Source organism: Lonchura striata, chromosome Z (assembly GCF_046129695.1).
Source record: "Lonchura striata isolate bLonStr1 chromosome Z, bLonStr1.mat, whole genome shotgun sequence".
Classification (NCBI taxonomy): domain Eukaryota; kingdom Metazoa; phylum Chordata; class Aves; order Passeriformes; family Estrildidae; genus Lonchura; species Lonchura striata.
This window is the reverse complement of record NC_134642.1, coordinates 4,536,969-4,654,336: the sequence shown is the minus strand read 5'-3', so window position 1 is coordinate 4,654,336 and position 117,368 is coordinate 4,536,969. Positions and strand designations below refer to the sequence as shown.

Here is a 117,368-nt window from a genome sequence, read left to right as displayed (position 1 = left end):
TGTTTGGGGTTTTCTTTTGGCTGGTTGGGTTTTGTTGTTTTTTTTTTTTTTTAATGTAAAGTTAGATTATAAAAACAAAAGTTCACACAGCTTCTGATGAAAATTTAAACTGGGCTTATATCATAATGATGTCTTTCCAGATCTCTCACCTCACCCCCTCTCTCTTTCTCTGTATCCTCTCATCTCAGCAGCATTGTAGAGTAAACGTAATGACTTAGACACCATGTGGTGTTCTCAGCAGAACTGTGACATGTATGCTAATCCAAAATAACAGCAGGAAAAGAACAACCCCATAGACTGAGTTTAAGTTCCTTCCTCTGTTTTTTTTTTTTTTTTTTTTTTTTTTAAATCATGAGATCTTGATTGTTTTCATGTAGAGCAGCATAAGCTTTGGTTGGGTTTTTTTTTGTTTTTTTTTTTTTAGTCTCTGCAACAGAAAATTTTACATGCAGCCTCTGGTTACCCTGAGAGTTACCCCTAGCAGGGGACTTTTTTATTGATTATTGAAGACTTTCAAAAATTTTTCAAGCTGTAGTTTTTCAAACACATCTTCTGCACATTACAATAAGACACACAGTTCAATAAAGCATTTTCAAGACTGTTGTTCAGTTGATTTTCTTTGGTTTAAATATATTTTCCAGACACTTCTGTTCCAGAAATTTCTGCATCTGCCTTTAATTATAACTGTATCTTTCAACACAAAATCAGTTTGTGTACACATCATGGGTGGTTTATATGTTTTAAAACCAGATGCTTTGGCAGGTGATGAACTATATAATCCTAAACTCTTCACAGGTAGGTGAACTGAAGGCTGCATAGACCAAGATGCATTTAAAGCAGGCTCTTCTCAGTGTAGTGGTGTTTTTATTGGTTAAGGCTGGTCTCTTACATTGCCCAAATTCCAGACATCACCACGTTTGCTTGGAAGGGGATGCAAACTAGTGGTACCTATGTTTGTTTAGAGACTGAATATATGCTAGCTTGGATTTAAAAGTATCCTTTGACGTCATGTTAACTTGTACAGATCTTCAGTGGTTTGGGAGGCTGTGTTTTATTTTTTTCTATTTTAGGTTTAAAAATAACATGAAATGGCTATTAGGAGGGTGTTCCAGTAAAGTCCAGTCCTATTTGCAGGGAAGTGTTGATCAGAGTAAGCTTTGCCGAGGTAGTATTTTTGGGGTATTTCCAAAACATTTATTTTCAAGGTGCTTTGGGCTGCAGTGACTACAGCCTGCACCAGCTTTGGAGGGGAATCCCACAGGGGATTATTGCCTTTTCTATGTGAGAGAGGAAAAAACCACAGAACAACAAAAAAACCACCCCAACACCACATCCCAATACTCAGCGTGGACAACCCCCTTCCAGGAGCAGGAGCCTTAATCCTCTGCACTTGCACAGTTCTGGGGTGCAGTGACACCTGCATTGTGTGAAGAAGCACTTTCAAAGGTATCAGCAAAAGCAATTTTATTACAAATTTGTGAAAGCATAAGTTCTCTGGCAAGGTTTGCTCTGTTACCTCATAATTAAAGCACACAAATGAGAACTGGATTAGAATCAATCTAGAGTGAAGCACAACAGAGACTGGGGATGCAAAAGGGTGAGGATGGAGAGTGTAAGGATGCAGAAGGGGAAGGGAGACCTCCACGGAGGCACAAGTTTCACAATGGAGCCCTTGCCTAACCTACCCTTGGAATTGCTCAGTGCATTATGTGTAAAGGATCTGGCAGCACTTAATCATTGATTTGACTCTTACAGAATGATTCTGTAAGATAACCATAACCACAACATTGTGTAGCTTAATTTTGAATCTAAGATGACAACATTAATGCTACACTTGCTATGAAGTGTTGAAGTCAGTTTTCACACCTGCACACAGACACAGCCATGTAAATATTCAAATGTTTGTGTGTGTGTGCATATGTACAAAGCCCCTGTTCAAAGCCCCCCCAGAGTTCAGTGAAATGCACACACGGGGTGCCTTTGCATCTCTCAGTGGGCAAAGGCTCCAGCCCAGAGGAGGGGTTCCAGCCCAGGCCCCACTGTCAGCTTTTGAGGGAGCCCTTTGAGTCCCAAACCTGTGGCTGGTGAGAACTGAGAGGCAAATCCTGCTCCAGGGGATGTGCTGGCACAGCCACCGGGGCATGGGACCTCAAAGGGCCTCCCATGGGACACTGATCATAGGTTGTGAGATGCTTGGATTAAATCTTCCGTGAGCTTCCCCATCCTGGATTCAATCGAGGTCAGTAATTTTCCTCAAAACTCCAGTAAATACTATTTCACTACAGCTGTGATCCTGGCATCACTGATGGTTCTCCTGAGCCTACCATGTTCCATTCTGCTGAGAACCATTGCTGGGGATGGGGCAGTCAGAAAGGTACACAGCCATTCCCGTATTTTGATGTTAAAGTGGTAGAGGAAACGGTGGAACAGTGGAGTTGAAGTCCCTTGAAAGCTTTTCAGAATATTGGTGTGGTCTGTCTGTAACTTCTGATCTGTGTTAGTAAGAGGTCTGGGTTGGTTTTCTGAAACCTTTTTAATGTTTTTGTCAAGGACAAAGAAAGACTCTTGCACATGGTGGTGTGATGAACACTGAAAATGTACCCATCTCATGTTTTACTTGTGACTGCCTTGATCAATTCCCTAGCACTGGGGGTTGGGGGAAGTTTTCATTCTCTGCCATTCACTCAGATTGGGTTCCCATCTTGGCACAGAGTTGTGCTCCCTGTTAAGTTTATGGACAGTGTAGTTTGGTGCAGGAACCAAACATCCAGATGTGTGCACAGCTGCAGCTTTGAGACACTTGTCTGTTGTGAGGGTCTAAGGGCCATTTCCTGCTACCAACACAAGTCCCAGGAGGCAGAGAGGCTCCACTGCCTCCCAGGGCTCCCAGACCTAACCCAGGAGCAGTGTGCACATTCCGTGTGAAGCTTTTCCAGTTACACCACTGAATCTTCTTTTCCCTGGCATAGCTGACTCACTGCCAGTCAGCCTCTTCTGCCACATGGGTACTTTGCTGGTTTGAGCTGTTTGTTTTAGCTCCTAAGGAAGAGGAAAGGGTCTTGAGACAGGCTGGTGGGCACAAGGATTTATTTGCAGTGTTTATTGTATTTAATGTGCATAGTATATAGGTGCTCAAAAGTTATTTGTGGACAAAAAGAGTAGAAAAGGGGAACTGCAGGGGGAATTGTTCAGCTTCTGGAGTGTGCCTCCAGCACACTTTTTCAACTCAGCACTGGCTGTTACCTCCTGCAACATTTAATGCAACATAAAGACTCTTGTGGGTAAAAGCAGGGCCCTGCAGCTGTGGGCTGTGGAGGAGAGGTACCACTGGAAGAGCCCCTGCAGAGCTGCATCCACCCTGCTGGGCCACACCGGGGAAGGGGCAGCGTGAAGTGTGGGGAGAGGGGCACAATTCCCCCCATACCATGTGGAGCGTAAGTCACGGCCTTGAAGGAGTTGTCAGAGAGCAGAGCAGAGAGCAGGACATGGACGCCAGAAGGAGGGATACCAATGTGGATCTCAGCATATTCCAAGGGTGGGAAAAGAAAAGGATGTATAGCAAAAGTTAGGTTAGGAGTGAGGGAAACAGTAGGGCAGGGAATGATGTGATGTTTCAGAAGCAGAAAATGCTACAGTCATGCCAAAGATGAAGAGGAGTGACGGGACTGAGGACGGCAAAGGACCACAGTGAATCACAAGCAGCTGTAAGTGAGGCTCTGGCAGCTTTCCTGCTCCCACCATTCACTGCCTGTGGTGCAGCAGGATGCTGGCCACCACCTCTGGGGCTCTCCTGCCCTTCCCAGACAGCAAAAACTCCAGCCCAGCTCGCCCTCACCCTCACAAGCTCTCCAGTCTCTCTCAGGCTGGCAGTGCTGCCACCAGGGTATCCTCCCCTTTCTGATCCTATTCTTTTTACAGAGCAGCCCCTGGAAGGCTGTGCCAAGGCTTTGCACATCATTCTTAACCCCAGCACCACACACAATGCTGTCCCCCACACACATGAACCACTCATGGGCTCAGGATCTCCTGCAGGCTGTTGCCTTCTTTCACAAAAATCAGCATTTGCCCATCCTGAGACCAACGCAGGCCTCCTTCTTCCCCAGGCGCCAGAGCTGTCCATCAGTGCAGGATGAAGGACAGTTCTTCCTGTCTGCAGCAGCAGTGTCCCTTTCCCCACCTCTGGTGGTAGCTGCTGTGAAGCTTCCATTGGCAAGGGAAGCTTTTCTTACTTCGATCTCAGGCTGGCCCCTGGAGCAGCAAACCGCACACGTGCCTCAGGCAGGCGGCTGGGGTGTGTGCCAGCAGCAGGAGGATGCTTTGCTTTCTGCTGCACTGGTGCTGCCCCCCTGCCACTCACCCTCCTTTGCAGAGCCCCAGGAAATGCAGTTCACAAGCAAGTACCCAATAAAGGAGAGACAAGCATTTACATTTTATATAAGCGTTTATTTACAACTTGTTTAACAACTGTACACTCTTCTATCGCCTTGGAAGCATTAGTGTATTTGACTGGGAAAAAATATTAAACTTTTTGATTCCAATTATCATTAATGAGGTTTTTTTCGTCTATATACAGGTATGTATATTAATATTGCTACCATAACAATCTGGTAGTTACACAATTTGTAGATGAACTGAAATGGGAAATTAATGTTTTGACACTCTAAGAATTCTTTTACAGAAAATATATCACTGGCAACTTCACAAACAGTTATTACTTTGATAATTGATCAACATTTAATTCAGGACTGTCAAACAAGCTGCTATTAAGAAGGTAAGAGAGTTTTCTATGCAGCACAAATGAAGTTAGTATATCAGAGACATGCTGGAGATCAGCTCTGAGTTGAGAGCTCACAACCACTTCATGACAGAGATGCCAGGCTAATCTAGTTAAAGTAGCCAGCTCCTTGACTGGCTCCACCTGGCATCTCTCTGTTGCATTAGTAAACTCAAACAACTTTTGTCAAGCTAAACACACTTACATATAAATGTCATCAAGGTTCAAGAACAACTGATACTTAGTCTCTAATCTGCACAGACCACTTGGAGAAATGAGGTACTGCTCGGCATCGCTTTGGGACAGCTGTGGAGGCAGGTGCACAAAAAAAGCAATCCCCTCCTGCCCAGCACAGTGCCCTGAGCTCAGGGATCCTGCACCCAGCCTGGCTTGGGCAGGGTGTGGTCCCAGCCGAAGCAGCACAAGCAAATGAAAAACATACCATGCCTTTAACACCCGACTAAAAGAAGTTTTACTAGTAACGCTTGCCCTGACACATAACAAGGGATCAATGTCTAGGATCTGGAAAGACACAAATCCTTCAGCTCTCTGCTGGACTCAGTCTGATGAGATGCAGCTGCCTCTGCTGCACAAGTACTGGACTCATTATCACCAAACCCAAGATCCTGGCTGCAGGCCACGTAAGACTTCACTGTCCCTGGCCCTGGTGGACCAGGAAAAACATATATCCCCATCTGAAGCCTTTACGGACAGCTGTCAGCCAGAGCACCTGGTAGCTACAGTACCTGATAGAGTGTCCAGAAGGGAAACACCACAGCTCTCACTGGGATCCTACTTTTGTCCTTCACTCTGCTGCCTGCTTGAAGCGCACTCCTGCCCGCCCAGCCCCGGCAGCACAGACCCCCGTGCTCTGGCGGGGCACACGTCCATCCCTGCTCCACGTCCCTGTGCACAAGGCCACGGACACTGCGGGATCAGGATCCCTGAGGACTGGACACCATCGGGCACCTCTGCCCCTGAGGGGTGGCTCTGTCAAAGCCCACCTGGCAGGCCAGGGACGAGGCAGGCACTGTGTGTGACCAGAAGAGACTGCAGAGACAAGTGGGCACACTTCTTCAGCGGGGGTGCCCCCACAGCAAACAAGGCTGGGGGTTCTTCCACTGCCCAAACAAGTAAAACTATTCTTGGAGGCAGCACAGTTCGTATCAATGTTTCTGCCAGGATTAAGATCCAGGTGAGCAAGAATGGGGTTTCTCTGTAACTGGATTTAATCAAACCACCTGAGGTACTCAGCATTCAGACTTCTCAGTTTTTCCAGCAAATCCTATGGCTTGAAAGCCCCTTTCCCTGTTTGTTATGTACTAACTCCTATACAATAAACCTCTTAACTTACAACACTACAGCACTCCCTTGTCTTCTGAATCTTGCCAGTACTGGATGTCCAATACAAAACAAAGATACAGTAGTACAAATGTGCAGATATTTAGGAATATTAAATAAGCAGCTTTTTAAATTAATATAGGCAGTACAAAGCATTTTGAGTTACACTGTCTACATATGGCAAATCTTATATCTAAACTTTAAAATACAAAGAAACAGCCAAGCTAGTGCAATTGGAAATTAAATAGCTAAGACTGTGACAAGAGAAAGAAAAAAAGAAAGGAAAAAAACAGTACAGGTGAAAGATAAACGATCCAAATTATAAACTGGCAAGGACAGTCTGCATAATACTGGTGTGTAGGTGACTTTCATACTTATCTCCATTCATGGTCTTTCCTCAGATTGTTTTTAACAATTGTATACAGATTGGAAAAAAAAGTTTCTGAAAGAAACCAACAACACAGCTCAAATGTAGAGAGAAAAATACAACAGCCACAAACTACTGTGTATATACATATTAAGGAAGCAGGCAGTGCCTGTGAACAAAATACCACCCGGTAGTTTGCCTGGCTCGGAGATTATCAGATGAAACTTGCTTGGTTTTCTAAGGAAGATGGGATCGCCAAGCAGCAACTCGTTAGTCATTTCTCCTGGTAAAACACCTCCTTCGCTTTACTTTATTTGTTTAAAGATTCCAAGTGGATCCTTTAAGGGTGCAGGTGCTTTGAAATTTTAACAGTAACCAAAAGGCCTTTTTAGGAACTCATTAAGACTAGATTTTTATAGTTCGGTATATGAAAATGTTGCAGGAAGTCTGTGTGTTAATACTGTTAATCAGAATTAAATAAGTGGACAGGTGGAAGTAAGATGGAGAGCTGACACTGCTCTGTCACTTTGCAGAACGCCTCCTGTTGAGTTGTGAATACAGGATTTCCTCTCTTCTAGCCTCATAGGAGACTTTTTGTGAAGAGAAAGAGTAAGTGGAAGTGGGAAATGGGAAAGCCACTCCCCAGGGTGGTAAGCTTCTCTGCAAGTAGATCCCCCTTTGAAATCAGATGGCCATGAGTCTTAAGTGTAGAACTGGTTAAGTTTTGGTTATGCAGTCTGGACAGAAAAGCAAGTCATGCACTGAACAGTCCCTGTTATAATAATGCTGCAGGTCATGCAACCACATCACTGCAAATAAAAGATAAAGAAGAAAGTTAAAAAGCAGATAACATATTACTGTTGAAAAAAACAAAAAAAACAAACAAAAAAAAACCAAAACAGAGAACAGAACAGGTCTTTTAAAAGCAGTTTAGTTAGGCCACCTCTACTTAAGAGTTGTGCAAATTCATGGGGAAATACCTTAGTCAAGCAACTGTTCAAATTAACAGGAAGGTTACAGGCCAATAATTGGAAAAGCAACAGAATAGCCTTGTTCAATATCTAAGTTTAGCTGTAACTGAACTTTACACACTTCTAAGTAAAATTCTTCAGGGCACCATTCTAAACTAATAAAGCTATGGAAAGTAAGTTTACACAGCAATGAGTAAGTCTCAGGCATTCCTGCTGTCTGTGAGTACAACTTTTAAAACAAAATAAAGTGAAAGGTGCCCACCCAATTCTGCATGTGTTTACAGGCTAAAAGACAATCAAGAGTCACATAAATGTCTTGAGCTCTGAGGGACACTGAAGGCATTTATATTCTATCAGAGCTCATTCTGTGCACAATGCTCAGCATCACTGCCCCGCTGCACTGGCAAGTTCTACCCCTTGCATGCAAATACAGGTTTGAATTGCCAGAAAAGAATGTTCTTGTTACAGTAATCTGAGTCAGTCACCGGGCAGTCAAGAGAGCACTCCACGATGCTGTGGAAGGGAGTCTAAGTTTGGAGGAGAATCGGAGAGGTTGGCACAGCTCTCCATCCTCACTGATGCACCCTTTTTCCTGGCAATGGAATGCTTTACTGACACACCTGCTTTCCCCAGGCAACACACGTGTCCCTCCACAGCACTGGCACAGCACTGAATTGGCATCTTTGTTTTCATATTGCAAAGAGCAAATTGGCTTCACCAGACTGAAATTAGAGCCTGTTTCCCCACTTCCTTCTCCCTATTTTATTGCACTGGTCAAAAATGATTCTAAGAATGCTTCTTGTGATGGGAAAATCCAGGTTAAATAGATAAAAAAGAGTATTTATGCTACAAGTCCTGTAGCTTGTGTATCCCTCTTTTTTTCCTTCTCATTCATCCACCTAGAAGACTAATCATAATAGAAAAACAAATAGAAACACAGAGACACATTATCAAATGGAATAAAAAAATCTAACACATTCAACACATTCAAAGACCTTGAGGGTGGTGTATTTTGAGCAATCATTGTCTTTTAAGCTTGCTTGGCACTGCTTGGTGCATAAAGTTACACAGTTCAGGATTAATATGAAAATCGCTGCAGTTGTTTTATAAAAAATAAAAAGTTCAAGCTATATAAGCATGTACCTATTCTATTGTGTATAAATGAATATAATCTAGTCCTTTAGTTTCATCTGGCTATTATTTAGCTCAAACTTACTATTTTGTAGCACTTCAAGTGTCCTTCAAGTGTTTGTTGCACATACACAGAAGTGACACTTCAGGCTTCTCTTTGAATCAATAGTATTTTTGAGAGGTCTTGTAAACTCAGGACACTGTATTAACTTTCAAGGATGTAAGAAATCATCTGTTAGTGCCCCTTCCTGACTAGTAATTCTTTTCACGTTCTAAAAATAGTTGTCTGCCAATTTCTCTATTTTAAAGCCACCTGCTGAGGTAGCAACACATAGAAGAAAACAGAAAATGCAAGAAAACAGAAATGCAAGATGAGAGGGTAAATTCACTGAGCATAACCTGTCACTGTATCTGCAGCATCTTAGAGACAGATTATGCAACAGACAATGTGTCTAAGGAGTGACAAAGAGAATACAAAGCAGATTATAAATTTTAAAAATTGTGGCCTTATGATGTAATGCTTAGAATTATTCCAAGATTTGACTAATACTGCTAAACTAAAGCTTTAAAAACTGTCTCAAAACCACTGATGCCTCCAGGAAATATGTTTATTCTCCACCTTACTAACCTTTTGTGGCTGTGAACAATAATTTCTTCTTTACAATATTTTAAATTATATAGCTTATGTTACATTCAAATCCAAATCAAAAGTCTGATGGTCTCATTACAGCTATTTTATAAGTCCATAAATACTACACCACTGGGGATTTTCTCCTAAAATTCCATCCACTTTCATGATCAGGTTAACAACATGAGCAGACTAACAGTAACAACTGGGCTTTTATGTTAGCTCTTTTCAAGTTATGTATAATTATAAGGGATTCAATTTCCATTTCCAGAATAAATTACTCTATACCTCTATACTGTAATCTACCCCAACTGGAAATACTTTCTTTTGTAGTGTTTCAGATTTGTGCCATGCTACAGTAGTTAGCAGTTCTTCACAGTGCTGACTGATGTCTGCTTTTTTAACAATTAAACAACGTTTCTCTTTCTGAAATCACCTCATCTGATTGCAAAGGACCTCTCTAATGCAAAGCAATGAATAAAGTCAGCACCAGAGAGGAAAGGCTGCCAAACTGACCTGTATTTCCCTCTACTTGCAGTATTTTTCATGTTGTATGCATCAGTCTCTGACACCCATAGCAGCAAGACAGCTGCAAGAAATTTTTATCTGACAAATGGAATCTGTTTTCAGTCTGGAAATGACACCATATGCAAAGGAGACTGAAGGATATGCAATTTTCCAAACAACTTTATATACACAGCAAACAGCAGCAAACTCCTGATTTGCCACCAGAGCCAATTAATACAGAAATATGCTTCAGGATAGTCCTGCACTACCTTGGCATGGCCCAAAGGTGAAGACAGAATCTGGAGTATAGTGGAGCTGACAGCAACACCACCCCCAGCAGATGAGGACTTTAATTTAATTAGAAATACAAAAATCTTCTTTCTAGCTCAGTAAGCTCAGGTTCTTCTTCATTCATTTTGAAATGAAAACCAAAATGCAAAATGCTGAAAGAATGCTCTTCTGATTTTTGTACTGACTAGTTGATTGCATCTGCGTCCTCCACATTCAGATCGAAGAAATCACACTTTATTGTTAGTTATTGCCTGCTGTATCCTGATCCTCCCTGTCAGGATCACTGACAAACTTCTGCTACTTTTCTGGACTTATAGAGGGAAGGAAACCACAGGAGTAAGGCAATCCAATCAGCCATGCCAGGATATGTTCTTGATTCCTTAAGAGTGACAAACTGGAGGCATGGCTAGAATCCTACCTAGAATATGGTATTTGCTCCAAAAACCCTCACCACTTGGAAGCATATCCTGATAGCTCCTTTTAGCTATTTATTTATGCAATGCCAGCTGAGGAAAATGTCTGCTAAATCTGAAGTTTATCAGTACAATCTTACTACAAAACAGAGTCCACATTCTACCTAAAACACATGTGCAAAACCCCATAAGTCAGTATTGCATAGCTGACTGAGTGCAAAAATACCTCCCTCATCAACCCTTGCAAAAAGTCAATATGTTGGGCAAGAATTAAAAAATCTCTATACAGTAAGTAAAATGGAAATATTGTTTTGCTTCATAAGAAAAAGGGAAGTTAGCCACATTCAGGGTAGTCTTCCTCCAAATCATTAACATGAAGAAAATCAAATGGTGACGTTAAAATACCTTACAACTACCAAATCTACAGAAAATGTCAACACATCAGGAAAATTAAACCCACTCAAAATCATTCAGGAAGCTGTTAAGTAGATAGTCTCATATACTAGAGTGCACAGGAAAAGCAAAAGCCATTTGCACATGTCAAAATACCAAGGACTTTAAAACTGAAAAAAAAATATTAATTTTCTTGACAGTTACACATACCATTTACTATTTGATATCATAATAAAGCAGTAATAGGAATATTCACTGTTAATTCTTTCATACACATATAAAAATGCCAGTGCTCCTTACAGAAGAGAGAAATAAAATGAGTGACACTTGAAAAGGACAAGATTGCCATTAGATTATTTCCAAACAGAATGAAAGGCATCTTGTAGCCATTATATATTTATTTAATTTTGAATACACAAAGTTGTGTATATTCCATACACGTATTTACCTTTTGTTGGGGGCTGTGTTTCTTTATTTTTTTTTTCTTTTACTTATAGAATTTTTTCCTAGTAAGTTGCTAGGAAATGAACTACTTGGTACTTATGAATACTTATGGGAACTTTAGAAAGACAAAAGAAGGTGGCTGGAGTCAGAAGAGGAGAGTAGCATCTGGCTACTCTTTTTTTCTCAGGGAATTTCTCTCTCTTTTGCACTGTGGATGGAACACGCAACCTTTAAATTAAATTACTTCAGTTTTCACACCACTTAGAAAATACATGTTATGATCCAAGTGGTTATGTGTTGCTATCAAGAAAAGAGGGAACCTGAATTTTTTTTTCTCTAATGTCTCATTGGATATGCTAAAAATTCAACTCTCCACAGAAGTACATGAAGTAGACTGCATATCTGAACCCATCATCATTTTAGGTCAGAGACTAAGCTTCAGCTCTAAACAATGAAAATATTAATCCTAAAAAACCCACCAGAATTTATCTGTTATCTTTATTTACCATTAATTAAAATCTGTCAGAAAGATTATTCTGGGCAGATCCTCAGCACATGTCCAGAAAAGTACTCTCACAAACTCCTCAGCTGTTTTACCTCTGATCGGAAGAACCTTTTCTCTTTAAGCTCAATTATAGGGTCTTTCTTCTGTGGTGTGTCAGGACAATACAGCACTGGTGTAGTAATTACCACTACAATATTGATGTAAATAGTCATTCTTGCCTCAGGGGAAAAAGGTATTCCTAAAAAACTTCTCAGAACTATCTAATGAACTGAGAGAATTCTGCTCCATAGGCTGGGGCTTTTCCTCATATACTTTAATTACTCAAGGTAAGACAAATAGGGAACATACACTGGTAACTCCCCTGTATAAATGTTTATTCCCTGGAGTCAGTCTGAGCTCCTTCTTTTTCTTAATACACGCTGATTACAAAGATATGTAACAAGCAAGCAAAATAATGAAGCTGAACCCTTTGAATCAAGAAGCTGTTCTTGTGAAAGAGAAGGTTTAATGATGTTCACCACTTGCATTCATCCACACACAAAGATTACGAATGGATGTATGCAGCAAACTAAAGAAGTAAAGCACTGAAGAAAAGAGGATTGAACTCCTAATTATAAACAGAAGACATAACAAATGAATTACTAGAACCAGACATAAGAGTGCAGTACATTTTTAGGTTTCTATATTCAGCACGAATTCTGGAAAATACCAGAATTTCTACACATTTGTAAGTTCTCAAAGATAAAATAATTGTTCACTTACCTAACAATTACTATGAGCCACAATAAAGCTCAGATGCAATATGAGTTTTGGAGTTTTGTTGCTCTTTGATGCTACATAATGATGCTATCTATTTCTGAAGAGAACTACAGAAAACACTTCAGTGTCTTATGTTCAAGGGAAAAGGAAAGACAGAATCACAAACAGAAGAAAAGCCAACAACCACCAAGAAGCAAAAGAAGCTATGAGATACTGAAAAGTAAAAGCCTAAGACAAGGTTTCTAACCAGCATCTGTTCATCTCCTAACTCTCACTGGAATTAGCCTGTGATCAAATCTTTGGAGGCAAAAGAGTAAAACAAATATTAACATAATCAAAGCAATTACTTTTATTCTAGCGTGCTGATTGTGTTCAAGTTCTTTTAGATCTGCACCCAACAGCAGAAAGTAATTAAATTACTAGATAAATCCGAGAAAAAACTTCCCATTAAGGTTCCATCCCCTTCTTTAATAAATAGCCCTTGGCAGTTTTGTAACAGAAAAATTAGCTAGATTAAAATTAAAATGGAGCTTTAGGTATTCTTAGGTTCTTGCTCTGGGTGATATAAAATGTTGTAACCTCAAACAGGAACTTCAAATTCCCTTAGAGGAGTGGTCTTGCTCCTGTTCACATACAGCATGTGGTATGGAGTTCTGCAAGTCATTAGAATTGATTGCACAATGAGATCCGTAGGAGCTATGGCACACCAACTGTACCATCTAGGTGATTACAGAAAGCACTTTCTATACAGAGCACTTTGTATCTCAGTAAGACACAGCAGACTGAGCATACCACCTCACTGAGCTACAGAAATAATCCACAACTTCCTTTGCATTGTTATCTTTCTGCACACAAGAAACTTGCTATGTCCCATCTCATTTTTGCAAGCCCGTAACAGTCATATACTGCAAAAGTACAGAAAATTTTTAGAAAACCATTTTTTCCCAAATGTGAGGAATAAAATACAAAACTTTAAGTAGAATTCAGCATCTGTTTTCAGGGAAGGGGTGGGGTGCATATGGGGGTGTAATAGGAACTGAAATATTTTTCAGACACATACTGAATGCATTTCTTAGCCCAGATTAAAACAGATTGAGGATAAAACAACAGTACCTAAAAATGTCATTCACCTGTTTATTAGCCTTTAATCTAGGTGTGCTTGTTTTAGTTATCCATTGCTCATTCTACCCAAGTTTTGAATTAAAAGAGACATTCAGATGATTGATAAATGCTAGTATCTTTTCTCTAAAGGGATTTATGCAAAAAGAAACGTCTCCACTTAGAAGGACATTAAGATCAGATGAAAGAATAAATTTATAAATGGACTGCCTGTGCATTAAGAGTCCAAACAGTCTCTAAATAAAAACCAGTCTCTAAATTTAAAACTGACTCACAACAAGATGTATAAATATTGAACTTCCAGCCAATACTCAGGTTCTCTGTGTCTATCAATTCTTTGACAAAAATGATAGGGAATGCACAGAATTGGTCAGGAAAAAAAGCACAACTTTGTAGAAACAGGACCTAAATAGGAGGAGCCTCCATCCACTGATCAACATGAAGGTGTTACAACAGTTAATCAGCTATGCACTAAAAAGGCAGTACAACAAATCACAACCAGTTTCCAACAAAGTCAGCAATAAACTCACCTGAAGGCACTGGTACCATTAGTAAGGCAACGGATACAATTATACCCTGAATCAATATATTAAAAGCAAGTCTTTTAGTGGGGGATGACAACTGGAATACATTAACAATATTAATTGGGGCCTTGATCCATTATTGTTCATCCATAATCATAAAATCTTAAAACAAATGTCCTTTTTAAATGGATGATAGAATAGCAGATTAGCCCATCCTAAATACTTCGTCACCTTTTTAGAATATGTATTTAAGCAAACGCTTGATAAAGAAGAGTGGAATAAACCATTTGAAAATATTAATCTCTCCCAGCAAAAGAGGTAACACCAATTGATAAAGAAAAACCTGGAAAAAGATCATCCTGCCAAGAATAAGAGCAAACTTTGCACTTAGGAGATTAAAAAAACCTCAATCTTTCTTTTTCGCATTGGTGAGATTTTAGTATGAAACATATTTCACAATAATATTATAATCCAACTTTGTATTTCTGTAATGAGATTTCAGCATTTTTCTGAAGCAACAGGATAGGAGATGAAATAAAAAGCAAATTCCCTTTGAAAAAAACAGTCTTATAAAGCATAACAACTCTTACAGGCACAAAAGTACCAACTGCGATGAGAAATCTATATTGTCATATGGCCCACATGAGGTTTTTTGTAAGAGACCAGGCTTCATACAAAAAAGACTGTCATTATACAGCACTCCTCTAGATGCTTTCAAAATTTTGGCACATTCAGAAAACGCGGAGAGAAATGAACTCCAAAAAATATAAGCAAGAGGCATAACAGAGCAATGAGAAAGCATAATAAATCCCTTTCCTGAACAGCAAAATATTAGCAGTAACAAGGGAGAAAGAGAAAGGATGCTGGTTTATTTTCCTTGAATGCTGTCACTTGCAATAGAAGTGGCCTGGATCACAGGGCAGTTTTCTTTCTAAGGGCAAGGCTTCTCTACCTTGCAGTTGCTGGCTGGACATGACCAGGGTAAGATCTCCTTGTGCTCGTGGCTTGCCTTTGTCTAGCCAGGAAGGACTGTCCTGAGCCTGTACTAGCCAGTCTGTCTTCTGCTGCTTTTTTATGCAGAGTCATCCCCTGTGGACAAAGAGAATTTCTCAGTGAATACCAATACAAAACACCTTTATTCATTTACATTTTGTTCATTACTTATCTTCACACTGACTAAACCATTTTGAATTCCATATGCAAAGCATTTTATTTTCAAGGACAAAGGTGAGATATTCTTCCTAATACTTTGTGTGGAACTCTTACCCTTCCCTGCTGTCATTCTCCAGGTTTAGTAACCACCTAATAACTCAATATATGTTTCTCATGGAAATCGGACAATTATTTTCAAAAGGACTTCCCCCAGTTCCTGGCTCCTTTCAGCATGTTGACATAAAAAAATACTTTTCTTCTGAATAAAGTTTAGGTATTGTCATCATCTGTGTAAACACCAACTCCTATGTCAGAAGCACATCTTGAGAGACAGCATGTTCTCATCAGGCAAAAATGCAATTCCTCAGAGCACTCCAGCTGAATTGCAAGTAAGATGAATTGCTTTGATTGTTCACCTTCATTAGAAAAAAAATGGAAGACTGGAAAGTGGTGAATCAAAGTAAATTTGAGGTCTGTAATTTGTGTAAGTGAAGGGCTGGGATCACAAAATAGTGTCTGAGCCATTGCTGATTTTAAAACTTAAAATTACAAACTTATTTTTTTATTTTCCAGAAGGTTATTATAGGAACAGACTCTTACATAGAGATAACTTAAGATTACTAAAAATTGCTTCTGTGTTGGAAAATGCTTTTCAAACAAAAATACTATAAATGAATAAATGCTGTTATAAACATGCCAGAAATGAAAAATATCGACATTTTCTTTCCTGTTTTTTAATTTTCAATTAAAAGGTTTGTGAGATTCTTACCATGTTGTACCAGGCACTAACGATAAATTTCTCCTCCATTTCTCTTTGACTTTTTGTTTTCTCATATTCTTTCTATAAAACAAAGTAATCCATATATTTAAAGCCAAAGTATAACAGAAGTATTAGTCTCTAACTAAAAAACAATGAGTTTTTACGCAATGATTACTACCTCCAGGGAATGAAGCATTCTGTCCCGCTCCTGCAACTGATTTTTCAGTGCCTGAATCTCAGGAGCAGCACCCTGGTTCTGTTTAGGATCTAATGTGCGGATGACCTGTAAGAGAAAACCAGTTTGATTTTTATTAAATTCAGCAAAAGCAATCTTGTTAGGGAATTAAAACCTTTAAAGTCAGGCTAAAAAATAAAAAAAGTAACTTAAAATATATCTACCTCTCTCATCAACGGTGACATATTAAGAGCATCTGAACAGGGCCCTCTTTTACAGGACTAGGAAACAAAACTACTGACAAGAAAAAGTGATACCTAAAAGATTCAGTTTCCCAGATGCACACCTGCAGTTCCTAATGGATGCTACATTTCCTTGGGGCCATAGTGGCAGAAATAACTTCTATAAGGTTTCTCTTACCATGGCTATGATTTTCCTGCCTGTCAATTTCTCCTGCTTGAGGAAGAACTGCTTCTGTCCTTATGGATATTTGCCATGCTTCACCTGCCTGGGGTACCATGTGCTTCTAGGTAGCCCTGTTAAGCCAAGAAGTACTCTGTGGTACTGTGCATAATTGTTATGCTACTAAAAAGATGAAGGGACATCATTACAGTTGTATGTGTCATCCACGAGTGCAAGCAAACAGAGCTAAACCAAGAACAAATCCAGCAAACTGCCTGAATTATTAAGCCTTTAATAGAAAATGGCTTGAAACTCTTTAACAACCTCTGGCTATACAGAAATAGACATCTCTTCTTTTATCTTTCTACCTATTTCAGAGTTGTGTCCAGATGCTGAAATAAAACAGTGCTTTAAAAGTAAGTGAGATATTTTTACAGTATAGTAAACATATAAATCCTATGAGGAGTGGTTGAGAGAGATGGGGGTTTTTATCCTGAAGAAGAAATAACTCTGGAGCTCTTATCACTCTCCACCTGAAAGGAGGTTGTAGCCAGGTGGGAGTTGTGGCCTCTTCTCCCAAGCAACCCTGCACCTAACCCATCAATAACAACAAAAATGAACAAAAAGACCCAACCACAAACCAAACACAAATAAAATGAAAGCTGATAAGAAGATTACAAAAAATCAATCTAAGTAGTTAATGCTACTGTCCTATAAAACACCCTTTAGTAACACAGTACATACAAATATACAAATGTACAAATCTTACTGAAAAGGGAAATGCTGTCTCTCAGGGGAATATACTCTAAGACACAACAACCAGTATAAAATGCAAGGGTAGGGAGGGCAGAGGGGAAATTTCTTCCTGAGACATTTCACAAGAAGTCATTCAGGAAACTCCACAGAAGTAAAGGAAGAAATCAAGTTTTTGCCAAATTAGGAACCTACTTGCAGATTCCAATGTAATGATATGGCTTTAAAGACTCAGATATGCTTTTAAGACACTCAAAATAGCAAAATATAGTAAGAGAAGAAATGGGACTATGATTAAGACCACAATATTGCCATTTCAAAGCTATAGTATACTCTTATCCCTAGTACTTAGTCACCTTTTGACAGAAGCATATATTTAATAATAAAGGCAAAAGAGAATGCTGAACATCAGCAGAGAAATCTAACAACTACTGCAGGCAATCCAGTCAAAAAGATGACTTTACTGCAAAAAAGCATCAATTAAAGAGTCTCAAAAATGGGGTAATCTTTTGCATAATTAATCAGTATTAAATACTGAAACAATAAGATGATAACCAATGGAGCTTCCTTCTCTTTAACTTGTTAGTGTGTATGTAGCTACCTCCTTCATTTTTACTCCCACACAGTGGGCATGCAATACAGTTTGACAGGTGTGGAATACATCTACTTACGCTTTTGGCCTTTTCCAAATATTTTTTGTATCGTTCTTCCATTTGTTTCATTTCCTCCTCCTTTTTCCGTAGAGCTTCTTGTAATTCTTCAATTTTAAGTGCTTTATGTCAAAAGATGCACACATTGGACAATAACATCAGTATATCATGCATATTTTTATATTTTACAACAGACACATCAGACACAGCTAAAACATATTTCAGTTAAGAAAAGCTGACATAAGAAATCTGATGTGGCAGGTATCACAGATTTAATTACTGTATAGCTCAGAAACACATTAAAAATATATACTCCTATAAAATCTCAAAAAAGATTTTTTGGGATATAATTTTGCTTTTTAAAATTCTGAAAATAAAGAGAAATGGAATCATAAAGCAATCACATCACTGAACACATTTAGAAAATGGTATTACTAATGACTTACAGCTACTATAATATCTTAGCATGTATTGCAGGCAAATATTATTTCTATTATTTTACGGAAGTGAAATAATTCCTAAGAGGCACAACTCCTGCATAAATCTACTAAAATGTAACGTGAATATACTAAATTTCATTTCCCTTTAACATTTTCTTAAGCAGCAATTGAGACCAGTAGGACAATTTAATTGCACAGATTTTTCCTGTGTTGGTATAAGACTATGTCAAGCCACTACTACTTCTACATCTTCTATACAACTTCTCAGATCTCAGAAAACAAAATGATATTTTTTGTATTTTTTTGCTCCATCCCACTATGAATAAAATAATTTTACCACAAACCAGAAAAGCTGCCATTGGTTACAGTCTTTTGCCCCATTCTAAAATACCTAGTCTTTTGAAAAATCCAGACTACCTCCTTCATTACTTCTCTGGAAAAAACGTAGCAATAATGTGCTAAAATCCAACTAGACACTGGGTTCTGCATATCCTCTGAGCAATATGATATACATCTCACATTCTCTTTGACCAGTAAAAGAAAATTTGCTCAAATTACAACACATTTTTGAAAACACATTGGAGGAATATATACTGGAAGTAAAAATGAGTCAGTGACAACAGCAAGGGTCTTCTAAATTAGGGTCTTATGAGACATGGCAATTATGGACAGCTGAGGTTCAACAGCAGTGAGCTGGCTTTTCTATGACCAATGTCCCTGGGGTTTGGGACTAGGTGATCTTTAAGGTTCATTCTAACCTTTTAATTCTGTGATTCTATGATTTCTTACTACAGTGTTTCTAAAATGTGATTCCCATGCAATTCAAGTGTTAAAAGCATCTTTTTGGTCACCCTAGTTTCCAGAGATATTAACAACATACGTGTCACTTCCACTAAAAACACACATTTTGCTTACCTGACACCTCCTTTAGGTATTATAATTAAAGATGTTGCACCTGAAGTAATTTACAAAGAAAAAAAATGGACTGCATAGGTAACTCACAACTGTTGTTGCATCTTGGTTCCAAATCTTCAATAATAGCTCGTTTCTTCTGCAGCTCATTGTTAGCTTCATGGAGCTTCTCACTGTTACAAATCACAGAAGCACATATTGTTTCCCCAGCAGTATTACTGTGCTTGGAATCAGCACTAAGTAGAACAGAAAATCCTCAGAGAGCAATTATTTCTAGGGGTATGATTGATTTTCTTTTCTACAGAGCATGAGGACAAGTGACAATATCGTTAACTAACAAGTAGAAATACTTGTTAGTTAACATGAAAAGCATTGTTTTTTATGGATAACAGCAACAACAAACAGTTTCTTTGTCAATAACTGTACTTAATTTAGAACTTAGCGTTAATTGTACAATGAGGGCCTAAAATTAATACTTGTAACTGATATTACATTGAGGAAAGAATCGCTAAACCCAAAAGCAACAGAAACTGCTTTTTGCAAGACAATCAAAAATTTAGGTAAGTAAAAGATGTGCAAAAAAGCACAATAAAATGACAGCACTTCCCAAAGTATTACTTTTATTCCATAGTGTATATCAAAGAGTAAACAAACTAATTTTGTTTATAATAACATCCTTCCCTCAGAATAAAATTACTTAGTTCTCCTGAGCAAAGATTTGAACAATGTTAAGCAAAGTTTTCTACCCAACACAAGATGATGGCTCCCTCATCACTCTTAATTTCACAATGGTTTTCTACAGGAAAAAATAGAATCTGAACAGCAGATTCCCAAATATTCTTGTGTTATCTAATTTCTCTTAGTTGCATATTTTCCAGATCCATCACTGTCTGCCTTTCTCACTATAAGGAAAAACACGATTTCAAACTGCAAACAAAATACGCAAACAAAAATACTTACAGATGTTCTTCAAGTTTCTTTTTCAGAAGAACTGACTAAAATAGAAAATTAAATGTTTTATTTTAATGTATTGCAAAGCATTAATGTATTTTTAAAATTATTTTCAAACATGCAATTTTAACATTCCAATCAAAATCCAACTTTTTAACTTTAGTTTTAGATTACAACTGTAAAGTTTCTGTGGTACCTTTCTCTTCACAGCTGTGTGACTTCAGAAAAATTAGAACCCTTTAGAACTTTACAAATATTTTCCCAGGAACTAGATCAACAAAAGTCAAGATCCATAAATGACAGAATTGAAAGGCAGTTGTTTAAATTGTTCAGTCTTTTGTATTGGAAAGTGCAGCAAAATTTGCAAGAAGAGCTATTGCATTGCAACTTGCATGAAGACGTAGCAAATTAGTTGAAGTAAATTCCCATCCCCACAGAAACTAAGAGTAGAGTATTTCTAACTGCAGTGTAGCAAAAAAGTCACTTTTTTTGTGTTTTTTTTATTGATTACAGACACAAAAAAAATCACTGTACAACTTACAGTGTTCCACTTCCTGATTTAACCACATTTAGATAAGCTCTTGGAATAAAAACTTTGAAGTAATTTTTAGATTTTAAACTCACTTCATACACAGTGAGTATTTTTAAAAAGAAAAAAAAAAACCACACTCAATAAATGTCTATGAACTGAAAGTAGTGTTAAGTAAATAGAAAGCCATACTCACAATAGCCTTGAGCAGAAGCCCATGCCAAGAAACAGAGATGACATTAGTATAAAGCAAAACAGCAGCCAACAGAAGAAACTATTTAGAAAGTCATGAACAGAAAAAGTTAAAGCTATGCATTTTTTACGCATGTGCAATTTCTTCCTCTGTTCTCATGAGCAACTTTCATCTTGTAACATTTTCTAAAACATGTAACTAAACCCAAAAATATAAAAATAATAAAGAAGAACACTTACAAATCATTGTGTTTAAATCAGAATTCTAAAGGAAAGCAACTGCTATTTAGGAAAGTAATTTTAAAACAAAAATCATGTAACTAAGAAAAAAAACAAGGAAAACAGCCAGTCTGTTGGGCTAGAACTAGAATTAAGAGATGCAGGTGTTTTTGTGGTGTGATGCTGAATTGTGTTATTGCCACACTGACTGAATACAAAGCAAATGTAGAATATTTAAAACTGCAGCTGTGTTTTTAGTTTGTGTTTGTACAGTATTAATCACATGGGAGGGTTAGCATGTGACTGATGGTCCACAACACCATCAAAATACAAGATAAAATAATCAACAAAATTACTTCATTGTTTTTCTCCGATGTTCTTTATACAAAGATTTAATCACCTTGCTAACAGAAAAAATTACAGTGTGCACTCAAAAAGCTTTTTAGTTTGGTTCTACTTCAAAATACTGTCTTTGATCACATTCCTGGGGCATGTTTTCACATTACTACAAAAGAGATTTTCTTACTGCATGACAAGAAAGGTGGGGAGCCATAAAAACAAGTCAACACAGCTCTACTGATTTCACAGTCAGAAATTTGCAGCACCTAAGGATCTGCAGGTTTTTGGCTTTTTTCTTTTTCTGTAGTCTTCTGAACAGCTGCAGCAAAACTCCCCTTTTATGTAACAAAAAAATATCTGTATGCCTCTTTATCAGTCACAAATAATTTGAACTGTCCCCATCACTCGTATCTGATCATTTAGGGGACTACTGGCTGACAAGAAAGGGAAAAACCTGGAAGCAGTTCCCATTTCCCTAAGGTAATAACATCAAAATTGAACTCAGCTTTTTTTTTTTTTTTTTTTTAATCCTTTATTTGCACTTGGGTTTATCTTGAAACAGACACAACTACTAAACAACACTGACTCCACTGGTGTATTATTTACCTAGCATCTGCACTGTTGAGGAAGTAACCTCTCTTTCAGCTAGATAGATCATGTTTTCACACCCAAATGACTAAAAGAAGCAGAAATGAGTTTACCCACATTAACTGACTCAAGACACATGATTAAGAAAGAGACGAAAGCACTCAATGTACCATTCTTGGTAACCAAACATCCCATATATACTTAGCAGAAAAAAGTCAGACAGATCATTCTAAAAATGGGCAAATATTACTTCTGGGTTTTTTTTGCAGTATCAGTAAGCTTTAAAGACTTGTACAAATGTAAAATGTAATTACTATAGTTGCTGTTCTCTCATAGGGAGAGAACAAGTCTTTTTGCTTGAAGTTCCTTTCATGCTTAAACAAACCAAAGGAACAAATCTGTCCCATTTTTCAGAGCAAAATTTGATTTTATTTTAGATAAAAGTTAGGGACAGATGGTACAGTTCTGGCCTGAGGTTAAACTAACTTGGCAGGGTGTGGGAAACTATGGGTCATCGTGTCAGAAGACTGCTGGATGACATCTATAACACTGTGAGGTGATGAAAATCACAAAACAGCACCATGATGGATGGTCAGATTTTCAAGAATGTTGAGAGTAATGACAGAATGGCTTGGGTTGGAATGGACATGGTCCAACCCCCTTCAATAAGCAAGGACACCTTCAACTAGATCAGGCTGCTCAGTGCCCTGTCCAACCTTGCCTTTAATATTCCATGGAGGGGGCACCCACAACTTCCCTGGGTAATTTGTTCCAGGGTCCTACCAAATGAAAAAATGGCTGAACTTCATGGCTAACTGAAGAGGTAACAGAATTCTGGGGACCTTTTAGGGAGGTGCTAATCAGCATGTAAAGCGAGACTGCCTGTGTTACATTATGGAAAACATTAGGCGTGGGATGGATTTAACAAGCGGGGCAGAAGTAACTAAAGGCAGGGTGTTTATATAGGAAGGGATTAGGGCAGAGAACAGGAGAACAAAGATGATAAAAGACAGTAGTAAGACATGCAAATTATGTAGTCAAAACTGTTCAGGTAACTTCTGAGTAGTCCCACATGACTACTGCATTCTGGAGGACAATAAATCAAACCTATTCTGAGCACACCAGACACATCTGAGTTGATTCTGTAGTCTGAAAGAATGGAGTAAGGAGGCCTTTGCCTGGCTAGCAAGGTAAGTAACACTCAGAATGGACTAATCATGCATCCCAACAGAATGTGTCAGTGCCCATCACAGCCTAGCAGCACACAGCTGCCTTCCACTGCACTTCAGTACAAAATCAAAACTGTTTGCCCTTGTGGACTTTGGCACAGAGCATGTAACACTACAAGGGCACTTGCTTGCATTACAACACTACCTCTACACCTTTTTGGGCATGTCTAAAAATAACTTCAGCTTTAAAACAAAACAAAACTTAAAAAAAACAAACCAAAACAAACAAACAAAATCCTCCAACAAACCTGTGCTCTCACCATACATTTCAGGACTGAATTAAAATGAATTTTCTGGATTGAATACATTTACCGTGTAAGCATGTAAAAATATGAATCTCAGTGCATTTGTGTGGAAAAATAGCAAAAACCAGAGGAAATTAGCTGAAAATTATGTACTGGTGAACTGTATACTGTGTCTCTCCTATTGCTTTTTCTTATGCTTCTGAAGAATCACTCTTTTTGTATGCCTATCCTACAGATAACTCAAGTAGTCTCAGCCCAACTTCCACCTAGTTGAGCAGCTGGGTTTAACTTCTGGGATTTACTCTGCTTTACAAGGGAGATTGCATGAGGAGACCACAGTGTCAGAGATTCTTGCATCTTCAACATTTCAATGAATCTACACTCACTCTTTTGCTTCCTTAAGAGTAAATTAAATCCTACAGATCAAACTCAGCAAAATAGGCCATGGGATCAGTACCTATAAATTACCACGCTATGGTCAGACCAACACAGTCACACACTAAATCACTCACCCAACCAGACCATTCAAAGGGACACAATTAAAACTGCAGCAAATAAAGCTGAATACAATTTGACAGAGATAATTTACAATACTCAGTATCTGAAAAGAATTCTTTCATATTCTTTTTCACCCTGAAAAGATTTTGGCCAATAATCAAGACAACAAAGAATATCTCAGAATAGACCTATTTTAACGTGCATTCTAAAACACATTCTAAGTTACTCAGGAAAATAATCTTGATGGAAATCAACCCAGTGTTTAACATGCATACCATTTATTCTGAAAATTTAAAGGGTAAACTCAATTTAACAAACTCTTAAATGAACACAACAATCTAATAAAAAAACTTTCACTATTGTATATAAATTAGTTAAAACAAACCCACAAAAAATAGAAAGCAGCACATTATAGTTTGTTGCCAGTTAGCAACATGATACACTGAGATTGTGAGCATAAACTATGCACGTACAGTCCAACAAATCTCTGTTTTCAAGAAAGTTCTAGAGCTTCTTTTTTGAAATACAGGAGAAAATAAACAATTTTTGAGTGGAAGCCTGAAAGTTGTTTTCCACACTAACTCAGCTAGATGTGTATTCTTACATTTAAAATAAAGTTAACCCTGTATACAGAAACAGAAAATGCTACATTGTGTTGAGGGCCTAATTATTTGACTTCTTTTTTAGTTTTGGTCTGCCTGGCTTTTTTTATTCTGAGATACATTTACATGAAGAATTAAAGACCTTCCAATGGCTGGAAAGGCCTTAACTTTCATTAAGAAAACTAAACCAAAACAACTTCAGATGCTTTATTCATGGAGAATCAACATTTCCTCAGTTTCCTGCAAAGCTCTCTATTCTATTTTAATGATGAGTTTTCTATTGCAACAGACACAACTATTCAAATAAAATGTGTGATACCTTGTCTACATAGGATGGTTTTCTATTCTAGACAATTGTCTTACACCCTAGAGAAGCAAAATTTATTGCCAAGACCATACAAGTAAATACACAAAACTATTCAAAATCTCAGTTTGTATAATCTTTTACTTTTCTTTTGTTTACAAAAAGGTGAAAGTTTCAAAAATGGTAACTACTTGAATGTAAGGTTGATGTACATTTCTACTTACATCTTCAGCTTTTGAACCTTGATCCTGCAAAGATTTTTGTAGTTCTTCAACCTGGGACTGTACTTCCAGAAGTCTCTGATTTACCAATCTAGGAAAGAGACATGATTTGTTTTTCAGAAAAAAAAAACAAACAAGAACTGCAAGAGGAAGTCTCAGATTTTTAGTATCCAGTGTTTTCAGATCATCTACACAAAAAAAAATGCAATATTGTAAATTATTCACAAAAAATTACAGCAGTAGTTAAAAGCTCACAGCAGTTCCAGAGATTATAACATCCAGATGTTCATTCATAACATTATCATATTCCTCAAGGACAACATAAATGCATGCAGAAATCAGTTGTATCAGTTAAATCAGTTATAGAAGTACATGCAAGAAGACCTTTTAATAGTCAGTTTTACTGTGTGAGAGCCACTAGTTTATGCTTCTACACTGTTACAGAACCGTATAAATCTGTTGGAAGGGATGTCCACAGGCTGCCTAGAGCCAACATCCTCCTTAAAGCAGGTGCACGTACAGCAGATTGCAGGGAACCATATGCAGCACCAGGTTTGAGCACTTATAAGGACAGAATCTAACAGTCTCTTTGGGTTTCTCTTCTAGAGCTCGGACCCATACCCCATATTTTGTCTTCCACTAATAATCTCTTGACAACAGCCCAAATCTGTCTTCTTTCTACCTTCCCATCAGGCAGATGCAGTTCACAGTACTCTGTCCTTTGGCCTGGACAAACACAGTTCTCAGTTTTATCCCTTCCATCAACACATTACAGTGTCTCTCACCTTAGCAGTATTCTGCTGCACTTCTACATGTCCACATCTCTCTGATACTGTGGAATCAAAAATTACATGCTCTGTCCAGAGGTAATACAGTAAGTACTGATGAGCAATGAACAATCATTTTCTACACCTCAGTGAGGACTGTCCAGATCACAGCCAACTGCAAGGTCCCCATATCCTTTGCCACCCACTAGGACCCCAGAGTTTTTGCAGCAGAGCTGCTCCACAGCCAGAGACAGGGGTCTCATCAGTTCATTTCTCTGGACTGTTGAGATCCTCTGAGTAACAGTTTTCCCTTTCAGGACATCCCAAAGTCCTATCATTCTCAAACTTGTTAAGAGTGTAGCCCCTTTCATCAGTGAAATTGTTAATAATAAGTAATGAACAGTGTTGGTACTGGTACTGATGATGAAGATCTCATTACCAGCTGGGTTTCATTTCACTAATACTGTTTTAGGCTCAGGTGTCTGATTACTGTCCAATCAATTTTTTTTGCTCTCTTTACTGTCCATTTATTTAGTTTATATCTAGCCATTTTGAACATAAGGATACCATGGGGCACTTTATCAAAGGCTTTGCTAAAGCTAAGCATTGTCCTCTGTTTCACCCTTCTTCACATGTGCTGTCTTATCATTGTTAAGACAACTGGATTAGTTAGGCATGATTTGCTTGGAATAAATCCATCTTGACATTTGCCAGTTACTTTCCTGTCCCTCATGTAGCTGGAAATAGATTCCAGATGTACTTGTTTTCTGAAATTTCCAGAAAGCAAGATGTGGCTCACCAATCTCAATAGTTCTTCAGGCCATTTTGCTTGACCTTCTTGAAGGTGAGCACAGTATTTACCTTTTCTCAGGCTTCAGGCACCTTCCCCAGTTGAAGGGGAAGATTAGATAAAGAACAGATTCAAAGCTTAGATACAAAGCAGCCTCACATCACTAACAGCCAATACTGTGGCATGCTCTGATGCACTCTGTCTGGCCTCACATATGTCTGCATGCTGACTGGCTCAATCCAGTAAGGCCAGCTAGAGAAATCTGCCAAGGAACATGTCCTGTTGAGTTTTAAATATATACAAGGATGGAGACAACCTCCCTGGGCAACATACTCCAGTGTTCAGCAACCCTCACAGTGAAAAAAACTGTACATTCTCACATTCAGATGAAATATAATGTGTTTTAAGCTCTGGCCACACCTTCTTGCTGCATTACTGAGTATTACTGACAAGAGTCTATCTCCACTTTATTTAGACCCTCCCATCATACACTTCAATAAGATACATTGAAAAGATCAAGCCTAAGGCTTCTCTTTTCCTGGCTATATAGTCCCTATCCCTCAGACTTCACTCGTACAAAAGACTCTGCAGTCCTATAATCACATTCTTGTGATAATAGGACTTTCACAGTGCTGATTCCATTAAATCCATGTCTTTCTTCTCTGGGGGATGCCTGTAGGAAGGTCAACTGCAGCACAGAACAAAATTTCTTACCTGTTTTCTGTCTCCAGTTCATTCTTCCGTAAGTTTGCATCATCAAGAAGGCTCTGCAACAAGGCAATCTTCTCATTGTCAGAACCTTCTTGGTTCAATTTTAACATCTTGTTCTCATGCTGAAGGCGGATGAGTTTCTCCCTAAACACACAGAACACAGTTTGTAAAAAAAAGAATACCAGTATCAATAACAAATAAAACAGTTGACCACAGGAAGTAAAACAACAACATAAATATAATATTTTTAAGGCAAATGTTGCAACAATAATCATGTCTTCAAACCCCCAAATATAAATCCAATTTAAGTTGCAATTGCAGAATACAGAACATAAGGAATTACCTCAGTTTCCCCATCAGATCTCAGAGTACAGCTCAACAAATACATAGGGAGAATAGAGAATGCGAAACTTAATACCAAGTGAAGAAAGACTGTAATCTCAGCAGCCACTGAACTACTGCATAAAACTGAGCAAGTAATTTCGACTCTTGGTCTTTTTACACAGAATCACAGAATCACTTGGGTTCAAAAGACTCTTAAGATCATCAAGATCCAACATAAACCCAGCACTGCCAAGTCCACCACAGAACCATGTCCCTTAAGCACCATGACTACACATCTTTTAAATACCACCAGGGATGACAACTCAATCACTTCCCTGAGTTCAATGCTTGATAACCCCTCCTGGTGAATAAATGATTCCTAATATCCAATCTAAACCTCCCCAGCACAGCTTCAGGAAAAATACCAACCTCCACCTCATTATAACCTCCTTTCAGGTAGTTGTAAAGAATGATAAGGTCAACCCCTGAACCTCCTAATATTTAACAACTTCCTGCTCCTCATAGGACTTAACTGTAGACTCTTCTCTAGCTCTATTGTCCTTCTCCAGACATGCTCCAGCCCCTCAATGTCCTTCTTGCAGTGAGAGGGTGCAAAACTGGACACAGGATTTGAGGGGTGGCTTTACCAGTGCCAGTAACAGGAGAACAATCCCTGCTTTGGTCCTGCTGGCCACTCTATTGCTGATACAGGCCAGGATGCCATTGGTCTTCTTGACCAGCTGGGCACTCAATGGTTCATGTTCAGCTGCTGTCAACCAACACTACCAAATCCACACCAGAACAACAGGTGCCACCCACAGGGACCTGGACAAACTGAAGGATTTGGGCCATGAAAACCTCATGAGGTTCAACAAGGCCAAGTGTAGGTCCTGCACTTGGCCTACGGCAACCCCTGGTATCTGCGCTGAGGGTGAGCAGATGGAGAGCAGACCTGTGAGGAGGATTTGGGGTGCTGGTGGGTGAGAGGCTGGACATGACCCAGCCATGGGCACTCCCAGCCCAAAAGCCAAACGTGTCCTGGGCTGCATCCAGAGCAGCGTGGGCAGCAGGGGAGGGAGGGGATTCTGCCCCTCTGCTCTGCTCTGGTGAGAGCCCACCTGGAACCCTGCATCAGCACTGGGGTCCCAGCATAGGAAGTATGTCAACTAATTCAAGTGAGTTCAGAGGAAGCTGCTAAGGGGATCACAGGAATGGAACACCTCTATTAAAGCAAGCTTAGAAAGCTGGGGTTGAGGTTGTAGATCAGACTCCAGGGATACCTTAGAGCAGCCTTACAGTGCCTGAAAGGAGCCAACAACAAAGCTGGAGAGGGATTTCTTACAAGAAGGTGGAGAGACAAGACAAAGGAGAGTAGTGTTAAACTGAAAAAGGGTGGTTTAGATTAGATATGAAACAGAGATTCTTTACTTTGAGGGTTTGGAGGCAATGGCAAAGGGAGTTCTGAGTGCCCCATACCTGGCAGTGCTCCAGGCTAGGCTGGATGGAGATTGAGCAACCTGGTCTACTGGAAGGTGTCCTTGCCCATCGCACAGTAGGTAGAACAAGATGATCTTTAAGGTCCCTTCCAACCCAAGCTGTTCTATGACTCCACAATTACTTCCCACTGTGCGTCTTTTCAGCCACTCTTCTCCAATCCTGCAGAACTGTACTGGTCATTGTGATCCAAGGGCAAAACCTTGACCATGCTGAACTTCATACAATTGTCCTCCGTCCACTGATACAACCTGTTCAGATTCCTCTGCAGAGCCTTTCAATCCTCCAGCAGATCAATACTGTCCTGAGCAACTCAAAATGTTACTGCATTCATATCTATCTGTGCCCAAAATTGTTACTGTCTTCCCGCAGCTGAGAAATAGAATGGTGGGGCAGGAGCTGAGGGGTTGCCCCAGACTCTAAAAGTGAAGCACTCTGGCAGAGTCACTCTATGCCCACTTGGCTTGACTCTTGGTTCTTTCTTACCCGTACTTACTACAGTAATAAATTAGATGCTCTATTTCACAATCAAAAGCTGTTTCAGTGTATTTTACTACACCTGTCTGCAGCCACTCCCTCAGTATCCTTCAGTGGATTCCACCCACCCCTATGGACCTTGTGGGTGTCTAAGTGGCACAGCAGGTAGCATAGCTGTAGCAGGCACAGCGGAGCTGTTCCCTCCTGTATTGTGGCAGCTTTATTCAGCTTCTTGCATCTGTCTTCCAGGTCAGCAGTCTTACTACCAAAGATTGTGGCAACAAAGGCTTTAAGCAGATCAACCTTCTCCTTGTCCTTTACTGGTATGGTTCTCCTTGCAATCAGTAAGGGACTGAGATTCTCCTTAACCCTCATTTAATTGTGAATGTATTTATAGAAAAATTTTTATTGTCTTCTATTGGCAGTAGCCAGAATGAGATCTAGTAGGGTTTTGGCCCATTTAATTTTCTCCCTGCATAACAGCACATCTCTGTAGTCCTCCAGAGTGGCTTTGCCCCTTCTTCCAAACACGATACAATCTTTTTTCCCTCAGTTCTGGACAAAGCTTTCTGTGCAGCCAAGCCAGTCTTCCTGATGGCTCACCATTTGGCTCATAGAAACAGCCTGCTCCTGCATCTTAACAGCTCCTTCTTAACCTCCCTTCCTCGTTTGCCCTTTAGGGACTGACTTCCAAGCAACTCTGTCAACCAGACCCCTAAATGGGTTAAAGTCTGCCCTACAGAAGTCCAAAGCAGAAGTTCTGCCAACCTCTCTCCTTAATTCTCTGTGAATCAAAAACTCTCTCATTCTGTGCCCAAGATGTCCTCTGATCACATCATCCACCAGTCCTTTCCTGTTCACGAACAGCGAGTCCACATCTTCCCTAGTTGGCTTGCTCAGCAGCTGTGTTAGAAAGTTATCTTCCACACAGTTCAAGAACCTTCTAGACTGATCCCTTTCTGCTGCGCTGCATTTGCAGCAGCCATCTGGGAATCTGAAGTCCTCCATAAGAAAAAGGGCCAGCAATCTCAAGAACTCTCCCAGCTCCTTGTAGTATAGTATCGTATCCTAGACAAGTCTATAACGTGCCCACCAGAATATCTGCCTTGTGGCCTTCCCCTTAATTCTTACTCATAAATACTCAACTCTCTTGGTACCATCACCAAGCTACAGGCAATCAGAACAGGGCAACAAGAAGTACCTTTTTCTAATATCCAACCTAATCCTTCCCTGACAAAAATTCAGACCATTTCCATGGGCCCCGTCAGTGGTCACAACAGAGAAGAGATGAATGTTTGTCCTTCCTCTTTGTCTCATGAGGAAAGTTAAGATCTCTGCTCAGTCTCCTCCTCTCCAGGCTGAACAGATCAAGTGACCTCAGCTACTCATCATATAGATTCACTCAAGGCCCTTCACCATGCTTGTGGCCCTCCTTAGGATGCGAAGAGTTTTATGTCTTTCTCATATTGTGGCATCCAGAACTGCACACAAGACTCTGTCCCAGTGCAGAGCAGAGCAGGACAATCCCCTCTCTTGCCTGGCTGGTGATGCTATGCCTGATGCCCGCAAGGACACAGTTGGGCCTCCTGGCTGCCAGGGCACGGCTAATTAATATCCAACTTGGCACTGACAATTGTAGAGGTTAGAAAAACAAAGCATGCATTAGCTTACTTTATTTCAGGAGTAATGATTTCTGCTGCTAAACTGTCTGAAGGTTCTTGTCTTCCCAGAGGCATCAATCCTGAGTAAGGAAAAGCACACCACTGACTTTTTCACATGCCAAGAAATAGACATTGTTCTAGAAGTTTCACACTACTGCTCAACAATGTAAAATGATACAAAATCAGGCAAGATGAACAGACAAGCACCATTTAATTTGGTGAACCATTACATCTGATTTCACCCATTCTGAAGAAATAATGTTGCAATGTAAAATGTAAAATGACACAAAACCAGGCTACAGCAAGACAGACAGATAAGCACCATTTAATCTGGTGAACCATTATGTCTGATTTCACCCATTCTGAAGAAATAATGTTGCAGTTTATTTCCTACTTGTTAATCTTATCTAAGAACTACAAAAGTACACACGATTACACATACAAATGAACTATAACACAGGAAACATGAGAAAATATGTCTCTAAAGAAAACAATGTAACTACATAGAAATTAGATATACATTATAAAAATATCCCACTGGAGAGGAGAGTTAAAATTTCTGATTGACTCAACATTCAAAGCTTTTGCCTGCTTATGAAGCTATGAATAGTTGAAGTTTTTCACTGCTGATTTTAGAAGAGCTTAAATTTATTCTGTGCTAAACAAAAGCACATTCAATACTCTACAGAAAACTTGTGCACACTTTAGAAAAGAGGCATTTAATCTCCTTATTTGTCCTTTACCTGTAGTGGTGAGTTGACCCTCCTGAGCTTGTACACATCTAAGTTCTTCAATAGTTTCTTTCAAAGAATCCCTTTCTGTTCTTAATCTCTGAAGAATTGGAAAGAGAATTAATATCAGTCTTGGCAGTCCAAATCTATCTCTAACAGCCTTCAAAATTAAAAAAATTATTTAATGTAATTCTAGAAACTACATTCAACTTAAGGTATCTCAGTCTATTCCATAACAGAATAAATATAAGTATTATATATTCCACAGGAACAGTAGTTTGGGGGTTTTTCAGGAGAAGGACTGCTGATCTTATTGGACTAAAAATAGAATGGGTATAAGCTTACAAAATCAAGTTATTAGTGACACAAAGTTCTGGTACCAGGTAGTCAACAGTATCCACGGGACCACTCAGCTGTTTTCCTTTCATTAGGGTTGATTCCAAGGGAAATGGAAGACAGCTGAGTGACCATATATTTCTTCATCACCACAAATCAAAGATTCAGCCAGGAGTGAAATAAAGAGCAGGTAAGTACAGAGTCAACATAACAAAATGTTTTTACTCCATGTTTTTTGTCTTTTACCACTGAAAGTGTAAGCAACATTTCCATGTCACATTCCTCCTGTGTGTCAGCTGTCCATGTCATTCACCAGCATCTTGGCTATGAAAGAAAACTTGTTGCATAAGACTCGGCCAAAGAGAACTGAAGAACAGGACTGGATCACCCGGGATTCAGAGAGATGTGCTATTCAGTAGCATCAGGCAAATACTCTTTAAATTTGGCACAACTACGCTTCTGGCGAAAAAATGAGAATCTACAGGTAGCACCAAATTTTTTTCCAGAAGGTTGCCAAGAATCAAAAAAAGGAAAGAAACTGGCTACTATGTAATGATTCATGTTGTAGTTTGCTCCAAAATCAGCCATGTTCAGTATTACTCAATGGTCCAAGATAGACCTTTCCTCTGTATAGGTACGGAGTTGTGTTGGCTGATAGCATTTCATTTTACTAACTCTTGATTGCCAAATGCCAGAATATTTTAATGACTACAAAAAGCTCTAGGGCTTCACTGCTACAAGCAGTTCAATAATTATTGTAGTACTTTTAACACACCACAGAGGTAAAATTCCAGGCTACTTTGATGAAGATATCAAACACTACCATGGTTCGCCAGAACATAAGGAAAAGAATATAATAAGTTTCAGTAACTATTTCCAAAATATGGTTGACCAGATACCACTACCTAGTTATAACTCGTGGTGGGCTACTTTACTGATACATATTGACAACAGAGAACAGAAAAAGTCATACAGTGAATCATGAAACTCACATGATGAGGGAATTCTGGCTGTAATTTACTTCTCACAGGTGCATATCCATTCAAAAGAATGTACTTAAGAACAACATCCAGCTCAAAAAAGAAAAAAGCTATTTGCCAGGCAGTAAATCAGAAAACTATATGACAATGGCCTGCAATTCAGATCCTTTGTGCAAGATGAAATGGTCCACTGAGCCATGGATAAGCCATAGAAACATCTTTACCATTGTTCAACATAAAAGAATTGGGAAAAAAAAAACCCAATTTAAAAACCAAAAAGCAGGAAAGAAAGCCAAAGCACAATACCAACACAGTTATTATGAGCATTCCAGCCTGATTTGAAGGGCAGATGGAAGTGATGTGAAAGTCAAGTGTCCATTGGAGCTTGAAAATTTAATAAAAAATGGAAATCATGGCCTATGAATATAAAGTAACTGAAAAGTTTCCGTTCAAATATTTAAGATCTGGGCTTGGAAATCTTGGAAATAACTGGACATGAAGTATGACTACTGCATAAAAAGCCTACAGAGTTTCTGGATCAATGGACTTATAATTAAAACACACCTAAGAAACTGCTAGCTGCAATTGCTGACATTCATTTTAGGTACTCTGAACCACCTGTATATACATTCCTAAGAAACAAGCTGAAATTAACTGTTGAGAAATGACAGTGCATAAGTGAAGTCTGAAGGGTAAGTCTCAGCAAGAGAGTACAGAGCAGTTAATCACAGAATCACTAGCAGCAAATGACACAAGAGCAAGGGGATAAATTGCTATCTACCCTGAATGTTCCACACTGGCAGTACAAGATAGGTCAACAAGGAGCTGTCATAAAAGGTGAGATTGCCACAAAGGACATTTCCCTCTACACAGCTACTAAGCCCCTTGCTACACTATTGATAACTCCAGAAAGAGAAGCATGTTGATGGTACCTGAAAGAATGCCTTAGGGAAAAAAAGCAACAGGAATTTAGTTCTAGGATGATACTGCAGAAACCCTGTTGTAAATAGCTTTTCGGAATACATAGTAATCACCCTGGGTATTTATTAACTTTCTCATTGCAAGCGGTCAGGAAACAACTTCAGATGCCAAATATCAAGGGTATTCCTCTTAAAAATGGGTTGCATATAATTTTGTACAGTCACTTTATTCCATGCTGTACAATTCTTAGGTTTAAAAACTATCTTGTACACAAACATTAGAAAATTTTGGAAGAAAAAGACTTCCTAATTCAAAAAGATGGCTAACTATAATTACCACATCTCTGTGTTATAAAGGATACAAAGTTTCTATTGTTACTAACAAAAAAATAACACCTTGGCACTTACATCTTTTTCTTTTTGGAGGCTGTCTACTTTTTCTTTCAGTCGTTTGCATTCATAATCTAATTTATCAGCTTTCTTGGATTCTTCAGATAACCTGTTTTGTAGTTCAACTGCCTGTGAGAACAAGAATCAATAACGTGTCTGCAAATGTTAAAACAAAATACACAAGACAAAGTAGCCAATTACAGTGCACCACAAGTCATGTCGTAAAACAAGTGAAATGGTTACTTATAGGACATACTAAAAACTTCTTTCATCAGTTGTTCTGTGTTTCAGCAAAATAAAAAGCATTCAAATGGTCTTAGTGCAAGCAAAAGATAGAAAAAATGTGAAGTATTTTTAGTACATCTAAAACAATAATTTAAGCTCAAGAAGGTTTACAGAAAAAAAACCCATATAGTTCTAGGGATCAATAAGATTAGGAACAGCAGAAAAATCTTTCTGTGTTCTGAAAAGCCTAGTAAAAAGAAAAGACTCTGAAGAAAACAAATTATCTTATATTTTTTTAACTTTACTTCATAAGCCTCACTCAGAATTCAGCTACTAGTTTATGCAGCCAGGTAACATTCCCTGAGATGTCCTAGTAATTTTTAATGCACTAACACAAATATTCAGTCACAGGCTCCAAAAAGTTTTCTTTATTTCAGTGAGAAACGCTACCATATGTATGCTTTCAACTACAGATCAGTAAAGAACTCTTAAAATTAAGTGACCAGACATGTGAAAGTGTGCGCAACAGAAGGTAAATTGGTGAAGTCTTCCCTTTTCAACACTTTCAGCCTTTACTAGCAAAGATTAATTCCCAGAACACTAGTAAACCTCATAATGCAGACAGCATGAGAGCAAATAAGCTAAATAAAGACTGGCCTGCAAATACAAAAGCTGAATGAAGACTCAGCTAAAGACCTACAGCTTCTTCTAAAACAGTTTATAAGAAGGCTTTTTCATGGCTTTTAGATTACAAAGGAAGTGACTAAAGCAGTAGCCATATCTATATCAAGACTCCCCGGTGGTTCTAATGACCTTTTATTTTCAACATGTACAACTATAGCAAAATAACTACAAGACCTAAAATATGCATGGTCCTAAGTCTTAGAGATGGACTTTGCTGCTGTTGTTCCTAAATTAAAAGCTGCAAAAACAGACCTGCCTATTCTGAGATTAAAGAAATATGAAAATATTTAATTTTTCAGATGTGACATTTATCACTGAGGGTATCAGAATAACTGCAGGCCTTCATCAGTGACAGTGCCATTACTTGCAAAATATTAGTATTTTCACCTCAAATGGAAATAAATTTATGTTTATACATTTATGTTTGTAACCAATCATGCATAGGTAATGGTATGTAGAAAAACACAGCAAGAAATAAATTTGCCTTGAATTAGGACCTGTGAATGTACAGAAAAACATATAGTTTCATGGTAATGCAGAAGATTAAAAAAAAAAAATGAACTGCCATCACATTTACTAAGCATTATCTGCATGTGGAATGAATAAAGCAGGAATCTTGCAACAAAGAAAAGCAAGACATACTGTTAACTATGCATCAGAATGCACATGCACAAAGGGGCTGAATTAAATCACAAAAAAAAACTCCTGCAGTCTCTGTATTTTAATATTTATGCCAAAATAAAGTTTCTTAGAAAAGGCTTGTGCTTGCTCTCAGAAGAGTGAAAACAAAACACCACCACTCAACCTCACAGAGACTGTGAGGTGAAGATGAAATTTCCTTGGAGATTACTATAGGAATTTGAATGAACCACTTTCATCTGCATAGCATAATGATTCTAAGCCAAAGAAATAACTCTCTAATGGTGTCCTCATGAGTCAGGTTAGATCCTTCAAACACCAGACAAGACATATTCCATTACAGGAGCACACTAGTACTCAGCAGTGACGTAACATCACAAGCCTTATATCAGCTTCCTTCTAATAGCACAATTTAATATTCCCAGAAAAATAATTTTGTGGCTTAGGAGTCTCAAAGGTAGGTCTCAAAAGGAGCCTGGTCTTAAAGACACTGAAGACAAACACAGAGTGTTCATTTTGAGACACCACAGTTAAGTGAAGAAAACCAGATCTGCCACAGGACACCTGAGGCTAATTTTCCAGTCTCAGTCAGTAAACAGTTTTGTACCAAACAACAGCTCCTCATACAGGAAATCCTACGCATAGAATAAAACTGAAGAAAATAAGTACTTTAACAGCACTGATGGAACTGGCCCTTCCAAAATCCTTTTGGTTGGTGAAATAAGAAGAATCAAATTCAGATGTTGAGGTTACACAACAATATCACATGTTCAGCTGTTTAACCGAGTGAAATATTAGATTGCCAGTAAACTTCATACTATTCATGTGTGGAAGGCCATTTCTTTCTATATTTGCATTTATCTTTGCCCCCTTGGACAATTTTTCTTGCACAAGTTCTTTTTTTCTGGTAAAATCATTTGGGCTTTAAAATCATTTGTATTTAAAATTAGTTCACATAGGCTGAAACAATTTGTTTTAAACACTGAGATCACCAAGTGCAGGGAAAAAAATCTATCAAGTCTTAGGAGACACATTGCTCCTGAGCTTTCAGTATTGTTAGTGCCTATTTCTATACTTTATTCTACAGTAAACTGACATACAGGGACCCCTGTGCTTGATCATTTGATCAGGCAGAAATACAGAGCAGGCACTACAGCTTTAATAAACCATGCTCTGTCTAGCCCTGTAACAAGAATACCAGAACGATATTGTGTCCCTGAAGTACAAAAGCAGAAAGAAGATTAAGCACATCTTCCACCTTTACAGAAGCAGCATCACACGGCACTTGGATAAGCAGGAGGATAAATAGGTGCCTAACACACCACACAGTGTGCTGCTGACACATTTTTTTATTCCACTAGGTGCATATAAACAACAAGGATGACATGTGTCCTTCTGTCTTCTTGAGTGGAAAAATCCAGATGGATCAGAGAAACTAAAACCTTAAAAAAAGAAGTTATTTGACCACAGGAACAACTTACCTCAGCTGTGGTGTGTTCCTTACTGCTGGAAAATTATAAGTGAAAAGTGGATACTTTTTCTGAAAGGATAGCCTCTGTTCTAGCCTCGCTACTGAATATAAATTTGGAATCATTTTAGGAAAAAAAAAAACCAAACACTTTACATCTGCTGAGTTTTTAAATGCAAGAAATACTGCTTTTTGACAAACTTGTAGTCATGACAGGAGTTGCAGGAGGAAAGGAAAGGAGGACAAGGTAGCAAGCACCTATAAAGCATGGGAGAGTTTTTAAAACAAGAGTTGTTTTTTTCATAGCTTTTTTTTACTTTGAGGTATTAGCCATATTATGAAGAAAAAGTGCTGAACAATACAGAGTACTATAGCATTGATGATGCCTGTCCTCACCTGTCTTTTGTATGTTTCCAGCTGACTGCGTGCTGCATTGGCCTTCCTTAGTTCTTCCTCCAGGCTCACAGTGTTTTGCATGTACATTGTATTCTTCTCTTCTAAAAGCTTCACTTGCCGCCGCAAATCACCCAGGTCTTCCAATTTCTTTTTGTATGATTCTACCTGGCTTTCTAACTTGGCTACTTTATCAGAAGAGTGCCTGAAGGGACAGATTTGTATCAAATTTGAACTTTGGAAACTAACAAAACTAACAGAATTTAAAATGCTTCTTCACAGTTTTTTCTTAATGCAAAAGACATGCATGGAAGAACAATATAGCAATCACATCCTCCTCTTACTGATGTTTTCACTTTTAATTGTCTGTTTTCTTCCCATAACTGTTTGTCAACTCAAGAGCTGATGCTGAAGGTTCTTTTAGGCCCTATCTCTCTTCCTAACAGAACTTTCTTATCTGCTTCCAACCTTAAAATAATAGCTAAAACAATCTCACTCCCACTCATTTCCTTTCAATTCTAAATTATCTTCTGTCCTAAATTTTTCAAGGGTAAAGAAGAATAGTTTCTGCTATTCAGTTCATTTTAATAATAACCAGGACTAAAATCATAAAGATCTCTCTGCTAGACAAATTGTACTTGGTGACACAGAAGCACCGTAAGTTTTGAAACTTGATTCCTTATTAAAAAAAAAAAAAAAAAAAAAAAGAAACACCAGGCTTCAGCTTTTCAGAGTTTTATCAATCTACCTGCCGCACTTCCAAGATTACAATGGACCTCACGTCCCCCAAAGACCTCTGCCATTACTGTTCCCAGTTTCATTTTAGAATCAACCAATTTACAGACCCAATTTCTTGTGGAATCTAGGGAATCTCCTACTGAATTAATGTGTCAGTTTATGGAACATTGAGGTACGCCAGTTTAATCCTCAGTGAGGTGCAGGGCCTCTCTCTTGGGACAAGGAATTGCTCTTTGAACCCATGCTTCCTACAAAATTTATGCAGCCTGATAGGTTCCTTCCTTGTATTAGTGACAGAAGGGATAAAAACAGATAGCTTTGGTAGAAGGCTGCTAGTGAATCAGGAATAGCAGTATTAAATAAGCCTTGCTGAAGAGAATGAGTAACTGCTCTGAATAACCCATGGCAATAGATGCAAATACTGAAGGAATATGCTCCATAGTAAAAGTGGCTGTCCCACTCCATAAATACATAGTATCATCAAATCATGACAACTTTCATTGCTAAAAATCCAGTGGGAATAAGAGCTGCAACAGATGTTGTTCCACACTAATATTACATGATAAACCAAAAGTACCACCCAAGTCCAAACAAAACAAATCCTGGAAAGAAAACAGCCTAGTTTTCTGTTGAGATGCCTGAGGTATGATGAAGGTGAATACTGCATACTCAAAGAGACCAGTGGGTGCCCTGTTATAACCATGAATTGGCACAGAATTACTAAGTTTATCAATAGTTATTGATTAGGTACAAAATAAGCAACTACTGTACTCAAGCAGAATTGTGTGTAGGTCTGTGTACATAACTAGAGCATCCAAAGAATCTTGCCATTAAAAGCACTTAATATTAAATTACTAAAACAAAAGATAATGTAGATTAAGTACACAAATCATACAAATTAAAAGGTAGTAGTTAAAAAAGAGTTAATGGAACAAAATTTACCTGAGTACATCTATCTCATCCTTCAAAGACTGAGCCTCCTCTGCCAGTGTAGTAAGCTCTTCTGTTTGTTGTCTCAATTCCGCAATTTCCTTTTCTAGTTCTTCACAGCGTATTCGATAGTCATCTTTTGCAGCTTCTAATCTGTAAGAATGAAAAGAAATCCAGATGAGAAAATAATTTCTCATCCTGAGCCACAGTTACTTTTCCTCATCATCCCCTCTAAGAACACACAAAATGGCCTCCTACTGCAGTGAAGGAAAACAACAACACAATGTGCTTATTCAAAATGTAAAAGCAGATTAACTTCATCAATGCTCCCAATTTAATATCAGTCTTTCTATGTGAAAATTCACAAGGTAACATATGTTCTCATAAAAACAAAACCTGAGGTTTATTTCTATAACAGTAGCTTTTCACAAGGGAAGCTTAAGGAGAAATTTTAATATTTTTTCATCTTCAGACACTCAGAGTTTGAACATGACATCTTTATTCTATTCTGTTCAGCTACCCCACTCATCTACTTCCAACAATGATCTGATTGTAAAATGTTATAAATGCCATAGACCTCTCACTGAAGTGGCTTTATTTATTTACTCATAAAGAACCTGTGTATGCCCCGTACATCTGGAGAACCAGGCTATCTAGTTAGCAAGTAAACAACTCTGACCAAAGTTGTTAAACTGCTTGCATACACTATGCATAGCCAAAGCTCTATTAACTTGGCAGTGAAGAAAGTAACAAACTTTTTCAGTGTATTCTGAATGAATGGAAGAGGACACAACCTAGAACAGAAAGTCCTACTGTGAGTTTGCTCTGAAATTAAAACATAAACAATCCAAGATAAGAGATAAGGGCATGATGAAATAAAAAGTTAAGGAGTCCAAGAACAATCTACAAGAATGGAAACAAGAGAAAATCTTTGAGTCATTCAAACTGGAAACAACTAAGATTTGGATCACGACAGACCAGGACAGTCAAAGGACAAAGAGGCAAGAGTAGGAAGAAAAGTGGTGTACCACACTAGGCACCAGTTAAGCTGTACATAAGTCCTGTTTGATCAGGTAGAGCTGGAAGCAACACATACAAATAGCCATTAGGAACCACATAATATGAATACAAGGGAAGGAGGTAAAGGAGACCAGAAATGAGTCTCACATAAGAAAACAGTTTAGAACGACCTTCAGAGCCTGACAACTACAGTAACAGATGGTGCAGATATTGAACACAGGGACAAAATCTGTTTCAACAGTTATTGACACCAGACTCAGGTAAGAATTACTGCAGAGCATGGAGATGAATCAGAAGAGATTAAAGGGGACATCACCATTACTTTATTCCTTTACATGGGAGATGTATAAAAAGAAAAAATCCAGGCACTAAGTGTTGTGATGGAGAAACACGGAATGTTTTTCATGGAACTAATGGGAGATGATATGTCAGAATAAGCAGGAAAGGAGGCTTAGCAAGAGGAATTGGAAAAATGGCAAAATAGAAAAAAAAGGAAAGTAGTGCAGCATATAGAATTGGGAAAAGGCAATAAGAAGAAGGTAGCAAAAGAAAAACTGGCAGTGTAAAGAAAGAAATACTGTAAATTCACTCACAAAGGAGAAGGAAAGTATGGGAAAGAGAATGAAAAGGTTATGGTGAAGTGAAGCAGTGTTCTTCAGCAGAACAGGCTTACACAGCCTGAACACAACAGTCAAGAGTACCAGGAAGGATGTTTAAAGAGGAACTGTATTTTCACACACTGGGGAAATGTAAATAAACTCACAGATGGATAATCTGCATCTTTCGTTATCTCTGAATTTGTTTTCAAATTCACAGAAGGACATATTTTACCCTCTGATAATGCCACTAGCAGTACAGCCTGTAGCAAACTTTCATCTAGAAATTACTAGACCTTAAAAATACAATCAGAATAATTTGCAAAAAGGAAAGCATGCCGCTTTTCATTTTCACTGACTTTGCAAAACATGGGTGACATGACTGCACGCAAACAATTTAAAGCAACTCACAGTAGAGTGACGTATAAAGCACTTCAGCATTAAGAAACTGCACTTTTTAAAATGCTGGATCTTGTAAAGAGCAAAATGATAATGTATATATCACTTTTAAAACTGTACTACTGTGGCTATACAACATCCATTAGGCTAATTCACATTTGCAGCAGAACCATCTTAGAAACATCTAAGTCATCTCTATTGCCAGTTACAAACAACCTAACCAAGCGTAGTTTTTCTACCTGAATGTTTCCTCTTGGAGCTGTTCTAGTTGTGTCTGCAGCTGCAGGTGTCTACGACCTGCAGGACTGTTGGGATCTTCAATGGAATCAGATTGATTTAAACGTTCCATCAAAATCTGGTTTTCAGCAAGCAGGCTGCTCTTCTCCTCTTGAAGGGCTGCAACCTGTTGTAATAAAAGTACGAAGAGGAATAATTAACCTACCCAGGTACAGAGAGCAGTATTTTTTCATGTTCATAATGAAGTATCAACAGATGCCACAAACAGAAACATGCAGGCTTCACAAATCACATTTTACAAGAATACACTGTATTATTTAATAGATATTCAATTGCTATGTGATGTAACCAACATATTGCAACATTAGGTGCAGAGTTACTATCAGGAAACATAATTATTCTTTAATGTATTTCACACAAGCATTTAAAGAAAAAGTCTGTTATGACAGCAGGTAACTTCATTATAATAAAACCTGCATAATTTCCCTAGAAACAAATAAAACTAGCTCTTCACAGTAAAGGCCATCTGCAAGCAGGCTGAAACAGGAACACAGTCCTGAAGATAGCTCACTTCCCACTAGCACTGTGAAAACAGGTGGTAGTGGAAAGAACCCAAAGTGCTCCAGGACCTGAAACATGAGTTCATATATTAACCACAACAAAGATCAGCTCTTTTAATTCCAACAGTTACTGAACTACAAGAAACCTGAATTAGTATTCCAAAGTAGGGTTGCAATATCAGTCCAGGGCTCCTCCTTCACACTCCTCATGTCTTCCAGATGAGCACTGATTTACTTACAGGTAAGATTTAGTCTAAATCCATACTCATTTAATGGTCTACAGCAACTTCTGACTGGGATTTAACTATTAGCTGGAACCATTACAGCAGCAGAACTTTATTAGTTCTCCACGGCAACAGTTCTACCACAGAGCTCAAACCCTTCCTAACCTAAGGAAAAGAAGTTTTGCTTCATAATACTGACAAGACAGCAACAAGATAAGAAAACAATTATATTCATTCTGCTAGCACAAGTGAAACCAAAACAATTACTGTGACATTTTCACCCCCCTTCTAAAAATTACATTTCAATACGCTAGTGCTTATTTTCAGCCACCTAAAAGTTCACACATCTTTTCTCCATATCAAAATTGATACAGACTCTGTAGCAAACTTACCTGCATATCTAACTCATGACATCTCTGGGCAATTTCTTCTTTTGTTGCAAGTGCTTCATTTAATTCTTCTGTAGTTTTCTTCAGCTACCATAAACAAGAAATGTTTATATTTTCATCACTCCTTGTGATCCATTTAAAAATATTCTGAACTACAGCCTGTAAATTTATTTTTACATTGAGGTAATACATTAAATTTTTAAAAACTGAGCAATTCTGCTCATATAAAGAAAAAAATAAAGCCGATGTGAATACTGTTTAGTTTGTCTATCTGTAAAAAGTAAACATATCTAAAAGTAGTATTTGCTTTTACATTAGAGTTATTGCATCTACTCTATAAACTGAGTTAAAAACTCAAGGAGAAATTGGGTCTGAAGAACTCACCAAATCTCTACATCAAAAAAACCTGTCAATACCACTTTTCTTTACAGACACAAAGACTATGTAGTTTCAATTTTCAATCTACATTTCAAATACAGAAAGGACTGGAAGGTGGAATACAGGGAATGGACAATTAGGGTGAAATCTTTCTAGTCTCTGGAAGCTACTTCTAGTGCACAACAGGAATAAAACTAGTATGTAACAGATGAGCCTACCCTTTAAAAAAGGGCACTGAATCTTATAAGCAGTGGGAAATATTCTGATACTTCCTTTCAAAGGCTGAATGTTTAAAGATATGTGTCTCAGTGGTTTGCAAATGAATGCAGTTAAGATAACAGAAAACAAAGCTACAAATTAATAAAATAGGTCTGATAAAATAGGTGCATGCATGTTATGTATATAGATAAAGATACATATGTTTTATTATATATATATGAATATATATATATGTTCTATTATATATATATGAAGTTTAAATGAGCTTTCTCAAACAATATCACCACACCTTGCATTTGCAAGTTTACTTCTTACATGCCTGTTTACATACAAAGAATTAATTTCATCTGCAAGAATTTACATATTTCTGCAGAGAAAACATAATGGATTAATAGAGTGAGCACCACTGTACTATTCTTCTTACTATAACGAAAAAAATCTGAGGAAGTAGGACAGTGTTAGCATGAGGATAAGCTAGTAAAAAAACAATTTGGTTTGTACATTTTTTTTAGATATATCAGACTGGAAATGATTGTATTTGAAAACTTCTATTTTGCAGCACTTCCAGGATTCCCATAGAAGCAGGTCTTTTTGTTTTTGGTTTGTTTTTTGTTTTTTTTTTTTAACTGACATTGGAAATAGGAACTCAGATAAAAACATTTAGTCAAATAGTACATATTTTTATCTTTCTCCATGCCTAAAGATTTGTATCAATCTGTAGTTTTGCACTATTATGTCATACAGCTAGACTGGTTTTTCAAACCAAACTTCTATATCCTTTAAATACACAATAGAAGTAAAGTCAATTTACAAAGCTAAAGGATTTGAAATAGTGAGATTTAGTTTTTCACTTCTTATTTTACTTTTCCAGAACACCCTTAATAATTAAAGAATAAAAAAAAAAAAAGACTGAGTTCTTAACATGCCCACTGACATGCTATGGTTGAATGAAAAGAAACATCTAGTCTTAGATACCTGCCGATCAAGGTCAACGTAAGCATCATTTCCAACAGAGACTGGAGACTCTTTACTCATCAACTGCAATTAGATTACAGTGGATTAGAAAAAGCAAATATTTACTTTTATATTAAAGCTTAAGTTTCAATGAAATACCAAACTGATTTTTATTTTTGGGAGCTTTAATCTGAATTAATTTGAAAGTTTTTAAGTTCATTTTTATATATAACATATTCAGAAACAAGAACAAGAGAAACTCTTCATAATTTGCAATATTTAGAGTGCTATAAAAGAAACCTTACATTATCTCTTTTTGACAATGCACAGTCTTTGTCTATGATAAGCCTACAGAACATCCCACTAAAAATTTTACTGCAGTAGCATTGGAATGATAGTAGATATCAACACACCATGCGAGACCCAGCTTTAATTTTTCTCTGCTACTGAGTGGCTTTTTCATATTTCCATTATCTAGATATTAACATTAATTTAATTATTTATTCTGCTCAACTCCAGGACATATCTATCTCAACTATTAGTGCAAAACAAAGGTGACAGAAGTTCTGTTCTGGAGTTGTCTGTAATTTTCAACCTTAAAAAGTAATTCAGTACAGTGCATTCCTGAAAAGAGTATTACAATTCTTTGTGTACTACTTCAGTGCAGGAATAGCCGATAGTGGTTTTGGCCTAGATTTTTAAAAAACCAAAACAACAAAACAAAACAAAAAAAACCCAGTCAAACCCTCAACACAAATCCTCAAATTAATCCTACAAAAGTGACTGATGTACTGAACAAAGGAAAGAAAAAAGCTGGTAAGTTTTCTTATAGCAACCTAACAATCAGCTGCACCAGCTGGCAAAAGTGAAATAAAACCTAGCAAAAGTTGTAGCTCAGCAACCTCCTCCCACACAGCTCAAGCAAACATAATAAAGTAATGTTCTCACTAAAAGTTGTACGGCAAATACAGGAACAGTCTTGCAAATGAGAAATACGCTGTAACTAATTCAAAAGGCATCATTACAGAACGGCACTAATGGTTTCTGTCCAAACTCATAATCTCCTAAAAGCTTGCCAATGATGCAATTCATGAAAGTTACAATTAAAAAGGCCCTATCCTAACCAAAATCAGGATACATTTTCTTCCCTGGAATGTCCTGTCTAGCCTGGTAACTCTCTCCAGAGACAATACTTTATTCCTTCTGGAAGTCAGTGCTTTTGCACTATTTTCCTTAGCAAGGTCTCGTGGGATACACAGACTTTCACTTCTCAACCCTGCTTATATCATCATGTGCAAATGAAAAATCTGTTAGACATTTACATCATTCAAGTAATACTCACATTTTTCTCACTTTCCCCATTTCCTTAACTAGGATTTAGCTGCATTATTTAGATTAATCTATCTCTCCTCAGCAGTCCTCCTCACACCTTGACAACATTTGCCAAATTTTTTCCATTTTCTTCTACACCTTTACAATGGCAAACTACTCCATGAAGAAGCATTACATCAAGCCCAAACTCTGCAACAATAATTAGAAAATCCCTAGCCTCAGAGCTGTCCCCTGAAAAATGAAGTCTTGTCTTTTTCAATACCATGAAATTGAAACATCTTCAATTTAGAACCCTATTTTCTAAGCTGATTATCATTTAAACAAAACCTTCCAATCCTTCCCTGCTCTGTGATGCTCATGACACACTTTGAACACTGCATTTCACCAGCTTTTCCAGGTGACTAAAAGGGATATCCCATATTAGCCAAATACTCTACTCCTCTCAGTATTTTATATTCCACAACGCTGTTCACAAACACACTTTGGACACAGCTACTCACACACATACAGGTAAGTTTCCCCTGCTAAGTCAGTGCTTTCCAACAGGCAGTTCCCATGCTGTATGCAGCCTGCAAGGGTGTACAACAGCGTGGCCCTAACAACCACCGCCCCTTTCTGTCCCTGTCACAACTTTCTCTTTGAAAAACCAGTTTAACAGGCCTGTCCAAGACTTGGAGTAGAAGGATGACAAGTGACCACAGAACCCACTAGAGGCCACTGTAGTGTCATTGCTTTCTGTGACTTGCCATAAGGCAGGCCATGGCTAATAATATAATTCCTATTTTCTTCAATAAGTTTTGCCATCTCTCCCAAAACATCCTGTCCTTGAAGAACTCTTAGCAGAAATGTCCGGCAAATAAGGACATTATCTGGAGTAGGATTAGATGCTGGAGATAAATATTCTGGGTGTACCATGAATGCATACTGCATGTGTAAATTTCACTCCACGGGGTTCATTGAGAATGTTATGGGGAAATGTGAATGAGGCACCAAGGGCAAGAGCCACAGATACATGTGCAAATGTATCTCATGTGCAATAGAAAGCACCCTGAAATTGGATGGTTCGTGGTATGTATAGTGGAAAAGCTAAAGATGAAATTTAAGGGATCATTTTGTGTCTAGTACCACAATCGGACAAAGAACGAGATTACTAGATAACTCAAAAGGAATCAAACTTCTGAACATCAGTTAACTATAAAAAAAATGTAAAAAGTGGGATGTAAAGGCAGAATTATCATGACAAAGGAGTGTTTCCATCTTTTCCTTACACATCTCCTCACATACTGTAAGTATGTAAATGGTTTATAAAAGAAAATGCCTTGACTATGCTCTGCTTCAGGATTGTTTGTACACAGTTTATCTCCACTGAGAAGCAAAAACTTTACCATAAATAGAACAGCCAATAGAGCACAAAACTCCACTCACCTACCCAAACTTCTCTCTCCTCATTTAGACTTTTTGAAAATTTCAAGAAAAGTTTTACTGAATGCTATATTTTAAGATTTCATACAGATAGGCAAGATTTCATACAGCTAGGCATATCAACTTGAAATACACACTACACCTTCCATCCACCTAAAAAATGCAAAGCTTGCCTCATTTTCCCTATTGTTGACTTTGTTTCTGGTCAATCAGCATTCTCTGATATTACTGAAATTTAGAGTTGCAAAATGCTCATTTAATCAGTTATCTGCTCAATGGCACATCAGCTTTTTCTGCATTATTTATTACTAATCTTACAATACTAGTAACTTTTTAATAATTTTGAAAGCAAAATTAACTGTTTTCTTCTATGTATTTCCTTTATTTAAAAGCTCACAGTCAGAAAAAATTCATTAAATACTCACGTAATTTCAGAGCTTTATATGCAATGTGCAAGCGTGATACTAGAGTATGTGGTGTTGAAAGGTGTTACGCAATGGTAATACTTTTGAATTTAGAGGGACAAACTTCATTTAATTTGTATTTCAAATCAGTCAACAGAATAAAAAGCAGGAGGAAGTGTCCTTCACATCTCTAAGTTTTCTTCAGGACCAGTCTACAAAGGGAATAAAGGTTTACCTCCACAATTTTGCAGCACTGGAATTGGCTTTCATTTCCAAATTCATCATTTAGGGTAAACATAGTATAATCACCTATTTTCCCATGTAACTTAAATGGAAGATGATGTGCAGAGATTGTAAAAAGGGAAACATTAAAAATGTGCTTGCAAATTCAAGCAATTGCATTAGGCCTCTACAGGAGAAAGAAAATACTGCTTAAGAGCTTTCCAGATAGCAACTAGCATTTACAGGCTTGTTCTTTTTCTGGTTTATTTTGCATAGCGGTCAGTATGGATTTTAAAGGGTGCCATTTCCAGGACAGCATGACAATTCTTACAGTTGTTTGTGTAGTTTTATAAAAGTAGCTGTCATTGCCTGTTAATCCTTTACATCTATATTTTTGCATGCTTATAGCTTCAGTATGATATCTTACATAATACTTGTAGGTCTGCTAATCCTGTATTATTAAAACCTTCACTTTTTAACTGCTTTCACTGTAAAATATGAACAAGCTGCGTTGTCATGGATACATGAAGATTACGGAAGGGGTATAACTATCACAAAACCTGCATGCACGAATAACATGAATTATGAAAGCTTTTTTCCCCCCACACATGATTTTGCATAAACAGTTGCTCTATTGAGTTGATGATTTTTAAATCCAAAACTTGCTTTATCTGAAGTGTTTTTTCTACAGTTAACAACACTCTATAAGCTCACTTAAGTGCCTACAAAGCAATTTCAAAACCTAGCCTCTGTATTCATGTTCTTTTTCTTTCTTAGAACATCTTTGTTAGTTTTTATGAGTCATGGCTATGCTTGACACTGTATATCCTTTAAAGCAGCTCGACTTTCTTCTTCCTCTAGCTGACACCCAGTCTACCTCTAGTCTATCTGTTGATAGACCCAATAAAATACTTTTATATCCTTCCTAACTATTCAAAAAATAATTTTACTTCAGACAAGATAAATCTTTAAACAACTAGGACAAAACAGAGGAGGGAAAAACAGCACAAAACCAAAAAGTGGAAGTAACACCATTGGTGTTACCCCAGACAGTAAGCACTTTTCCTACTCCTCCCTTGGCAAATTTTGACACTACTCCTGACGCTATTCTGACTCTCAGCTTGACCTGCACAAAGAGCTGCTAAGTGATCAAATTTAGACATGTTCTAAACAGCAAAGGCAACCAATTTGTTTACCTCAGCTACTGCCTTCATCAACAATGAACTTGGCTACTCCAGGAAGGTATTGGGAAAATGATAGAAGGGGAAGGAGGAAAGGGAAATATATAATGGGCAAAATAATTTCCCTAAAAAAGCATTTTGGGCCTTTAAAAAATCTGAAAATCATGAAATAAAAAGACCCTGTTATATTACACAGATGAATGTATTCAGTCTTGTATCTTGTGCACAACTTGCATTTTGATACCTACACCTGCAGATGAGCATCTCAGATTCTAAGTGGAGTCAATACACCAGACCAATCTCACTACACTGGAAAACTAACAGAAAATCATTGTTTCATTTATAAAACCTTTATGGAACACAAGGCATATTTTAAACATTTAAATAACTGAACAAAATAAATTATGAAGAACCACAAGTCACTAAAAATTAAATAACTGAATAAAATTTAGCATATAAAATGCTGCTTCTTCCATTGAAAAATCATCTTCATAAAAAAATGAGAAAACTTGTTCTACTGTACCTTGTAAAATAATTTCATGAGTAAAATGATTTACAATAACCAAAGAAGCATCAAAAAAATTTGTACATGCTCAGCTGAAACAGAAAAATGAATTACATAACAGATCAGTAAAGCTTAGAGAGGTCTTCTGACATTTTGAAAATTATGTCCTCTGACAAAATTTTGAAGACTATCCACAGTGTCAAATGCTTTAAAATGCTTGGATTAGGTGATATACTAACTTCTCAAACATTCATACATAGCTAATTTCTTACATACTTCCTTTTCAAGTCACTTGAATTGCAGGAGCTGCTATGAGTCTAAGAAATAGAAAAACCTCCTTACAAAATATCACCCCTTTAAATTCTTCCTGTATCAATCTGTGCTGGTTATGATCAAAATCCCAGAATAACCTTCTCCATAATTTTGCCAGGCACTGAATTGAGGTAGGTCTGTAACTGACAGCATCTGTCTTCTTTTTCTTCTTGAAAACTGGAATATTTGCTAGCTTCCAGCTGACTGTGACCTCTCCAATCTCCAAGCCCATGGAAAAATAATGGAGAGAGGCTTTGCTCTCAAAGTGCCTCAAAGTCTTAGACACTTTTTTGCCTCTTCATTAAGCACTTGAGATCCTCCTCATTTGGTCCTGAAATGCCTTTGATTTCTAAGCAGCTTGCAAAGTAGTATTAAAATCACTCAGAACTGTGCCAGTAGCTGAATACTAAGCTTTTTGATTCACTGCATTTTAAAAATCTTTTCCAGAAGCACATACCCTTACCCTATTTATACTCATCATGTCAGTGAAAGGGCACACACACTAAACAAGTTCACAGTTTACTCATTAAATGCTGAAAACTGTGGGCTTCTTCAACAGGCTATTTTATCAAATAAAGGAGACTTTTATAAAAATTGATTATATTTTCAATATAAAGAAGGAAGGTAAAAGAAGATTTTTCTGTTTCAAGGTGGTGCAAAAGACAGTGATACTGCAATATGGGTTTAATAAAAAACACTAGAAAAGACCACCAAAATACTGCATATTACAGTTACAAAACTTTTTTAAAACATGTGCCAAAACTCCAGAAAACTGGTTCTTGACAGCACTGACTGAAAGATGATTTAGACAACAATTCTTTTGATGCTTATTTACAAAGTCCTCTCTGCTGTGTTACTGCTAGCAGTCCGCACACAGAGAACTGAATGTGTGACTGCATGGATACAGCACTAGTCAAAGTGATTACTGTGGAGAGATTCCCTTGTGGGGTCACTGATATTCTTTCTCTATTCAGACATTATAGAGATGAGAAACTGCTCTAAAGCTCAATGTGGAATTTAGTTTCTCCTGTTCAGAAGAAACAGGCTTATTAGTGGTTTCCTGACTCCCCTAGCTAGTGGCTTTACCTGCAGTAAACATCTACAGACTTCTAAGCATGTCTCTTACAGGCACTTCAGACTTCTTTTAAGTCACAGAAGGGCTTCAGTGGCTAACAGTGGTTTTGATCTACTTTGTGTAGAAGTGCACAAAAAAACTCTTCTACAAACTGTACTACAGTATACTCACTGACTTGTAAAAATATACCAGCCCACTGTATTCATATATGTTCATGCTACATCTCATTACCCAATTAATAATACTACAGCTGACAAAACAACACTGTAACCAAGTTCTTTTTCTTTTCACTTGTTTACTGAATTTAAAAAAAAAAAAAAAAAAAAGGAACAGTTAATGAAATTTTGCTTCTTTCAAGGTACAAATTTTGACAAAATTCTACAGTAACTGGTTATCCACAGAAAATCAATCTAGTGCACTTCAGGATTCACAGGGTGAGGAAAGAAAAGGAAAGGGAACTAGTATGAAAAATATCTAGAAGTTTCAGTCTTCTAGATTTAAAGAAAAGTGGGACATTCAACCAGAGTTTTTTGTCATAAAGCAATATTTTTCTAAGGAAAATGAAGAAATTTTTCACTCTAAAAAGGCAAAATCTAGTCCCATTTATTTTCTTTACTTTCAACCAAGTTTTTCCTAAGTGAGAAAAAGCATACTACTGTAAAATAATGAAAGACTGAACTTTCACACACTATGGGCATCCCAGCATACCTCCTGAATGGCTGTCATGACAACATGTTGAACTGATTCTTCCATCATCATTATGGTCTGGATGTACTCTGAAAATAAAAGCATTCTGAAATGTCAATGTTGAAACTCAAGTCACAGAAGTTAGGATCAGAAGCTGCATCCTTCCTACAAAATTACTAGATGCCATGGATGACACTGAAATGTATAAACATCAGTCAAGTCCCACCCCAACAAATTCAACAATATTTTATCAGAAGCCTGTTCAGATACAAATTCAGGCTAATTTGAACTCTGCAACAATGAAAAAAGTACGTGATTACCGTTTTCCTCCCCTGGCATCTTACACTTCTGAAAAAACTGCTTTTATTCTTTTCTCACTTTGTTCCCAAACTGTTCAGGCTCTTGAAATACATGATCCATGTATAAGTTGTTCTTTTCTGTAAGTGTAACAGTAACAGCCTGACTTCCTACAGCATCCTCATTTTAAAGCGTTTTCATGTTCATTTTTGGTGTCTTGTTTTTATTTCTGTAGCACATCACAAATTAAGTTCCCTCCACTTTTTGAGTTCTCAGCTATTTTGTGTACATGTGAGCTACACAAGAGGTACCTTGTAAGACGATACAGTACTCAGAAGAAGAAATTCTGACATTTAGCCTGAATCAAGGAGTAAATGACTTGCCCAGTAAAATACCATTTCCAGTCAAAGATCATCTCCTTTATTCTTTTAATGATGTGATTAAGAGAAAGGCGCTGGGGAAAAAGTCACCTTCAAGTGGGAAATTTGGTCATGCTGGATCTTGCTCAAAGTACATAAAATTAGATTGTTCTGGTATTTCAAATGTGCATTTTTAATGTCCAGACTGAAAGAGTTAAGGGGACACAAAAGCAACATATACTTCCCACTGGAAAATGACAAATAGTCAACAAAAAGAAGATAATTTTATATAAAACAGAGATGACAAGAAGTTTAATAAACCAGCCTTATTTATGTACTTGTGGAAGAAAACTACTCCAGAACTTCCTGGTTAAGAGAATAGAAGTAATTTCAGAAGGAGAAACTAAAGTGATTTAGTCACCTAGGAAAACTGGAAAGGGAAAATTAGCTGTAAAGTTAAGTGCACCAAGCAAGAGGAAGACAAAGTCTTCCTGTAAAATCTTGGCAGCCATCAAACACAAAATGAGCTATATCTAGAAGACACACTTATTTGATGCAACTGTCACACAAATACAGTAAAAAAAGTCTTATTTTCCAACACATCTATTTTTCCCACACATGACTACGTTTCCTGTTTAAAGTATTTAGAATAGGTGTTTGCATTTGTCGTTAACTTCAACTGGCTTGAACAAAGTATAATTTAAGGTAACTGGGTTACAATATACAGCCTGCTTGCCCGAAGCAAGTTTAGAACATGGGATGTAGCACACTTTAACAAACATCTCCATTGCTCATCACATCCTCTCTGGCAGCTCCAAGAAAGATGAATGGGTTACTACTGTATTTGTGCAGGTCTGAATTACAGTCAGTGCCATGGGGGTAGAGAGACAAGAGTCTCCTTCAGGCACTGCTAGAGTGGGATTCAATTGTCTGGCAATTGGTCTGAAGCAACTTTTTGGATGACCTTATTGTGCTCCATCTTCAGCTGCTGCCCAAAAGGGTATGGTTGCCAGCATTACTTTTTCATATTTGCCAACCCATAGAAAAATCTCAGAAGCAACAGTAACCCAGGTTCACACCAGACATATCGTCAGACCAAGCACCAGTCATACTGATGGCTTTTGGCCATGTAGTAAAATGATGCCTGGAATGCATCTCTACAATCAAGAATTATGCTGAATAATGCAATAATCACATCTTTCCAATCTTTACTATCCTGATCTGCCGCATAAATGGTTAAAAGGTGTGCCCAATAGTTTTTTCTTTGTAGACTGATTTTTCAGTTCAGCAAACCAAAAGGGAAAATATGCATCTTGGAAGTAAATTCAATTCCAGTCTGAGTCTCCAAAAGATTACACCAAAAAACAGTTACTATCTGTACAATAAAATAATGTCGTCATTACTGTTTTTTTTAAAATCTGTTTCTGACAGAAACCCAAGAATGATAATTTTTCTCCTTAATAGTTGCACAATAACCAAGAAAACATGTTTTCAAAATTTATTACCTTGCTTCTGTTCACAATTCACAGCACATCCCAAAATAAGTTGAAGCATTCTCCCAAGCTCTGCGGCATCAGCATGCTCTCCAATCAGGTTAACATCAGGAAGGGTGAAGTCATTTATCTGTTGCCCTAGAATCTGCATAAAATCAAGGTACATACACGGCTGTATCACTGCACATACACATATCAATTTCTTTCATACGAAGATGATTCAGAATCAAAAACAGCAATTCACTCTTACTCTACTATAGTTTTGAGCACACCTTCAAAACAAACTAAATTGATTAATATAACATCCCACTATAAAATCATACTGTTTGATACAAATAATATTTGGAAAAAGATAAACATTACTGTCTCAACTCACAAGCAACTACTAGGTAAACACTTAGCAAGATTCTTTTTTAAAGAACTAAAAGTTGAAAATGTTTCACCTATACAATACATATATATAACACTGACAGGTGACAAATACAAGGCTGCAAAAAACTCAGATCTCTAGACCTCACACTTTTAGCAAATTTAAGGATATCTGGCAAGTCTTACAGCTAAGAAAGCTGTTCCATGGAAGAGAATCTGAGGTAGTAGTACAATGATATGTAATTAAACAGCCCACATGCAGAAAGAAAAGCCCTGCAAAACAAAGGCCCGTGTGACTCGCTATTAGTGTTATCTGATTTATCATTAAAGATCATTAAGGATTGGCAGTAGAAGGAACTAGACAATTCTACTAAATTGCTCTTTACTGAACAGAGGGTTGAAAATATGAATATGAAATTTGGAATTAAACACATCACTGACACATTAATTGCAGATAAAAAGAAACTGTAACTTCTTAAACAGGGTACAATATGGAAACAATGACTATATAGAGGGTATCAGTCATGTGTTTGCTGCATGCTCTTTTTGTGCAATACCCAAGAAAAACAGAAATCAGGTTAAGGAATTAATAAAAAACACAACGTATAAGAAGAATACAAGAAAACAAGTTATTGTGAAGTTAAGTAGGGCTGGCTTTCATAGAAGTGTTGAGGTTTTGTTCTGATTATCTACAGAGTGTTTTCTGTTGTGGAACAGCAGGATTTTTAAGCAGTTTTCTCAAAGAATTAACTTTAACACTACTAAAAATCTCTGAGTACTTTAAAGCATGCAGATTCACTCTTGTTGGAAAAGACTTTCTTTAGGTCAAAAGAATTCTGTGAATGCATCAACCACAATGAAAAATATTACCATCATATACAGACTCCACTAGCAGAAAATACAATGTGTTTTGATTCTGATATGCATTTATATATTGATCTGCACTTCTTGAATTTCTTTCAAATGCAATGCTGGGTTTAAGTTAACAATACTACAGTGACCTCTTAATCACTGACAATAAAATTCCTATGAGGAAAGCTGAAGGGAAGAGGTAAATTGGCAGGCACCAGTAAGAAGTGAAGGATGTGAAGGTGTGAATTGAGTTTGAAATAAACAATTTAAAGAAACTAAGCAAAAAAACACCAAGGGCAGTATGAAAATGAAGGATAGACTGTATAATAACTACCTTGAGATGAAAAAGAGCATTTAAACCATTTTCAAAAGACAAAAGAATGATACATTTACAAAAAAGTTAAAGTTTCAGTTCCAGAGCAGCAGAGGCCTACAGCAAGATGAACTGATGCAGAACAAAGCATGAAATCTATAAATAGTTAACTCAGGCTTCTTGTTCTTCTATACTTTAATGGACAATGACAGCAAATGTAGCAGTTTTACTGATTGCTCTTTGGAATGCAATACAAATTTGAGGGTGAATAATATTAGCATACACATTTTCATATGCTTTTAACTACATCAGGTAAAATCCACATACATCTCTATATTTTTGTAGCAAAGGAGGGAATAATGTTAAGGAAAACATAAGCAGAATTTATTAGTAGAATCCACAATACCCCTACTATCACCTCCAGCATTGCCTCAGCAGGAAAAATACCAACCTAAACTGAAATCCAGTGAGATTAATAAATGTACACTACCTTTACAGAAATTAATCAGCTTGAATCCACTCAGAACTTGCCTAACAGTAAAGTTTTGACACTAGAAACTCAATCATCATACATACTAACCAACCAAAAAGAAGCTTGCATCATTTTGTCTTAGTAATATTAATTTTCCATAACAAAAACCTGATCTGTTTCTTTTTAGTGTTCCCAGTCATGACCAGCTTGCTTAATCATCACTTCTCAACATTTATTTAAACATGGATACTTAATAATTTACTGAAGATGACCTCCTAAGACTAATTTTTTCTTTCTAAAGTACTTCAATTTATTAACAAATAATCTCTGTAGTGTTTATGAGAAGAGTATTTTGAAACAAGCAATGTCTAGAACATGCATACTATGGATTTTGTGCTGCTGTCTGTACAGATCAATTCATCTCAAACATCACTGAAAGCATATTTCAGCTGAAGGTTCACCAGTGAAAGAAAAATACTGTCTCCTCTGGAGTAATTAAATGCTGAGTTTGCTAAAAATAAGAGAGAATGACAAGTAATGAGTCCAATACACCTGAATTAAAATATTTAATTTTAAATATTAGTGTGGGGAGAGGCTAGAAATGCTCTTTACTCACTCTTCTCAAGAGAAAAGTAAGGGAAAGAGCAGACTTCAACTGCAGAGGAGGAAGGAAAAAAAAATCAGATACAGGTACATTACAGTACATCAGACACAAAGCTCATCATCAGAACATAGTCAATAGAGCCATCTGTTCTCCACATGCGAAAATTTGTGTATCAGGCTTCCCTGGAACTCCTGAGAGTTCAATAAAGCAGGTGAAAAGGTTTGAAGAAGGCCAAGACTAGGAAATAGGCCATGAATCACTATATATGCCAAAAAGAAAAGTCAGAACTTAACCTGCAGAATACAATTTATCTTCCTCAGGTTAACTAAAATACATGATTCAAAAGGCAAGCAGATGCAGATTAGTTCAAATAGTTCTTACCTCATGGTTGTAATCCAGTATTCCTTTCAAAATTTTCTTCAAGTTGCTTACCTATTTGACAAGAAGGAGGAAATACAATAAACACAGGGAGCATTTTACAGAGAAATGATCATAAAGTGGGTAATCACAGAAAAATCACACAAAAGAAGGATATAATTACATCTATTTATGCACAGATAAATTTAGAAACATGAAAGTTATGCAAGAGGCCCTTAGGACGAGACTTCCAGATGTGATTACAAATCTTTATGAATTCACAGAACCCATTTAAATTTATGAGAAATATAATATTGTCCTACATAGACTTTAAATCAGATCCTATGCCATGAATGCTTTTAGATACTTGTTTATCTTAGGATTATCTTTGCACCCAGAAGTTGAAATATTATTTCCACTCCTTTCTTCTCTTGAACTATCCTATTAATCTACTTTCTGCAGAGATAAACCTCTTCTTCCAAATCAAAACCAGCTACTGCTCAATATCATCCTTTATTCTCAACTCATATAAGTATTTTTTTTTGTCATTAATTATTCCTCTTAGTTCTTTCATTTTTGTTCTTGCCATTCTCTGTCCCTCTTTCCAGTTTTTACAAATGAATGTCTGTCTAACAGTATCTGGCAAATCCCACATTTCTCCAAGATGACTTCACTGCTATACAAAGGTATCTTCTGTTCACTCACATAACCAATGGCATCAGTTAAGTACCTCCTGCTGTACAGAATGTATGTCACATTCCTCTAGTACTGAGTATTGCTCCCTTCCCAGAAAAAACCCATTTGCACCAAGTCTCTGGAAATACAGTGTTTAAAATTATAAAAATGCCCATGGGTCTCACATGGTGAAATTCAGAGGAAAAAGAAGAATTTTTGCTGAAAGTAATTGCTAGACAGAGATTACCAATTACTGTTCAAGTATTTAAGAAAAGAATTTACAGAATAGAAACAGCACAGTTTCCTGAGACAGCAGTGGCTGAGGGATCTGGAGCTGTTCAGCCTGGAGGAAAGGAGGCTCAGGGGTGACCTTATCACTCTTTACAACTCCCTGAAAAGGAGGCTGTAGCCCAGGTGGGAGTCAGCCTCTTCTCCCAGGTAACAAGAGATGGGACAAGAGGAAAAGGCTTCAAGTTTTGCCAGGAAGAGATTTTTGCAAGGAAGAGTATCAGCATACATATCTTTGTCAGAAAGGGTTATCAATAATTGTAACAGGCTACCCAGGACACAACTGAGCCGCCATCCTTGTGGTGTGCAAAGACCTATGTAGATGTGGTACACTGGAACATGACTTACTGGTGGACTTGGCAGTTTATGGTCAGATTCTATGATCTTAAGGATCTTTACCAACCTAAATGATTGTATGACTGATGTTTAAACAGGATCTGCAAAGACTAAAACCAATAGAAACAGGCTTCACAAAGTTCTCTCACTGACAGCAACAGCCACAGCAGCAAATTTTGGAACTGCAATGAAGGGAGAGCAAAACCTCTCAAGTTCTAACTGCCTTTGAAGACCACCATAAATTTTATATTCTTGACCACATTCCAGAAATACCCAGTTAGGAGATTCTGTCCACTGACAGAAATTATTTACCTTTCAAACTACCTGATGGCTGTTAGGAAATGTGATACTGAAATCTAGGGACAAACTCAACACTTCAATATGGTCAAGAAACAAAACAAGGTGATGAAAGTAAATTCCAGACTCAAGAAAGGAACAGATACACACACTAGAAGATTTCTGCCAAGAAAACCAAAGTGATAATCTGATTACCTGACTACTATTAATCTACTCCCTTTTGGAAAGAAGTGCCAGAAGTTGATTCCTTATTAAGATATAGGAACATTCTGACTATCTCTCTAATCACTGAATTTTAAGTCATACAAGAAACAAAAAAAAATAATTTGGGCCTGAAAAGTGACACATCAAATGCCCTGACAACCTAGAATGAGAACTGGAGATGCTACTTTATAGCATGTATTTATTGTCACTCCCAAAATGGCGTAATACACAGTTTACACCTTCTACACCAAAGCACATACATTTTCTGTACTATTACACACAACACAGCATGATCCTTTAAGAGCTGCAACTATTTCTTAGGTGTCTGCCTAACAGCAACCAAGACCACTACTCAAAGGCAATGTGAAATCATAACCAAAGTCTGCAACAGATTTAAGAATTTAAAGAAATCAAGAAGTTTTATTTTTATATCAAATCACCACAAAGAATATTGCACTGATTGGAATATTATTTTCAAACTTGATTAATTAAAATCTTCTGGTTTATAGTTTACCTGAGTCTGCTGCAGAAAGAGCCACGGAAATGCAAGGGCCATGTTGCAGAATTTAAGTCCAGTTTACCGCTGAGAACATTTGTGAGGAACCTTGAACTTGAACATAATCCCAAAAAAATGAGAAACCAAATGGAAACCTGTGAAATACTTCCTTCCCTCTCTCCTTGTAAGCATTTTTGAATTAAAATTCCTTAAACACAAAACGCCACCTTCCTCTGTATAACTTTTATAGCGCTTGGAGTCAAGATACTGAAACAAAATCCATATTGATCAAAATTCATCATGAAAATGAGCACATAGGGCAGCATTCTTGAAAGAAGAGAACAGCAAACAAACTGAAAAAGAAATCTTTACTGTCCTATTTCACTCCACTGTCAATCAACAGTACCAGGGTAGCTTGTTTTCAAGAATTAACTGTACCATCTTTGTATTTGGCACACAATCAGACAATTGTGAGATTAAAGTAGCTTCTTTATAGACTTCTTTTAAGACTAAGACTGGCTTAAACTTAACTGTGATCTTCAGTATTACTAAGACAGCTCTCAATTTTTTTTCCTAACTAGCTTGCAGTCAATAAACTTAAATGGTTTTAACCGCCCCAGAGAGGATCATCACAGGGAAACTACCACTAATATTTTGTACTTTGAAATTGAACTGATTAGTTCCAGCAACATTTATGAGGTCAAAGGATATGAAAGGAAGACCTCAAGCAGCTGAATGAAAATGAACAACAGCCCAAGAAAGTGTTAAATACAACCAATTAGATCTGAATTCTAAGTCTCAGCCGATTACAGTTGTTCAGAATTACTTTTCACTTTCTAAAGCACATAGAAAAACCTAACTGTAGTTAACAATGACCATTAAATTACATGTCAGACCACAACAGAAAGAATTGCCAAAACAGATTATGACTATAAAGGATTAAACCATTATTCAGGTGTCAGCCTATGACCACATGGGATGCCTATTTGCATCAGCAACCTGAGTTCTTGCTTTTCCATAAAAACATACACGCTACCCTCCCAACACCTTTAACATTTATTCCCTACAGCCATGCTTCTGCTGGAAAAAATGTGAGGTTTACTGGGGTAAAAAAAAGTGACAACTATGTTCTATTTCATCTCAGAAATTTGTCGCAATTCACAATAGATGGACCAGTAAGTACTTCTATACAAACCTCTATCCATTTTCAACCTCTTTACCTTTTCATCTGAGAATATTGATACAACCTCAATATTCTCACTCCTTTGAACACCTAAAGTTCACAAATACTCACACCAGAGTTGTGTGGGTGTTCTTTATGTTAAATTATCATTACCCTCTCTGCTAACAGCCATCTTGGCACTACAGACTAAGCATGCAGTGCTCAATATGACACTGACCCTTAGTACACATCATTAATCTGATAAACTGACTGGAATGAAAGCAGAGATCATGTGATCTGCCAACATAAGCAGAAGACTTAATGCATACAGCATAAGACTTAATGGTTGCTTGTTTTTTACTCCTGTTTTTCTTTTATTGTCACTTGCCATATAAAATCCCTTTTTAATTACAACTTGCTTACTGTTTCCAACCTCAGGTTTGTAAGTGCAGTTTGTCTAGATTTCTCTCTTTGCTAATATGACTGTGTAACAAAGGGGAAGGTCAATGATGTGGGCAATAGAAAGTGCCCTTAAGTTTGTGATTGTTGACAAAAAGCGAGCATGGGTTATCTAATTTCCTGGGTTTTCTCCAACATTATGGCTGTCAGCCTCCAATTTTGTGTCACCCTTATATCAAATGTATGACTGAAACTCTGTGCTGGAGTCTCTGTGTAAATTGTTTTTTCTTTTTTTTATTTCAGATCTTGAATAACCTCGGGAAATGTTGTGCACACTTTCAAATGGAGTGGGAATTCTTAACCAGTAAGCTTTGGATATCTCATTAAGGTACATTTTTATCCATTTGCAGTTAACAGGTGGGGTGGGGGGTGGTGGGCATGGGCGTGTGGGGGTGTGTGTGTGCACGCACCAAGAACAGGAGGGAGCACGTGTGTTCACTGCTTGTACCACTCTCACGGGCATATGGTTTCTGATTTAAACTGCGTTTTGCAGGAACATGTCTCATCACTGATAATAGGTGGAACCTAGAGAAAGACTAGGTAGAGAAGGTTCACAAGACTAACACAGCTTGCTACTATAAACATCAATAAAACTGTACTTTAAATTGATGGTGTAGTCTGAATGCCAAAATGAAAAGTTCAGAAGAAAAAGTCAGAACTCAAGCCGAACAATGTGTTTCCTTTCCTTCCTAAGCTTTTCACATGAATAAAAGTCGATGTGGGGGAAAGGGGGACTTTTATGTAACCCCTCAGGGAACCAACAGTTTATTCTGTAATTGCCAAAACTGATGCACATGTATCAAATCAGTAATTTTTTTCTTGATTAGGGAATTTCATTCCTGCAAAATCCTGGCAATCAAATTATTTTCTAAGCTGCTTTTCATTTTCAGTATAGGTTTTATGTTCAAGATGTCAACTTCCTCAGCCATTAAATATTATCTTGTACAAAATTTAAATTTTGACTATACAGAAGTGTTCAATGTACATGAGGAAAGAGTTAATGGCTTTGCTTTTCTACTTTGTAAACCATCATAAAATTGCGGATAAGGCAGCAGTGAAAAGTCCTTTTGTTGCTGAAGAGAAAACACAAACTCCTATGTACATTGATGTATGCTATTAGCACGAAATTTTAACCCTGAAGAAATGACATTTCTCTACTAAATACAGTACACAAAGATCTGGTTAGCTCTAAGAACCACAATGCTTGCTGAATGGTTCCTATTTTGCAAGCTCCCCAAGTTTTAGCATTTCCCTTTTTCTCTCCTGTGCACTTCTCAATTTCTCAAGTCTGGCAACTTGCCCTGAAACCAAGAATTTAAAAACATCCCTGTGAGGTTTTTTTTCAAGTGGTACAGCAACTGCAAAAACATTGCAGTTATCAGAAAGCAAAATGCTAAAAAAAACCAAGCTAACCAAACCCATCCTCCTCCTGCCCCCTCCCCACAAAAATCTCAGCCTTATGTTCTTGTTTTTTCTCCATACAGGACAACACACAATTCAAAATTAACAATCTTCTCCCAGGCAATAACTGACAGGACAAAAAGAAACTGTCTCAAGTGGCATCAGGTAAGTTTTACGTCAAATATTAGGTAAAAGATTTTCACTGAAAGGGTTGTACAGCATTGGAACAGACTGCCTAGCAAAATGGTAGAGTCATCATCCATGGAAATGTTCAAAAAATGTGCAGATATGGCACTTGGTGACATAATGGGTAATGGTGAACACAGTGGTGGTGCTAGGTTGACAGCTGGACTCAATCTTAAAGGTCTTTCCTAAACTTAACAACACTATGATTCTATCATTTTCTGAGTACTTCCATGAACAGTGGTTAGGTGGGCTATACAAGACCTACACTAATCTCTACCAGCCCTCCTAACCACTGTTTCAGAAAACTTACTACACATTACATTTAGATTGTTTTTCTGTATTTCCCCTACTAGACCAGCTCCTTTATGCAGTTCACAATACCAAAAGTTTGTACAAGTGGTGCCCAGATGGCATCAGAGACAAAGAGTGACCATGTTTAGCAACAAGAAAATAATGCAGCTCATTACCACAACATTTGAGATAATCTAATTATCACTTCTCATGGCACTTCTTAAAGTATGGAGGGAAAGCTGTATTCTAGAGTCATGCAACTATGATGCCCACACGTTAAATCCAGTAATGAATATATTTCTAAAATTAGGCTGTAGTGAGGTGATGGTCAGTACCTCCTCTCCCAGTTAGCAAGTGACATAACAAGAGGAAATGGCCTCAAGTTGCACCAGGGGAAGTTAAAATTGGCTATTATGAAACATTTCTTCACCAAAGGCATTATCAAGCATTAGAACAGGCTGCCCAGGGAAGTATCCCTGAAGGTGTTTAGAAGAGCTGTACACGTGGAGCTTAGGGTCCTGGTTTAGTGTGGACTTGGTAGAGTTAACTTGATCTTAAGTCTTTTCCAAGCTGAACAATTCTATTAATAGAAATGCACAGATTGAAGCGTTCCTACAAGCCAGACTTTAAATGAAGGACTGGATGATAGACATTTGGAAAACTAGACTACTAATAATGTTTACTCACATATAAGGAACAGTTGGCAAAGTATAAGATTACTTCCAGATTAAAAAACAAGAGTTAAAGTATCACACTTTTGCCTTTCAGTATTCTTCATTAAAATGGAAGTGGTCTATAAAAATGCATACAAAAAGCTGAATTATATTTCTTAAACAAAAAAACAAACCATCTTTAGTTCTTGTTTACATGGACACTTGAAAAACAAGATGGAATGACATCAGCAAAAAACTGAAATTTGACCTGATGTTTTGCCAACCTCAGTCACATAAGGAAGTTACTGGATTGCTCAGCTTTTTTTTTTTTTTTAACACCTGCTAAGCTTTTACATTTGCCAAACTGGTGGGAGACATAAAAATAAAATATTTATTCCTCAAACTCCATGTGACAGTTATAGAAGCTGCTGCTTCACATTCAATCAACTCAAATGCTATTATAACCAACAGTTCTCAGTTTGTTATCCTCCACATTTAACAGCCAAGATTTCAATGCTCCTTAGGAAAAACATTAAAAAAAAATTTGACAGAAAAGTAAGACCTTTATCCAGCTGTTCACTTGCAATACAATTCGTTGAGAAATTAATTTATATTATGTGCTCTACAGCATATGCCAAAAGAGTCCTAATGGTTCTTTAGGGATCATGTCTTTTATTCAGAAGTCTGTCAATATATATCCTCATCAATGTACCCTCAATTTTGCTGGCAGCCCTAGCAGACAGAACATTCTAAAGCATTCCAGACTTCACACAGCTGGTCAGACAACAGAAACCATGCTGATACACATTTCCTGGCCAAGTCAAAACATGGACAGTAGCAGTGTGCTACATCTTTGTCTCAGGCAGCATTCTGCCTCCTAAGTGCCCCTGCAATTCAGAAAGTGATGTAAACAAGCCTGTAAGAACTAGAGCATTTCACAGTTTTAGTCCTTCCCCAGATGCTCAGAATGGGTTTTAGTGGCTGGAACAAAATGGTTTTACTGGAGACAAGAACTAACAGTAAATTCTTAACTACTTTTCTTCCCCCCAAATTAGTAAGGCTGAAAATGGAAACTTAAAAAAGCAAACAGATCATTCTCTGAAGAAAACTAGTCAAAAACTACACTAACATCTGCATGTGAGATTGCGTTCCTTAGATTATAAAGCAAAATGTTCCTCATACATAGTTCTTGTCTATTCTATTTCCTTCAAGTTTGTAGAGAAATCTAGAATGCCAAGTGATACAAATGACCCAGCAAACAGACTGTGATTAAAAATCATGCTGAGTAGAAACAGAGAAAAAACACTACTTCCTCTCTTAAAGCTCAGTAGCTCTGCAGAGCTGACAAAGTAAAAGGAAGCAACATGTTGCCATTTTTCTTTAAATATACTGCTTATTATGTTCCTATTTTTATGCAGTTACTTCTCAAAAAAGCTGCTTTTTTAAAAGCTGCTTTCACACTGTGCATTAAAAAAATATTTCATTCAATGTTTGAAAAACGAGAGGTAATTATAACATTTACTTTAATAGTCTCCTTTTAAATCCTTAAAACCTTTTAACAAATTCAAAATGTCTTTGCTAAAACTGTGCAGGACAATACAACATAAAAACAAATAAGTGTAATTAAAATTGTCTAAAGTTCAAAATAAATCTATAAAGCAAGATCCTAATCCAGAATTGTGAGAATATTTAGACACAATATTGTATTAAGTACTCAAATACAGATTCACAGACAAGCAAACTAAGTCAAATACCTTTAGCCTCCAATTATCTCCCACTTCTGTTTTGATTCTGTTCAGCCAATTTTCATCAAAATAAGCTGGATCGCTGAAAGATAAAAAGTGTAGTCATTAAAAACTCATTTAGAAATTTTGAGTACACATTCATCATTAAGCTCCTGTCTCAGGTTTGAGTTAAGTAAAATGACAACCTCATGTATCTGACACATGGCCTGAATATAGTAGTTCAGAATCCTGTTACTACTCACTTTTCTAAGAACTTTCACCATTTTGACAGCACAGCTTCATTTATGCTTCATGAGCAGCTTATTCTTTTGAGGGAGGTTCTTTGTATTTTGAATGCATTTTGCCAGTTTTCCCTCTGTAAATCCTACCTCTTAATTTCTCCTCTAGTATTGCAGCAATATTTAGTTGCATTTCTTAAAATTCTTAAAAATTATTACTTTTCCATGCCTTATGGATTCCTACAATTGTACATTCCTTATAACTATTCAGCTTCTAAAATAAAAGCCTGAAACAGAACAATATATATGCTGTCTTGATAGAGTGAGAAGAGCTAGGAAGCATCACTGAAGTTTTGATGACTAAGAACACACTTCACTATTTAATTTACCAAACACTATATTTTTGAGATCCTCTTTTCACAGTAACCCTACACAAATCTTTTTGTGAACACCCTTCCTTAGAAATTTTTCTATCCTCTGCACTTTTGACAAGGCAATCAAGAAAAAGAACAGAGAACTATTTCTATTTCTATGCACAACTTCTCCCTATTCATTTTTCTCAAAGCATCTTCTATAAGCTGTTTCTTCAAGACACCTCCTGAGACTGTCTCTCCTGCTGCCAAGCTCGAAGATCATCTAAAAGGCTAACATTTTCTACTGCTCAGCTCAAATTTTCCCTTTATCATAGCGGATTTTGAAAATGCTATAATCAGAATTAAGGAGAAATAATATACTATGTATAACTGGTTTTACAGGAGTAGGAAAACATAAGGAAAGATTCATATTTCATCCAACATATGAAGTCAATACAGCCAGAATGCAAAAAACACCTTTCCATTGTTAGCAAGATGCTCTTAAGAGTTTGTGTTACAGTTTCAGGTGAAGTACTCTATTTTATGGACTTACGCTGCTGCATTTGCCACTGGCTACTGTTAGATTTACAACTGCACCTTCTACACATAGAAGGGGTTCTGGACTGAGCTCTTTTTGCAATGACAAGATGACATGAGATCTTTTGGCAAAACTTCAAGAAAACTCTGAATATGCCTGGAGAGTCAAATAACATCCATATCATATATACTGTAAACCAGCAATTAAATCAGTACTTTTATTAGAACACAAACTCTTAAGAGTCTTCACAATGTATCATGGTCTGCAAACTGTATTACAACTATAATACACAGCAATGGAGGAAAATCACGAACAGCAATGTTTCTCTACTGACACATTTTCATTGATATTTTTACACACTTTGTTACAGACTCTGGTGAAGATTACAGCATATTTCGTTTCCCTTGACATGGCATCTGCAAACATATATCTGGAAGAACAGCTTTAATTACTAGTTAAGTTGATGACTCCAAATTACTTCCATTCAAAAACAGTACAGTCTAGTACAGATGACAGAATCTTAAGTTACGAAACAGAAAAAGTAACGTCTTATCCAGACTATCATCTGGTTTTGAAATATGTTTTCAAATAGCTTTCAAATGACCTCTCTGCCACAAGAAGACAAGTAAACTTAAGAATGACATTAATTCAAGTATATGTAAGATCTCTGATACATTAAAAAAGTTGTAATTCAGCTTTAACATGAAACAAATAGCTCACCTTGCCATATGCCTTAATTAAAAAGCCTTCATTTGCCTATTTCCCACTTAATCACGACAAAATCATCTGGACACAAATAAAAAGAGTGACAGTTCAAATCCCATTTTAGGTGTGGGTTTCAAAAAATACCCTAATGACTGTCAAATGGGTCTTCTGGGAATTGCAAACACACAAGTAAGATAGCTTAACAAAAGACTCACAATTATAAAGTATTTATGCAACTGAGAGACCAGGTATGACCTCTGCTTTCCCCATCAAAAAAAACCCAACAGGACTCTCTTAAGGATTGTATCTTATAATTTTAAGGGTTGTACTTGGCCACTAACATCTTCAGCTACTTCAAGGTTGTAATGCCATGAATATATCAATCTTTGATATACCATTTTCATGGTTAACAATAGTTCTAGGAAACAACGCCAGTATATAAACTATTTCCCACAAGCAAAATTATATTTGGACTGACTAGGTAGCTGATATTGCATATCCAGTTTTCAACGATAACAGCATCAATAAGAGAATCAGCTGAGGAACGCTAACAAGACTTCAGAGTTAGGTCCATCTTACTTCACTCTCAAAGCCTGAAATTCAGCAGAAACTAAGCAGCTTTTCTCAGCTACTACTGTAATAAAATGGACAGCAACTGTCTTTGACAGTCTTGATGAAAGTCACAGGCTACCTAAACCCTGATACATGTCATCAGACATACTTAAGGAAGGTCCCTGAGAAATAAATCTAAACTCAGTGTGGTAGTCCTCTTCCACAAATCCCATTTGTTTTTTTCATTTGTATATATAAAAACCTCATGGAGGCATCCAAGGTCCAGCAGCTGATAACCAATCCAGTTGAAATCAATAGCATGTAAAAATGGTCAAAATAGCACCAACAATTCTTTTTAGAGAACCATCATGCAGGTTAAAAATTAACAGTACACTGCAAAAACACTTTGCCAGGGCCACAATAAGCAGAAAAGCAAAAGGTTGGGTATCAATGCCAATAAAATCTAGAATGATCAGCCTTTCCTCAACCTCATCACTATTATAATTTTCTTTCTCTTCAAAAGTCTCATTAACGTTCATTAGGTAGAACCAACAGCAATGCTCTCTCTATATAACAAACTATCAGAAATCAAACCTGAAATAAAAGCTTTTCCACAAGTATTTCTAAACATACTTTTAAAAAGGGGCTTCCAGGTATTAGATCATTCACAGCTCTTGCTGCAAACAAGTCTCCTTTCACTATATTTTTGGGGATCAGGATTCAACCAAATTCAGACTACCTCAGGCTATTTGATTTGCAAGCAACAGCATTCTCCTTAGAGTGTTTGAAAAAGCATCACCTTAGCAAATATGAAAATGTGTGGCTGAGAAGTGAGCAGCTATACTACCAGAAAATTAACTGGAGCATCTTCATTACCAGGAGATGACTCATACATGAACTAAGTATTTTGAATTCATTAAGTTCCTGAGCCTAGATCCAAACTTATACAATCTCCAGCAGTGGATAACTTTCAGGTTTAGAAAGTTATTTATTTGTATATGAGTTGATTGCTGCCTACTATCTCAGTAGTACTGCAAATAACTTGGACTTTTCTTCAGAGCACAAGATACTTGTGCTGTTGCTAATGCTCTATTACTGCATGTGATGTTTTCAGCAGTGCTCATTTATACCATCTGCATCTTATTTTGTATGCAAATTTTCCTTTATTTAAGCAATCATCTCTCTGCATCACAGATGCCAAGAGACAGAAATACTCTTCTGAAGAAAACCAACCCACAGAGCATGTAGTATAACTCATGATTATTACTCATTTTAACAGTGGTACAGTAAGCTGCTACAAAAAACGTGTTTACAAAAATTTCCCTCCCCCAGTGATATACAAAAGCATGGCTTTTGTGTTTTGCGTGTGTCAAAATGCATACAGCGTGTTGCAATGTATAATATAACAAATGAATAATTCATTGAGAGGGGTGCGATGCACAGATGACAGAATTTCTTACACTTACCAAGACCACTATGACTGAGGAAGACAGAATCAAAACATGAGGGACACCTGGTATTAAACAGTCTCCAGAGTGGGATGAAAGGAAAATTTTAAAACAGGAAATCCTGCTATTACAGGGATATCAGCGGACAGTGAAAACATAAGTAACATCAGTCAAGCTTCACAAAAAAAAGGATGTGATTCAGAAGCAAGCTATGGCACTCCTACCAGCACAAGCTACACAGTTTTAGGCCTACAGTCTACTCATAAAAAAATTAAACATTTTCTTTTGCTTCCATTTTTTACTCCTGCAGTACATCATTCTTTAAAATAATTGTCAACACTGCAAAGTGTACAGGCATTTTTTTTTACCATATTTCACATCAATGCTAGTCAGAGGGATCACCTCATCTGAATAGAAACAATGAATCTTAGAGAATAACACACAAAAATTAAGCTAAAACATACACTGAGTTTCTTCCTCCAAGATAATACAGTTAGCACTAGAGAATTGCATTCAATGGGATTTTAAGCTAAATTCAAAGATAAATTTTTAACGCTATAAAGGAAGAAAATGTCCTTCAGGAATTTACCAATACCTGTTTTTTAACAGCTGAGACTGCAAGCAAAATTTTCATGCTTGGTTACATAGAACATATTTCTGATATTTGCTATCACACACTACATCAATAGCAAAAAGATTCTGAAGGTGTCACTAACTTCCTCTGTAACTTTTTCTTCTCACAGCTTATTCCAGCAGTTTTGTTAAAGAAAATTCTGCTGCATTTTTTGTGATGTCTGGCACTTACCTACAAATGGATTGCTACTGTGGGAGTAAAAAATACTGAGGATGATGTACGAAAAATTAAGAACCATAAAAGAAACTGTCAGCCCCTTCCACTTGGTACAAGGCACAGCTGTTTTTTACCAGCTGATGAGCAAGCAATGTTCTTCCACTTCTCTTTCCTCTTTTTTCCTTTTTCTGACTAAATCCTACAGTTCTGTTTTGTGCAAATTTTACATATGTCTAAAACAACTAATTCCCTGAGCTAGGGATCTCTCAAAAACTGCTCCTCATCATGACCTACTACCTCTCATCTTCATAAGTACAGTTGACTTTTCCTAACACAAATGTAAGGGAAATAAACCTAAAAGTAACAGAATTCACTATTAGACCTTTAAGTTTTTTGAAAGAAATACTATCCTCAGTCCCCTATTTGGAAATATATTCAGATCATTGGACCACTCCAACACCTTTAAATTTTCATCAATGTTCTTCTTTACTAGATATAGTAATCTGCTCTTTAATATTTTTAAAAATGAATTCATTTACTACAGTAAAATCCTGATTCACACAATGTTGTGAGAACTTTCCCCTCCCTACCTTTACCTAAGCAACTTCCCATTGTTATTAGGCTCAAAGAACACACACTTAAAAAGAACCTTTAAGAGGAAGCACCTATACTAAGAAACACCCAATTTTCATTTTTCCTTAAAAAATTACAAAAATAGTACTTTATCCTTCTCCATAGAATAAGACTAATGGCACTTGAGTCTGCAGTCAAAACAATACATTTTTCCTTTGAAGACTAACTTTTTGAGAGATTTTAATGTCAAAGACAACTATTCAAGTTTTCACTGCAAATTTTATGTCCACATTGAACAGATGCTTTCAGGCTTGCTCCTTGCTATTTAACATCACTGTGTGACTTTTCCAAATAACCTTAAGTATGCAGCTGTCTTCCTGCAAAAAATTGTATTATACATTACTTACTTTCTTGGGGCAGAGTGGCAACCTGTGTTCCTAATATAAAAAGAAAAAAAGCAAACAAGCCTGTTCTAGACTTGCTTCATGTTGTTGAACATGCCCTAATTCCCAGTGAAGTAGTCTTCCTGTTGTTTTGGTTCAAAGGACCAACAGGAGGATTTCACTGCTAGTGTTGAATTTGGTTTTGTTTTCAAGAAAGAATATTTAAAATGGCTTTGTTGACATGCTCCTGATCAGTTTTCTAGTCAGCTATACAAATGCTGATCCCTGTATTTGACCTATATTCCAATCTCATGACCAGGGAAAGAGAAAATGTTTGACTACTCTACAATCCTTGGTTTCTACAAAAATCAATTAGACTTCCATTACAATTCTTATACTACTTACCTTCTGTTTATTCTATTTTAAAAAGAAAAACAAAAAAGGAGTATTTCCTCTCAAAGATTGTTCATGTTATCATTCCTGTTGTACAATCCAAGATCAGATGGCCGCTGCTCTTCCAAGTTTAACTCAGCAGGAATGCAGTCAAGATTTAGCAACACTGTTGCTAAATTTCAGCATGAGAACATGTCTGTTTGTTACATAAATATGCAAAATGTTAAATCTGAAGCACAACTACCATAAAGATAGTTGAATACTAATTTTGGCATGTTCAAATTATTATATAGGACATAAAGAAAAAATTATAAATTGTTTAGGTGATATTTACGTATTCTAAAATCATGCTACAGAAATGCAATATTTGCATTTATATTTGTTTTTAAAGTATCAGTTCATCAGCTGAAAACAGTATCTCAGAATCACATGCTAAAAAGTCTTGCCTTGAAATATTTGTCTACATTGAGATTTCCCTTTTCCCCTTTTTTGTTCTTTCTGTGAAATGGCAGTTCCTGCTCTCACTAGGAGGAAGGCTCCTGCTCCTGAGAATCTGCAACTAAAGAACATACTCAGTGTCCTCACAGCATTTACAGCCCTAGGAGCTCTGTCAAACAAATCATCTGTGGCCAGTAAACCTGAGCCACACAGCAGCACAAGAGGGAAGTACTAAACACTACAACAAGATGGAGGACCCTCATCTTCTTACTGGCATCAAGAAGGGCTGTTGCTTGCTCGGGGTTTGAATTCCGGGCATTGTTGAAAGACTGCTGAAAGCTTGTCTAGCTCTCACGTTATTATTCCTTCTGCTCTTCCACCTGGGCACGAGCTGTACAGCTAGGGAGACCTGCAAAGCGCCAAGTGTGATTATGCAGCTTTGGAAGATATGTTCAAAGCTCAAGTGGTGTTCTCTCCTGTTGCACCAGTTAGTGAGGAGGAGGTTTGAGCAGCAGACAGACTCTGCAGGTCAACAACCAGCTATGATATAGTGCTGGTAACAAAGTTTTGGTTTTGATAACCATTAAGCCCAATTCAGAATACGGACTGCTTGGAAGAGATGGAATCCACCAGCCTATGGTGAGCAGGTGCAATTTTACAAACAGGCTGGCGAAGGTGGTAAGAACTGTTTTATAAAACAAACAAACAAAAAACAAACAAACAAAAAACAAACAACAAAAACAAAACAAAACAAACAAACAAAAAAAACCAAAGTAGCAAACTCTGTTGAAGAATTAGGGGTGAGGAATGATATGAACAAAATACACCTCAGAGTCAACAAAACAGGTCTGGGTAAAGTGGGATCACCTCAAGGATATGCACATAAATATACAAAGGCCTAAAGAACGCTCTGGGGAAAGCCTCATTCTTGGGAATCAGAAAGAGTGGATGCATATGTGAAGCACTTGTGCACTAATGCAGGCAGCATGGAGAACAAATAGAAACAGAGTTCTACATGTAATTACAATGTCACAGACCCACTGGGATCCGTGGTAGGATGGCTCCCATGCCAAGGTTGCTGCCATGAACATATAAAGGCTCCTTAGAAGAACAAGCTGAGAAGTCAGTGACAGAAAGACACCCTGTGACAGACCAGAGGGAATGCATGAGCTCGGTCTCAGGAGGGATATGAGCCAGCTGAGAGATTACTGGTCAGAATGACTAAGCAGATCAACATGAGTGACACTGTTACAGATTACTGCTACAGACTGCCTGATCAGGATGACATCTTCATAGAAGAACTGATGAAGCATTACAGGGGTAACTGTAGGCAGGCTGAAAAATGGCTGGAAAGCTAGGCTCAAAGGCTTCAGAAGCTTGAAATCCAGCTGGAAGCCAGTTCACTAGCAGCATATCCAAAGAGGAATATTATGAAATGTCTTTAATAGGGACCCAGATGATGGGACAGAGGGCAATTTTTCATATAATATAAAAATTGAAGGAGGGTTCAACACACCTGATAGTTGCATTGCCATTTAGGAGAAATTCCGTAAGCTGGAAAAACAAGCTGAGAGGAACCTTATACAGTTCAGAAAAGTTAAGTGCAAACAAACCCTATTCACCAGTTTATACTGGGGGTCAGCTGGCTGGAAAACAGCTCCGCAGACAAGAAACCAAGCGGAACACACTCCAGCACTGTGCCCTTGCAGCACAGAAGGCAAACCAAAACCTAGGCTGTATTGGGAAGATCGCTGCCAGCAGCCAAAGAAGGTACTACTCAGACCTGTTAAAACCATATCTGAACTGCTGCATCTGTGCCTCCCCAGTAAGAGAGACACCTGGACATAGACAGGAGTTCAGCAAAGGGTAATTAAGATGATTAAGTGACTGCAGTTTCTGTCAAGTGAGGTGAGACTGAGTGAGCTGTGTTTGTTTAGCCTCAAGAAGAGAAGGCTCAGTAAGATCTCACCAATCCTGTGTAAAAATAACCCAATGGTGGCTGCTTCTTTATACCCTCACATAATCTCAGTGGTGCCCAATGAACAGACATGGGGTAGTAGAAACAAACTGAAAAGTACTTCCAACTGCAAACAACTAAACTGACAGTTCCATTCAGTTTATCACTGAAGTTTTATTATATTAAATTACTTCTAACACTACTGACTATAGCTTCAAACAACAGTCAGGGCCAATTACCTTACCTTGCACTGATTTAAATTTTAAGTGTGAATCTGCAAGTTTAGTTTTAATTCAAGTTACTTTCCAGTCAGTTCACAGTTGAATGAACTCTTCTCTAAAACAATTTTTTTTTTTTTAAATTTAAGATAGTTATCTGTAAACTACAGAGGAAAAATCATTACTCATGTTCCACTTTAAAGTACCATCTAAGCCACATCCTTAGGGAATACCAGTCAAAAATATGTACATATACCAGGTAAAACACATGTAAATATACAAAAATGTACAGAAAATCTCTGTATTTAACTTATGAAGTAAACAATTACTTACATTTTTTGAAGAACCTGGGCCATCACAACCCCACTCGTTAAATCTTCCACGGTCTGGCATGGTGCCTCAACATTAAATGTTTGAATCTGTGGGAGAAAGGAAAAAGTTATCCTTGTTTCCTTCAATATAAAGGAATTGTGAAAAGTTTGAAAAAAAAAATACTGCCAAATAGCAAAAAGACAAACTCCACAAATTCGGTGTACGTGTTCAATTTAAAAAGTTTTATATTTAATAGCCATCAAAGAAACAAAGAGAGCTTAGTACCCTTGTTTTCTCAATAAACTGCTACAAAAACCAGTGCTACGTTCTCCAAAAGGCAAACTTTCTACTGCTTTCTCTACTTACTGAGAGTCATCAGTGCATTCAAGTACTTCCATACGTTGTGTATATATTCAAATACACCTTCTCAATCAACAAAAGAAAGAAACTCAGTTTTTAGAAGGAACAATGATCCCACAGAATGCTCATAAGCTCCCCACAATGAGAAGATGAAATGTAGATTGACATACATATTCCAAACTTGATTAATCCCTACTATCAGATGGAAGAGAAGAACACAATGCTGTAAAACTCTAACTGGTCTATACACTACTAGAATTCTGAATATTTCATGCTGATGTATTAACACAGTGCACCACAGTCCACAGCAAAGCTCTCTTCTTCCTTGCTCTCTTGGTGAGAAGAATCAGTCCACTTCAGGACAATCTTTTTAACTGATTTAGGTTATTTGATCATTTACTTTAAAGTAACATTATTTTTAAGTGATGTGGATGAGTTTGTAAAAATAATTTTTATGGTATTATTTGGAGGGTATCTGCCTAGTGCTCTCTGCTACTATCCTCCTCTTACAGGAAACAGGAAACTTGGGCTTATTTGTAGAAAGCAAATTTGTTCATACACACAAGGGATAAGGCAGTCTACAAGAGCACTTGAGTTTTAAGACAATATAAATGTTAGATACATCAATCATTTTTTTCTGAACATAATGTACAATCATTCATGCTTTAGTGGCATTTAAAGAGTAATAGTTGTTAGTCATTTTGCAATAAAAACTCTTTATATGTGTGTATTACAATAAAAGGCAATTCATGTTTCAGTGGGAAATTCTGAAGGTCTTTCTCTGAGAAGTTTCTCAAAAAGTCAAGTGCACAATAGCCAGATTCTCCTTATACCCTTGGAATAGTATATTACTATACCTTTGGTATACGTACTCTAGGTCATGCAAGGTAAAATTAATCACATAGGCACTCTGGCAATGCCATTTAACATTAATTTGGAGTAAAGGCACCTAGGTGAATTTTCCTTCTTCCCTTTATTCTGGAGGAAAAAACCTAACACTCAAGCAGGAAAAAAAAAGCCATTATATCCACGAAGAGTCAAAAATTGAGCTCTCAGAGCATATTTTCTCATCAACTGTGACCACTCTATAGCAATGAATGATGCCCATTTTCCAAAAGCACATGAATAAATTACTGAGTGGCATATAAAACAGACAGAAGTGACTTCTGCACTTCTGATTCAGCTTTTTTTACAGCATGGTCTGAACTACTTTAAAAAACTCCACAGCTGCCTCTCCAGAAATCAAGAAGCCATCATAGGTTGTCAGGACACTAGGTGAAAATTGGAGTGGGTGGGTGAGGGAAAAAACCCACGCATGAAAACACAACATAACAGGATATAACACTGAATTGCTATTTTGCCAGAAAACTGAATTTACCAGTAGTTTCTGATTTGTGGCAACACTGTTGAAGGAATACAGAGACAACTCTGAGTCCCCAACTCAGCAAAATATTAAACAATATATAATAGTTTACAGCTACAACAAAAAGGGCTGCAATGATCATTGTGGATACTTATGCTTGAAGAAGTTTAAGATGCTAAAAAGATAAAATTTCAAGCACAGACAATGAAAACTTTTCTTCTAATTTTGCATATTATACATTTAAATAATGAAAATTGAAATCACTTTGTTGCACACGACCCAAATCAAAAAATGCCTTAAGAAAACTACTACTGTTATAGTTTTCCAGAAGTAGACAATGTTAAATGTTCTTTTCAAACAAGCAACAGCAACACATTAAGGTTCCGGTAACGTATCTGAACTCTTTCTTCCTCCCATAGACACACATGCAAGATTGCCATTGAGGAAAATAATGTTTCACATAGTTAGATATCAAAGAAAAGAAAGACAGAATTAAACTAACATGACTTTTATCTGCATACATGTTTACATTTCATAATAAATGAATTTTTTTACATTTAATTTATATATTTTTATATTTAGTTTTAGTTATAAAAACTTCAAATTTAGGTTTTATATTTCAATTGTGTCAAATTCATACTGCAAAACATTTACACAAATCTTAAAAAATAAAGAACTATATGCTTTTCATATCCTTCAGAAAATTAAATTTTTTTCTTCAAAAAACCTTACACAAAATAGCTTTTCAAATTGACATCAAAGTTAAACTCCTATACCATTGCCAGTTCTAGAATATGCTAAATCCCTCTAGGAGAGTTCACTTTCCAGAAGAGAGAAAATTATAAGAATGTGGCGAATGAGAAGAATGTGGTGAGACACAGAGTCCCAGCTATTGAGATGAGCGAATCTGTGTGTGTGTGCCTCAGAACAGCTATTCAGTAACAGCTGTTAAAACAGCGCTCTTCCTGTGCATTGTGATGTATCTCCCCCTGGAAGACTACTCTCCTTTCCTGCACAAACTGCTCCTCTGCTCCTACTTCTTGAGTGCTTGTGATGCAGTTCTCATCGTTAGTTTCACAACACTGAAAACTTTTTCCCCACTTCTTGAACTGTTGTATGGAGCCTGTACCTCATGTCTGTGGGCACACATGAATCTCATGAAGTTCAAGGCCAAGTGCTGTATTTGAGCTGGGGCAACTCCCCCTACCAACACAGGCTGGGGGATGAAGAGATTGAGAGCAGCCCTGCCAAGGATTTGGGGGTGCTGGTGGGTAAGAGGTGAACATTAGTCAGAAACATGCATGGTCAGCAGGTTAAAGAAGGTGATTTTCGCCCTCTACTCCTCTCTCATGAGACCCCATGACTCAGTACTATGTGCAGCTTTAGGGTCCTCTGGACAAGGAAGACACAGGCATGTTTGAGCGGGTCCTGAGTAGGGCTTTCTTCCTATGAGGAAAGGCTGGGGGAGTTGAGGTTGTTCAGTCTGGAGAAGATAAGCCTTCAGTGAGACCTCACTGTGGCCTTCCAGTACTTAAAGGGAGGATGGGGACACACTTTTTAATAGGCCCTGTAGCAACCAGAAAAGCAGAAACTGTTTTAAATTGGAAAATCATAGATTCAGAGTAGATGAGTAAGAATTATTCCATGATGAGGGTGTTGAAACACTGGAACAAAGAAGTGGTGGATGCCCCATCCTGAGTAAGGCTGGGCTAGGCTCTGCACAACCTGATCTAGTTAAAATATCCCTGCACAAAGCCAGGGGGAAGGGGCAGGGGGGCAAGAGTAGGGGGAGGGTTGGACTACTTAACATTTAAAGGTCCCTTACAACACAAATTAGTCTATGATCCTATCACACAAGAGTCTGGAGAAAAGAAAGGGGTAAAGTGAAAAACCTCAGCCACTTGACTTAACCACCAGGTCTAGCAGGCCTTCATAATTTCCAACAACTATCATGCAATGAGAGAAAAGGGTTCTTTAATTTTGCTGAATATTAATCAAATCTCTGATCCACATGGACAGGAACAGTCAATTTTTGTAAAAACCTTAGAATAAGAACTAACATTTTACAGTTACAATGCAAAGGAGGCTATCACTGGGGACTAAATTGCTTCAGGAAGAAAACACCTTAGAAAATTTGGGTTCCAGTTCCTGATTATATATATGACTAGTGAGGATCTGTTAGCTGCTAGGGATAGGACACAAAAATATATTTAATGAAAAAAACTTTCGATATAAAGGTCAGTGAATTGGACAAACACTCAGCCATCAAATCAGTAGGTGAAAACCAGGATAAAAATGTAATGGGGAATTCAGCATCCCATGAAACTTGCTGAGAAAAAGAAAAAATGTAAAAAATGAAACAAAGTAAACCAATTCCACCTCAAAGACAAGAAAAATTCTCAATGACCTTTTCCTTCTCAACACTAAGGGATAATGAAAGACTTGCTCTTTGCACAGTGATTATATACACAGCCTGGTTTTTACTAATGATGCAGTTATGTAACAAAGTATTATTTTGGAATAATACCTGAAATTGTTGTCAATGGTTCTTAGCAGATAAAACACTATGTGACTGGTTACCTTAAGTGCAAACACAACAAACAGTAGCACCCAATTTATCCAAGCAAAACACTCCCCCCACTCACTGCTGGGGGACAAACTGAGCACAGGTCCAGATTCTGACCAACCTGCTTGTTTCTGTCAGGTTTTGTCACTCTCTTTGCCTCTCCTTACTATTATAATTATTATTGTTATTAGCATATTTAGTACTATGTTATATTCATTATTCATACTATTCTATATTTATGTTATGTCTAGCCTATTATTACTGTTGTTGTTATTGTGTTATTTTGTTTCAATTATTACATATTTCTTATGTCAACCTGCAATGTTTATCTTTTCTTTCCCATTCTTCTTTCCATCGGCAGGGGAATGTGGGGGAATGAGTAAGCAGTTGGGTGATCCTTAATTCCCAACAAGGATTTTACCATAGCACCACTACTTCAGAATTATTCATCCACTATTTCCCTATGTTTTTGGAACTGACTATGCAAGCTTAGAGCTGGGTGCTATGCAGAGCCAAGAACAATGCCATATCAGTACAGAAGAAACAAATCACAGAGACAAGATAGGGAGAAGTGGCTGTGAAAGGAGACAAGAAAGGAATCAGCTTCACTAGGCTGGATGCAGCAAGCGCATTGGCAGAGACGAGTAAGGTGGGTTGGATACTTCTGCCCTCGCACATTAATCCTGTATTACCTATAAGATCTGCAAAAATCTCACTAGAACAACATTTACTCAGCTTCAATGCCTGGAGAAAACCAGAATAACTCTCTGCACAATAACGAGATAATTAAGTAATACACACAGTTGTTCTTCCTCAGATTTCTGGTCCTTTCTTCCTCAAAATTCTTGGGTTGAGACAGTCCTTTCAAATTAGAAGTGCATTCTCATCCTAAAAGCAGATCTTGTCCTTCTGGATAACTTTAAGATTCCTTTGCCCATTTTTCTCCTCACAGTTGGCAACACTATCTTCTGCCTGCATACTCAAGGCATAAGCTGTTTTTTCACGCTTTCCAAGATAACAGCAGACTGCGTGAAACAAACAATGGGGAAACAGATTTTCTAACAAGCAGCAGCTTTATTCCAAGATTTGAATTTGTGAATGTTTCCACTGATTTTTACGTTGTCAGGCTTTCATTACTACAATAACAAAAATTACTTTGCAATCCAGCTGTAATATTAGCTACTCAATTAGCCCAACAATGAAATGACAAGGTTTTTACACCACTGGTCAGGGTAGGGATTCTTCTAGGCAAGTACTTGAGTATTAACTTTTTATTAATTTGCCTCTCATTTTATGTATATTGTGTTTAAACCCAAATATATGACTAGGTCAAAGCCATGAAATATCTCAACCAAAATATTTATTCAAAGTGACACTTTTCCAGTTATTAAATATTTCCTGTGCAGAAAGCAGAAGACACAGATTGACTAAAGCTTACTTACTAAAGGATTTAAGAGATGAGAGAGCCACATTAGCACAAACCAGTTACTACTGCACTGCCTTGGCATTGCCACTAAATTGCTGCTAACTGACTTCTTCAACTATGACAAAGTATTAAGATACAATGAACAGAGCCTCAAGTCTGAATGGCTTTTGGCCTAACCATTTCAGAAACATTAATGAAAACACAAGCTAATCTATCCACTCCTGTAGTGGAAATTAACATATTCCTGTTTTCAGTTGAAAGCCAAATGAGCCAACTGATGAAAAAGAATTCTAAACAGCATTTGTAATGAAGATAAAATGAAGATATATAATACATAATAGGAAGGCCTAAAAGAGCAACATAAACCAGCAGTCCTTTCCAAGCCTTCATCTATTTCATCACATTTTATTTAAAAGTAGTATGTATCAGTCAATGCTTTCTCTTTTCAAAATACAAGCTACTAATAAAGTGCAAAATTGCCAAACATTAAATCAATGCACCCACATTTATGGGATACATACGTTCACACTGTACCAAGCACCAATGAATTTTAAAAAGCTTAAAAAGTGCATTTTAAAACTAGAAATATATTCTTTCCTTTTTTGGAAAAAAAAACAATCCAAAACACAAATGGTAGGTATTCCAGGAACCAGTAGCTTCCTTTGCTAATCAGAGTACAAAATTTTCCATCTCTACTGCCCAGAAGAGACAAAATAACACACTTATAAATAATGATGTCATATTAAACACAACCTTCAGCACCCTGACTCACAGAAGCCCAGATGGTAATCCAGCCCATAGAATTGGGACACCTTAAGTCTCACCAAAGAAGGATAATAAAACCTTTCTGCAAAAGCAGGTGTTCAATACAAATAGTAGAACAGCGCACAATGAACGAAAGAGTGAAAATCTTTCTATTCTGAATGAACATGGCTAAGCTACTAGAAACCTGAACAACATCAGGCGAATTGTGCCCAGACGGATCCATACTAAAAAAAGTACCAGGCAGCAAGACACAGCATTTATGTGAAGGAACAGGGCCAAGAAAAGTCAATTTACTTCTTGGCTAGTGGCTAGAGAAACTTTCCAAATTTATACATATTTTTAACATTACTTAAACAAAAACCATCAAACAAAAACAAATAAACAAAACTCCACAAAACATCAAAACAAGAAAACCAAAACAAATCTACCAAACAAAAAGCAAACAGAACAAAAAGAAACAAAACCAAAACAACAAATAGTAAAAGTAGATTATAGCCTTCCCCTTGCAAAATACAGAAGAACAACTATTTAAAGCTTGTAGTTGCAACCTTTGCAGCTATAATTCAGATGAGAAACAGTGTCTATTGACAGGTCAAAGAAATATCTCTCTTCCCTAAAATCAGAAAGACAAATCCAAGAACATCAAGTTCTACTGAAATATCATCTGCACAAACTTTCTGACCAGTGGAAACACAGGCTTTCACAGGATCACATGAATAAGAAAGATTTAGCAACTAAAACATAGGATTAAGAGAAAGCTGGCACTAAGTTTTCACCAGGTTAAGAAATTTCAGACTTCACAGATTCTAGGACTGGTAACAGATGTATCTGTAATCTGCAAAATTAGCCTATCTTGCAGTTCAAGTCTTCTCCTTTTCTTTATTTATATTTCAACAAACAATTACCGGAACTTCATGGAATTCTGTGCAGAATAAGATTTTTCAGAGGCTAACCAAATTCCATTTAAAAAAGGCACTAGCCACCATGTAACAGGTAGCCATCTTTTGGCATTGCCCATAAAATTAAATTATTAACCCTGCCAGAGTGATCAGGTCATGCTGGGCCTTTTTTCCTAGCCACAAATGGGGCAGTAAAATTAATAAAACCAAAACCAAACACACACACAAAAAACACACAAAAAATAAATCAAGAAACAAAAAAACCCACACCTAAATTCCGTTGCAGTTAATCACACACTTATTTCTACTTATTCCTACACTGAAGTGAAACTATGGATATCTTGCTGCCATGGCAAACAAGTTCACTCAAAGTTTTATCTTATGTAATCCTGAAATGTAGAAAGGCTGTAATTCATTTAATACTTTGCAACACTGCAGTGAATAAATTACAGATGCTCATTTCCCTGATTTGTTGTCCCCAACACATAAATCATGGGGTTAAATATGCATTTCTTGTTTAAGTATCCTAACTTAGTTTAAAATGGGAGGTCCAGAAAGGATACAAAGCACTACTACATTTACAGCATGACACTTTTGCAAAAAAACTTGCAGCAAAATGGCATGAAAGAGCCCTAGGAATCCCAGGGCTAAAGCACATTATCATCAGATTCACAATGCACTTTCTTGTGCAATACTTGCTCCACTACCTGCACCACTTCAAAAACACTTCCTGTGTGCTCCCTTTGAAAAGATCCCATCCCTCTGTGGCCCCAGTTAGTCCAGTGAAACACAACTCCAGCTTTGTACCCATTCCGAAGCTTCTGCCTGCCACAGGCAGGAGCAGATTACTGGCTGGACTCCCCCACCCTTAACCTTAGAGAGCTTTTCCCTTCACCGAAACCCTTCTCCTTTCCATGCTCTTTGTTCTGTGCCCTGAATGAGCAGTACTAAGGAACTCCCAGGAGGGAATGATCTAAGTCACGTATGGCAAATGCAGACACAAAAACAATACAAGCATGCTCTGCAGGGCAGTAAACCACTACCAGTAATTAAAGAAAGAGTTAATCCCTCTCCCTTTCCTGTATGGCAGGACCAGCCACGCTGCTGTCAACAAAAGCCGAAAGGACACTACTTCTCTCTTCCCCTCACTTTCAACCATACATTCCTGCTGTAGCCTTGTGCTAGTTGTTTGTTGGGTTTTTTTCTAATTAATCACTAGGACTTGCAAATTAAACTTATTTTAGAAACCAGACTTAGGTTCTGAAGCTGGGGCACTTAAACCAAATTCAGGCAAAGACTCTTCTAAACCTACCACACTAAAGAGTCATCTCACAATGGAGAAAGCAGCAAGTGCAATTGCATAGCAGGGGAGAGAGGAGAAGCCCAAGGCCAAACTTGAATGTCTACACATAGTAGCAAAGATTTCTAATGGTCCAGAAAGAAGGACAGAATATGACCTCAAACTTTACAAGCCCCAAAATGTCACAATTAAGACAGACAGTTGTGCAAAATTCACAGTTTGACTTAAATCTCTTCGAAACATCTGTGTTTAAGTATTTCAGAGAAGACAGAAACAGATTTCTCTCCACACCTCCCACTTTGAGATTAGCAAGCTAACAGAAAAGTTGTTTCCTTTACACTCTCTAAGGTTCATAGTTCCTAGCAGCAAAGGCTGTTTCTTTTCCACCCAAGATCTCACAACCCCTCACCAAAAAATGAGGGGGCAGAATTGGAAGCTGAAATTGAGTACATCCTAAATCCTATCAAAACGTCTTTTTTCTTCAGAGAACTACTGTAAATGCACACTGTATAGAACAGTTCTTCAGGAAGGAGAAAACAGAAAAAAGCAGAATTTGGGACAAGGCCCCAAAGAATGAAAATCTAACAGTGTCAAAATGCATGCATGATGAATAATGCCAGCAGCTCTAAATTCTTCATTCAGTCTTTCTTTCTCAGGTTGACTTAATATATGTGGGGGGAAATGGCAAGGAACATATATAAACCATACCCTATTACCTTTAGTTATTGCACTCCTATGATATCAGCAATTTATCACTTGCTCTTCCATATAACCTGAAGAGATATCACTTGCTCTTCAGTATTTCTGCTTGACCTCTCAGAAATATGTTTTAAAAATACCTATTATCCAATAATGGTGCTAGACACTCCAGCTCCTTCAAACACAGTGAATGTTACACTCAGAATATCACAGTCATAGCAAACTATCCCTCTAAAACCTAGAGCAACAGATTCTTTCCTACCTTAGTGAGAGGTCATAAAATATAAAAATAGGTTGTTCAGCCTCCTGGTCTTTTATATTAGTTACAAGGGCTGTGATCTGCCAGATTCCTCAAGCCATATTCCATGATTGCTGATAAGCTCAAGTGTTTTTGCCCTCTGAACAGCAACACATTGTAATCAAACAGAATAGTTTTCTTGATTCCCTGTCATCATCAGCACAATCAACCACTCCTGATTTTTTTTTTTTTTTTTTTTCAAGAGGTAAGATATGCTGAGGCAATTATATTAAATCTTGGCATCTACAAGAAACCAGAAGAGGACTTAAAAACACAAATGCACAAGGATGAGAACAACATAATCTAAAAAGAATATAACTGGACACAAAGGAAAAACAGCCTTCCCAGTAGATTTCCCCCAGTAATTTCTCTTTGAATAGAGTGCCTATCAAGCATTTGCAAGCAGCCCTCTTGAACATGTAGTTGGTCCCTATACTTCATCCTACCACAGATAAATTCTTACAGCTGGGGATAGGCCATGACAAGGAAGACAGAGAAACACTGTACCAAGGAAATTTTTCAGCCAAAAAGGGGGAAAGGTTAATATAAACTACTGTTTTGCTTATGAAGTGTAGGATGCTGAAACAGGAGCCTTGCAATGTTTAGAAAACTCTCACTTATCACAAAAGTTTTAACAGAAACTCTATTTGGCCTTGAGGGTTGGAAAAGAAAGAAAATAGGCAAGATGCAGTTTGGTGGAGGCATCACATACTAAAATAAGCGATATTTATCATAATGAAATAAAGTTCATGACATCTCCACATCAACTTACTACTTACAACCACTTAGGAGCAACCTCTTTGAGGAATCCCCCTGTTTACTTACCAAAGCTAGGCAATCTTTTCAGTATCATATGTTAGCTCTATGCTAGAAAATTTCTCAGGTTACACACAAAAGCCTGTAGCTATCACAATGACTTCAGATACACTGAAGAGTATCTTCAGTAGCCACGTTTGACACCTCTCCACATTTTATGAAATGCCTCAGACACGTATCTGAGTTGAGAGTGCTCCTGCCACTACATCCACACAAAAACAACCCAAACCAAACACTAAAAACCCATGTGTTCACATATAAACCAGCCTTAACTTTTAAACAGAAAAATCAGTTGTCAATCTCTGTTAGAAACATTGAAACAACTTTATTATTATTGCAGGTTTACCTCACAGCCACATTTTTCTAAACTATCTTGGTTAAATTGCGTATTGGACAACAATCCTATAGCGCATAGGATAGCCTCGGAGGAGATTTTGTGGGAGATTTTTGGTAGAGCAAAAATTCTGCAATTACAGGAGGTTGCAAACACTGCTAACGTGCAAATATCAGTTTTGAGAGTCCAGTACTAGGCCTCCAGTTCTTCATTCAGTTTTGCTCTAGTTGCCACTACTGTGGCTGTCTCAAAATGACATCATGGTCACCTGCTAAAATGGTAGGAAGTCAAAACTCACCCAGCTGTTTAAAATCTTGAACAAAAATTATTTAGGAAGCCATTTGATGACACTGTCAAAGAGGTGAAAAATAAATAAGAAGCTAGCTAAACCTAGCTAGAGCTAAAGCCTAACAACAAAATGGGCATTGGCAAAATATTAAAAAATAAACCAGCCCTATTCAGAGGTAGGCAACTTGCTCCAGCCTAAACACAGGAGAAATCACAGGCATGTAGGGTAAAAAGCCTAAGTGATATGCTCCTTAATTAAAATCATGAGTTGGCAGAGGAAGGAACACTTTCTTTGTCACCCTATATCCATCTGAGTAAACATTCATGTTAGGCCAAACAGGTTCTCAGACTTGTAGAAAGCCTTATCTATTCAAAACACAGACAAACCAGTTTAATTACTTCTGTAGGAATGTTAAGCAAGCAACCTGGGAGGCTAAACTAGTTCTAAAGAACAGCCAGCTTCTCTGGCACAATGGGAAATGACTAGCCTTCCCAGATGTGCATAAACTGTTATTAAGACAGCTCTACCCACCTATCTAAATGAACGGTTTCCCAAGAATTATGGGACTTAAGAGAAAGCCAAGCAAAAAAAAAAAAAAAGCATCTTCTTTATACTCAGTTTCACTGAGGAACAAAAAGCTTCACTGCCTCTTCTGCAAGTTTCATGTATGCTGGAATAAATCCACCTTTCCTCTTTTTTTTTTCCTGTGTTTCAAAGCCATGTTCCCACATAAATGACGAAACTGTAAAATAACACGTTAACTTCATACGTTCATCCCAGAATAAAGCTGATCCATTCAAGTGCTGTTTAAGATGATTTACTATTTCTGCAAATCAAAAGAGATGCAGCTAATCTCCTCATTAGCTCAATATTTGAGAAGTGTAAAGGGACCTCTGTGGACCATTTCTACAGACAGGACTAGGCTGCACAGGGTAGGTACAGCTTCAGGACTGCAGATTATAAAGACTGAGCAGCTCACTCAACTTTTCTTTGCCAGTATTAATACACATTGACTTCCTCATATTGGGACTTTTTATTCCCCGCACCTTAAAGAGAAAGCATGGAAAGCCAAAAGCAAGACAAGGTGCCAACACTTGTCCATAACAAAGATGGAAAAATTGGCAGGAATGTGAAGGAAAGTGAAACTGGGTGACTTATTCCAGACCTACATGAAGCACTTCCCCAAAAACCTCTTCCCCAAAATTGTTGCCTTCTTTACTTTCCAGGCCACTTGCTCACCTCTAACAATAAATTCATTTCCCCTGCTCATCCTTTTTGACTTTCATTGAGAAATCTAACCTGTTATTGCCCAGGAACTTACTCATCACTACGATAGCTTCAGTCAGCTCTGGCTTCTCATGGAAAAAATGTCTGAAACTTTCTGTTTCTATCCAATAATCAGTTGTATTGCAGAGTTTCATATTCTAGGTATTTACTTGGCAATTTTGAGTATAGAGGGGGGAAAAACCCAAACCAGCCTCAAACCAAAATTCAGTGGTTTCAAACAACTAACCAATAACTCAGCTACTACAGAAATGCAAGTTCCACGTCTGTGTTACAGTCATTGCTGCAAACCCAGGTTTAATGTCCACTACATTTTGGCTGCTCTTTGAGCGACAGCTTAACCTAAAGACGTTTTTGGCAAAAACTGCAAACATTAAAGTAGTATAAAGTAATTTTTATCATAAGATCTTAGAATCGGAGAAGGGTTTGGCCTGGAAAAGAACGTTGAAAATCATCTGGTTTCAACCCCCCTGCCATAAGCAGGGACACCTTCAGCCAGATCAGGTTGCTCAGAGCCCCATCCAACCTGGCCTTGAACACCTCCAGGAATAAATATATCACCTCTAAGGCTGATATTGTAAAATCCTCATCGGTGAACTCTGTCTCTCGAGATTCAAGCACTGCTCAAAAAGCAAGAGATAAAAACAAACAGGCGGAAATGCCAAGTCTCCGGCCAGAAAGGCGGCAGTGCTGCCCGAGAGAGCGACGGGCAGGTACGCAGAGCGGGGCACTGACACACCCGCGGCCCCGGAGGGACGCGGAGCACAGCCACGGCCTGCAGCTCGCCGGGCCTTTGTTCCCCCGCTGCGGGGCCGGCGCTGAGGCGGAGCGCGGCCCTGCCAGGCACCCACGAAGCGACACAATAAGCCGTGAACAAAGCACGGCCGGGCCGCGGGGCCTGCGCTGGCCGGGGCGGGACGCGGCCGGCTCCGCGGCGCCGAGGGACGCGGCGCAGCTCGGTGCGGGCGGGAAGCGCGCACTCACCCAGGTGAGCAGGCTCTCGCCCAGCTCGGCGCGCTCCAGGCTCTCCACGTTGAACATGGCGGGGCTGCGGGGCCGCGGCCGGCTCGGTACCGCCGGTCCCGCCCCGTGCCGGGCCGGGCGGTGCCGCCGACACGTCACCGCGCCCTGGCGGAGCGGCGGCCGCGCCTGCGCCCGCCGGCCGCGGGGCGGAGCGGGGCGGGGCCGCGGCGCGACCCGGGGCCGCGGGCCGGCGGCGAGCGGCGGCTGAGGTACCCTGAGGGGGCGGGGGGCCGGAGCCGAGCGGGCTGGGCTGGGCTGGGCTGGGCTGGGCTGGCCGCCCCTCACGGCCGGGGATGGTGAGGGAGATGCGAGCCCCTCTGCTGCATCCCCGACCAGGCGCCTCGCTCGCTGCCGGGCCGAGTCTGCAGCGCTTCCCCGGCTCCGTGTGTGTGTGTGTGTGTGTGCGTGTGTGTGTGTGTGTGTGTGTGTGTGTGTGTGTGTGTTGGTTAGATGTCCGGCGGGGCTGGGAGCCTGCGTTTGTGAGGATGGTGTTCCCATGTCGGTGTGTAATGTGGTTTCGGGATGGAGTAGCCCCCTACAAGGTTTTTGTCTCTTTTTGGAGTAGAGAAATGACCTTTCACCCACAGACTTCTGTTTGTGAAAGGAGCAGCCCCCACAAGGTTTTTACTCCTTTTGGAGATGGAAATGACCTTGCACCCACAGATATATCATAGTATCTAGCATGGCTTCGCTTGTTTATGGAGCAGCCTTGACGACTTTCTCTGTTTTGGACATTACCTTCCTTTCAACAAAGCCCTGCTGTGGTAAATTTAATGCACAGGCAACCTACCAGTATCTGAAGGGGAAGCCAGAGAAAAACTCTTTGTTAGGAATTGTAGTGACAAGGAGTAATGGGTTTCAACTTAAAGAAGGGAAATTTAGGCTATATAGCAGGAAGGAATTTTTTGCTGTTAGGGGCGTTGAGATGCTGGAACAAGTTGTCCAAGGAGGATGTGGATGCCCCAACCCTGGCAATGTTCAAAACCAGTTTGGATAAGATTGAGTAACCTGGTCTAGTGAGAGGTGTCCCTGTCTGTGACATGGGGATGTTGGGACTGGATGGCCTTTAAGGTTCTTTCCATTCTCTTAACATTCTGCGATTCTATAAGTTACTTGCTCAGAACTAGTTGCAAATGGTGGCTAGAAAGAAGGATGATTACATATCGGAATGGGCTGCCCAGGGAGGTGGTGGAGTCAGTGTCCCAATGGGTGTTCAAGGAAAGACTGGACATGACAACTTGGTTGACAGGGAGGTGTTCAGTCTTAGATTGGACTGGATGATCTCAGTGGTTTTTCCAGTTTAGTTGGATTCCTTAGGTGATTAAATTAATTTTTTACCTCAAAAACAAGGAGTTTGTCTGTGGCCAGAGTGCCCCTGTATCCTTGCTGTGCCCCAGCCAGAGAAGCTCTCCATCATGCTGCAAATGGGTCATCTGAGGAGTTCGAGCAACTCTTTGTCCGTAGTGTGTTGGATTTTGGATTATTTGAAGTTTGCAATGAGAGTGTGTGGCATTATGATAAGTTCTGCAGTTCCTTATCAGTTAACAATGGGCCTGACATGCAACAACATGGAGTGGCAGGCACAAGGATAAGAGTGGAGGGTTGTATAAACAGGAAGGGTCACAGATGTGGAAACTTGTCACTATTTTACCTGTTTTCTCAGACTTTTTCCATGTAATGAATTAGTAACATGGACAAAAGCTGAGTGCTCCCTTTATGCAAGCTTCTTTTGAACTGAAGAGTCTTGTAGGAGCTATGAAAATTTTCAAGTTTTTCCAGGAAAGTACTTTCTTACTGATCTCATTGTATAATCTGTATAATACTGTATAAGGTATAAATCATTGTATAATATTGTATAATACTGTATAACATTGTATAATACCGTATAAGGTATAAATCAAATCTGTCTTCATTTAAAGGTAACATTCAGTTTCAGAATGAATTTAAAGTCTTAGAAAACTGCAGAACTACCAACTTTCCGAGTTTTAATGTGTGCTTTAAGCAACAAGCTTGGTACTTTTGACAAACAATGTTTTCACAGGTACAGTGCATTGTTTAAGGTTTTCTATCATATCTTTTTCTGTGTCTCATTTCCCACTCTTTGCTTTGTCTGTTGCCACGAGGTGTAGCTTGCATTTTTTCTTGACACAAAAAAATACAGTATTGCTTTTTTGCCTTGCTATCTATTTTATATATGAGGTTGTATGTGGAGGTAGCACTTTCTACAATAAGGAATTCTTGGGCACTTTTCCTGAGAGATCTGAAGTCTCCTTATGTTTAGCTGAAGTACTACCATATTCCAGCAAACATTATTATAACGAAGTGACAATATTTTCTTTTTCTTCCTGTCCAACCAGGAAAGTCAGGTATCCAAGCTGAAGGCATTTGCAGGCTCTTTCTCATGCTCCTATATGCATATTAATTCAGTTCCACCCTCTGGTTTGTTCAGAACTCTATACCTTTCAGTATGTTTTTTCCTTATGAAGTGGTGGGAAACTTTGTTGGGAATTGTTTTACACAAGTCATACATCACCCAGGCAGATATTCAAAATAGTAATGCTAAGCAGGCATTGAATTTGTGTTTTTGCTCCAAGCCGTCCACGTGGCTTTGGGTTCAGGAGAAAAAATTATTTGAGACATTTTGTTTTCCCAGTAGAATGGTATCTTAATTTTGGATTATTTTCCCTCACAGCCTTGCACCTGTTTTTTGCAGCTGCTTTACTTTTAATTTGCAGAGCATGATTCCATCAGCAAAAGGAGAATATCTACTTTATTTTTTCTGTTGTTTTTTTTTTTTTCTCTTTAGGGAAAAATGTGCCTCAGAGACTGCTGACCTCAGACCTTGCAGAAACCTGCTTTATCAGGCAAGTGCCTCCGTTGGTCAATTTTTGTAAGATATACTCAAAAAAAATCACTTTTTGCCTTCTGAAATTTCCCTCTCCTCTCTCTTGGCAAGACTGTTCAGGCCTTTTCCATTCTCTTTTGCAAAGAGTATTCATGCACTTAACTGTAGTCAGCACAGTTCTGAAAGCAAAGGTGGTTCATGGTAAGCATATAACTGAATATTATATGGCTGAGTTTGGCTGTATTTCTTGTACCAGCTGAACTGACTTGTAAACCCAAAGTTGATGCAAATTCCTAATAATGATGCATTAACAGACTGCATGAAATTCTCGTAGGATAATCCCAAGTCAGTTTTAACAGCCTTGTCACAGAATATATCTCATCAGTTTATATATTGCTATGTTAGATTTTTTAAAATTTCTGTTAATAAATGTGCCCTTTGAATTTTCTGCTACTGATTTTTATAATATAGGGAGATACGTAGTACTAGAGATTGTGTGGTGCTTTATTCGAGTAAGACCATGCTCATAAAAATGGAAAGCTAATAAATCCTTTTTCCTCAGAAACACTTTTTCTAACACACCATCAATCATTTGTGTTATTTCTGTTCTATAATGTTATATTTTTCTACACCACTTCTTTGAAGTCCAACTTCACTAAGGAACACTAAGGAACCTGGATAAAATCTATCACCTCAGGATTAGCTTATTTAGGATTTAGGCTAGTAAACTCATAGTCTTCAACACTTCCACATTCATGATGTGTAGTTCATGCCTGCTGTTGTTAATTGTTTCTGAATGCAGTCTGGGCATATCTTTGGACTCTTAAAGAAAGAGTGAATAAATAACTGTAGGATCCAGTTTGCTGAGTCAAATCTATTCACAAAGTCTCATTATCAACCACAGAGCAGGGCCATGACCTGCTACTATACTGGAGCAGGAAGTAATTAGATAGCTTCTGATGAAACAGGTCTCAGTTTTTGCCCTACATATAAAGTTTGTCTTCGGGAATTTTTGCCTGTTTTTCTCGTAAATAAAATAGGCTAAATTTATGCCTACAGGTATTTCAACATAAGCTAATATATGTTCAGGGTGTGGATTACACAATAAGTATGCTCTGTTTTAGTATGCTTAAATTCTTAAAAGTTGGTTTATGTTATCTAAAACAAGCCAGTCTTCTTAGAAATCTTTTGAATTAAACCATTTTTTTGTTTGTTTCTCTTACACAGAAGAAAATACGAGGGGTTAAAGGCTTTTTAATCTTAAGAAAGTGTGACCTGTGGTATTTGACTAGTTGGAGGTGAATTATCTTATCCTGGAAAACACACGGCCTCTATAAATTAAGCAGATTTTTCAAAGGACAGGGGCGATGCTTTTGCTAATAAAAGGCAACTGGCAATAGGAATTGCAGGTTCTGGCTTCACGCTGGCCCACCACCACTTTAACTTGTAATTTTTTCAAGAACTGATGGTGGCTGCCAGTACTGCATCAAGAGGAAAAGACTCAAAATAAAACTAAAATAAATGAAAACCCAAAACTCCATTTTTCTCATCCAGTTCTCTCCCAGCCCATCCCATTTGGTCACATTGTAATCCAAATTACCTTTCAGATGTTGAGCAAATTGTACCACGCTCACAAAGTCAATACATTGAGGTTAATAACTTCTATCTCATATCAGTATTGCTTGTGTGTTACTTCATTGTTTACTTCTCAGAAGTCAAGAGAGCTTCTTCTTTTTCACTGTGCTTGCACATTCCTTTGGTAGTTGGTCCTAAAAATCTCTGTGGTTTTAAAAGTATATTATCATATGGCACTTCCCTGATAAACTCAGAAAAGTTCAAATACTTCAGAAAACTATGGGAAAAAATCTGACTTTGGATAGCTGTTTAACATATCATGGTAAAGACTGGATTGTTTTTAATTTCTTTATGAAAATATGAAGACATTAAAAACTCTCTTGAGTCATGGCATAGGATATTGTTGTAGCTGTGCTTTATGTTGAACATTGAAAGTCCTAATAATCTGAAAAATTAAGAAACAATACATCCACACTAGTTTATGTCTTCATTCCCTCACACTTCAGTGTGATCTGTATGAATTTCCAAGAATAAAAGCCATTGTACTTGCAGTATTGCTCATTATAGTTCTCTTTTTTTTTTTTTTTTTTTTTTTTTGCTTAAATCTGCATGCATTGTTCATACATAACCACATAGGGAAAAATGTAACTTTAAAAATATCCGTAGATTGTTATTTGCAATGTAAAAAAATTAGTGTTACCTTCTGTCAGTGATCACTCTGAGAAAAACTCATAATAAACAAGGTGATTTTCTGTACAGATGATTAATTACTGACAGATTTGCAAATAAAGCTGTATGACTTTACAAACAGTAAATTGCATTCCTTTCTATTGCAAAACCTTTTGTGGATAATTTACTCTGAGGTTGTTTATACTCTGTAGCCATCAAAAGCCATCGGAGATGAACTGGATCCCAGTCTACGGGATGCAATGTCAAGCTGTAACTTAGCTATTCCACATGGAATGGAGGAGTAACTCCTTGTCTTTTCCTCCTTTTCTGTGTTGTTTACTTGAAGCAAGTGCCAGTAGTCTGCAGATAAGATGAAATAAACTTGGAATTTAAGATTTGGGCTTTGGTGGTGTTGTTTTTGAAGTAGGAAAATGGCCCAGCATTTCTTTCAGTTTTTAAAATTTTGCAGTAGATATTTTTAAAATTCTGAAGAGTTCATTGTATAAATTCCAGTTTTGATGTGAGTATTATTAGATGTTGCTTAGTTATCATCCTCTCATTGGAACATAGAGTGGAATTATGCTTGCATTTAAGAAAGCCATCCTTGTGAAATGGCTAAAAAGAGAAAGTGTCTTAAGTATAACCAGAAATAATTTATCAGAATTTAATCTATTTTCAATTACTGTTATTTTTTCCCTCAAGTAATCTAATACAGATGGCACTTTACTCAGAGCTAGTGTAGACAGGAATTAATTTATTGTATTAAAGAATAGTAACAGACCGATAAGAAAAATTCAAACCTTCTTTGAAATTTTAGAAAGAAACAAGGTAACATAAGCCTACAGAAAAGAAAGAAAGAAAAACTTGGAAGTAATTTAATGTCTGAAAGCCTGTGATAGAGAACCCAGATCTGAAAATAATTATGTGAGGAAAAGATTGATGAAATGCTCTCATATTTTCATAACCAGAAAAATGTAATGGATCAATGGATGGAATTTAGTAGAGCCATACTAACTCACTCTTGAATTCCATCAAATTATTAACAGTGATTATTTTAGGAGTGATTAGGTATATGTAATAAAGTCTGGTTCTGGAAGGTTTCTGTGATACACACTTGGTCTTTATCAAGGCTGGCTGTCTCCAAAGACTGAATCTTCATTACATTATTTAAATCTATAGCTTGCTTCTTAGTTGTACCAGCTGAAAGAGCAACAATTGCTGAACACATGCACTGTGAATTGATGTTTCTTAGAAGCTATTTTTAATTATCTAGCCTATCATGCATTCAAACCACGGCAGATCACTCTTTGGCTGTTGTAGTTGCACTTGAAGAAACATGAACTGCAAGCCTCCAGTTACGGGTATTTTGTTTGAAAACATTCAAGGTCGCCTTGAAATCACAAATTTCCTTCTTCCTTCAGTCAGACATTTTTTGCTATTAGTGTATTTTAACATTTTCTTTGTAAACATTGCTTTTTCTACCATGCTGTCCAAGAGAAAGGAGGGGGAGGAGGAGGAGATTGTTGCTGTCTCTACTGAGACATGAATTCAGAGAAAGTATGTGTTGGTTCTTTTGAAGCAATACACTTTTGTTTTGTAGTACTAGTCTACACAAGTCTGATCAGCTCCCCCATGCAATGATCTTATTGAGAGAAAGTGTTGGAAGTAATAAGAAAAGTATACACAGTGCTTGTTGGCTGCCCAGAAACAGCAAGTAAATTAAAATATAAACAACATGGGGATTAAGCATTGATAGTTTATCTTCTCTAGAATTCATTAATAGAAGCAGCTGAGAGTGATACTGAGGCAGATTCCACTCCCCCTTTATGTAGTCTTTGGGGCATTGATACATAAGTGAAGACAAAGTGTCTCAGGGTGTTTATGGGGAAAGAAAGACTGCAATAGTTTTTCTTGTACACTATGCTTATGTCATAGAGGTTATTGGGAAGGTCATAATGTTTCAAAATGAAGGGCTGAAGCAGATATAAGTAACTGGCATTATGTGCAAAAAGGGAGAGAAAGTGAGGATCTGTGTATTTCATTTTCATGTTCTTATGCTAACTTTGGCACCTTAGCTTGGTACTTCAAGAAAGGTAGGTGAGCAGAAATTAAGGCAAGCAGATGCAGTGAGTGCTATTAATGGTAGGCAGAAAAGAATTTAGAGTGTTATAAGGAACATAGAGAGAAGGAAGAGCTGGAGTAGATGTCTTGAAGGCTGTTCAGGGAAACATTTAAATTGGTGTGATATTGATAATCTATGTGTTGTTTTCTAAGTGCATCAAGCAAGCAGTGACAGAGGATGTTCAGGTGTTAATATAAGAAGCGCTCGTCTTCCAAAGGTACAGTTAAATCATCTGTATGTCTCTGACATAATAGGTATTTCTGAAAAAAAAAACAAAACCAAAAACCCATGTAATATTTAATGGGATGTAGTTGTCATTGGCGTGTTGGTATAACATGCCAATGACATGACATCAGTTCTAACAGAATTGATGTGGAACAAAGGAGGAATTATACCAGTTCCCTGGCATTTACTTCTGATTTTGTTCTGAGTGGTCAATGCAGAAAAAACAGTGGGACAGAATAAAAAGTGATAATGTTACTTAAGGGGGAAAAACATAGAAATTGAAGATATCAGCATGCACAGTTATGGAAAATGGCTGTCTTAGAATGATGTAGTGTAAGAAAGAGAAGCTTCTTCAGGACAGGTTATGGAAAGAAATTAAGTATACAGGCAGGTAATGTTGAGCTAGGGAGGCATCACAGCACACCTGCCAGTCCAGAACCTCAGCACCAGGGAACCACTGTTCAGAAAAATTTCACAACGCCTTAACTTCATGGCTTTAGGTATAGGAATGTAATGGTATAATTAGCTGTGCAGAGAAATACTCTAACTCCTTGTTAGAGCCCATGTTCCTACGTAAGACCTTTCCACAAAGATCTGGTCTTTTATTCATTAGTATATATGAAACGTGTAAATATTGACCTACTTTAAACATGCCTTTCTATGAGTCACTGGTATTCCACCTTTGAAAGAAGTTACTCTTTCCAAATACTGTGACACAGTTGCTTGTTGAAAGCTGTAATTAACAAAAAATTGACTATAGTTACAGAAATAATAGTCTCAGTTCAGATTGGCACACTTAGGATAACTTAGTTTATTGTTTCACTTCATATATGCTTCATTATTCCATTTTAGTTTTCACAGTGAAAGCCCAAAAATATGACAATTAATGAAATCTCCCCTTGTTCTCCATGAGTTTGCTCTGCTCTTATGGTACTTATACCACTTACACTTCCTAACAATGCTCTTAGAATGTATCAGCTTCTCTTGTATTCCTGCTACAGACTTAAGGAAGCTTGAAAAAAGCTCCACTGCTTATGGTAGAAAAAATGTGGAGGGTGAGAGTAGCTGTCTTAGAGAAAATATTGTGCTTTTCTATTCGCAATAGACTGACATGCTGACATTTTGCCAGGGTAGTCATTACAGGTATCCACTAAAATCCTGATGACTTGTACTATATTTAAGTTGTGCAATTAATTCAGGGCTAGAGGGTGTTTGGTGTTATTTGCTAGACAGCGAGGTTTAAATTAAAAATGACACATGAGCTGTGAAGTGTAGTGAAACACTGATGAAAAGCTTGCAAGCTGGACTAGGAAACAGAGAAAAAGATACCAGTCTTACCTGCCTTCAGAAGCCAATACTAGGATTTTATGTCAGTTTCATGGAAAATACTTCAGTTGTGTATGTTCAGAGCTACAGTATGACTTTTCATGTCATTTGACAGAGTTAGCTTTACCATTCTAATTTCATAATATTCATAGCCATAGTTCATTTCACTTCCTGATTGCAACAGCAATAATTCAGCAGTGGGTTGGAAACTATTTTATTTTGCATGCCTCCAGCTGTAGGTTAGTACTGTAGGTTAATAAATGTTAGCCTTAGTCACTGATGGCTAAAAATGTGAAACAAGTATAAAATTAGTCTAACTCAGGAAGCCTGATAATACTGTTTTTCTTTCAAGTTTTCCCCATGTCTCCAGCTAAAGTTTGGTAATGCACAGAAAAAGAAAATGAAGTTTAAAATGTATTGGGTGATTCCTATGTATCCAAATGAGCATTTAACACTGAAACCAAAATGTCCTTGTTTCTTCATTCATCTAAGTGGTGGAAGTTAAGTTTCTCTGTTGGCTTAGCTTACCAAGAATGATGTGGTGTGTAATAGCTAAAATTTTTTATAATGCAGAGTCATTTAAATTTTTTTTTCAGTAGACTGTCCTTAGAATATGGCCAGCTCAGTAATGACCTATTCCTGTGCAATTTATCTTACAAAGATTTCAAAGTAAACTGACTAATTTTTTTTTTAATCTTTAAATCATAATACAGTCATTTAAGATTTGTTTAGTACTGCATAAGACTTCTACAATAAACTCAGTGTTTGGTAAAAATGGATACATTTCCTTCTTTTTGTAGCACTCTTTTCTCCCAGCAATGACTATTCTGTTCACATATTGTTTGTAACTGTGTTTAAAATGTCTGTGCACATATGTTTTAATATATGTATATGTATATATTTCTTCTTGCATTTTAGAGCTGTGATGGCCAGTCATCAAACAGAAGTTCAGAGTTTGAAGCTAGATAATGATTCAGTTATAGAAGGAGTAAGTGACCAGGTACTGGTGGCAGTTGTGCTCAGTTTCACTTTCATTGCTGCTCTGGTATATACGCTTTTAAGGTGAGAATGTGTTGAGAGGAATTATTAATTTCTTATAAAAATACTAACTTCCTTGACAATTTTGTGCATTGGTACATAAAAACTGTGATTTTGTGACAGTAAGGCAGCGGTTGTTTGATTGTTTACTATGTTTAATTAATTGCTTGACACAGCTAGAATCAAAAGTCAAGTTCAACTCCTTATCTTCAGATAATCAAACTGAGTAGTGTTCGTCATGCCTTAAGACTGAAAATGGTTAAATTCACAGTCTATATGACTGCTGTGTTGTATTTGGTTAAAAAGTACAGATTTGTCAACGACTCCAAGATTAAAATTGGATATATTCTCCAATGTATGTTCTAGCTGCAGTCTCCTTACAAGAAAACAAGCAAACAACAACCCAAATCCAAATAAATTGACTGATTTTTTTTTCCATTGAATATGCTCTAAAACAGTGTACTGCAATATGCATTCCATACAGGAAAGTGTCAAGTTCAGAATTCACTAACTGTAATGATCAAATCATCAAAGCTTATTTTTATTTCAGAGTTTTTCTTTGAATCCTAACAACCATCTTAGCCTATATGTTTGAGGAAAATGAGTCTGAGCTTCAGATTGGCTTATTTTATTTTATTTGTTATTTTATGTTATTTTATGTTATTTTATTGATATGTGTAAACTTCTGAAAACAGAACAGTTTTCAAAACCAAGGGAGCTCAGTTTTAGTGAAACAGTGGCATCATGGAACTTGAAGAGGATATGTCCACATGAAAAATATTGCTGAGGTAGAGTAACTTGAGAACAAGCTACTAAACAAGCTATAGGTGGAAAAACTTGGTTGGACTGCAAGGCAGTGCTGCTCTTCAGGACCAGGAGATCACAAAGGAATCTTAAGAAAGGCATTCACTTCACCATGCTTTTTTTTCCCCCTGAAGTTGTTTCAGTTACTCAGTTTGCTTTAATAATGCCTCTTTTTTATCTGCTCTGTTATGATTTTTCTACCCTTCATCTTGACATTTTTGGCAGTTGTGACTTGAATTTCAAGTGTTTAGTTTAAAAGTTAACACTTTATTTTTGAACTCTAGAAAGGCAAGTAAGAAATATTTTTTAAAAAATGAGTGGAACAAGAGTCAGCAGTTGACAAGAGTAGCAGGAGTTCAGTCAGAATTAAGTTCAGGGAAATGTTGCATCAATTATGAAGAGTTACTTAGGAAGGAAGATAAGGCTAATTATTGACTGCCTCTGCAGTGTAATAAGAGGTAGGTAAAAAGTTGGACTGTGAATCCTATTACATGCCTTGATGGTTTATTTTCTGCAGGGGCAAAGAAACTGAAAACACAAATCTTCCAGACTTTGGAGGTCTGCATTGTATGATTCGTGGCCAGTGGCAGGACTTGAGGAAACACATGAAGCTGAGTCAGAGGAGATTTAGGTTAAGATACCAGAAAAAAGTTTTTCACCCAGAGGATGGCTGAGAAGGCTCCCCAGGGAAGTCATAGCACTAGCCTGATGGAGCTGAAGATGTGTTTGGGCAATACTTTCCAGGCATATGTATCTTGAGGTGTCCATGTAAGGCCAGGAGTTGAACTCAATGATCCTGATGGGTCCCTTCCAACTCAGTATATTCTGTAACTGTGATTCTATGACTGACAACTGAAAGTCTTACCAGTATCCTTTTAGCTCCCTACTCTGCCTTCTGGTACCTTTTAAAATTATTTGTATTCAGCAGCCCTCTTCATCGATCTCCTTTGTATTGTTGCCATCAAAATCTGCATAGTATCCTAGAAAATCTGTACAGTGCAAAAATTTTAATTTATTTAGCACTGAGGGGGAAGTGAGGGAGAAAAAGAGTCTTTTGGTTTTCTTCTCCAGTTACCTTAGACAGTGCGCTGACGTTTCCCCCCCTCACACAGCCCCCTGAATATCAGGCTAGCCCAGAGGTCCAAGGCTGTGAGGGGAGATGGTAAAGATTTCCAAAAGAGGCTCTTAGTTCAGCTCTCTTTATTCTGTGGTGTCCAAGGGGAGAGTGGGGCAAAGGAGGACGAACAGGAAATGTCAGGGGTCTATAGAGACTTTGGAGACGGTGGGCTTCCCTGGCTCTCCACCAACCCCGTTGGGGCAGGAAGGAGGGTCCAGGGATATCTTGATCAGAGTCACAGGGTCCTGGGGAAGGGGGCATAGAGTGCCCATGAGCTCACTGTAACAGTGCACTGGTCTTTGGGTTGCTTATATAGTTAGGGTTCATTACCCCAGGTATTTTCTTTGCCTTTCATGTTTCTGCATCAACAGAACCTAAATACTTAAGTTGGGTAGGAACAGGTCACAGGTAAATATATAGGAAAGAAAGCTGGTGATGAATAGTTGCAGGAGCTGAATCAAAAGGGAAATGAGCAGCAAGGAGTAAGTGTTGGAATAGATTTTAGGGGGCAGAAGAAGAATATGGAGAGAACTGTTAAGGGATATAATTGTTGTATCTGTTTCAAGGTGAAAGAATTCAATGAAGCATCACACAGTCTTGATTCATACTTCTGGCAGAGTAACTTACAAGCCATATTTAACATATGTAACCAGTTGCAGATGTATCCTTCAGGCACTATATGATAGTTCTGTGAAGCCTGTATGCTTTTCAGTTATAAATTTTGATAAAATTAAGCCAGATTTTTTCCATCATCTTTTCAAATAGTGAGTAGGTTGTCACATTACAAATGAGATTGTGAAAATTCAGTGTATTCAGCAAATTAAAGGAAGTCTGATCCTTTAATTCCCTACAAGGGATTTATCCTAGATGACTGAACTGTTCCATGTTTAGGGGTCTACAGGTTTAGATTTTTCAATCTAATTTTTCTATCCATCATATGGTTTGATTATAAGATCAAGTCATTATTTTCAGCAGAAGTGAGATCTTAGTCCTTGAAATTTAACAGTGTCCATCACTGCACAGTGATGCACCAGTCCCCTTAAGTACTGTCCCTCTCTTTTCTTGTGTGAGACTGCACACTGCATGAGCAGGCAGTGATCTTCCTTCCAATAATAAGAGTTTGGCGGGGCCCTCTGTGGTACAAAATACAATCTTTCCACATCATAGGACCTTTTTCCTCAAGTTTTGGCTTCCTAGCAGTCGGAAATTAGGAAATAAAAGGCCTTTGCATCTAACTTTATTTCTTTCTGGCTTGTGTTTGATAATGCTGCTAATGACATGGCACAATATTTTTTTTAATTTATTTCAGTTATCCTCTTACGCTAATTGAATGACAGAAGTGTTGCATTTGATATGTCTTGAGCTCTGCCTGTCCCTTCCTGAACATTGCATGGTTTTCAGCTACATCACCATCTTATGCATAAGTGACAGTACATGCTGTACCTCTGCAGCTCTGCAAATGCTCTCATGATTTCAGCCTAGTATGTGATACCAGGGTAAGGTCATATAAATGAACACTTCCAGTAGCAAATTTGCTACTGCTAATTTAGTTGTTTATGGAGAAATCAGAATAAACAGTCTTACAATTCACACATTCCACTTGTGTATGAATCAAATTGGATTTCAATATATATCAAGTGTTCTGGCAAACTGAATATGTGAAATATGTTCATTTTGTAGCATCTAAACAGAAAAATACTTCTATACATATAACATGTATGACAGACAACATCCACCAAATCTGATTGATGGAGACCAAAGGTGCGTAAGAAGAATATAGACTTTCTATCATATAACTTTCATATGTCACCCACGTTAGTATTAAATATATTTTCTTTTTACAGATAGCCATGTAAATACTAGCATGAAAAATATGTGACTTGTGTATTTCTCATTGAAAAAAGAATGAAACAGACCAAATGTTAAACATTTAGCAATGCAATAAACATTTGAGCAATAACGCAACATTATGATTGCCTACATTAACTGAAGGAAATTATTGCGGAAGCTTCAAGAGCCATTGAAGAAATTATATAATGTAACTGCAACCAGAAAATGTCATGAAAGCTCAACCAGTCCAGCCCTCATCTCTGACAGAGGATCACCTTACCTCAATATCCCTGCAAGCATTGCAACCTGTTTTTTGATTTAACTTTTAGTCAGGGATGGATCAAAATAGCCTGAGGTAATCGTCTCTGATTTTTTACATTATATAATTAGAAATGTGTTTCCACAAGCCTTAGATAACTGTGGGAAATAATTGCTCATATTTATAGAATGAACAACTTATCCTATCCCCTTTTCACTCCATGAACAGTGTTCTATATAAACTGACATTTCTTGAAGTCTTTCGCTAATGTATAAAAAATGTGGGCAGTAGTTCTTATTATCTTCTGAACTTTCTCCAACTTCTTTATATGTTTCTATGCATTTAGCCCAAAATGGAGAACAGAATCCAGCTGAGACCTCAAGAGTGCTGAGCAGACTGTATCATCATTGAAATCCATGTGAATTAATAAAGCATAAAAATTCACATTTTTTACTGTTGACTCATATTTGTTGTAACTCATCACCTCTGATTGTTGTCAGCACATTTTTAATTTCAATTCTGTCCCACTGTGTTTTTGAATTTGTACTACATCCATCCTTCTTCCTTCAGTGTGGCCCTTCCCAATGATTCCTCATGGCATATCTAACCTGTATTTCTTTTTTTTTAAAGAGAGTGATTTAAAAAGAGTGGTTTCTTTTTATATCCAGTCTGCTGATAGTTACATAAATTCAATATTCTAAATGTAAATTTGTCTACCCTTTCTTATGCAAGTGTCATGTAGCAGATAAAATTGAAGTAATTAGGAGGTTTCACCTCTATGACTTAGGCAGTGAGTGAAAAACTAGTAATTTATGAGTAGACCAACAAATAAGAAACTAGCAATGGAGAAAAAATGAAAAATATTTCTGTATGTTTAATTTAAAAACTTTCAAGTAACTTCATTTTTTTTATTCAAGGTTCAAGGCTTAATTTTTTCTCAGATTAAAATCCAGTTTTAACATGATTTAATGATTGGTTGTGGAGTCCCTGAAAAATCTTGCTGCTGTACAGCTTTAAGTGTCCAAAGTAACTTTAGGAACCAGAATAAATTCCTGCTTCCTTAATTATTTGTGTACTTCCTTTAAAATCCTTTATAGCAGGAAATACTAATGTTTTATCCTTTGTTCAAGTTTCATATTTGTTTCAGTGAGTTATTTTTCAGCATTGGATCACAGGGCTTTTTATTGCTTGTATTTCCTTTCACAGAAATGAACATCAGAACATACATCCAGAAAATCAAGAGCTAGTGCGAGCTCTTCGTCAGCAGCTTCAAACTGACCAGGTGCTGTAGCAAGTGTTGGCAACATTCAGCTCTCTGATGTGGGGTGCTGCAGGCCTCTCTGAGGTTCTGGAAGAAGATGATATTGAAAGTTATGGGAGCTTACTTACTGTACAGAGGCATTCTTGAAACCCATCAAGTTATGGGATAATGTAGCCTTTTTAAATGGATGCATTAAGTAATTAAAGCTAAATTTTGGCTGGTTCTTTTTTCAAGTAAGTTTTTGCCACAAGGTGGAGTATGTTAGATTATGCTACGTGCTTCCTGGAATGTTCCTGGGAACTTTAGGGTAAAAGAAAGGAAATCTGGAGTACAGTTTGCTGAGACAGGACAGGGGTAGATGTTTAGACTGATAAGCAGTGTGTAGTAACAATGGCACAGCAGCAAGAACCAGTGAGAGACAGAGAGGAACTTTTTAGCAAAGCCTTTAATCACAGGACAGAGAGTGGTGGTTTTAAACTGAAAGAAGCTAGCTTGAGATGGGATGTAAGGAAGAAATTCTTTTCTGTGAGGGTGGCGAGGCACTGGAACAGGCTGCCCAGAGAAGTTGTGGATGCGTCATCCCTGGAAATGTTCAAGGCAGGGTTGAATGGGGCTCTGAGCAGCCTAATCTAGTGGAAAGCATCCCTACCTATAGTAGGACAGTTGGAACTTAGTGAACTTTAAAGGCCCCTCCAGTTCAGACCATTCAATGATTCTATGACTGCATCCAGTTTGAACAGGTAGAGTCTAGGCCATACTTTTGGAGAATATTGAAAACAGTCTTTCATTATGATACTTCTTGAAATAATGACAGTGCATATTTATGTGGAAGACAAATATGGCAAAATGGGGAGAAAAGCTGTTTGATGACAGTGACATGCACAAGCTGTGTTTGGGCTTGGAAACACTAAAGGCTGTAACTGGTAAGCAGCACAGTTCAATTACCTGGCTCTGGACAGAACTGCTCAGGATAATGAAGTAATAACAATATAGAAAGAACAATATAGATCTAAGTAATGAACAATATAGATCTAAGTTTGTTATTCATGTTCCAGTGTGTCTAACCTGACTCAGTGTGAAGAACCAAGGAAGTTCTTTCTTCGTAGTCTTTAATTGGTTTGAAACATACAACTTATTTAACAGATGAAGGGAAAATAATGGTCCTGTCACAAGAACTTGCTTATTGAATCAATGCATTTAAGTATGGGGTTTTTTACATTTAAATATATTTCTCAGTTCACGTAGTTCTGCGTTTGACAGTTTGACTTATAGTGAGTGAATACCAATTTATTATTATGATTTAGAATTCAGTAGGCTTATATAAAATAGTATCTCCATCACTTTGTCTTTTCTTGCTGTTCCAACAGGATGCTTCTGCTGGTGATCGGCATCGCTTCTATACAGATATGTCGTGTCCAGTCTGTTTGCAACAGGCCACATTTCCTATAGAAACCAACTGTGGCCATCTCTTCTGTGGTAAGCAAGAAAAGCTCCTAGTCCCAGAGTTAGAACCAGAACACAAATACAAACTTTTGGCAGTAGCTCAGGTGTCCTAGTTCAAAGCTTTGTTTGCTTTTAACTGTCATTGCATCTGCAAAATAAATAATTTTATATAAATAGTAGAGAAAACACATTTATGAATAAAAAGTCACTTTAAGAGTGTGCTGCACTGTTTTGTATGCTACTAGGAATGAAAATGTTTAATTTTAAAATGTCAAAGAGTATAATTTGTTTCCAGTTTAGTAATAAAGTGAAGAGGTTGAAGAACATTTGGGAATGCACCATTTAAAAAAATGTTTTATTAAGAATAAAATACTATTTAACTCACAGAACATTTTTTCTTGGAAGTTCTGCAGTATTATGAGTAAGTGCACTTGATTAAAGTGCTTGGTTTTGTTTTTTTTGAAGCTCTGTTTATATACGGACAGCCTATGTAAGATTTTGCTTCCTGTCCTTCAGGTTCCCAGTAGAATTCTTTCACTACATTCATCTAGATTTTTGAAGTATATAGTGTATACCATGCCCAGTGGTTTAAATGGAAAATCAAGCAAGTTTGGAGAACAGATAAAATACTTACATTTTTATATTTGTCTCCGTCTATCAAAACTGATGATGATAAAGCCAAGTTTTTAGTAGAGATTTTACATCTCCTGACATTTTAGTGACTTCTAGTTTTTGAACTGGTAGAAATTTTAGCATTTGCTTCTTCATTTAAAGATTAAAAATTCATTGTGTTTTCAGTTTTAATGCCTTAAAATTACTGATTCAGTTGAACCTATTCAGGATTTTTCTCATTAATAATATTGAATTTGAAGACATTAGTTCTTGATGAATCTTCAGCCAATGCTGTACACAAATTACATCAGAAACTGTAGATTCAACCTAACTGCTTATATGCTCTTTCTGTTGTTTCCCTTGCCACGTAATGTATTATTTCAGGTGATGCATTTTTCATCTCAGGAGTTTAAATGTGTGTACCTTGCCTTCACCAGGTTCCTGCATTATTGCCTACTGGAGGTATGGCTCGTGGCTGGGTGCCATCCGCTGTCCGATCTGCAGACAGACGGTAATACTTTAAATCATCATGGACCTGTCAATTTGGCTGCCTAGGATAGCCTGCCACAAGGCACTTACATGTGAGCTGCAATAGTGAGGCTGGCAGATAAATAAGTCTGAGAAACTGAAAAAATACAGAGGGTTATGTGAGCCAGGAAGGGTGGACATTCAGTTTTTCCAAACATCTTGCTTTGACAAATGGTTCCAGATTGTTCCTGCCACTCAAACATAAGTGAACTGTGCTGATAACTCAGATATTTTTCTGTAAAGAGTATGTGAAAATAGAAAATTGTGAGATTTTAACTATGATCCTTCCATGCTTTCTGTTCAGGATGTTATTAAATTCTTTTACCAGAATTTGTGTCTGAAAGGCTTGGCTCTTGTGATGGATGGCCAGTATCAGCACACTACTGGTTCCTGAGAAATACCTTCTCCCTTCCCTCTGTCCCTACCAAAAGACCTGTTCATGTCAATTTCTTATTTTGGTCCTATTTTTAACTTGTATGTATCATTAATTTAATCTTTGTAGAGCAAGCATTAACTTACTTCCTACGCAACTTACTTACATTGTCAGTTTGAAACATGTTCCTGCAACTCATTAAGGCTTAGGATCTCTGAGTCTGATAATGTATGTTTTAACAAAAGTACATCTTTATTTTAACAGTGCACAAACTACAGAGCTAGTAACTTCTAATGAATTGTGTAACTTATGCTCTTGCTCCTCCATAATATCCTACTTTGATTGTGTGTATCAGCAGGACAAATGACTGTAAGAAGACGGTTGAAGGAAAGAAAAATAAATATGGCTGGAAGAAGAATAAGTAGGTTTAGAGTGTAGCCAGTGAAGAAAAAGACACAAATAATAGGTGGGGAAGGTGGAAAAGGGGAAAATAGGCGATTTTTAAAATTGTCTTTCCTTATATATATTTTCATTTACATTCCTCTGAGTTACAGGAATATTAGGTGGCACTGTTTGCATGGTTATGCATTCTTTCTAACCCTAGTTTATAAATGGGGAAGGGAAAGATGTATACATGAACATGAGTCATACAACAGGTCTGTGGCAGGACCAGAAGTTGAATGCAGTTCTGCACATGCTCTCGTTTCTGAATGTGACTGCCACACAGATTTGTATTTAGTCACCAGGTACAGAGGAATCTTCCGAAGACTGTAATAATTTGAAGTGCTATGCCTTCCCTGCTTCCCATGATAATCTGCATTTTATACCTGTACATTGCTTCCAAATAGAAGTCTTAAGTTTTCAGCAACTCCTGTGCAGAAAGATAACATACATAAGGCCATATTCACATATATCTTATTTCTCTAGGTTTGCATGAAAGTTAACCCAAGAACAGAGCAAAATTCTCTGTCTGTACAAAACAGTTGAAGGTTAATATCTTTTTCTTAATTCATCTTGGTATGAAGATCCATATGCAAAACCATGAGTTTTGCTGCGTGCTTGTTGTCATGGAAGGCAATCCTAAAATATGGAAAAACAAAGGCCTCGTTGATTGCTTTATTTGATTTTAAATTTAGAAAAGAAAATTAGATTAATTTTGTAAATGAACTTTGTTCTCCAAATCATCTGTCCCACTTATGAAACATAAAGCATTTCAGTATTAAGAAGCCTCTCTTAAAATGAAGGTTATTTTATGCTTTTTTGAACAATCTCTTTAAAAATTAATATTCTGTAAGGAGCTGTATGCAATTAATTAGTTAAAATTTAATAGCAGTATCCATTCTAGTAATTTTCAGTTTATTTTCCTATTAACTATTCAACTAAACCAAAGTTTTTTCTATACAGTTAGCTAAAGATGACTGTTTTACAGTTGCATGTATAACAAAAATCTCCATGCTGTGCCTAGGTGACACTATTCTTACCACTCTTTGGTGAAGATCAGCAGGGTGCAGCCCAAGTGTTTCAAGATGTTAATGATTACAATCGAAGATTTTCAGGACAGCCCAGATCGGTACGTTTTGGGTAAATTTGGAAGTCAGTGGTGTTAGGAAATTTCGAGAGCAATTTTTTTGTAGTTTTGGTTTTTCCTCCTCCTTTTTTTTTTTTTTTTTTTTTTTTTTTTTTTTTTTTTCCCTGGGATATGGATTTTCTCTTCCTGATTCTTAGGGCCTAGGCAACTTTTCTTTAGGAAATTCATGTTGAAATGGTTGGATCAAAGCCAAAATTATTTATTTGTCATTTATGACAATATATGGAAACTTAGGGGTTTTTTTGTGAGTGTGAATCTAATAAGTCTTGAGTTTTCTCAAGTGGTCATGTGTAAGTTGTTTTTTAGATATGAGTCATTATTTTGAAAGGATCAATAATTAGTCAGTAAAAGTACTTAATGAAATAAATTACCTGCAAGGAAGAATATTCACTTAATTGGTCCTTTTACACTGATTAGAAGAATGTGAAATTCTACTCTGTGTCTTTCTCTTCAGACAGCTGTACACTGTCTTGATTTTTTAGCTTTTCCCCTGGGTTATATTACAGTCTTTATTCTCACCTCTGAGTGAAGAAAAAAAGGTTTTTTTCCTGTAAATAGCTAAGAGGGGTGGTCAAAGCTCTACAAATGTTAGAAAGTCAGACTTGTGACCCCATCTCCTATGTGTGTGTCCTGTTTTGCAAGCTGAAATTCACACACATGCATGCTAGTAACCTCCCTGCTTGTCTTCATTTGTAATGGGATTTGGATATAGCAAGAAAAATGTACAGTACAAAGAGACAGAGGGAGGAGTATTTTTCTAAACCACAAAATGTATGGGTTTTGTCCAGAAGAGGTTGAAACTACCTTTCAGGCTCCATTAGACCTCTCTGCGAGCTGTGTCTAGTCCCCAGTAACCTGTCTGAGGGCATGCCAGAAATCTACACTAAAGCCCTAATTGGACTAGATAAATTGTCCTTGATTTATATGCAGTGTTACCACATACAAAATTTCTGTCTCAAAAACTTTTTCAGCTATGGGAATAAGTCATTTTAAGGGAGTTTAACAGCCCTATGTAGAAACTGTGTACCACAGAAGGGAACCAGTATAAAAAAAGTTTTAAAGTTCACCCCTCCCTAATCATCACAACAAAATCCTGAATATTTTCTGTTGAGCAGTCTCTTGCTAAGCTGGCAGAATTGTAGTGGCAAAATGGAAAGGATCCAGGAATGGACTCATTTAGAGGTTCTTTAGTTTACTTTGAAGCTTCATCCATCCTGTAGAAACTTCTGTGAATCACTGGTTATACAACAGGAGGGGGTTATTATGTTTCTGAAAAACTGTAACCTATTCTACTTTACCTATTAGGTTTTTTTTCTTGCAGTCCTGGCTTGTCTTGAATTCTGATCAATATTTCACTCCAGTTAACCTGTTCGCTGTTTCTTATTTTCCCAGTCATTTGTTTTCCTCTAGTATTCATTGCTTTTCCTTCTAATAGATGCCAGTATATTTTCTAGTGATGTTATTACATGTATGCTTTTCATTGTAGAATAACACAGTTTAACTGTTTCTTGAAAACAGTTAAAATATGTAGAAAATATATTTTAATTACTTTCTACCCAGTAAAACTAAACTCATTAACTCTTCCCAGATTTAGTTTTCATTCCTAAAAACAGAATCTAAGATTTAATGTAGTAGCAGAAACTTAAGTTTAGCATGGGTGAGTTGTTAAAGCAAAATACTAACTTATAGATTCTTTCTTTATAGATTATGGAAAGAATTATGGATCTCCCCACTTTACTGCGACATGCTTTCAGGGAGATGTTTTCTGTAGGGGGCCTCTTCTGGATGTTTCGCATCAGAATATTCCTCTGCTTGATTGGAGCCTTGTTGTACCTAGCTTCACCTCTGGATTTTCTTCCTGAAGCTCTGTTTGGAATTCTGGGGTTCTTGGATGATTTCTTTGTCATTTTTCTGCTGCTGATATATATCTCTATCATGTACAGAGAAGTGGTAACACAGCGTCTAAATAGATGAAATGGACAAGTGACCTAAAAGCAGAGTCAGTTGTGGAATGTTTTAAAAAGAAAACTATAACGTAAGTATGATATAGCAAGGTGCCTGTGTATGATTTCAGTAGTAACAATTTCTTAGCTGGTTTTGTTATAAAACATAAAGGGTTAGTGTATGGTGATGCTTAACTGGAATCTTTAATTCGTGCATTACATATGCTTCATAAGAATGAGGTTAGTTTTATAATGTTATAATAAACCACCTTCATCTACTTCCACCTGATGAACAACTGTGTGTAATGAAAGCAGGAAACACTTTCTTTGGTGTGTTGTGGTTTGTGAAAAAGGAGTTCTAGCAAAGTACTTCAAACAATAAGCCCTTTGCATAATCTAGATGTGTAAGAAAATTCAGAAATTCTTAACAGTAAATTATCATGACTAAATTGTTTGATGTCTCCCTGTTGTGGGCTAGAGTTTTTTGAAATAAAAATTGCTTTGTTTGTCTCTGTGGAAGAAGAAACCCATGGACCACATTACAATTACCACTCTGCAGTTTGCTGTTGTCCACATGCTTCAGAAAAATAAGGATAATACCTTGGTATTGCTTGAACTGCACTTTGTACCATGCAATTGTATTGCATGCAATTTGTACAATTTTATTTTTATATTTGGGAATATGTACACAGTATCTGCTCTACATTGAGAAACCAGTATTATGCATGTCACACTTGTTAGTGCTCTATTTTTTTAAGTGAGAGCATGGTTTTTCTCTTCCGACTATTTTATTTGGTATGTATGTATCTTAGAAGCAGAGGTTTTGTGCTGCTTTGGGTCAATACAGTATGTCTGAAATGCAACTTTGCATTTCTGTATATGCATTAAAACATTCAGCCAATTGGAGAGGACACTCAAATTCCAAGTAGTGGTTGAAAAAAAGAAGTCAGAACTGGATGTTTACAGTACATGTACATGTATGTGTACAGTGTAGATGTTTACCCAAATGTACATTCTGCAATATATGTGAACTAAACAACATAGATATTGGGGTGATCTTCAGTTGGATTTCTCTTGTTTGGTTGGTTGCTTGATTTGGATGTCAATAGAAAACGTTCTGAATTACCTTGAAAAATATAGTCTCTGATAAAGGACCATAAAAAATCTTGAAAATGTTTTCAAAAATACCAGGGTATTAATTATCCTTAAAGCTGATTTTTTTTTTCATGTTGAATTTGAGCATAGGCTATCATAGCTATACAAGTAATTTGAAAATGCTCTCATTTTGTACAATGATTGTGCCTATAAAGGTCCGGGATATGAGAGATCATTGTACTTTTTAGGTAGAGGAATGATAATTGCAATTTAACTTCCTGAGTACTTGAAAGACAGTGAATTAATAGGTGATTCTTTGTGTGTTTACATATATAGGTGAGACTTAAAATGAAAGGGACCTTTTCACTGCTTCTGTGTTTTCCCATTGCAGGTGTCTTTCCATAGCTTCTAGCACTTAGGTATATGCAGGAAGATAATACAGCTGAAACCTCAGGCGTCAGTCATTGAGGCATTCAGTGTCAGTGTTCAAAATGGCATTCATTTAAAACTAAATTCACCGATTCTTCATTTGAAAGTTTAGCTTTGGAAATCCAAGGACATTTTACAAATTAACTGGAAAGCTACAGTTTTCTTTGTTGCTGTTTGTTAGAGATGGAAAAGAAGAGAAAAGGGAAGTGAAGCAAAGTTTGGAGGAAAAGAGTGAGAGAGAAAATTACATTTTTGGAAGCAAATGCTAGCTAATTTTTCTTGAGCATCTTGGTTGAGCTTTTCACCTTGTGTTGGCATTGCTAATGTATGGTGATGTTTTAGTGGCTACCTCAGTTAAAACTCTTTAAGGTGTTATTGAGTAAGGGTGAGATATTCATAAGCTGTTAGATGCATTTAAAAAGCAAGATAGTAGTTTAGGATATTATGTAAGACAGGATTTCACAGTTTTGCTGTAAGTATTGTTTTTGGTTTTGGGGTTATCTTTCTCAAGAAATCTAGCTGAAAACAAACCCCAAAAATTCTTTTTTGATTGAGTAAATTTAACACCCTGTTTTCTCCTGGAGTTTAATTTGTAGGTCTGCTTAAAGAAGAGTGTGAACTGCTCTTGTAGAGAAATTGGAATTTGTTCATGGAATTTGTTGATCTGGTACTTCATCCATACTTTTACCCTATGATTATAATTTTCTCACGACTCTAAATCCAGAGTGGAATATAGATGTACATGAATCTGCTTACTGATTGGTTTTCTTTGAATTTCCCAATTCCATGTGTTACTGTGAAGTTCATGTGGAAATTCCCTATCCCTTCTAAGGGGATCTTGAATATCTGAAATCATACACAAACCACATCTGAAAGATTATATGAAGTTTCCCATGTTCTTTTTCTTCAGTACATTTCTGATAGCCAGAAGGGTTTCACTCAGAGGCTTCTGCTTACTTTTGAGTATTGAGTAACCTGTAATCTTAAATTCAGCACATTAAATGCTTGACAGAATTAGAACTGTTCTTTTCATCAATATGCGTGCTTGCTTGTGGATATTCTTTTTCGGTCCTGCAAGCCAATGATAAACAGTATTATGACTTGTTCAGGCCTTTTTGTGTAATGCAAAGATGCATCTGTCCTGCAATGTCTGGCCACTGTTCCTTTCCACAAATCAGGAATAGCTGTAAGTTAGCTATCTTGGGTACTTAACTTGAGCTTAACATAAACTCTAGAATTCCCAAGAAGCTGGAGATTAAAACATGAGCATGTAGTATTCCTGAACTGTGTGCTGCCAAGTTGTTTTGTCAGCAATGTGAAAGGTAAGGGTTCGGGCTGAACACTGGCTTCAGAATGTGTGCAGAGTGACTGCAAACATCGCTGTGGTTTTATCTCCAAAGATGGGGCAGGCGTGTCACTAAGGGGGGAAAATTTAAAAACTGAAAGCTATAGCGGGAAGATGTACAAGGATAAAACAGAGTTCTTAAAAGATCACATGGGCACCAAAAGCTATGTGAAATATTTGATTGTTCTAGCAATATTAACAAAGAGAAAAACAGAAATTATACTTAATAGCTCTTATAAAATAACTTGTAGCATCTTGAGGCCTAATGATCATCGCTGTATAGAGCGATCCATTTCTGTGCTATTTGTGTGCCACACCACTGATGTCTGTGAGGACCAGGCACAACAGTGTGGTTTGGGGATACAATTTTGCCGTAAGTTTCATAAAACTGTAGCAGTATGTTACACTAGATTTTTAAGACAAAAGAATTTAAACTACTTATTGTTACTTTTAATGATAATAAATTGCTGTTAAAGAGATTCTCTTGAATTATTTTATTTTATTGACTATCTGGATGCAATATTGTTTTATTTTCCCTTTTTCCACTTTCATGTATTAAAGTTGTAAGTGTGGCGTCCAACCCTTGAAGGGGAGGGAGTACTCAAGATTTGTAGGTGCCCATGGTCAAAAGGAATGACAAGAGTCAGAGGGTCTACAAAAACTCACAAAGTTCTATTAGTGAATTACATACTTGGCATGGAAATTGGTCTAAGTTTGGACCTTATCTCCTCTATGAACACATGGCAGTGGGTTTTGAACAGAGGGGTAAGGTGAAAGGGGAGAAAGAAAGAAAGACAGAAATTAATTAAAGAGGGGAAAGAGAAGAAAGGAGAGAGGGAAAGAGAGATCACCAGTCCTAGCTCCAGCATGGATCCTGCTGGGGTGTCCTGGGCATGTCCATGCATGTGGGCTTGGTTGGAATACCTTTTATAAATAAATCTCCACATCTTGTTGGTAAGTTTTTCCCTTTCTGTGCAAATTAGTGATCCTGTGCAGTCCATTCCTCTAGACTCTTCTGGAAATGGGTCGGAAGGCTTTGGGGGTTTTTGGTGGTCTCAATCCCCTCTTACAGCCCATGCCCACTTCTCAGCCTCATCCCTGCACTTGTGCTGTGTTCTGCTCATCTCCAGGAACCAGAACAAGGATGTTTGTCCCAGGAAAGTGCTGCCCTACCTCCTGATGGCCTCTTCTCCAGCCACATCCGTTCTTCCTCAGTGTATTATTACCAAAAATTCTTGGCTGTTATCACCAACAATCCATGGCTGGCTCCATCTGGCTATCGGTGTTTGACACATACACATTAGCCCTCTTGTCTCCTAGGATTCTACAGGCAGTAACTTTTCTGCAGTTGTGATTTATTTTTGTTGTGGTGTCCATATTTAGAGATAACTCAGTGCTTTTCATCTCTATGACTGCCATAATAAAGATTACAAAATTTCTAAGACCTTAGTCCCAAATGCATATTGTACATCAGATGTCCTTCACTAGAAGTCTAACCTGTTCCATCAGATCCATGAGCACTAAGCTTTCAGGCTGATAAACCAGTACAAATGATCAGTTAACACATTTACATAACAATCCTCAAGCATACAAAAGCATAAAGCCAGGTGTATGAGAATGTAAGCAAACAGAAAGTAGTCTCTGTAAGTTTACAGGAAGGATGAAGATTGGGCTTGGAAGAACTGGATGTGACTTCTCTGTGCTGCAGTCCTGTGCTTTTCTTAATTCATGTCCTGAAAGGGCCCTGGGCATCAAGAAGACATGATACATTCTGCTAAGAAATGTCTAACAAATCATAGCTGGGAAGTCCAGTGCCAAGTTGGGCCAAGTCTTTTGTTAACTTTGTAGCCGGCTTTGGTACACGGTTCCAGTGTTTACAGAAAAATGTGTAATTGCATAATTGGTAAGATGCTGTTAAATCAGGTTGAAAGTTTGATGAGTATATACTACACTTGTCCTGACACTTGATGCCCATGTGCTTTCAAAAGCTCAGATAAACACTTGAAAGTTCCTCAGCCAAGGCTGCCAAACAACTTGGATTCTTTAGGAAGTCTGTTGGACTGTTGCAGTTTTGGGTAGATTTTCTGCTTCTAGCTGTCAGCCAAACAGAAGACTGCCTGTTAGTCACCCATCCTGAAAGCTACATGGGCATTTGTTCCATAGAGACAGAGCAGTAAGTCTTGCTATCCCTATTTCTTTGAGATGGTGTGTCCTAGTAGTTGTCTTTTTCCCTGTTAGGTGTACTGTATTTTTAAACTGGGGAAGAAGCTGCTGAATTTCAGTCTATGATTTACTCACCTTAGGGACCTATAAAAGATAAGAGCAGCCAGGTCTTGAGGTCCTGCTCCCCCATGGGCAGCACATTATTAGACAGTGTTGTAAGTAGAAGTGCTTTCTGTAAGTTGAGAATTTTTTTCATTCAGGGCTTGAGAAGCCTATCCAAATAATAAATAATTAATACTGCAAAATCAGAAGAAAAGAGCAAGAGTTTAGAGTTGCATTTCATGTTCTACAGCTTGGATTCAGCCTCTTGGTATGCCCTGCTCTGTACCATGCTGCCGTATCTGTTTGTCACCTCGGCATCCACATAAAAGTCTGTTATAGGTATATGTTGTTTGATATAAATAATCTCAGATCCTGCCATGGGGATTTCTATCGCAACCTTCATGTCAAATGTTAGGGCTGCTGTATTGAACAGATGAAATCAAAGGTGTGGCAGGTTTGAGGGGGTCCTCCTAAAGTAAATTTCTGTGTAATATACTCTCATTGGTACTGTATGTCCTCATATGAGGACATCTGAATAATCCTGTCTCTGTTTATGCTAATGCTAGATGGAAGGTGCAAGAATTATAACAAGACTATAAAATAAATCCAGAAATAAAGGTTGAAGAAACTGGTATTTTGACTACTGGATAGACTGAGGAAGATATGAGTCTTTATTTATGTTAAAACAGGATTGTATTTTCTATATTAGATAGGACTGGAAAAATATATATGGCTGGAGTTTGAGTGATAGCAAATGAGACTTTAACTAGAAGAAATTTGCCAAAGTGAATGGGAGGGAGATTTTGTGTTGTGGAACCTCTCCAGGGAGGCCACTGAAGACAGGATGACACCTGTAGGGACTGTTTTTGCACAGCTAGTCCTGTCCGGGGAAGGGGCAGGACATTGAAAAGGTGGCTGCTTTCAAGGCAGCTCATCTGCGCCTTAATAGATGTGAGACCGAAGAGCTTGATCTGACCAAGTCTTTATTGCTCATGGTGTTTCTGACACATATTACCTGTATGCATCAGCTGGCAGACCTGACCAGCTTACCTTTCCCCGGGAATTTTGCTAAATCGCAGTGTTTAAAATCCTGTGGCATAGCAATATGGCTACATCTTATTTCAGGACACCTTTAAGATTATTTACTATAGTATTTCATTTTATTGGCAAAACTCCTTGTTTGTCTGATATTTTCCAAGTAGAGGACTGTTTCTCATGATTAACAGATGATTAATTGGTGGGAGAGAAGGAGAGGAGAAAGGAACATAATTGATAATATTGAGTCCATTGCTCACTGCTGGCAGGCAACTAAGGGGCGACCATGGTTGTATCAGGTGTTAGTAATAGCTTGGCTAGGATATGTTTCATGGAAAGCTGTTCAGCTTCACACTAGCATATGCTGTGCTTCACAGTCAATAATTGTTTTCTACCCCTTTCCTCTTTTGCCTGCATTCTGGAAACTAATTTCTTCTTTTACCAAGATGGGGATAAAGCAAAACCTGAAAATAATCCACACTTTATACAGGGCAGTCATGTACTCCTTAGTAAACCACCTTTTTTCGGGGGTAGGCTTCCCATCATTCCATGGGATTTTTTCTTACTCTCCAGAGGAGAACATTTTTCTCTTCCTGCCTTCTTCACCAACTAGTTGCCAGGACTTGGTGCTGCCTGATGTGATTGCTATTATGTGTGGGCTCTAAGGAGGGTCATGGTAATCAGTTTAATGCAGATTGACCCAAAATATACCTCATCAGTTTGCTAGCTTGTGACAATTTATGCTTTCACACCATCTATGGTCTTCAGCATCAGACCAACCTGACCTGAAGCTGCTCTAGTTTCATTTCTTTTTTCCTTGCAGGATTTGGCTGTTTTTTTCATTCCCCTTCTACTTTCTTACTGTTCTCTGTAAGGACCAAAATGAACATCACAAGACAAATTCTGGTTAATCACTTTCTTATATACTGCAACACAACAGTTCACACCTTATCCCTGAATATCCCTTCCAGCCAACCCCTTAATGCTTTTGCATCTCACAGGCCATGCATCAGGAAGGAAGCTAGATGTGCCTGTCATTGAAGGGCTAAACTCCTCATGCAGCAACCTGAAGAAGACAGTTTAGTACAGCTCTGTGGTTCTGCCTCCTGTGCACGCAAGCAGCTAGGCATCCTGTGTCTGGTGCCTTTTCCAAAAAAGGGCGTGGGATCTGAAGTCCAGGAGACTTTTTCCTTTCACCTATAACTTCCCTTAGTGTTTCCTCCTGGTTTGGTAGCTGCAAGTGGAGAGTGAAGCACCATAAGAAGCAAGGCATCACACAGGCCTCCTATTTAAGCAGGCTGTGTTTGTGCCTGGGAGGCTGGAGAAGAGCCCACATACTAAGGAGCTGTTGCATTCAGTTTCAGTCACATCTGGAGAGACTGGTTTTCTCTGTCGTTGAGGTTGTCAGGTACAAGTCTTTTCTTGATGAAAAACAAAGCATTGCTTTGAAAATAATCTCTGTGGTGTTAACATTTATTTACATATAGGTATTTCGAGCCCCTGGGGTTCTTGTTCTCATGGTTTCTTTCACAGGTCCCACAAGTAAAGATTGCCTCAGTATGAAAAGAAGAAGAGAAAACTCAGTAATCATACTGCAACTGCAAGAACCCTAGGAAAGAAACCAACCGTGTAAGACACTTGATTAAAACCAAAAGGATTGGCAAAGTGGTGCCAAAAAACCCGATCCTCTGGAAATCCCATGAATTTCCCATTCTGAGCTGCTGGGCAAACCCTTCCCTGGATTCAGATTTTCACTTTTGATTCACTTTGGAAGAAACAGGTTATTGATAATAATTTTTTACAGATGTTGGAGCAGCAGCAGAATTAGCCACACTGCCCCAGCCCTGGCAGAACTTCTGTCCTGCCTCCTGTTCTCCTGTGTGCTGCTGCCCTCGATGATGGCCTCAGTGACTCACAGAGGCATTGCAGC

At 37.6% G+C, this 117,368-nt stretch overlaps 2 protein-coding genes across 8 annotated transcripts; one reads left to right on the top strand and one right to left on the bottom strand.

Moving 5' to 3' along the window:
• Positions 1 to 4,422: 4,422 nt before the first annotated feature.
• On the bottom strand, positions 4,423 to 87,819 carry HOOK3 (hook microtubule tethering protein 3). 4 transcript variants are annotated; one of them, XM_021534796.3, is made up of 24 exons: positions 87,673 to 87,819; positions 74,311 to 74,396; positions 65,421 to 65,493; positions 57,243 to 57,293; positions 54,264 to 54,396; positions 52,124 to 52,191; positions 44,984 to 45,046; positions 43,415 to 43,498; positions 42,241 to 42,404; positions 39,999 to 40,139; positions 38,322 to 38,523; positions 34,928 to 35,038; positions 32,296 to 32,383; positions 31,563 to 31,632; positions 27,600 to 27,740; positions 25,332 to 25,419; positions 21,088 to 21,165; positions 20,372 to 20,406; positions 19,502 to 19,584; positions 18,081 to 18,181; positions 16,258 to 16,362; positions 16,089 to 16,160; positions 15,120 to 15,256; positions 4,423 to 7,291 (listed from the first exon to the last, which is right to left on the bottom strand). In XM_021534796.3, exons 1-24 carry the CDS (start codon positions 87,727 to 87,729, stop codon positions 7,276 to 7,278), a joined length of 2,247 nt encoding a protein of 748 aa, XP_021390471.2. In that variant the 5' UTR covers positions 87,730 to 87,819; the 3' UTR covers positions 4,423 to 7,275. The 4 variants fall into 4 exon arrangements, with proteins under 4 accessions (XP_021390471.2, XP_021390475.2, XP_021390473.2 ...); XM_021534800.3 differs by lacking the exon at positions 34,928 to 35,038; XM_021534798.3 differs by lacking the exon at positions 21,088 to 21,165 and having other exon boundaries at positions 87,673 to 87,818.
• A 44-nt stretch (positions 87,820 to 87,863) lies between these two features.
• On the top strand, positions 87,864 to 112,617 carry RNF170 (ring finger protein 170). 4 transcript variants are annotated; one of them, XM_021547982.2, is made up of 8 exons: positions 87,864 to 87,920; positions 90,518 to 90,575; positions 97,392 to 97,535; positions 102,728 to 102,803; positions 104,150 to 104,258; positions 105,275 to 105,348; positions 107,204 to 107,308; positions 109,031 to 112,617. In XM_021547982.2, the coding sequence occupies exons 3-8, from the start codon at positions 97,399 to 97,401 to the stop codon at positions 109,298 to 109,300; spliced, it is 771 nt and encodes a 256-aa protein (XP_021403657.1). In that variant the 5' UTR covers positions 87,864 to 87,920; positions 90,518 to 90,575; positions 97,392 to 97,398; the 3' UTR covers positions 109,301 to 112,617. The 4 variants fall into 4 exon arrangements, with proteins under 4 accessions (XP_021403657.1, XP_021403659.1, XP_021403660.1 ...); XM_021547984.2 differs by lacking the exon at positions 102,728 to 102,803 and having other exon boundaries at positions 97,392 to 97,473; XM_021547985.3 differs by lacking the exon at positions 87,864 to 87,920 and having other exon boundaries at positions 90,555 to 90,575; positions 97,392 to 97,473.
• Positions 112,618 to 117,368: the final 4,751 nt, after the last annotated feature.

Coding starts and splice junctions, on each gene's coding strand:
- HOOK3 (XM_021534796.3), bottom strand. CDS start 87,729: ATGTTCAACGTGGAGAGCCTGGAGCGCGCCGAGCTGGGCGAGAGCCTG. Junction 52,192..54,263: donor GAATTGTGAACAGAAGCAAG/GTAATAAATTTT, acceptor TTTTATTTTCAG/AGTACATCCAGACCATAATG. Junction 35,039..38,321: donor TGGAAACATACAAAAGACAG/GTGAGGACAGGC, acceptor TTGTTCTCACAG/GCAGTTGAACTACAAAACAG.
- RNF170 (XM_021547982.2), top strand. CDS start 97,399: ATGGCCAGTCATCAAACAGAAGTTCAGAGTTTGAAGCTAGATAATGAT. Junction 104,259..105,274: donor CTGTGGCCATCTCTTCTGTG/GTAAGCAAGAAA, acceptor TGCCTTCACCAG/GTTCCTGCATTATTGCCTAC. Junction 107,309..109,030: donor TTTCAGGACAGCCCAGATCG/GTACGTTTTGGG, acceptor CTTTCTTTATAG/ATTATGGAAAGAATTATGGA.